The sequence below is a fragment of the Rhinoraja longicauda genome, chromosome 32 (assembly GCF_053455715.1).
Source record: "Rhinoraja longicauda isolate Sanriku21f chromosome 32, sRhiLon1.1, whole genome shotgun sequence".
Taxonomy (NCBI): Eukaryota; Metazoa; Chordata; class Chondrichthyes; order Rajiformes; family Arhynchobatidae; genus Rhinoraja; species Rhinoraja longicauda.
In genome coordinates, this window is record NC_135984.1 from 28,915,448 (window position 1) to 29,036,875 (window position 121,428).

The 121,428-nt window shown below is 46.9% G+C and overlaps 1 protein-coding gene across 5 annotated transcripts; it reads left to right on the forward strand.

The window, feature by feature from the left end:
- Positions 1-523: 523 nt before the first annotated feature.
- nfrkb (nuclear factor related to kappaB binding protein) lies at positions 524-112,802 on the forward strand. 5 transcript variants are annotated; one of them, XM_078426997.1, is made up of 26 exons: positions 524-737; positions 1,345-1,496; positions 4,092-4,293; positions 5,044-5,171; positions 5,905-6,082; positions 7,852-7,953; positions 8,952-9,025; positions 10,787-10,871; positions 14,802-14,982; positions 21,148-21,253; positions 29,103-29,229; positions 34,422-34,499; positions 39,834-39,913; positions 42,472-42,515; positions 49,945-50,005; positions 53,726-53,900; positions 56,246-56,352; positions 64,488-64,611; positions 68,363-68,442; positions 71,996-72,204; positions 77,635-77,899; positions 84,029-84,226; positions 87,134-87,862; positions 92,778-92,884; positions 103,421-103,556; positions 104,958-112,802. In XM_078426997.1, the coding sequence occupies exons 2-26, from the start codon at positions 1,362-1,364 to the stop codon at positions 105,075-105,077; spliced, it is 3,831 nt and encodes a 1,276-aa protein (XP_078283123.1). In that variant the 5' UTR covers positions 524-737; positions 1,345-1,361; the 3' UTR covers positions 105,078-112,802. The 5 variants fall into 5 exon arrangements, with proteins under 5 accessions (XP_078283123.1, XP_078283120.1, XP_078283121.1 ...); XM_078426994.1 differs by having other exon boundaries at positions 524-733; XM_078426995.1 differs by having other exon boundaries at positions 692-791.
- The last annotated feature ends 8,626 nt before the right edge of the window (positions 112,803-121,428 follow it).

Consider the following 121,428-nt stretch of genomic DNA (forward strand, 5'->3'; position numbering starts at 1 on the left):
AACTTTGGAGTTTGAGGGGAGACCTGATAGAAGTATATAAAATTATGAGAGGCACAGATAGGGAGGGCAGTCAGAACTTTTATCGCAAAGTGGAAATGTCAAAGACTAGGAGACATTTACAATAATGTTAGAGGGGCAACGTTTAAAGTTGTGCAGGACATTGTTTTTACACAGAGGGGTCTGGCATGTACGGCAAGGAGGAGGAGGAGGAGGAGGGGGAGGAGGGGGAGGGGGAGGAGGAGGAGGGGGAGGAGGAGGAGGGGGAGGAGGAGGAGGGGGAGGAGGAGGAGGAGGGGGAGATGGGGGGGAGGGGAGGGGGAGATGGGGGGGGAGGGGAGGGGGGGGGAGGGGGGAGGCAGATACCATAGTGACGTATGATGCTTTTGGAGTAACGCTAGACCAAGTGGACCCGTTGTGCCCAAACCTCTCCCCTCCCCCTCTCCCTCCCCCTCCCCCTCTCCCTCCCCCTCCCCCTCCCCCTCCCCCTCTCCCTCCCCCTCTCCCTCTCCCTTCCCTCCCTCACCCTCCATCCTCCTCGATCCCCTCCCTAAGAGATAGATTTAAACTTGAAAATGTGGAGGGAAGGGAGGAGGGAGAGGACGGAGGGGGGGCGGAACCTGCCGCCGGGGACAGCGGATGTGTGGACACCGGGGCCCCGCAGGAGCCGCACTTCCGGTCGGTCCGTCTGTTGCCTCGTTCCCCGCGCCGAGGAGCAAGTGTCGCGGAGGCCGGGGTAGGTGAGGGAGCCGGAGCCGGACTGGGCGCCGTGAGGAGGGATCGGAAGGCGGAAGGTGGAGGGTGAGGGAGCTGTGGGAGGGGAGTGGGGAACGGCAGCGAGGAGAGAGGGGACGGGGGAGCAGTGACGGAGAGACATCGAGGGGGTTGGGGGAGAGGGGACAGGACAGAGTTGGGGCAGGAATGATGCGAGAGGGAGGGAGGAGGGTGGAGGGAGGAGGGAGGGAGGGTGTTGATCAGGAGGAGGTTGTGCGGCAGGATATGAGTGAGGGAGATGAGAACATTGGGGGGCATGGGATGAGGTGGGGGTAAGAGGAATGTATAAAGGGAGGGCAAATGAGAGAGAATGAATGAGTGAAGGGGGAGAAAGTGCTTGAATGGGGATGTTGTGAGGGAGTAAAGGAGGGGAGTCAGAAAGAACAGAATGTGTGTTGATCGGTGAAGCTAACACTGAAGGAACAAGTGTGGGAACTGTACATGCCTTGTGTTACAGAACGGGGTAAGGCTCCTTTGCCTTTGCCATGTTTCAATGAAAACACAGGTGATCCTTTTAGTAGCAGCTCCGTTTGATGATATGCTACTTTTGCTTTCTTGTTTATTTTTTCTCAGGATATATATAATTAAAGATGGATTGCCTGGATAATATGCTAACGGAACCCTTGGATTTGGGCCCTGCCAGGGAGGTGAATGGTGCTGGTATCATGGAGGAGTGTTTACTTGGAGGAATCAGGGTCAGCCTCCCAGAGGATCTGTTGGAGGATGTGAGTATTTTACAACCTGTGACTTCTCGGAACACAAAGTGCGGGAGAAACTCAGGGGGTCACGCAGCATCTCTGGAAGACATGGATCTGGTGATGGGAGGTCCTTTTTTTTTGTAAACCAGCAAATGCAATTCCTTGTTCATCTAAGAATTGAAGCACTGAAAGAGATTCTGCATTTTTACTAACGTTCTCCAGTTTTCCAGTTGCTTTTCTAAGGATCCCTGTGGTATTATGATGGACTCAAAAAAGTAAAATGTAGAAGAGCAGGTCCAAGATGCAAAATAAATATGCAGGGAAAAGCAAACAATCAGGTTCGGCAGTTAGCATTCAAGAGGATTGGGTCCAACCCCATAGCCTAGGGTAGGATTTCCATGCAGTACTGAGGGAAATCTGAACAACTGGGCTGGATGAAGGCAAGCCTGGGAACTCTCAGTCACAAAGGACCATTTGTTCTCGGGTGGAAATATGATGTTTTCAGGAGGAATGTGCTCTGCTCCAGAGCAGTGTCTGGTCATTATAATGCTGATGTGTGGCCTTGCTGCATCTACGTTTGCTGATACATTTTCTGCTCTGTTATAGTCACTACACATCTAGGTTGGGTCGCTTTGTGATTCTAAAAGGTGCTCGATCACGTATGGTGTCATTTAATTTTTTTTGCCCAAATCCACATTTCACGGCTCAAAAACTGGCCAGAGCCAATGATTTGAATTGAAGAAAATGTCGCCCATTAAATCGTGATCTCATTCCTGTTTACTGGATATCCTTTTCCTGACTCTCTGCAGTTCATGCTTGCACAACTTTCAGTCATAACTCAGCTGTGTAGTTATAATTCACTGCACCATTTGCTTTCCTCACATCACGGCTCAAGCGTGTTGCTGACTAGACCTTGAACTTCTGCAAAATCCAGAATATGATATGTCATCTTGATGCTTTTGATTTAATTTAGATTCCGCGCGCAAACAGGCCTTTCGCCACACGGAGTCCGCACCGACCAGCGATCCCCTCACATTAACATTATCCAACACACACTAGAGACAATTTACATTTATACCAAGCCAATTAATCTGCAAACCTGTATGTTTTTGGAGTGTGGGAGGAAACTGGAGCACCCGGGGAAAACCCATGCAGGTAATGGGGATAACATGCAAACTCCTTACAGACAGCACCTTTAGTTAGGATAGAACCCGCTATTCCACTGCTGCGCCACTGTGCCACCCAATTAGTGTGATGGTTCAGCAAGAGGGAGTGAGCATAGCACCAGTGCAGTGACCTGTAGACATGTCACTGTACCAGCTGCCTGTGGTTGATCCTGACCCTGTGCTTGGAGTTTGCTGGCTCTCCACATGACCAGATGGTATTCCCCAGGTGTGTAGGAAGGAATTGTAGATGCTGATTTAAACCGAAGATAGACACCAAAGGCGAGATGTAACAGCGGGACAGGCAGCATTTCTGGAGAGAACGAATGGGTAACTCTTCGGGTCGAGACCCTTCTTCAGACTTAAATTCAAGGGAAAGGGAAACAAGAAATATAGATGATGATGTGGAGAGATATACAACAATGAATGAAAGATATGCAAAAAAGTAATGATGACCAAGGAAACAGGTCATTGTTAGCTGTTTGTTATGTGAAATAGAGAAGCTGGTGTGATGTGGGTGGGGGAGGGAGAGTGAGAGAGAGAGAGGGAATGCCAGGGTTACTTGAAGTTAGAGAAATCAATATTGTAAAGTGCCCAAGTTTGGGTTTCCTCCCACATGCCAAGGATACCTGGGTTCAGTCACGACACAAGTTTGCTTGGGGTAGGGTAGCAGAGAAATTGTGTGGTTTGTGGGCATGTGAGAGAAGAGTTGTAGTGAGAATAACAGTGGACTGGGATTAATAGGACTGTGCTGAGGACTGGCATAGACTTAATGTGCTGATGTCTGTCTCATTTCCTGTGTCATAATGAAAAATCTAATTCCATCTAAAACTCCCCTGTCTCTGGGAAAATAGTTACATTCTCCCATCTGCACAATTATTTTTAGCAGTGTTTCAGTGTTCTGATTTTCCTGTATCCAGGTCAAAATTAACTTGCAGATTGTGCCAAATGGCTGGTTTACAAAACAGAATTTAGTAACTTCACTGCTGGTGTGTAACTGGGAGGTTTAATAATCCAACAATCTGTGTTAGACACAAAATGCTGGAGTAACTCAGTGGGACAGGCAGCATCTCTGGAGCGAAGGAATGGGTGACGTTTCTGGTCGAGACCCTTCTTCAGACTAGTCAGGGGAGAGGGAAACAAGAGATATAGACAGTGATTATAGGCACCCATTCCTTCTCTCCAGAGATGCTGCCTGTCCCACTGAGTTACTCCAGCATTTTGTGTCTCTATCTTTGGTTTAAACCAGCATCTGCAGTTCCATCCTACACAACAGTCTGCTGTATCTCCTCAAACCATTCTTGGGATTGACACTTTATCTGGAATTCAAATTGATTTTTATTGTACAGAAATTCACCAATGATATTTTTAGTTATGATGCTGAGGTGGCATTATTTTTTGCTGCCATTTTGACTGTGGGACAAGCTGCAACATTGAGCGTTAACTCCTGTGTCCATAGCCTGACATCTTCTTTGACGTGGTAAGCCGCAGGACGTGGGAGGGGGTGCTGTCTCCGGCCCAGCGTGATCACCTGAGGAAGTTTCTCCCGCAGTTCCCTGAGAATAACCGGGAGCAGCAGGACAGCATCGTCATGGGGCTCTTCAGTGGAGATGACTTCCGGTTTGGAAACCCTCTGCACATTGCTCAGAAACTGTTCCGAGGTGAGGCATCTAATGAACGCACGGTTGGGTTCAGCTGAAAGCTGCTTTAGCAAATAACACGAATGAAAAGCAAGGTGTTGGGAATATTAGAAATCTCTAGTTGGTGCAGTTATCCAACAAGTTTATTCTTTTTACGTTCAATAATGTCTTAGCGATTTTGGAAATTTAGTTTAGAGATACATCACAGAAATAGGCCCTTCAGCCCACCAAGTCCACTCCGACCATCGATCAGCCATTCACTCTAGTTCTATGTTGTCCAATGTTTGCATTCACTCCCAACACACGAGAGGCAACTTACAGAGGCCAATTAACCTACAAACCCACACATCTTTGGGACGTGGGAGCAAACCGGAGGAAACCCATGTGGTCACAGGGAAATGTGTGAACTCCACACAGAGAGATCAGGAGATCAGGATCAAACCTGAGTCTCTAGCGCTGTGAGGCACCAGCTTTACCAGCTGCCCACTGTGCCGCCCTGTACTGAAATGCACTTCCTACATTGTTAATACATAGTGACCACTCAGAAGCTGCTTCCATTGGAGCTTTAGACATATAATGCTGGAGTGACTCAGCAGGTCAGGCAGCATCTCTGGAGAGAAGGAATGGGTGACGTTTTGGGTCGAGACCCTTGTTCCTTGGAGCTGTGTCGGGTGAGACTGATCTGAATTCAGTGATGGGAGAACTGTTCAGGCAGGGACAAACGTTTTGTGGTCAGAGTATCTGTCACCGATGCTTCCCTTTCATTCACAGATGGTTACTTTAACCCGGAGGTGGTGAAGTACAGACAGCTCTGCACTAAATCCCAGTATAAACGTTATCTCTACTCCCAGCAGCAATACTTTCACAACCTGCTCAAGCAGATCCTCGTCTCCAGAAAGGTAGGAATCACCTGGGGGTTTGTGTGGCAAGGTGCAGTTGTTCACGCAGGCTCCTGACGTTGGAGGCTGTGGTGTCGTACTTGGCACAGGATGGACTGTGATTCATGTCAAATGTTTAGAAGACCTGTCCATCATCTGCTTTGTACTAAAATGGGGTTTTAGGAACTCCAGAGCAGTGGTAAATTATGAAAATGCCATGATATTTGAAGGATGTAAGTAAAGAGCAGGGAGTGAGGAAGGGTCATGATGCTTGGATTCCTTGTGTTGTACTTGTACATGGTTTGTCAGGCCCAGCAAATGTTAGTGAGTGTGCCAAGGCCACGTGTGCAGTGGATACAAAATGTTTACACTACCTGTTGAGAATTTGGCTCCGAAACCAGTTAGATCAACCACTAACCACTGTGTGTATAATTTATTGCCCAACTTCTTAAACTTTAGTAATAAGTAACGTGCTTACATTTACGTTTGCATATTCGACTGGTTTAACCATGAGAGGTACACCTGCGTAGGGAAGATGGGAGAGGCGTGGCCTTTGTGAGGTGGGAGACAGGCATATTGCTGGATAGCAAGACACAGGAGACACTGCGTGAAGCTGTGTGCAGGAGTTGGTAAACGGTTACATCACATGCTGGCCTTGAGGCAATGCTGAGAACTGGGAGGATGATGTGTCTGGGGGGGGGGGGGGGGGGGTGCTGAGATCTGCTTCTCAGCTGTCTGCTCACTGATGTTGCAGGAGTTGCTTGAAATGGCGAGAAAGAGTGGCCCTCAGTTGGCCCTGAAGAGGAAGTACCTTGCGCCCTCCAGCCAGGGAGATAGAGAGGAGGAGAGGCGAGCACAGAGCCGCTATCAGAAGATCCTGCGGGAGGTGAAGGAGGAGTGTGAAGATAACACCGTCTCATCTGATGAGGAAGGTCAGCATTTCTGTGGCTGATCCAGTGAAATATTATTCCCTTGTTATCCCTTATCATGTAAATTGATCGATTGTAATCATTTATTGTCCTTCTGCGACTGGTTACCACGCAAAAAATAAGCTTTTCACTGTACCTCAGTGCACATGACAATAAACGAAACTGAACTGAGGACATCAGGCAAAGCACGGGATCAAGGACGTCTGAGTCTTTTAGTTCAGTTTAGTTTAGGGATGCAGCGCGGAAACTGGTCCTTCGGCCCATGCCGACCTGCGAACCCTATACACACACTCGGGACAATTTACAAATTTACCACGCCAAAGGGGCGGTGCAGTGGTAGAGTTGCTGCCTTACAGCACTATGGGTACTGTCTGTACGGAGTTTGTACGTTTCTAAACAATTAACCTACATATCTGTATGCCTTTGGAATGTGGGTTTTCTCCGGGATCTGCAGTTTTTCTCCCACGCTCCAAAGATGTACAGTTTTGCAGGTTATTTGGCTTGGGATAATTGTAAATTGTCCCTAGTGTGTGTAGGATAGCATTAGTGTGTGACGATCGCTGGTCAGCACGGATTCGATTGGCAGAAGGGCCTGTTTCCGCGCTGTATCTCTAAACTAAACAATTAACCTACATAATCTGTATGCCTTTGGAATGTGGGAGGAAACCGGAGAAAACCCACGCAGGTCACAGGGACACCAACAAACTCCGTACAGACAGCAACCGGAATCAGGATCAAACCTGGGTCTCTGGCGCTGTAAGGCAGCAACTCTACCGCTGCACCACTGTGCTGCCCACCGTCAGCTAAACTATCCACCCCTTTGTTCAATGGCATCTGTATCCATAGTGATTTAGTATCCACAACTTCAGGCGGGGCCAGGCAACGTCTAACATAGTACAGAAACATGCTCCTTGGCCCACTCTGTCCATGCCAACGTACACCAATTCCATTTGCCCGCCCCGGGTGTGTATCCTGTTCCTTGGCTAATTAGGTGCCTGTGCAAACACCTCCCCATGTAGTGATTGTATGTGATTCCACCTCCACCCTTGGCAGCACGTTCCACACATCCACCATGTATGGGCAACGCCATGGCCCGCAAATCCCACAATGTCCAGAAGCCAATGAACCTACAACCCTGCACGTCTTTGGTGTGTGGGAGGCAACCGGAGCACATGGAGGAAACCCATGCGGTCGGTCACAGGGAGAACGTAGAAACTCTGTATAGACAGCATCCGTAGTCAGGATCGATGTCGGGTGTCTGGCGTGTAAGGCAGCAACACTACCATGCTGCCTGACCCGCTGAGTTACTCCTGCACTTTGTGTCTCGTTTTGTCCCATTAGTTGTTTTTAGAACAAAAGCTGTGCATTTGTAGAAACAAATAGGGAGGTTATGGGAAAAGCACAGTGAGATAGATCAACAGGGTCTCTCTCTCTCTCTCTCTCTCCTCGACTGAATCAGAGCATGCCCAGTGCACTCAGTCCCTTCACCTGTGCTGCCTTGTGTTATGCTCTGAATCAGAGCATGCCCAGTGCACTCAGTCCCTTCACCTGTGCTGCTGCCTTGTGTTATGCTCTGAATCAGAGCATGCCCAGTGCACTCAGTCCCTTCACCTGTGCTGCCTTGTGTTATGATTCCATGCATTTCTCGAGGGAACATTTATAATCGCAGTTCTGAATCATTCATTCATCTATTTATATCAAAGTAGGTTTATAATCTAACAATGTTCTCTGGTCCTTCATGTTTTAACCTGTCACCTTCCTTTACATTGCAGAGATGTGCTCCTGGTTCCCGCATTCTCCTCTACATCCCCCGAGTCCCAGTGTAGCTCTGAGAGTGGTGCCCACTCTGTCCACACAGGATATGAAGACAGTCGGTAAGTGCTGCATGGCCACCCCTTCTCTCCATGAACCTGCCTGCCAGCCAGTCACCAGCACCTGCTTCAGGCAACTCCTGTTAACGTCCAGTGAATATGTTGCTCTCTTTAAGTGAGGGTGAGCCAGGTCACACTTTATGGTGAAAGTCAGTGCGAGCGAGGTGTCTGGCGTTGCCTGAGTTTCATTTTCAGGTGTTTGCATATTTTAAAGGTACTCCTTGGGCACTTTCAGTGATTCAGTAACTTCACACAGAGAGTAGCCGGATGCTTCCGCAGCCCTTGCAGATCTGGTGCAGTGCTCCTGACCCTGTTCACAGCAGCCCAGAGGTACCAGCACAGCAGGTGGTACGGGGAGATCTGTACCATCCTGCCCAAGACCAGCCATCGCCTGTGCGCACCCAGAGCCTTGGAACCCTGAATATCCCAGTCATACCCAACTATTGATCTGGACAAGCCCAGGCCACCTGCAGCCTTGTCTGACGGGGGCCCCCCTCCTTTCATGGCCAGGATGGGCCAATGTACCTGTGAGAGGCGGTGTCAATATGGTGGCATCAGTGTGTGGAGGTTATAGAGGTATTCTCTAATTATTGGGTGTGAATGAGATGGAATTGGTTTGCGTGTGCTCATAGAACTGTACAGCACAAGAACAGAGTCTTCGGCGTATAATGCCAAGATCATCTCTTATCTACCTGTACATAATCCGTACTCTTTCATTCCCTGCCTATTCATGTGCCAATTCAAAAGTCTCTTAAATATCTACCATATCTACCCACCAGCCATTGTACTTCCTGCCACTCGTACTAATCCAATTTGTCTGTAGCCTTCTATGCTTTGGCAGTTCAGTTGTTTGTTCAGATGCTGCTGTATGACTGATGGGTACCTGCCTCCACCACCCTCTCCACCCATGCCTTGCACAAACTGCTCTCGGCAGTGCTGGTGCTATAATTGATTGTGCAAGGCCAGGTATCATTAAACACCATTAATGTCTTATGTTCCAGGTAAGCTTGAATTGGGTGATGAAGATTTGAAACTGATGTTGCGGAAACATGTGGAAAAGCGAAGGCACCAGCCGGTAAGCTTAGTTGCTGTGCTGTGCCCAGCAAGGTGGGCCATTGCCTGCATCAATGGCACTCTATGCTTCAGCACAGACGTGTTGCCCTTCTTGAAAATGATTATCAATGCTCTCATCCACCCTTCCAGATAGCAATAACATGCAAAATATTTCCATATTGCATTTGCTTCTTTGACAGCTGACTGACCTTCCTGTCATCAGAGATACTTTTGTTATTTGCTCCAGCAAAAGCATTTGTAAATGTGATCATCTCCAAAACATTTCCTCTATATCTGCATCAAGAAGAACAACTGGATAGAAACATAGACGATGGGTGCAGGAGGAGGCCATTTGGCCCTTCGAGCCAGCACCGCCATTCATTGTGATCATGGATGATCATCCACAATCAGTAACCTGTGCCTGCCTTCTCCCCATATTCCCTGATTCCACTGGCCCCTAGAGCTCTAGCGATGTTGGTGAAATGCCTGAATTCTAATTTCTAGACCTCATTCCAAGGTGTGATGCCCAGCACTGAACCCCAACCCAGCTGAACGTGACTGGCTTTTTTGTTTTAGTTTGTAATATGAATAAAGGCAAAATTTAATTTACATTCTCAACCTTTCATCTTTAAAGATTTGTCAAAACACCTCTGGGCCTCTGTACTCTCCTCAAAACTATTCCATTTCATTTGCATTGTCCCCTCTTCAATCTTATCACCTGTGTGATCTCGTAGTTAGCTCATATTTCAACATTTTACTCGTTTTATTTCTGCTCACATTTATTTTAACAACGTATTAATGCCTTACTAAAGTTCTAGTACATTTCTGAAATACCAAACATTCAAAGTTTGGTGTTTTTCTTGTACAAAAACCCATGCTATTAATGATTAGTATCTAAATACCAATGCAAAATAAATAGTCCAATTCCAAACTCTGGAGAATTCCTTTGGTCTGAAAGCAGCCATTTGCCATTGTTCTGTTTTCTACCAGCCAACTGCCCCTTTATCCCATGTATTGGCGTTGATTCATTATTTCAAGTTTGCCAGCATGCAGATACTTTCTTTTGTGTGTTGTCCAGGCAACATATCATACTTGAGTGCAAAGGATAAAATAAATAGTGCAGAATAGTGTTACAGCTGCAAAGATAATGCAATAAAAACAATATTTCAAGGGTTGCAATGAGGTAGATTGGAAGATTGTGAAATTTATACTGAATAAATGAGGTTCATTCAAAAGTAAGATAACAGTGGTGAAAAAGTTGTTCTTGAATATGGTGCCTTGTACCTTCTGCCCGAGAGAAAGAATGACTGGGGTGTGAGTGGTCCTTGATTATATTAGCCAGAGACAGCGTGGAGTCTAGATGGAGTCAATGGAGGGGTAGGCGGGTTGTATCTACAACTCTATACTCAATACCCCGAGCAATGAAAGCGAGCATATTGTAAGCCTTCTTTACCGCTTTATCTACGCAAGTCACCGCTTTCAGGCAGCAATGGGCCTAATGTAATTAAACATCTCAGGCAGGAAAATGAGCTCCAGGCATCTGCTTTTATAGATCCGGATACATCTTTTTAAACTTCCATGTGCCTCATTCATGCTGTTGCTGAAGTTCAAACCCAGCAACTGATGTTTCAATATAGTTTGTAATCTTAATCCATTAGTTTAACTAGCAGAGCTACAAGAGTTGATTGAAAATTGGTGGAATTTATTTGAATGGGTTTTAAAACAGTTACTGAGCCGTGCAATCACACACTCCTTGTTTTTCCTCCCATTCTGATATCCTCAGGACCATCCAGACTTGGCTACTGGTGACCTGACTCTCAACGACATCATCAGCCGCATGAATGCTGGTCGGAGAGGCTCGCTGGCAGGTGGGTGCAAATGGCTATCTGTCTTGTTCTTGGCACTTTGGCATTGTTGTCAAACGCCCTGGCAGTGTGTTACAGTGGGTTGCACAGCAGTAGAGTTGTGGTAGAGTTGCTGCCTTACAGCGCCAGAGACCCAGGTTTGATCCTGACTGCAGGTGCTGTCTGCACAGAATTTGTACGTTCTCCCTGTGACTGCGTAGATTTCTCCGGTTTCCTCCCACACTCCATAGACATGCCAGTTTGTAGGTTAATTGGCTTCTATCAATTGTCCCTAGTGTGTGGGATAGTGCTAGTGTATGAGGTCGGCCCAGACTCAGTGGGCCGAAGGGCCTGTTTCCACGCTGTTTCTCTTACATCTAAAGTAAAGTCTAAAGACTTTAGTGCTAGTTAATGTTGGACATCTATAACCTCATCGATCATGGTGGGACCTTTGTGACGACGGATCAGAATGTAGGTGGGCTAATTAGTGAGCCTGCAAATGAGGCAAACATTGGCGTGGTTGTAGTTAATGGAAAAGTTGTCGAAGTGTATAGTGAGATATAGATCAACTGGGGAAATTGGGCAGTGTCGTGGCAGATGGATTTAAATCCAGCCAAGTGTGATGTACTATGGGAGATCAAATTCTGTAAGGACGTATGGTAAATTATAGGGACTTTAAGAGCATTTATGTACAGTGGAATGTTGGGGTGCAAGTCTATAGCTTGTTGAAAGAGACAACGCAGCTGGATAGAGAAATGAAGAAGGGGTTGGTTGCTTGCTTCCAAGGTCGATGCATTGGGACATCATGTTACAGCTATGCAAAACATTGGTTAGACTGCACTTGGAGTATTGAGTACAGGTGATATCACAGATGGCGAAGGCAGCAAGGGTGTGGTAGTAATAGAGAGAGTGCAGAAGAGATTCACCAGGATGTTGCCCAGCGTAGGGGGCTGCAGTTATATAGAGAGATTGGATAGACTGGGTTTATACCCACTGGAATGTTGGAGGCTGAGGGGTGTCTTTAAAGAGGTTGATAAAATTGTAGGCATAGATAGGATAGATGGTAGATGTCTTTCGCAGGACAGGGGAGTTTAGAGCCAGGGAGCACAGACTTAAGGTGAGCAAAAGAAATTAAAGAAAATCTGAGGAGTACGTTTTTCATACAGAGGATGGTAGTTGTGTGGAACAAGCTGCTACAATGTTTAAAAGGCATTTGGACAGATAGTTAGGTAGTAAAGGTTTAAAGGGGCACAGACCTAAGGCAGGCAAATAAGATTAGTGACCTCCTGACTACCTGACTGACCTCCTCCACAGGCACACTCCCACCTGCACCCTCCGCTCTGCTGCTGCCAATCTCCTGTCCCCCCCCCATCCGGACCAAACTCAGATCCTGGGGGGACAGGGCTTTCTCCATCGCTGCTCCCACCCTATGGAACTCACTACCCCAAACCGTCAGAGACTCCTCCTCACTCACCACATTCAAAACATCACTGAAGTCTCACCTCTTCAGCACTGCCTTCAACCACTGAAGATCACCTCACCTTCTGTCTCCTTTCTCTGTTCGTTTACTTATTTATCTATTTATTCACTTCTCTATGTTCTAGAAATCCCTGTAAAGCGTCTTTGAGTGTTTGAAAAGCGCTATATAAATGTAATGCATTATTATTATTATTAGTGTAGAAAGGCATCCTGGTCGGCACAGCTGACGTGGGCCAAGAGAGCGCACGTCTGTACTCTGAGTTCCTCCACCACACCTTTTCGCATACATTTAAAGTTGTGGACAAAACGTTACAGCCAATGTTTAGTGAAGGATCTGGGCTTCAAAGTGAACAATAAAGGATGTAGCAAGCCACAGATTTTTGGGAGGCAACTCTAGAGTTTGGGGTTGAGGTGCCTGAGACAATTCTGAAAATGAAGATGGGGAGGAGCAACAAGACAATGTTGAGTGGGGCAGCCTTGTCAGGCAACATTTGTGCAAAGACTGACAATGTAACACCGTGGAAGTGGTGCTTCTGTTGTGGAATGGATCATGGGTTCAGAGCTCTGCTTGAGAATAAATACTGGGATTCATCTGATCTGGATGTTGGATGTACTCTGAGAGCATGGGAAAGTCATGGAAATAAAGGATAAAGTTTAAATAAGAAAGAGCAGGGTCCAATTATTTTGAGATGCAGCGAGGAAACAGGCCTTTCAGCCCACTGAGTCCGCACCGACGAGCAATGTCCCTGGTGTCGGGTTATCGGGAGAAGGCAGGAGAATGAGGGAAAGATAGATCAACCATCATTTAATGGTGGAGGAGACTTGATGGGCTGAATGGCCTAATTCTGAACTTAGCACATGAACCCTGTACACTAGCACTATCCTACACACTGGGAACAATTTACAATTCTACCGACCCAATTAACTTACAGACCATGCTCAGTATCACTGCGTCTTTGGAGTGTGGGAGGAAACCAGAGCACTTGGAGAAAACTCGTGCGGTCACAGGGAGAACATACAACAGACAGCACCCGTACTCAGGATCGAACATGTGGCTCTGGGGCTGTAAGGCAGCAGTTCTACCGCTGCGCCACTGTGTCGATATTGAAGGGAATGGTGTAGGAGAGGTGGGATTATCTACATTTATCCCATTTCAGGTCAACTGCGTAATGCGATGTGCAGTACAGTTTAATTTATTGTCACATGTACCGAGGTACAATTAAAAGCTTTTGTTGTGTGCAATCCAGTCAGCGGAAAGACAATACATGATTACAGTCGAGCCATTTACAGTGTAAGCGAAAAATGTTTAGTGCAAGGTAAAGCCAGAAAAAGCTGATCAAGGATAGTCTGAGGATCACCAATGAGGTAGACCAGGAATGCTCTCTGGTTGTGGGAGGATGATTCAGTTGCCTGATAATAGTTGGGGAAAAAACTGTCCCTGAATCTGGAGGTGTGCGTTTTCACACTTCTATACATTTTGCCTGATGGGAGAGGGGAGAAGAGGGAGTGGCCAGAGTGCGACTCATTCTTGATTATGCTGTTAGCCTTGCAGAGGCTGCATGAGGTGTAGATGGAGTCAATGGAAGGGAGGTTGGTTTGTGTGATGGTCTGGGCTGTGTCCACAATTCACTGTAATTTCTTGCAGTCTTGGATGGAGCTGTTCCCAAACCAAGTGGTGATGCATCCTGATAAAATGCTTTCTATGGTGCACCTGGAGATGTTGGTGAGGGTTGTAGGGGACATGTTGAACTTCCTAAGCCTTCTAAGGAAGTAGAGGCATTGCTGTGCTTTCTTGGTCGTTGCTTCAATATGGGTGGTCCAGGAGAAGTTGTTGGTGATATTTACTCCGTGGAATTTGAAGTTTTCAACCATCTCTACTTTGGGGCAGTCAATGCTAACTGGGGTACGTGTACCGTTTTGCTTCCTGAAGTCAATCACTATCTCTGAAGAAGGGTCTCGACCCGAAATGTCACCCATTCCTTCTCTCCAGAGATGCTGCCTGTCTCGCTGAGTGACTCCATCTTCGGTTTAAACCAGCATCTGCAGTTCCTTCATATACACCATCTCCTTTGTCTTGCTGACATTGAGAGAAAGGTCGAGAACCAGGACACAAGGTCTCATCATTATTTGATATCCGGCCCACAATGGTGGTATCATCTGCGAATTTGAAAATTGAATTAGATTTGTACATGACTGCAGTGTCGTGGGTGTACAAAGAGTAAATAACTTTTTGAATGCAGCCTTGTGGAGCACCAGTGTTGAGGATTATCGTAGAGGATAATTTGTCCCCTATTCTCACTGATTGGGGTCTGTTGGTTAGGAAGTCGAGTATCTAGTTGCAGTGAAGAGTGCTGACACCAAGTCCCGTGAGTTAAGTGATACGTTTAGATGGTCTGATGGTGTCAAAGGCAGAGAGTAATGATCTCACACAGCAGGAGTTCCCACAATCTGATGCTTTGTTCTTCACCCACATAGCTTTATTAGATCTTACATTCCCAAAGAAAAGGACGAAAGATAAAGAAGAGAGGAAGAAAAAGAAAATGAAAGTGATAAAACTGGAGCCCGACGATTTGGCGGAGTCACCGGGAGCAGAGGGGCCGATGGCAGCACCTCCAGAGCAGCAGGTGACACCCAAGTCGGTCACTACTCCTGAACTGTAAGTGGCCCTTCACTTGTTGACTCATGAACCTCGCTCGGCTGGTGTAGCTCAAAGTACAGTCGATATTAATGGATATTTGATACAACTGACTGCATGTAATGTGATTGACATTGAGATTATTCACGTTCCTCTCTCTTTGAGTTGTAGTATGTTGGATCCGCTGGTGACGGAATATGTTGGCGGATCCAACATATCATATAACATATAACATATAACAACTACAGCATGGAAACAGGCCTGTCCGGCCCTACCAGTCCACGCCGACCATTCTCCCTGACCTAGTCTCATCTACCTGCACTCAGACCATAACCCTCCAATCCCCTCCTATCCATATACCTATCCAATTTACTCTTAAATAATAAAATCGAGCCAGCCTCCACCACTTCCACCGGAAGCCCATTCCATACAGCCACAACCCTCTGAGTAAAGAAGTTCCCGCTCATGTTACCCCTAAACCTTTGTCCCTCAATTCTGAAGCTATGTCCCCTTGTTGGAATCTTCCCCACTCTCAAAGGGAAAAGCCTACCCACGTCAACTCTGTCCGTCCCTCTCAAAATTTTAAAAACCTCTATCAAGTCCCCCCTCAACCTTCTACGCTCCAAAGAATAAAGACCCAACCTGTTCAACCTCTCTCTGTAGCCTAAGTGCTGAAACCCAGGCAACATTCTAGTAAATCTCCTCTGTACCCTCTCCATTTTGTCAACATCCTTCCTATAATTTGGCGACCAGAACTGCACACCATACTCCAGATTCGGCCTCACCAATGCCCTGTACAATTTCAACATTACATCCCAACTTCTATACTCGATGCTCTGATTTATAAAGGCAAGCATACCAAACGCCTTCTTCACCACCCTATCCACATGAGATTCCACCTTCAGGGAACAATGCACAGTTATTCCCAGATCCCTCTGTTCCACTGCATTCCTCAATTCCCTACCATTTACCCTGTACGTCCTATTTTGATTTGTCCTACCAAAATGCAGCACCTCACACTTATCAGCATTAAACTCCATCTGCCATCTTTCAGCCCACCCTTCCAAAAGGCCCAAGTCTCTCTGTAGACTTTGAAAATCTACCTCACTATCAACTACTCCACCTATCTTAGTATCATCTGCATATTTACTAATCCAATTTGCCACACCATCATCCAGATCATTAATGTAAATGACAAACAACAGTGGACCCAACACAGATCCTTGGGGCACTCCACTAGACACTGGCCTCCAACCTGACATACAATTGTCAACCGTTACCCTCTGGTATCTCCCATTCAGCCATTGTTGAATCCATCTTGCAACCTCACTATTAATACCCAACGATTTAACCTTCTTAATCAACCTTCCATGTGGAACCTTGTCAAATGCCTTACTGAAGTCCATATAGACAACATCCACAGCCTTGCCCTTATCAATTTCCCTGGTAACCTCTTCAAAAAATTCAAGAAGATTAGTCAAACATGACCTTCCAGGCACAAATCCATGTTGACTGTTTCTAATCAGGCCTTGATTATCCAAATAATTATATATATTGTCCCTAAGTATCTTTTCCATTAATTTTCCCACCACAGACGTCAAACTAATAGGTCTATAATTGCTAGGTTTACTTTTAGAACCTTTTTTAAACAAAGGCACAACATGCGCAATGCGCCAATCTTCCGGCACCATCCCTGTTTCTAATGACGTTTGAAATATTTCCGTCATAGCCCCTGCTATTTCTGCACTAACTTCCCTCAATGTCCTAGGGAATATCCTATCAGGACCTGGAGACTTATCCACTTTTATATTCTTCAAAAGTGTCCGTACCTCCTCTTCTTTAATCCTCCTAATTTCCATCACTACTCTACTTGTTTCGCTTACCTCACATAATTCAATATCCTTCTCCTCGGTAAATACCGAAGAAAAGAAATTGTTTAATATCTCCCCCATTTCTTCCGGCTCAGCACATAGCTGTCCACTCTGACTCTCTAATGGACCAATTTTATCCCTCACTATCCTTTTGCTATTGACATATCTGTAGAACCCCTTGGGGTTTACTTTTACATTACTTGCCAAAGCAGCCTCATATCTTTTTTTCGCTTTTCTAATTTCCTTTTTAAGATTCCTTTTACATTCTTTATATTCCTCAAGAACCTCATTTACTCCCTGCCGCTTATATTTATTGTATATCTCCCTCTTTTTCCGAACCAAGTGTCCAATTTCCCTGGAAAACCATGGCTCTTTCAAATTATTATTCTTTCCTTTCCACTGAACAGGGACATAAAGACTCTGTACTCTCAAAATTTCACCTTTAAATATCCTCCATTTCTCTATTATATCCTTTTCATAAAACAACAATTTCCATTTCACTCCTTTTAAATCCTTTCTCATCTCCTCAAAATTAGCCTTTCTCCAATCCAAAATCTCAACCCTTGGTCCAGATTTGACCTTCTCCATAATGATATTGAAACTAATGGCATTATGATCACTAGACCCAAAGTGCTCCTCAACACATACCTCCGTCACCTGACCCATCTCATTTCCTAACAGGAGGTCCAACACTGCCCCTTCTCTGGTAGGCACCTCTACGTATTGCTGCAAAAAACTATCCTGCACACATTTTACAAACTCCAAACCATCCAGCCCTTTAACAGAATGTGATTCCCAGTCTATATACGGAAAATTGAAATCACCCACAATCACCACTCTGTGCTTACTACTAATATCTGCTATCTCCTTACATATTTGCTCTTCCAATTCTCGTTCCCTATTTGGCGGTCTATAATACACCCCTATAAGTGTTGCTAAACCTTTCTCATTTCTGAGTTCCACCCAAACAGCCTCCTTAATCGAGCCTTCTAGTCATCCACCAACATTTCCGTCACCTACAACGGGACCCCACCACTGGCCATATCTTCCCATCCCCTCCCCTCTCTGCGTTCCGCAGAGACCATTCCCTCCGTAACTCCCTGGTCCACTCGTCCCTTCCTACCCAAACCACCCCAACCCCGGGCACTTTCCCCTGCAACCGCACGAGATGCAACACCTGTCCCTTTACCTTCCCCCTCAATTCCATCCAAGGACCCAAACAGTCTTTCCAGGTGAGACAAAGGTTCACCTGCACCTCCTCCAACCTCATCTATTGCATCCGCTGCTCTAGATGTCAACTTATTTACATCGGCGAAACCAAGCGCAGGCTCGGCGATCGCTTCGCTGAACACCTGCGCTCGGTCCGCATTAACCAAACTGATCTCCCGGTAGCCGAGCACTTCAACTCCCCCTCCCATTCCCAGTCTGACCTTTCTGTCATGGGCCTCCTCCAGTGCCATAGTGAGGCCCACCGGAAATTGGAGGAACAGCACCTAATATTTCGCCTGGGCAGTTTGCAGCCCAGTGGTATGAACATCGACTTCTCCAACTTTAGATAGTTCCTCTGTCCCTCCCTTCCCCTCCTCCTTCCCAGATCTCCCTCTATCTTCCTGTCTCCACCTATATCCTTCCTTTGTCCCGCCCCCCTGACATCAGTCTGAAGAAAGGTCTCGACCCGAAACGTCACCCATTCCTTCTCTCCTGAGATGCTGCCTGACCTGCTGAGTTACTCCAGCATTTTGTGAATAAATCCCTTCAGCGTAACATGTCCATGCCAACCACGTTGCCTCCTAAACTGGTCCCAGCCACTTGCATTTGGCCCATATCCCTCTGAACATTTTCTATGCATGTACTATCCAATTGTCTTTTACACATTATAATTGTACCTGCCTCCACCACTTCCTCAGGCAGCTCATTCCCCATACCCACCATTATCTTCGTTTAAAAAAAAGTTGCCCCTCAGGTTCCCTTTATATCTTTACCCTCGTGGGGAAAAATAAGTGTTTTTGTTCACCTTACGGCTCTCATGATTTTATATACCTACATGGCACCCCTCAGTCTCCAAAACCCCAAGCAAAAGTTACCGCCTATCCAATCTTTCCTTGTAACTCAAGTCTTCCAGACCCGGAAACATTCTAGTGACTTATTTCTGCATTCCTTCCAGCTACGCACAATATTCCAAGTCCACTCACTATTCCCACTCTGGTGCTCAATGTCTTGACAGATAGACAAACATGTCAACCTGAATCAGCACTTTCAGGGAACTATACACATGTTCCACTAGGTATTGTGTAGGAAGGAACTGCAGATGCTGGTTTAAACCAAAGATAGAAGAAAAAAGCTCCCAAAACAACCTTCCGTTCCAACACCAGACTCCGATGACTAAACCAGTTTTGTATCTACTGGCTAACTCACCTGGGATCCCATGTGATCTAACCTTCCAGACCAGTCTACCATGCAGAGCAATGTTATAGGCCTTGCTAGAGTACATCTATTGTCTTGCCCTCTTCAATCATCTTGGTCACTCTTCCAAAACCTCAATCAAATTGACAAGATGCTGTTTTCACGCGGAAAGCCGTGCTGCATATCTTTATTCAGTCCTTACCTTTGCAAATACTGGTAGATCTTTTCTAGAATCCTCTCCACTAACATTCCCACCACTGATATTAGGCTCACCAGCCTGCAGTTCACTGGCTTGCCCTTGCAACATTAGCCACCCTCCAGTCTTCCAGCACTATACCATGACTAACCATGAAACAATTATCTCTGCCAGGGGCCCAGCAACTCCTTCCCTTGTTTCCCAAAATTCCCGAGGATAAACCTGACCATTCCTGGGGAATTTATCTAGGTTCTGTGCTTTAAGCACGCTAGCACCTCTTTTGTAACGTGTATATGTCCCCAGCTTCCATGACTTTCTCCAGAGGTAAAAACGTAATGTAAGATCACGTCCATCTCCTGCATCTTCACACAGACAACCATTTTGATCCTTAAGAGGACCCGTTTTCTTCCTAGTTACTCTTGCTCTTCATATACATAGAATCTCTTGGATTCTCATTGACTTGATCTGGCAAACCTGTCTCATGTCCTCTTTGTGGACCCCCTGATTTCCCTCAAGGATATTCCTGCACCACCAAGGGATTTGCTTGCTGCAATTTTCCTTTCCTTGACCAGAACCTCAGTAGCCCCCATCATCCAGGTTTGCCTCATCATGCCAGCCCTTCTCTTTACACTAACAGGAACATGCTGATTCTGAACTCTTCCCATCTCACTTTTGGAGCAGAGAAGAGTACAGCACAGAAACAGGCTCTTTGGCAAACAATGTCTGTGCTGAACATGTTGCTAAGTTAAACTAATCTCCTGCACCTGCATGTGATCCAAATCCCTACATTCTCTGCATTTCCAAAAGCCTCCTAAACACCACTATGTATCTGCCTTCACCACCAACCTGGCAGCACATTCCAGGCACCCACCACTCTCCGCACAAAAAAACTGGCCCTGAACATCTCCTTTAAACTTTGCCCCTCTCACCTTAAACCTATGCCCTCAAGTGTTTGACATTTCCACCCTGGGATGAAGGTACTGTCTGCCTACCTATGAAAAGCCTCTCACTTCCCACTTACCTGCAAACATCTTCTCTCATTCAACCTTTGTGACTTCTTGTCTAACACCATCAAAATGAGCTCTGTCCCACTTTAGCTCTTTACTTGCAGACCAGTTTAATATTTTTCCATAACTATTTTAAAACTAGTGCAATTACAGTCACTGGTCCCAAAGTGCTCCCCCACTAACACTTCAGTTATAATCATACAGCAGAGGAGGTATGGGAGGAATCTGATACAGGGATACAAAATATGAGTGGCACAGATGTAATAGATAGTATTAAAGGTTTAGGTTTCTAAACCTAGAGGGAATCGGTTTAAGGAAAGGGGAAAGAAGTTTAGAAGGGATCTGAAGAATAATGTTTTCACCCAAGGGGTTGTTGGAATCTGGAACACATTGCCTGATGAAGTGTTGGGGCCGGTACTCTGACAACAGAGGTGTCTGGGTGGATATAGTAGGCCAAGGACTAAGTGCTGGGATTAATGTTGATGGTTAACATGGACAAGGTGCCCAAAAGACCGTTTCCCTACTGTGTGACTAAGTCTCACTGCTGGAAGAGACGTTGCTAATGTTTTAATGACAATTCATTATCTCACCAACAGTTGTCTGAGACTAACTGTTTAACACTTATGCAGCAATTTGAAATTCCAATGTTGTAAGACTCATTGGTGCAATTTTCACTATTGTGTTCGAACGATTACTGTGCATTTTGCAGGACCCTTGACACAGCAAAGCTGACAACAGTTCCGGGAATCACAGCTTGTTTCTTCAGTCTGCTGCAGGAGATCTTACTGGCCGAGGGAGAGGCGAGTGTAGCCTGGGTAAGTGGCACAACATTAATCTTGGTGTGACTCCAAGACTGCTGCTGAGATGATGCTGCTTATGATCTGTTGGCCTTTGTAGGCTACTTGTTGAAACCCTGGTAATTTCACCAACAGGCTGGTAGTAATTGGTCTATTTTCGGTTTGTTCCATGCGAGTGAAATATAATATAGATAACAAAGGAAATTAGACATGGTAAGGAATCAACAGTCAAGAGTGTTTAATTGTCCAGCTATGGGGCAATAAAGGGCTGAACAGTGGTGCAGTGATAGAGTTGCTGCCTCACAATGCCAGAGACCTAGGTTCGATCCTGACTACGGGTGCTGTCTGTATGGAGTTTGCATGACCACATGGGTTTTCTCCGGGTGCTCTGGTTTCTACCCATACTCCAAAGACATACAAGTTTGTAGGTTAATTGGCTTGGTAAGAATTGTAAATTGCCCCTAGTGTGTAGGATAGTGTTAGTGTATAGGGATTGCTGGTTGACACTGACCCAGTGGGCCAAAGGGACTGTTTTTGTGCTGTATCTTTAAACTAAACAAAAATACTTATTTGCTGCAGCTTTACATGCCCATCAACACAAAACACATAGAAATATACTATAATCAATAATACAATGAATTAATGTTATACAAGGTAATAAAATCATAAGTGATAAGAGCACATTAGGCCATTCGGCCTAACAAGTCTACTCCGCCATTCAATCATGGGTGATCTATCTCTCCATCCTAACGCCATTCTCCTGCCTTCTCCCTATAACCTCTGACACCCTCAAGAAGCTACCACTAACTTGGCCTCCACAGCCATCCGTGGCAAAGAATTCCACAGATTCACCACCCACTGACTAAAGAAATTCCTCCTCATGTCCTTCCTAAAAGAACGCCCTTTAATTCTGAGGCTATGACCTCGAGTCCAAGACTCCCATTAGCGAAAACATCTTCTCCACATCCACTCTATCCAAGCCTGTACAATTCAATGAGGCCCCCCCCGTCAATCTTCTAAACTCCAGCGAGTACAGGCCCAGTGCCGTCAAATGCTCATCATATGTTAACCCATTCATTCCTGGGATCATTCTTGTAAACCTCTTCTGTACCCTCTCCAGAGCCAGCACATCCTCTGTACCCTCTCCAGAGCCAGCACATCCTCTGTACCCTCTCCAGAGCCAGCACATCCTCTGTACCCTCTCCAGAGCCAGCACATCCTCTGTACCCTCTCCAGAGCCAGCACATCCTCTGTACCCTCTCCAGAGCCAGCACATCCTCTGTACCCTCTCCAGAGCCAGCACATCCTCTGTACCCTCTCCAGAGCCAGCACATCCTCTGTACCCTCTCCAGAGCCAGCACATCCTCTGTACCCTCTCCAGAGCCAGCACATCCTCTGTACCCTCTCCAGAGCCAGCACATCCTCTGTACCCTCTCCAGAGCCAGCACATCCTCTGTACCCTCTCCAGAGCCAGCACATCCTCTGTACCCTCTCCAGAGCCAGCACATCCTCTGTACCCTCTCCAGAGCCAGCACATCCTTCCTCAGATATGGTGCCCAAAATTGCTCACAATATTCCAAATGCGGCCTGACCAACGCCTTGTAGAGCCTCAGCATTACATCTCTGTTTTTATATACAAGCCCTCTCGAAATAAATGCTAGCATTGCATTAGCTTTCTTTACTCCGATTCGACTTGCAGATGAACTTTTTGGAAATCCTGCACCAGCACTCCCAAGTCCCTTTGCACTTCCGATTTCTGGATTCTCTCCCCATTTAGAAAATAATCTATGCCTTTATTCCTACTATCAAAATGCATGACTCCACACTTTGCTCCACTATATTCTCTCTGCCCACTCTCCCAACCTATCCCTCTGCAGAGTCCCTTCTTTTTCCACATTAGCAGCCCCTCCAGCTATTTTCGTATCAACTGCAAACTTTGCCACAAAGCATTCAATCCCCTCGTCCAAATCATCAATATACAAGGTGAAGAGCAGCTGGCAGCCAACCAGAAAAAAAAAAACCTTTATGGCCACTCTTTGCCTGCTGCCATCCAGCCAACCTGCTTTTCATGCTAGTATCTGCCCTTTGATACCATGGGCTTGCATCTTCCCTAACAGTCTCACGTGTGGCACCTTATCAAAGATTTTCTAACAATCTAGATAAACAACATCTACTGACTCTCCTTTATCTGTCTTGTTGTTTACTTCTTCAAATAATTCTAGTAAATTTATCAGTAAAGACCTTTCTTTCACAAAGCCTTCCTGACTTCGGCCTATTTTATCGTGAACGTAACTTCTTCCTATATAATGGACTCTAAAATCTTACCAACCACTGAAGTCTGACCTATAGTTTCCACTCTTCTGCTTTGCTCCCCTCTTGTACTGTGGGGTAACATTGGCAATTTTCCAGTCATCTGGAACCATTCCTGACTAGTGATTCTTGAAATATCACAATCGATGCCTCCACAATCTCCAAAGCCACCTCTTTCAGAACCCTAGGGTGCAGTCCATCTGGCCCAGGTGACTTCAGCCCTTTCAGCTTCCCAAGCACCTTCTCCCTAGTAATAGTCACTCCACTATCTTCCACCCCCTAACTCTTGAATTTCAGGCACGTTGCTGGTGTCTTCCACTGTGAAGACTGATGCAAAAAAGTCTTGCCATTTCTCTGCCATTTCTTTATACCCCATTATCACTTCCCCTGCATCATTCTCCAGCGGCCGTGCCTCTTTCTTACACTTTATACAACTGAAGAAGCTCTTGCTATCCTCTTTTATATTATTTGCTAGCTTACCTTCGTATTTCATCTTTTCTCCCCGTGTGGCTTTTTTAGTTACTTTCTGATGTTCTTTAAAAGCGTCCCAATCCTCTGTCTTCCCATTAATCTTTGCTATGTTATATGCCTTCTCTTAGTTTTGTACTGTCCTTGACTTTTCTTGTCAGCCACGCCTCCTTCTCCCCCTAGAATCTTTCTTCCTCTTTGGAATGAAAAGGTCCTGCATCTTCCGAATCGTTCCAGAAATTCCTCCCGTTGCTGTTCCATCGTCATCCCTGCTATGGTCCCTTTCCAGTCAACTCTGGCCAGCTCCTCCCTCATGCTCGGCTGCAATACTGACACATCCGATTTCACCTTCTCCCTCTCAAATTACAGATTAAAACTTATCATATGTGGTCGCTATCACCTTGTGGTTCTTTTACTTTGAGTTCCCTTAACAAATCCGGTTCATTACACAGATCTTAATCGTGCAAAAGTCTATCTGTAGTTCAACCAAAACTAAGTCCATAGTTGATCATAGTTGCTGAGGTTAATGATGTGCAGTGTTCAAAAACCTGACAGTTGCTGGGAAGTAGCTGCTCAAGCCTAGTGGTCGTGGTTTTCAGGCTCCTGCTCCACCTTCCCAATGGTAGCAGCAATATGAGACCATGGCCAAGGTGGGGGCCTTTGATATTAACTGTCTTTTGAGGCAGTGCTTCCTATAGTTTTCTTCAATTCTAAGGAGGTCAGTGCCCACGGTAGACCAGCCATTGTCCACCACTCCTTTAGCATCCTTCATTCCTGGGCATTTGTTACCGAATGTGATGCAGCCAGTCAATATTATCTGTTGTCTCCATCGTGTTGGGTTTTGCTGTGGTTCACCAGTCCACACTTACATCTGTCCTTAGCTCCCATGTCCTTTCACCCTGCCCTCACTCATTTGACTTGTTGTACCCCTTCTAACCTTTCTCTCTTTTCCAGTTATCCTCCCCTCAACACCATCCTGACAATTTCATAAGATCACAAGTGATAGGAGTAGAATTTGGCCATTCGGCCCATCAAGTCTACTCTGCCATTCAATCATAGCTGATCTATCTCTCCCTCCTAACCCCATTCTCCTATCCCATTTGCCTATCCTGTTACTAATATTTTATTTATTTCTCAAAATCTCCCTTCAGGATTCCTGCAGAATTCATTTTTCACCATGGTTTCCACATTTCCTTCATTCTTCCTTGGTCTTTACATTTCCAACTCCCCCCTCCCCACCTCTTTGTCCCTTGCTGCCTTGCTTTGCTCTCTGTCGTACTCCTCATCTCTTCCAACATGGAAACTGGCCATTCGGTCCATCATCTCCACACTAACTTGTTAGTACTTATTACTAATGATCTTTCAGTGCTTGATCAACAGCCCTCCATAACTAGATGATTCAAGTGCTCATGCAGACACATCTTAATGCCACCTCCAACTCTGCTTCCACCATTTCCTCCGGCAGTGTATTCCAGGGTATCCAATACTCTCTGGATGAATGGTTCTCTTCAGATCCCTTCTAAATATCTTGCTCCTTATCCTAAATATACGCCTTCTGGTGAAGAGCCACATTTTTTCCTTTCTTTATCTCCTCTCCTTTCCTTGCAGGATTTTTTTTTTGTTTCTGTCAAACCAATCCCCTCTGCTCATCTTTCCTCTTGCATTACAACATAAGAACCAAGAGCAATTGCATACCATTAGGCTCCTCAGTCCAATGGTAACTTTCAACAACTTCATGGCTGCTAGTCGACCTCAACGTCACTTTCTGACCCTATTTCCTTGATTCCTATAATATTTGGAAACTTGATGACTATTTTGAATGTAGTTAATAACCTGAGCCTCTGATCTCTAGGGTAGCGCATTCCAAAGATTCATTACCATTTTGAGTCAAGAATTTCATTCCCAAATGGCTTACCATTTCTTTGAGACTGAGACCCAAGTTCAGTACTCCTCAGGCAGGAGTTCCTCTCCACTCTCACCCTGTGGCCTCTGCAACTTTTGTATTTTTCAATCAAATCACCTCTCATTCTTCGGAACTATAATGAGTTGAGGTCTACCCTACTCATTATACACAAGGGACTGCAGATGCTAATTTACAAAAAAAGACACACAGTGCTGGAGTAACTCAGCAGGTCAGGAAGCATCTTTGGGGGACATGGATTGGTGACTTTTTGCGTCAGGACCCTTCTTCGATAACTTTAGTCTGGGGATCGCTGGGGGAAGTGGGACAAAATCTGGCAAGTGATACTGATATAGGTAAGAGGAGATTTGATTGGCAAATGGTTGGATAAAGGGCAGAGATGAAAAAACAAATGGCTGTATGATAAGGAGAGAAGGATCATGACATGTGAAGCCAGAGGAAGGCATTTAGGTGGAAGAGACGGGTAGTGAGGGGGAGTGAGGGAAAATGGATGCGCACAGATATATAACTGGGAAGAGGGGGAAGAAAAAGGGAGGGGGGTTAGGAGAATTCAAAGCTCATACTGTTAGGTTCTGCTTGGGTTGCAAACAACCCAAAAGTGAACATTGAATTCTCATTTTTGGTAACTAACACCTTTTACATCGCCGTCTTCCCTAGATCATCTCTCCTACTATCTCTCTTCCGCCTATACACCTTCCTCAGACTTCATATTTCTTGTATCATCTCTCCTTATCTAACAACCTTTTGTCGTTTCAACAACTTTGTTCAAAGCTCCCCTTGCCTGTATCCACCTATTACTTGCCAGACCTTGTCCTGCCCCGCCGCCGCCACCTCTCTTCCAGCTTTCTCCCCTATTGTACAGTCTGAAGAGGGGTCCCGACATGACTATCCATTCCCTCTGCTGATGCTGCCTAACCCACTATGAGTTCCTGCAGCACTTTGTGTCCGTGTTTCCAATCTCTTCTCATACGACAGACCAGTCACCCCAGGGATCAGCCAGTCACCCCAGGGATCAGCCAGGCGACCTCAATGCACTTCCTCGCGTGCAAATTTCTCTCTTTTTTTAATGTAAGAAGACCAGGTGTAATCTTGCCATTACCCAATTTAATCTATAACGCATCTTTAATCCTGTACTCAAAATGTTTTTACAATAATGCCCATTATGCCATTTACTTCTCTAGTTGCTGCTGCAGTTATAGGTGGTGAGAAATGTTCATGTTCAGTGGGAATGGGGTGTCCTTGTATACGTCACATGCAGGTTTAGGTGTCCTTGTATATATCACATGCAGGTTTAGGTGGCAGTAGCAAACCTAAACCCACAAGTGATGTGAATAAGGACACCGTGGTCCCATTGTATTTAAGCATTTTTCGCCACCTATTAGAAGCAACTACGGTGGCGCAGCGGTAGAGTTGCTGCCTCACAGCGAGTGCAGCGCAGGAAACCCGGGTTCCATCCCGACTACAGGTGCTGTCTGTACGGAGTTTGTACGTTCTCTCCGTGACCTGTGTGGGTTTTCTCCGAGAGCTTCAGTTTCCTCCCACACTCCAAAGACGTATGAGTATGTATGTTAATTGGCTTGGTAAATGTAAAAATTGTCCCTAGTGGGTGTAGGATAGTGTTGATCCTCGATAGCGGGGATCGCTGGTCGGCATGGACCCGGTGGGCTGAAGGGCCTGTTTCCGTGCTGTATCTCTAAACTAAACTACTGTTTCTTCAGTGGGAATGAATAACCTCACTTTTGTCTCCTCTTTGGCTGTGCACTCATTGACTTTACCTCTATCCTCTGCAACCTCCTCAGCAGTCACTTCCCCTTCAGTTTTATCGTACACAGAGACACAGTATGCAAAGACCATTAAACATTCATTTATACTAATCCTGCATCACGTTGGACATATAATCCCTACAGCTATATTATTGATATAGATTGTGAATAGCTGGAGCCCAAGAACAGATTTTAGTTTAAGTTTATTATTGTTAGGTGTACCGAGGTACAGTGAAAAGCTTTGTTTTGCATGCTGTCCAATCAGATCAGGTAATGCTATACATAAATACAATGAATCCAAACTCAAGTGCAATATGTAGAGCAAAGTGAAAGGTGCAGAATATAGTTCTCAGCTAGATTTATGGGTAGAAAAGAGATTTAGTTAAGTAGAACAATTGAACTGAATGACAGCAGATCCTCTGGGGCTTCTGAATATTAAAATGTGCCACTTCCACTCCACATAAGAATATGAAATGCAGGCGCAGAAGCAGCAGTCGGCTATTTGACCCTCCGAGCCTTATGCCTTCAGTAGGATCATGGTTGTGGAAATCTTGGCCTCAATACCATTTCCCCAGAAATCTTTAATTCTTGTAATTCGTATAGTTGTCAATCTCTGTCTCAAATATATTAAATGGCAATCTCCTTTACCTGAGAAAACAAATTCCTCTTCATCTCCATCTGAAATGGCAAATCCATTTTGTAAACTCTGCCCCCTATTCTCGATACCGCACTCAGACAAACATTCTCTCAGGACCCACCCAGTCAATCCCTCTGTTTCAAAAAGATCACCTCATTCTTCTGAACTCAAGTCAATAAAGGCCTGATGGGCTCAACTTTTCTTCACATGTCACCTTCGTCCCAAGAATCAAACTAAAGAACCTTCATAGCGTTGTTTCCAAAGCAAGCATATCCTTTAAAACTGAAATCAATACTCCAGACACAGCAGCGCCCAGTAAAGTTACATTATACAGTCTCTCCTGTTATGCTACTTCCCATTGCAGTTAGGGCCAGCATTCCATTGCCTTCCCAGTTACTTGCTGTATCTCCATGCAAATTGAGTTTCATCATAGATTCCTTTGCAGTGAAATATTTTTGCAGCCTAACTTAATTTAAGTAATAATTTGCTTTTGCAGTCCATCTTCCAAAACAAATATTCTCACATTTTTCCCACATTATACTCCCATCTGCCAACTTCTTGCCCATCAATTAACATGGACATGTCAAAGTGCAGCCACTTTGTGACCTCCCTATTTGCTATCTGTGCTGGTACTGTGCCACTGAGCTCTGCTGGGGCAGCTGCAGTACGTCAGGTGCTGGGATGAGATGTTTATTTCATTGTAGGTAGCAGGTAGAGTGATCAGGAGTTGGCACAAAATTCTGATGTTGTTGTCTGCTCTTTTTTTAGATTGAGGAGAAAGTGCTTGACTGGCAGATCTCTGCCCATAGTGCTTTAAACTGTTGGTTCCCAGATGCCACAAACTGGTCAGAACTTGTTCAGTCCGCTCTGCGCTTCCTTTCAGGAGAAGGTTCACGTAAGTCTGATTTCTCTGTGAGGGCATCATTGCCTCAGTATTTATGTGTCTGGATCAGTTGAATTCAGATAATGAAGATGGTTGTGAAAAATTGCAGCAGGATCTTGATCGATTGGCCAGGTGGGCTAAGGAATGGTTGATGGAATTTAATACAGAGAAATGTGAAGTGTTGAATTTTGGGAAGTCTAACATGGGCAAGACCTACACGGTGAATGGTAGGGCTCTGGGGAGTGTTGTAGAGCAGAATCTAGGAGTGCAGGTGTATGGTTCCTTGAAGGTGGAGTCGCAGGTAGATCGGGTGGTCAAAAAGGCTTTTAGTACATTAGCCTTCATTGGTCATTGGTCATATTGCAGTTGTATAAGACGTTGGGGAGGCCGCATTTAAAGTATTGTGTTCAGTTCTGGGCACCATGCTCTCAGAAATATGAGGAAGAAGATTGGACTTTATTGAGGAATGTGGGAAATCTGCTGTGGTGGATGTTTATGTTAACTTTTATGTAGTGTGTCTTGTTGCTTTTTATTTGTATGGCTGTATGGTAATTTGCATATCACTGTACCTTAATTGATACATGTGACAATAAAAGACCTTTGAAACCTTTGAATCTGGAAAGGGTACCTTTGAATCAGAGAGGATTTACAAGGATGTTGCCAGGACTAGAGGGTCTGAGCTACAGGGAGAGGTTGAGCAGGCTGGGACTCTATTCCTTAGAGTGCAGGAGGATGAGGGGTGATCTTATTGAGGTGTATAAAATCATGAGAGGAATAGATCGGGTAGCTGCACAGAGTCTCTTGCCCAGAGTAGGCGAATTGGCGACCAGAGGACATAGGTTTAAGGTGAAGGGGAAAAGATTTGAAAGGAATTTGAGGGGTAACTTTTTTACACAATGGGTGGTAGGTGTATGGAACAAGCTGCCAGAGGAGGTAGTTGAGGCTGGGACTATCCCAACATGTAAGAAACAGTTAGACAGGTACATGGATAGGACAGGTTTGGAGGGATATAAGCCAAACACAGACTGGTGGGACTGGTGTAGATGGGACATGTTGGCCGGTGTGGGTAAGTTGGGCCGGAGGGCCTGTTTCCACGCTGTATCACTATGACTATGACTATGACTACCTCATTTACAGATGGAATACAACACTTTTCAACAATCAGTACACATCCACATTTCCATATTAATGCTGGAAGAAAAGTCATTTAGTGGATGAAGGAAATGAAGATATTTGTGCCAAACTTATTGCACAGAGCAGATGTTGCCAGGGCTGTAGCGCCTGAGGTTCAATAAGAGATTGGACAGGCTAGGACTTTATTCCTTAGAGCGTTGGATGCTAATGAGGGATCTTATAGAGGTGTATAAAATCTTGAGGGGAGTAGATAGGGTGAATGCACAATCTCACTCAAGGTCGGTGAATTAAAAACCAGAGGATACAGGTTTAGGGTAAGGTGGGGGGGAGATTTAATAGGAACCTAAGGGGCAACTTTTCACACAGAAGGGTGGTGGGTATATGGAAGGTTGCCAGAGGAAGTAGTTGAGGCAAGTAGGATCACAGTGTTTAAAGGACACTTGGACAGGTACATGGATAGGATAGATTTAAAGGGATAGGAGGGACCAAGCTCAGGGAAATGGGACTAGTTTAGATGGGGCATCTTGGCCAGCTGGACAAGTTGGGCTGAAGGACCTGTTTCCGTGCTGTATATCTCTAGAGTTCTGTGTATTGACTGGAGATGTTTGATTTTCATCAACCAACCTTGATGCTCTTTGACCTCAGTTCTTCCCGGGCTCTTGAACTGACACTGCTGAGGCACAGCTGATTAGTGTGTCCAGTATTTTTATCCTTGTTCTGCTTTAACAAAGCAGTTATGGACAGTCTATAGGACAGGTTATTAAGGTCTACAAAGCATGTGGGCCTTGGAGCTTAAAAAACTGCAGGTACTGAAAAAGGCCCCTTGTTGCCAAAGCAAAAGACAGACAGCAGGTTAGTTTTCAGTAGCAGTTTGCATGGAATTGGGATGGATGGGTCAAAGGGAATGTTTCTGATCAGGTGCGGCACTTTGATGTTGTGGTGTAGAACATAGAACAGTTCAGCACAAGACCAGGCTCTTCGGCCCACATCTGTGTCGACCATGACCAAGTTAATCTCCTCTTATCTTCACATGATCCATATTCCTCTATTCTCTGCCAATGCATGTGCCTATCTGAAAGCTTGTTAACTGCCATTGCTATATGCTTCTACCATCGATTTATTCACAAAATGCTGGAGTAACTCAGCAGGTCAGGCAGCATCTCGAGAGAGAGAAGGAATGGGTGACGTTTCGGGTCGAGACCCTTCTTCAGACTGATGTTAGGGGAGGGGGTGGGTCCTTCCTTCTCTCCAGAGAAGCTGCCTGACCTGCTGAGTTACCAGCTTTTTGTGGCTACTACCTATCTACAATGTAATTCCCTCTCTGAACCTTGTCATTGTCATTTATATCCTCTCTCATTCTTCAGGGGGGCGGGACAAAGGAAGGATATAGGTGGAGACAGGAAGATAGAGGGAGATCTGGGAAGGAGGAGGGGAAGGGAGGGACAGAGGAACTATCTAAAGTTGGAGAAGTCGATGTTCTTACCACTGGGCTGCAAACAGCCCAGTCGAAATATGAGGTGCTGTTCCTCCAATTTCCGGTGGGCCTCACTATGGCACTGGAGGAGGCCCATGACAGAAAGGTCAGACTGGGAATGGGAGGGGGAGTTGAAGTGCTCGGCCACCGGGAGATCAGTTTGGTTAATGCGGACCGAGCGCAGGTGTTCAGCGAAGCGATCGCCGAGCCTGTGCTTGGTTTCGCCGATGTAAATAAGTTGACATCTAGAGCAGCGGATGCAATAGATGAGGTTGGAGGAGGTGCAGGTGAACCTTTGTCTCACCTGGAAAGACTGTTTGGGTCCTTGGATGGAGTTGAGGGGGGAGGTAAAGGGACAGGTGTTGCATCTCGTGCGGTTGCAGGGGAAAGTGCCTGGGGTTGGGGTGGTTTGGGTAGGAAGGGACGAGTGGACCAGGGAGTTACGGAGTGAACGGTCTCTGCGGAACGCAGAGAGGGGAGGGGATGGGAAGATATGGCCAGTGGTGGGCGTTGTAGGAGACGGAAATGTTGGTGGATGATATGTTGGATCCGCTGGCTGGTGGGGTGGAAGGTGAGAACGAGGGGGATTCTGTCCTTGTTGCGAGTGGGGGGAGGGGGAGCAAGAGCGGAGCTGCGGGATGTAGAAGAGACCCTAGTGAGAGCTTCATCTATAATGGAGGAGGGGAAGCCCCGTTTCCTGAAGAACGAGGACATCTCGGAAGCCCTAGTGTGAAACACCTCATCCCGGGCGCAGATGCGGCATAGACGGAGGAATTGGGAGTAGGGGATAGATGCAGGGGACCGGGTGGGAAGAAGTGTAGTCCAGATAGCTGTGCGAGTCAGTGGGTTTGTAGTAAATGTCCGTCACTAGTCTGTCTCCTGTGATGGAGATGGTGAGGTCCAGAAACGGGAGGGAGATGTCGGAGATAGTCCAGGTAACTAGCAACATGCTTAGCAACATGCTTCTACCATCACTGTGTTCGGTACCCACCACTCTCTAGGTGAAAATAACTTGCCCTCGTTTATACTTCTCCCTCTGACTTTAAAGCTATGCCCTCGAGCCTCTGACATTTCTACCCTGGGATAAAGGTTTTGACTGTCTACCCTATCTATGCCTCTCATAATTTTTTATATTTCTATCAGGTCTCCCCTCAACCTCCGATACTCCAGAGAAAACAATCCACGTTTATCCAACCTCTCCTTATAGCTAATATGCTCTAATCCAGGCATCCTTCTAGTAAACTTCTTCCTTCTAGTAATCCTCTTCTAGGCCTGCACATCCTTACTGAATTGGGGTGTCCAGAACTGCGCACAATACTCTAAATGTTGCCTAACCAATGTTTTAGTTGCAACATAGCTTCCTGATTCTTACACTAGTGCGCTGACCCAACAAAGACAAACATACCACTCTATTTACATGTGTGCTGCTTTCCAGTAGCATTGGACTTAGACTTCAAGAGCACTCTGTACATCAATGCTGTGAAGGATCATGTGTACATGTGTGCTGCTTTCCAGTAGCATTGGACTTAGACCAAGAGCACTCTGTACATCAATGCTGTGAAGGATCATGTTTACATGTGTGCTGCTTTCCAGTAGCATTGGACTTAGACTTCAAGAGCACTCTGTACATCAATGCTGTGAAGGATCATGTTTACATGTGTGCTGCTTTCCAGTAGCATTGGACAGACTTCAAGAGCACTCTGTACATCAATGCTGTGAAGGATCTTTCCATTAACTGTACCCTTTCCCCTCACATTCGACCGTTGAACTTTAGAGATACAGTGTGGAAACAGACCCTTTGTCCCATGAGTCCGTCCCCATCAGCGATCACCCTTTACACCAGCACTCCTTCACACTAGGGACAATTAACAATTTACAGGAACCAATTAACCTACAAACATGTACATTTTTGGATACCGTTTATCACCACAGCAAAGGTTTATCACCACAGTAAACTTAACCTTACCCATCCGACCTACCTGATCTGATGAGTGTTTTCAGCATTTTGCATCTTTATTTGAGGTGTCTGTAGCTTTGTGGTGATTATAACTTAGGCCAGTTGTTCTTCCATTTCCTTGTCTCTCATCCATTGACCTCTTTCCACCAAAATCTCCTCATCATGACTTCCTAATCCCCCTTTTTATCAACCCTAATCCTCCCCCTCCCACATTACTAACAGGGCGTGATTCTGAACTCCACGCTGCTCCTCATCCTCATCTCTCTCGTGTGTGGCCTTTTGCTGTCCTGTGCAATTGGAGCTGTTGCCTGGTACGGGGTGGAGGGGGAGTAGTAGTTGAGCAATGCTTGACTCAGTATGTGGTTGGGAGCTGGTGGTGAACTGTACCTGTAAGGGATGCGTCTAGTGGCAGTGCTGTGATGGATGCTGGTTGTGTGCAAATGTAAAAGGTACAGAGAAAATAGGTGCAGGAGGAGGCCATTTGGCACTTCGAGCCAGCAGCATGTTATGGTGGTGGAGAACACTGTCTCAATGGATATTTTCCTACCATGGACATTAGCTTGGTACTTTGAGTGCCAGGACACGTTTAGAGAGAGAACACTGCGGACGATGCCTGACCTGTCTCTTTGTTTCACACAGTTGGGGTCACAGCTCTTCCGTCCAACTTCACTCCATACGTGAACTGCAGAGAGCGGAGCCAGCACTGGAAGTGGATCGGTGAGTCCGGCGTGTGCTATTGCTCAACGTGCCATCTAGGAAAGGTTTTGTGAATGAGAAGTTGCTTGGCCTCCTGTGTCACTGCTCCATTATCAAAATCTGTCCCAGTCTGATTGCCCAGACAGCAGAGTCGTGTGAGGTGATAGAATATATGTTAGAGGCACAGACAGGGGTGTTCACAGAAATGATACCAGGAAAGTGTCGAGTTATACAGTGTGGAAACAGGCCCTTTGGCTCAATTCATCCACACTGACCAAGTTGCTCATCTAGTCCCATTTATAACATATAACATATAACAACTATAGCATGGAAACAGGCCTGTCCGGCCCTACCAGTCCACGCCGACCATTCTCCCATACCTAGTCTCACCTACCTGCACTCAGACCATAACCCTCTAATCCCCTCTTATCCATATACCTATCCAATTTACTCTTAAATAATAAAATCGAGCCAGCCTCCACCACTTCCACCGGAAGCCCATTCCATACAGCCACCACCCTCTGAGTAAAGAAGTTCCCCCTCATGTTACCCCTAAACCTTTGTCCCTCAATTCTGAAGCTATGTCCCCTTGTTGGAATCTTCCCCATTCTCAAAGGGAAAAGCCTACCCACGTCAACTCTGTCCGTCCCTCTCAAAATTTAAAAAACCTCTATCAAGTCCCCCCTCAACCTTCTACGCTCCAAAGAATAAAGACCCAACCTGTTCAACCTCTCTCTGTAGCCTAAGTGCTGAAACCCAGGCAACATTCTAGTAAATCTCCTCTGTACCCTCTCCATTTTGTCAACATCCTTCCTATAATTTGGCGACCAGAACTGCACACCATACTCCAGATTCGGCCTCACCAATGCCCTGTACAATTTCAACATTACATCCCAACTTCTATACTCGATGCTCTGATTTATAAAGGCAAGCATACCAAACGCCTTCTTCACCACCCTATCCACATGAGATTCCACCTTCAGGGAACAATGCACAGTTATTCCCAGATCCCTCTGTTCCACTGCATTCCTCAATTCCCTACCATTTACCCTGTACGTCCTATTTTGATTTGTCCTACCAAAATGCAGCACCTCACACTTATCAGCATTAAACTCCATCTGCCATCTTTCAGCCCACCCTTCCAAAAGGCCCAAGTCTCTCTGTAGACTTTGAAAATCTACCTCACTATCAACTACTCCACCTATCTTAGTATCATCTGCATATTTACTAATCCAATTTGCCACACCATCATCCAGATCATTAATGTAAATGACAAACAACAGTGGACCCAACACAGATCCTTGGGGCACTCCACTAGACACTGGCCTCCAACCTGACATACAATTGTCAACCGTTACCCTCTGGTATCTCCCATTCAGCCATTGTTGAATCCATCTTGCAACCTCACTATTAATACCCAACGATTTAACCTTCTTAATCAACCTTCCATGTGGAACCTTGTCAAATGCCTTACTGAAGTCCATATAGACAACATCCACAGCCTTGCCCTTATCAATTTCCCTGGTAACCTCTTCAAAAAATTCAAGAAGATTAGTCAAACATGACCTTCCAGGCACAAATCCATGTTGACTGTTTCTAATCAGGCCTTGATTATCCAAATAATTATATATATTGTCCCTAAGTATCTTTTCCATTAATTTTCCCACCACAGACGTCAAACTAATAGGTCTATAATTGCTAGGTTTACTTTTAGAACCTTTTTTAAACAAAGGCACAACATGCGCAATGCGCCAATCTTCCGGCACCATCCCTGTTTCTAATGACGTTTGAAATATTTCCGTCATAGCCCCTGCTATTTCTGCACTAACTTCCCTCAATGTCCTAGGGAATATCCTATCAGGACCTGGAGACTTATCCACTTTTATATTCTTCAAAAGTGTCCGTACCTCCTCTTCTTTAATCCTCCTAATTTCCATCACTACTCTACTTGTTTCGCTTACCTCACATAATTCAATATCCTTCTCCTCGGTAAATACCGAAGAAAAGAAATTGTTTAATATCTCCCCCATTTCTTCCGGCTCAGCACATAGCTGTCCACTCTGACTCTCTTTACCTGCATTTGATCCATATCCCTCCAAACCTTTCCTATCCATGTACCTGGATGTACCTAATATCATTTAAACATTATTATTGCATCCACATCTACAACTTTCTCTGGAAACCTGCTCCGTGTACCCAACACTCTGTGTAAAAAAAACATTGACTCCAAGGGTCTTTTTAAATATTTCTCCTCTCACCTTATAATCTAAGCCCCTCGTAATTTTATAAACCTCTATAAGGTGACACACAGCCTCCTCCCCCCCCCCCCCCCCAGCCAACCCAGTCTCTTATAACACAAACCCTTCACTCCCAGTGACATCTTTGTGAACCTTTTCCACTGACAAGAATTTCTGCCTCTTGACATTCAGACAGTGTATTCCAGACGCCCACCCACTGGGTGAGAGTTATTTTCTCATCTCTTCAGTTACTTTAAATCCATAGCCTCTGATTTTTGACCCTTTTGCTTGCCTGTAAGGTTCTCAGGGGCCTCAGAAGGGTGGCAATGGAGAGGAGGGCTGTATGTTGGTGTCAGAGTGAAGAGTAAGTCAAGTAAGACTTAAGGAACCCTGGATGACTAGAGAAATTGAGGCTCGGGTCAGGAAAAGGAGGGAGGCATTGGTTAAACAGAGGCAGCTGGAATGTAGCAAGAGTATCCATGGGGGGGGGGGGGGTATAAGGGATTGAAGAACATTAGTAGGAAATCAGAAGGACAAATAGGAGGCATGAGATAGCTTTGGCAGATAATATTAGAATCTAAAGAAATTAAGTGAAAAAAAGGTAACGAGAGAGAGTAGGCTCCCTCAGAAACCAAAGCTGTTATCTAGTATGGAGTCGCAGAAGATGTGCATCGTCCTCATTGAATATTTCTTCTCTGTTTTTACCACTGAGAAAGACATGAAGTTGGGAGGTCATATTGCAGTTGTATAAGACGTTGGTGAGACTGGATTTAGAATATTGTGTTCAGTTTTGGGCACCATGTTATAGAAAAGGTATTGTCAGGCTTGAAAGGATTCAGAATAAATTTACAAGGCTGTTGCCAGGAGCTATTGGGAGGGGTTGAGTAGGCTGGGTCTCTATTCCATGGAGCGCAGGAGGATGTGGGTTTAGGGATGTTCAGCGTGGTTTTGTCCATGGGAGATCGTGTCTCATGAATTTGAGTTTTTTTTTGTAAAAGTGACCAAGAAGGTTGATGAGGCCAGGCTATAGACATAGTCTGTATAGACTTCAGCAGGGCCGACATGAGACACTGCATGGTAGGCTGTTTTCGGTTAGATCGTCTGGGATCCAGGAAGAGAAAGGAATTGGATGGAGAATTTGGGATGTGGGAGGAAAACGGAGCACCCGGAGGAAACCCACGCGGTCACAGGGAGAACGTGCAAACTCCACACAGGCAGTCCCCAAGGTCAGGATCTATGGCACTCTGAGGTAGCAGCTCTGCCACTGGTACCACCGTGCGAGGTTATTCAATACACTTGCTATATTGCTGAATTACTTGACCTTGCTGTAATTTAGAACATCGAGTCCCATTTTATCTTTGTCCTTTTCCCCAACTGTAAATCTGTAAATCTTTCTGACTTATAATCACAAAAATCACCCCCCCCCGCTCCTGTTGACCCCCCCGCTCCTATTGACCCACACCCCCCGCTCCTGTTGACCCCCCCGCTCCTGTTGACCCCCCCGCTCCTATTGACCCACACCCCCCGCAATTCTGTCCTCGGTACCTTTTACACTGACTGCCTCATTTAATATTAGTGTAATTCCCAGGTTAGGGGAATCAAAAACCAGAGGGCATATGTTTAAGATGAGAGGGGAAAGATTTAATAAGAAGCTGAGGGGCAGCATTTTCCACACAGATTGTGGGTGAATGGAACGAGCTGCCAGAGGAGCTGGTTGAGGCAGGTAGTATAACAACATTTGAAAGATGCTGGGACACTTACATGGATAGAATAGAGAGACATGGGCAAATGGGACTAGCTTAGACGGGGCAACTTGGTCAGCATGAATGAATTAGGCCGAAGGGCATGTTTCTGTGTTGGTTGCTTCTGTAAAACAAATACGGATTTGAAATCAAATCATTTTTGTTATTGTTTTGGAATATTGCCTACAAATTTGCTCTTTCATGGTTCCCCAACTCTGTGTCGAGTCCAGTTACAGAAGGTCCTGAAGACCAGAGACTGTGGCTTGGATCGGGGACAGGCTTGGTTTAGGGGCAGAGCTCAACCAGAGAGTAGTGCAGAGAACAGGGGAGGGGGGCTTGGACCAGGGGAGAGGGGAGGGGCTCAGACCAGGAGAGAGGAGATGGGCTCGGACCAGGGGTGCGGGGGGCTCGGTCCAGGGGACGGGGGGGGGGGGGCTTGGACCAGGGGTGCGGGGGCTCGGACCAGGGGTGCGGGGGCTCGGTCCAGGGGTGCGGGGGCTCGGTCCAGGGGTGCGGGGGCTCGGACCAGGGGTGCGGGGGCTCGGACCAGGGGTGCGGGGGCTCGGTCCAGGGGTGCGGGGGCTCGGACCAGGGGTGCGGGGGGGGGAGCTTGGACCAGAGGTGCGGGGGCTCGGTCCAGGGGACGGGGGGGGGGGAGCTTGGACCAGGGGTGCGGGGGCTCGGACCAGGGGACGGGGGGGGGGAGCTTGGACCAGGGGTGCGGGGACACGGACCAGGGGTGCGGGGGCTTGGTCCAGGGGACGGGGGGGGGGAGCTTGGACCAGGGGTGCGGGGGCTCGGTCCAGGGGTGCGGGGGCTCGGTCCAGGGGACGGGGGGGGGAGCTTGGACCCGGGGACGGGGGCTCGGACCAGGGGTGCGGGGGCACGGACCAGGGGACGGGGGGGGGGGCTCGGACCAGGGGTGCGGGGGCTCGGTCCAGGGGTGCGGGGGGCTCGGTCCAGGGGGAGAGGGGGTCTCTGACCAGGGGAGGGGGGTGGGTTCGGACCAGGGGAGAAGGGCTTTGACCAGAGAAAGAGGCTGGGATGGGAGAGGGGATGTTGGGACCAGGTAGAAGCTCAGCTCTGTAGCCTGAATACTAGAGGATATTGGTGAGTAATTAAGGTCTATGTAGGAAGGAACTTCAGATGCTGGTTTACATCAAAGATACACATAAAATGTTGGAGTAACTCAGCGGAACAGACAGCATCTCTGGATAGAAGGAATGGGTGCCGTTTCGAGACTGAGTCTGAAGAAGGGTCTCGACCCGAAAAGTCAGTTCCAGAGATGCCTCCTGTCCCACCGAGTAATTTAGGTCAATTATTGTGATTGATGACAGTTCAATTATTTCATTAGCTTCCTCTTTTCGATTGTGCAGGTTCTGGACGTGACTCAGAGAAGGAAATTGCGTTGTTGTGTCAGCTGTGGTTCGAAGTCAAGGATCAGACATTGCCAAAGGTACAGTAGTGACATCCCTTTTTATAATAAAAACAGGTAGAATCCAAGTGTGAGGTTTATCCCTACCTGTGTGGCTAATGTGCACTGTGACATTCTGCTGTGCACCTCAACCTTTGTTAATCTGATTCATTCGTTGCAGTGCATTTAGATAGGTTTCTTCGAGGGGGCAATCATTATCCTGTTCTCTGCTGACCGGAATGGAAGCTGATGCTGGGAGAGCTGCTGCCTCTCAGCATCAGACTCCCGGGTCCAGTCCTGACCTCCAGTGCTGTCTGTGTGGAGCTTGCACTTTCTCCCTGTGACTGGGTGTGCTTCCTTCTGCTATTCTTCTCGTCCCAAAGACGTGTGGGTTTGTGGGTTAATTGGCCTCTGTAAATTGCTGGTGGTGTGTCAGGAGTGGATGAGAAAGTGGGATAACATAGAACCGACGTAAGCGGGTGATCGATGTGGGCCAAAGGGCCTGTTTCCATGCTGGTTCTCTAAATTAAATGCTTTGAAATAGATTTTACTAAAAATGAATGCTTCATCATGGGGAATAGCTCGCAGCCATGAATATAGATTATCAATAAGAATTCCATTCAGGAATTCGGAGGGAAGATGGTGTGGAACTCACTGATACAGGGAATGATTAAAGTGAATAGTACAGACCCATTGAAGGCAAGGCTGAACACCTTCAAGGGTGGAGAAAATAATAGTTAGGCTGATAGATAAGGAAAGACTAGAGAGTCTTCAAGTGGAACAAAAATATCACTGGACTGGTTGTGATGATTGGTTTGATTCTGTGCTGTTTATCCTATGGATTGAAAAAAAAGGCTGGGTACTTAATATCCCCAGCTGCAGGGATTCTGGAAGGTTGACACAAAATGCTGGAGTAGTTCAGCGGGACAGGCAGCATCTCCAGAGAGAAGGAATGGGTCGAGACCCTTCTTCAGACTGATGTCAGGAGACAGAGATAGAATGATCTTCTGGGTTGCTCAGCACTTTAACTGCCCTTCCCATTCCCAATCTGACCTTCCTGTCCTGGGACTCCTGCATTGTCAGAGTGAGGCCCAGTGCAAATTGGAGGAACAGCACCTCATATTTCACTTGAGCAGCTTACACTCCAGCAGTATGAATATTGACTTCTCTAACTTCAAATAGCCCTTGCTTTCCCTCTCTCTCCATCTCTCCCCTTCCCAGTTCTCAGACCAGTCTTACTGTCTCCGACTACATTTTATCTCCGTCCCGTCACCTCCACTGACATCAGTCTGAAGATGGGTCTCGACCCGAAACATTACCCGTTCCTTCTCTCCAGAGATTCTGCCTGTCCTGCTCAGTTACTCCAGCATTTTGTGTCTACCTTCGATTTAAACCAGCATCTGCAGTTCTTTCCTACACACTAGGTACTCTGGAAGGAATGATTATGAGAAAGAGGGGTGTGGCAGCAATATTAGCCAAAGAAACTATTAAGGTACTGCACCAGATGGTGTATTAGAGTTGCCAAAGCCAGGACAATTTGATTAAAATTAATAAATAACAGAGTGTAATTTAGTGAGAACGGACCGGAGGAACAATGTTGCAGACAAGTTACAGATGCAACTGGTGCACAGAGATGATCATTGAAAATTTCAATTATGGAGACATGGGCTGGGTTACATAGAACAATACAGCACAGGAATGTCATTCACCCCCTGACTCAATCAATCTGAAGCACTACCAACCCGAAGCATTGTGACCATTCCCTCCAGAGATGCTGCCTGACCTGCTGACCTTTTGCCCAAATACCATGTGCTTTATTAACTACTCCTCTGAAATGCTCTCAATCTATTCCAGGAGTTTATACAATATAAACCCTATCCCTCTGTTGCCAGGTTCCCTTTGAAGCTGCTCCATTTAATCTTTATTGTCAACCCATATTCTTCCACCCAAGATATCTCACTGCACACAGCTTGGTTTTAAATTTCATCTTCCACTGAACTTACATTCTGCCAACTTATCAGTTTGTCACCATTATCCTTGCTGTTTACCAGACTCACAAACTTTGCACAATCTGTAGATTTGGAAATTTTATCCTGGGCACCGTGTCTAAATCATGGACATCTTCAAACGACTCAAAGTGCTGGAGTAACTCAGCGGGTCAGGTAGCATGGACAGGTGACGTTTCGGGTCAGGACCCTTCCCCAGACTGTTTCAACCTTTTCAAAGAGCTGTGTTGATCCCAGCATTGCTTCCTGTGGAATGGCTTATCTATCACAGCTCCAGATACTACCCTCTGCCATCTGTTTGGCCTGCTTATCAAATTCAACCTGGATTTCTGATCAAAATAAAATGCAGACCCTTATTCAATTAAAACCTTAGCATTGTTTTTGCTGTTTCGAACCTTAACCATATTACTCCCCATCTGTGTCAGTTTGTTTTTCTCTTGATTAAATATCTAGTTTTGTCTTCAGTTTTATTTGTTATCTTGAGGTTCATGTAGTCCTCATTGCACACAAACCACTGCTTCGATTGCCATCAAATGGGCTTTGTAAAGCAACATTGACTGATTCATTGCTTTTCTCTCTCACATGCGTACGCAGGAATCTGATGAGCTTCAAGACATCACACCTCCAACGCCAAGGGTGTAAGTATTTGTCTATCGATCATGGGTTGAGGGGCTGAAGGGATTCTGCAATGGGCCGACATCCACGCCTTCATCACCTCCCGTCTGGACTACTGCAACAGCCTCTATGGCGCACCCTCAAAAATCATCAGTAAACTTCAATACATTCAAAACTCCGCTGCCTGTCTACTCACCCACACCCCGATCCGTGACCATATCACCCCCGTCCTTTACAAACTCCACTGGCTCCCCATCCCCCAGAGAATCCAGTACAAAATCCTCCTCATGACCTACAAAGCCCTCCACAACCTGGCCCCATCCTACCTGACCGACCTCCTCCACAGGCACACTCCCACCTGCACCCTCCGCTCTGCTGCTGCCAATCTCCTATCCCCCCACATCCGGACCAAACTCAGATCCTGGGGGGACAGGGCTTTCTCCATCGCTGCTCCCACCCTATGGAACTCACTACCCCAAACCGTCAGAGACTCGTCCACACTCACCACATTCAAAACATCACTGAAGTCTCACCTGTTCAGTACTGCCTTCAACCACTGAAGGTCACCTCACCTTCTGCCTCCTTTCTCTGTTCGTTTACTTATTTATCTATTTATTCACTTCCCTATGTTCATATCATATATATACAGCCGGAAACAGGCCTTTTCGGCCCTCCAAGTCCGTGCCGCCCAGCGATCCCCGTACATTAACACTATCCTACACCCACTAGGGACAATTTTTACATTTACCCAGCCAATTAACCTACATACCTGTACGTCTTTGGAGTGTGGGAGGAAACCGAAGATCTCGGAGAAAACCCACGCAGGTCACGGGGAGAACGTACAAAGTTCTCTAAATCCCTGTAAAGCGTCTTTGAGTATATGAAAAGCGCTATATAAATGTAATGCATTATTATTATTATTATTATTTGCAATCTTCTCGCTGTTGTGGAAACAGAGGAATGTGCTGTCACATCAATCCAATATCTGCCCTTTGTTTATCCTCGTGTGATTTACAGTTTGAATTGCTGAGATACAGGACATGAGTTTAATAATCTTACTGATCTCTTGCATCGAAACCAGTTGGGCAAGGTGATTCGATGTTATGACTGCAATATTGATGATCCTCCGGGTGTCCCGGTTTCCCAAAGATGTGCCAGTTTGTAGGTTAATGGGCCTCTAAATTGCTCCTAGTGTGTAGGGAGTGGATGAGAATGTGGGATACCGTAGAACTAGTGAGAATGGGTGATCGATAGCCGGTGTGAGCTGAGTGGGCCGAAGGGCCATGCTATAAATTACACTCGATTGTGCAAAAGGGAACAAGGTGGTTTTCATGGGAACTTGGGAAACAGCACATGGTGAACCAGTGGCCATGATTGGTATTTTCCAGCAATTGCACAGTGGATTACTGCATTTTTACTGCAGTAGTGCCACCTTTCCTTCCTCACACCCGTTAATTGGATGAATACAGGGCAGATTGTATTACTTGCATAATTGTTCAAACCAGCAGGCCAGGCCTTCCTTCAGCTGGATTGCCATTCATTAGAGGTGGATTTGAGCACCAGTGAGTCAAAAGTCGAATATTTTATTGTCCAATGTCCCAAACGGAACAATGAAATTCTTACTTGCAGCAGCACAACAGATATGTAAACATAGTACACTGTAAACAATATAATAAACAAAAAGTTCAATATACATACATACACATAAAACAAGCAAACAATAATAGTGCAAAAAGACAAAACCATTGCTCCCAAGTCTATGTAGTTCAGAGCTCATTTGGAGGTTGTAGTGTTTAATAACCTGGTGGCTGTAGGGAAGAAACTGCTCCTCAACTTGGATGTTACAGTTTTCAGACTCCTGCATCTTTTACCCAATGAGTGTGTGGCCAGGGTGGTGTGGGTCAGTGAGTGTGTGGGTCAGTGAGTGTGTGGGTCAGTGAGTGTGTGGGTCAGTAAGTGTGGGTCAGTAAGTGTGGGTCAGTGAGTGTGTGGGTCAGTGAGTGTGGCCAGGGTGGTGTGGGTCAGTGAGAGTGTGGGTCAGTGAGTGTGTGGGTCAGTGAGTGTGTGGGTCAGTGAGTGTGTGGGTCAGTGAGTGTGTGGGTCAGTGAGAGTGTGGGTCAGTGAGTGTGGCCAGGGTGGTGTGGGTCAGTGAGTGTGGCCAGGGTGGTGTGGCCAGGGTGGTGTGGGTCAGTGAGTGTGGCCAGGGTGGTGTGGGTCAGTGAGAGTGTGGCTAGGGTGGTGTGTGGCAGGGTGGTGTGGGTCACTGAGTGTGGTGGGTCAGTGAGTGTGTGGCCAGGGTGGTGTGGGTCAGTGAGTGTGGCCAGGGTGGTGTGGGTCAGTGAGTGTGGCCAGGGTGGTGTGGGTCAGTGAGAGTGTGGTTAGGGTGGTGTGTGGCAGGGTGGTGTGGGTCACTGAGTGTGGCCAGGGTGGTGTGGGTCAGTGAGTGTGTGGCCAGGGTGGTGTGGGTCAGTGAGTGTGGCAGGGTGGTGTGGGTCACTGAGTGTGGCAGGGTGGTGTGGGTCACTGAGTGTGTGGGTCACTGAGTGTGGCAGGGTGGTGTGGGTCAGTGAGTGTGGCCAGGGTGGTGTGGGTCAGTGAGTGTGTGGGTCAGTGAGTGTGGCTAGGTTGGTGTGGGTCAGTGAGTGTGTGGGTCAGTGAGTGTGGCAGGGTGGTGTGGGTCAGTGAGTGTGGCCAGGGTGGTGTGGGTCAGTGAGAGTGCGGCCAGGGTGGTGGGTCAGTGAGAGTGTGGCCAGGGTGGTGTGGGTCAGTGAGAGTGTGGGTCAGTGAGTGTGGCCTGGGTGGTGTGGGTCAGTGAATGTGTGGCCAGGGTGGTGTGGGTCAGTGAGTGTGGCCAGGGTGGTGTGGGTCAGTGTGTGTGGGTCAGTGAGTGTGGCCAGGGTGGTGTGGGTCAGTGAGTGTGTGGCCAGGGTGGTGTGGGTCAGTGAGTGTGGCTAGGTTGGTGTGGGTCAGTGAGTGTGTGGGTCAGTGAGTGTGGCCAGGGTGGTGTGGGTCAGTGAGTGTGTGGCCAGGGTGGTGTGGGTCAGTGAGAGTGTGGCTAGGGTGGTGTGGATCAGTGAGTGTGGCTAGGGTGGTGTGGGTCAGTGATTGTGTGGGTCAGTGAGTGTGGCAGGGTGGTGTGTGTCAGTGAGTGTGGCCAGGGTGGTGTGGGTCAGTGAGTGTGTGGCCAGGGTGGTGTGGGTCAGTGAGTGTGGCTAGGTTGGTGTGGGTCAGTGAGTGTGTGGGTCAGTGAGTGTGGCAGGGTGGTGTGGGTCAGTGAGTGTGTGGCCAGGGTGGTGTGGGTCAGTGAGAGTGTGGCTAGGGTGGTGTGGGTCAGTGAGTGTGGCTAGGGTGGTGTGGGTCAGTGAGTGTGTGGGTCAGTGAGTGTGGCAGGGTGGTGTGGGTCAGTGAGTGTGGCTAGGGTGGTGTGGGTCATTGAGTGTGTGGGTCACTGAGTGTGGGAGGGTGGTGTGGGTCAGTGAGTGTGGCAGGGTGGTGTGGGTCAGTGAGTGTGGCAGGGTGGTGTGGGTCAGTGAGTGTGGCAGGGTGGTGTGGGTCAGTGAGTGTGGCAGGGTGGTGTGGGTCATTGAGTGTGGGAGGGTGGTGTGGGTCAGTGAGTGTGGCATGGTGGTGTGGGTCAGTGAGTGTGGCCGGGTGGTGTGGGTCAGTGAGTGTGTGGGTCAGTGAGTGTGGCAGGGTGGTGTGGGTCAGTGAGTGTGGCAGGGTGGTGTGGGTCATTGAGTGTGTGGGTCACTGAGTGTGGCAAGGTGGTGTGGGTCTCCGATGATGCTGGCTGCATTTCTGAGGCAGCTGTGATATCTTGAGCTCATGAGCTTAATTGGCGACGAGAGTGGGATCGTTGATTCCCCAGCTTTACTTGTCTGTAGATAAGGAATTCTCTGCCTTGAAGGTTCAACAACAAGTAAGCTGCATTCTGTGGATCAACTGCAGGCAGAGGAAGAACTTCTCGAAATATACACCATCTGCAGCAATGAGCTAGTAAACCGGAAGACAAAGAATGTGTCCGTGCCAGTCCAGTTGAATGGAGCTCATATCAGCATGGAAGTCGACACAGGAGCATCTGTGAACGTGATTCCAGAATTGGTGTATGGGGAGAGGCTTTCAAGTCATGTAAAGCTCAGTTGGCAGAGAGTTCAATGCTTGTTCATTATGATGTCAATAAGCCGATGAAGTTAGCATGTGATGCTTCACCATACGGTGTTGGTGCTGTGATCTCTCATGTGTTAGAAAATGGAGAGTAAAGGCCAATAGCATTTGCGTCTAGAACACTCAATGCAAGTGAGAGAAATTATGCACAAATAGAGCGAGAGGCTCTTGCATTGATTTATGGCGTTAGGTTGTTTCACAAATACTTGTATGGTAGAAGGTTTGTAATCGAGACAGATCACCAGCCATTGACAGTGATCCTAAATCCAAAAGCACACATACCAACTCTGGCAGCAGCCAGAATGCAAAGATGGGCATTGATATTGTCTGCATACCAGTATGATATTCAGAAAATGCTGGAGTAACTCAGCAGGTCATGCAGCATCTCAGGAGAGAAGGAATAGGTGACGTTTCGGGTTGAGACCCTCCTTCAGTCTGAAGAAGGGTCTCGACCCGAAACGTCACCCATTCCTTCTCTCCTGAGATGCTGCCTGACCTGCTGAGTTACTCCAGCATTTTCTGAATAAATACCTTCGATTTGTACCAGCATCTGCAGTTATTTTCTTACAGTATGATATTCAGTATCGTATGGCAGCCGAGCACAGCAATGCTGATGCCATGTCTTGTGTTCTTGTGTCCAGATTACCTTTGGAATCGGAGGTTACCCCAAACAGAGAGGACTTGTTTTACTTCTCTCATGTAGATATCATATCATATCATATCATATATCTACAGCCGGAAACAGGCCTTTTCGGCCCTCCAAGTCCGTGCCGCCCAGTGATCCCCGTACATTAACACTATCCTACACCCACTAGGGACAATTTTTACATTTACCCAGCCAATTAACCTACATACCTGTACGTCTTTGGAGTGTGGGAGGAAACCGAAGATCTCGGAGAAAACCCACGCAGGTCACGGGGAGAACGTACAAACTCCTTACAGTGCAGCACCCGTAGTCAGGATCGAACCTGTGTCTCCGGCGCTGCATTCGCTGTAAAGCAGCAACTCTACCGCTGCGCTACCGTGCCGCCCGGTACCTATCACATCAGGGGACATTAGGAAGGCCACTTGCACTGACAGATTTTTATCAAGAGTGCAGGAATATATTACTAATGGATGGCCAAACAAATTGCCAAATTCAGAGGCAGAACTGAAACCATTCTTTGTACGTAGGAAAGAACTCTCAGTAGACCAAGGTTGTGTCATGTGGGGAGCGAGAGTTGTAATACCTGAAAAATATGGAGTAAAATTGCTCGAAGATCTTCATGATCAGCATTTGGGAATGTGTCTAACAAAGAGTCTAGCTAGAAACTATCTATGGTGGCCGGGTCTAGATAAGGACATAGAACAAACGGTGAAAGAGTGTAGCACATGTCAAGCAGTTGGAAATAATCCACCCACAGTACCGCTACAGCCATGGAAATGGCCGGTTAGAGTGTGGCAAAGATTACACATTGACTTTGTAGAGTTGGATGGGCAACAATTGTTCATTGTGATTGATAGTCACTCCAAGTGGGTTGAGGTGATTTCGATGAACAAAACGACATCCAGCAATACGATAGACATTTTGCGAGGGTTGTTTGTGTTCTATGGATTTCCAGAGGAAATTGTGTCTGATAACAGACCACAATTCTGTTCACAAGAGTTTGCATAATTCATGAAAGGGAGTGCTGTAAAACACACTAGAGTAGCTCCATACCATCCCGTGTCCAATGGAGCAGCAGAATGCACAGTGCAAATTGTGAAGCGAACATTAGTCAAACAACTGCTGGATCCAAATCCAAAGAAAAGACAGTTGTCGTTGTTTCACAAACTGGCTAACTTTCTGATTACATTCCGAAACACACCTCACACCACTACTGGTCAAATACCAGATGAACTGTTCTTGAAAAGGAGTGTTGAGTTGAATCAGAAGGTAAAGGTGAAAAACCATCATCACAAGTAGGTGAAGTGGTTACCTGGAAGAGTAGTGAGAAAGTACGGACCATGGACATACTTAGTCAAGATGTTTGGAAGTGGAAGGTGAGAAAAGTACACATTGACCATGTCATGCCTATGCAAGCACAGACGGGGTTGAAATCAGACCAATTAGACGAGTCCGATAATTGGGTTACCCCTCAAGTACCCAACCTCAAGTCATCAAGTACCAGATGAACCAGAAATGGTACAAGAAGGTACACAAGTTAGTGAGAGTTTGAATCAGCCTGAAAATGGAGGTTCAAGTGGGGTTGACAGTCAAAAATTGAGTGATGGACTGGAATCTATGAATGTAAGTCAAAAGGAAGGCTTGACTGGATTAACAATGAGTCCAAGTGGTTGTAAACAGTCAGAAACTTTTGGTCAGGGAAGATATCCAGAAAGAAGGAGAAACCCAGTGGTTAGGTTAAATTTGTGAAGTTATTTCCTGAAATGCACATATCATTGTATATGCAACATATATGCAGGATGCCCTCATTTTATTCAGGTTATATAAAAGTAAACTATCAGACAAGATTGTAATAATTTCATACTGTTGGTTATATTCAAACAAAATGTCCACAAGAGAATTTTTTTTATTAGGGTGGAAGGAGTTGGTCAGAGAAGATATCCAGAAAGAAGGAGAAACCCAGTGGTTAGGTTAAATTTGTGAAGTTATGTGAAGGGCGGCACGGTAGCGCAGCGGTAGAGTTGCTGCTTTACAGCGAATGCAGCGCCGGAGACTCAGGTTCGATCCTGACTACGGGTGCTGTACTGTAAGGAGTTTGTACGTTCTCCCCGTGACCTGCGTGGGTTTTCTCCGAGATTTTCTTCGGTTTCCTCCCACCCTCCAAAGACGTACAGGTATGTAGGTTAATTGGCTGGGTAAATGTGAAAATTGTCCCTAGTGGGTGTAGGATAGTGTTAATGTACGGGGATCGCTGGGCGGCACGGACTTGGTGGGCCGGAAAGGCCTGTTTCCGGCTGTATATATATGATATGAGTTGTAATGCCACCACCTTTGGTTGGAGGTTTGTAAATGATTGAATAAACCACAGTACAGCTGGGCAGTCATGTTCCGGTCAGCAGTGAGTTAACTTGTTATTCTGTATCTGAGCTCAAGATATTACAGCAGCGACTCCTGTAAATCCCTTCGATGGTGGGGTGGTCAGTACCTGTGACGGACCGGGCAGTGTTCACAACTTTTACCTGGGTATTGCTGTAATTCAGGGGGCAGAGGAGGGATGGTGCAGAGACTCGTTATGTCTTGGGCTCTGATCTGGTGAGCAGGGCAGTTTGGGTTAGTGACTGGTGATGTTTGTTTAACCACAGGCGGACAGACTACGTTGTGAGACCCAGTACTGGAGATGAAAAGCGGGTATTTCAGGAACAGGTGAGGAAACCTCTGTGCCCTGAGTGATAGAAACATAGAAAACATAGAAAATAGGTGCAGGAGTATGCCATTCGGCCCTTCGAGCCTGCACCGCCGTTCAATATGATCATGGCTGATCATCCAGCTCAGTAACCTGTACCTGCCTTCTCTCCATACCCCCTGATCCCTTTAGCCACAAGGGCCACATCTAACTCCCTTTTAAATATAGCCAATGAACTGGCCTCAACTACCTTCTGTGGCAGAGAATTCCACAGACTCACCACTCTCTGTGTGAAGAAATGTTTTCTCATCTCGGTCCTAAAAGACTTCCCCCTTATCCTTAAGCTGTGACCCCTGGTTCTGGACTTCCCCAACATCGGGAACAATCTTCCCGCATCTAGCCTCTCCAACCCCTTAAGAATTTTATATGTTTCAATAAGATCCCCCCTCAGTCTTCTAAATTCCAGCGAGTATAAGCCTAGTCTATCCAGTCTTTCTTCATATGAAAGTCCTGCCATCCCAGGGATCAATCTGGTGAACCTTCTCTGTACTCCCTCTAAGGCTAGAATGTCTTTCCTCAGATTAGGACACCAAAACTGTACACAATACTCCATGTGCGGTCTCACCAAGGCCCTGTACAACTGTTGCAGAACCTCCCTGCTCCTATACTCAAATCCTCTTGCTATGAATGCTAACATACCATTCGCTTTCTTCACTGCCTGCTGCACCTGCACGCTTGCTTTCAATGACTGGTGCACCATGACACCCAGGTCACGTTGCATTTCCCCTTTTCCTAATTGGCCACCATTCAGGTAATACTCTGCTTTCCTGTTCTTGCCGCCAAAGTGGGTAACCTCACATTTATCCACATTATATTGCATCTGCCATGCATTTGCCCACTCCTAATCTATCCAAGTCACTCTGCAGCCTCCTAGCATCCTCCTCGCAGCTAACACTGCCACCCAGCTTTGTGTCATCCGCAAACTTAGAGATGTTGCATTCAATTCCCTCGTCCAAATCATTAATATATATTGTAAATAACTGGGGTCCCAGCACTGAGCCCACTCGTCACTGCCTGCCATTCCGAAAAGGACCCGTTTATTCCTACTCTTTGATTCCTGTCCGCCAACCAATTCTCTATCCACCTCAACACTGAACCCCCAATACCGTGTGCTTTAAGTTTGTACCCCAATCTCCTATGTGGAACCTTGTCGAAGGCCTTCTGAAATTCCAGATATAACACATCGACTGGTTCTCCCTTATCCACTCTACTAGTTACATCCTCGAAAAATTCTATAAGATTCGTCAGGCATGATTTGCCTTTCATAAATCCATGCTGACTTTGTCCGATGATTTCACCACTTTCCAAATGTGATGCTATCACATCTTTAATAACTGACTCTAGCATTTTCCCCACTACCGATGTTAGGCTAACTGGTCTATAATTCCCCGTTTTCTCTCTCCCTCCCTTTTTAAAAAGTGGGGTTATATTAGCTACCCTCCAATCCTCAGGAACTACTCCAGAATCTAAAGAGTTTTGAAAAATTATCACTAATGCATCCACTATTTCTGAGGCTACCTCCTTAAGTACTCTGGGATGCAGCCTATTTGGCCCTGGGGATTTATCGGCCTTTAATCCATTTAATTTACCTAACACCACTTCCCGACTAACCTGGATTACCCTCAATTCCTCCATCTCGTTAGACCCCCGGTCCCCTGCTATTTCCGGCAGATTGTTTATGTCTTCCCTCGTGAAGACAGAACCAAAGTAGTTGTTCAATTGGTCTGCCATCTCCTTGTTCCCTATGATCAATTCACCTGTTTCCGACTGCAAGGGACCTCCACTTGTCTTAACTAGTCTTTTTCTCTTCACATATCTATAAAAGCTTTTGCAGTCAGTTTTTATGTTCCCTGCCAGTTTCCTCTCATAATCTATTTTCCCTTTCCTAATTAAGCCCTTTGTCCTCCTCTGCTGGACTCTGAATTAATCCCAACAATATCATAATCATTAATAACTATCTCCACATTTAATTCATCCAACTTATTACGTATACTCCTTGCATTGAGACACACAGCCTTCAGGCTTGTTTTTACAACTCTTACCCCTTATACAATTATGTTGAAAAGTGGCCCTTTTTGATTTTTGCCCTGGATTTGTCTGCCTGCCACTTTTACTTTTCACCTTGCTACCTATTGCTTCTACCCTCATTTTACACCCCTCTGTCTCTCTGCTCATGCTCCCATCCCCCTGTCACATTAGTTTAAATCCTTCCCGACAGCACTAGCAAACACTCCCCCAAGGACATTGGTTCCATTCCAGCTCAGGTGCCTTTCCGTCCTGTTTGTACCTCTCCCAGAACTGGTTCCAATGTCCTACAAATTTGAATCCCTCCCCCTTGCACCATTTTTCAAGCCACGTATTCATCTGAAATATCCTCCTATTTCTACTCTGACTAGCACGTGGCACTGGTAGTAATCCAGAGATTATTACCTTTGAGGTCCTAGTTTTAAGTTTATCTCCTAGCTCCCTAAATTCACCTTGTAGGACCTCATCCCGTTTTTTACCTATATCGTTGGTGCCAATGTGCACCACGACAACTGGCTGTTCACCCTCCCCCTCCAGAATGTCTCATTATTCCACAATCTCACCTTTCCTTAGTCTCAGAAACGAGACCGACAAAATGGATGTTTATGTCCAGGCTCAGGAATCCTGCATGCTTTGTATCCTCTCTATTTGTGAATCCCTGGATCCCATATGCTGTACTACCTGCTCTAGTAACGTGCTAGTTTCAATCATTTCTGTGCATGTACACTGGCCTGGATACAAACCCTTCAGCACTGCCATTTTACTGACATTGTCACTCGTTTAAGCTAATGTATCATCCATGCTGCCATTGCCCTTTTAATTCCAATGACCTCCATGTAGCTTCAACCCATTTTAAAAAAGGGTGTATGTAATATTTGCCATATTTCCGTTCTCTAGTGTCCACTGCATCGTAACAATATTCTAAGCATGACATCCTATTGTCACCTCCCTCAGCTGGCTTGAAATATCCCACCAGGATCAACCTTTCTGCCATTTCCTCCCTCCAGTGTGAGCTATAGCTCCACTGAGATTAACATAGAACAGTACAGCACAGGAACAGGCCCTTCAGCCCACAATGTCCATGCCGAACTGGATGCCGTGAAACTAATCTCTACTGTCTACACATGATCCATATCCCTCTATTCTCTGCATATCCATGTGCTTTTCTAAAATCCTCTTAATTGTTTCTGCCTCAACCACCACCCCAGGCAGTACGTTCCAGGCACCCACCAAACTCCCTTGCATCTACTTTAAACTGCCCCTTTTACCTTAAAGATATACCAAGCTCTGATTTAATTCTATTTGCTCATTTAGGAGTGATGTGAATTGTCTGCCTTGTCAATAACGTCTGCACCCATAAACAAATGAAAAGAAAACGTGTCCTTTCAAAAGAAATGTGGACAGATATATGGATAGGATGGGTTGAGAGGGACATGGGCCAATGTGACCCACCCAGAATGCCAACTTGCCCAGCATGGATGAGTTGGACCGGAGAGCCTGTTTCAATACTGTACAGCTCCATGACTCTGGTCATTGCAGCAGCGTTGGTCAGCCCTCAGAGAACCAATACCCCTTTATTTCCTCTGTTTTGTGAATCGTGGGGATCTTGAACTTCATTCAGTCTGTGTCATTGACACCCTGTCTTTTCTCCACAGGAGCGCCAGCGATACAGCCAGCCCCACAAGGCCTTCACCTTCCGCATGCACGGTTTTGACTCTGTTGTAGGCCCGGTGAAAGGAGTGTTTGACAAGGATCCCTCGCTCAACAAGGCACGGGAACACTCTCTGCTGCGGTCTGACCGGCCAGCCTACGTCACCATTCTGTCCTTGGGTGAGACTCTGACACTAGATTTCAAAACTGGAGACTCGGGAGGTCAGTTAGATTTACGAAGAATTGTGTGAAAAATCATCTTGCTAAAGCTACTCAAAATGAATTTTAGCCAAGTAGAAATAAAATTGAATGGTGGGGAACTTTAAAACAGTTGATAGGGTGAAAGGTCTAAGCTGAGGATAGTTAGTGTGGGAATAAGCCATTTTGACCATAGTCTGACTTGGCTTGCATTTGATTCAGATGTGGCAGTAGGATGTGCCAGGGAGTGGGTGAAGGCAGGAGAATGTCCTCGGAGGAAGCTGTATCTTGGGGCTATGGGTCACTGTTTGTGACAAAGCTGATAATGTTTGGAGATGAGGGGATTTCAGCACAAGTCTGAACGAAAACTGACTGCTGCATGGTGGCCTTGATCACGTTATAGGAGTAGAATTAGGCCATTCGGCTCATCGAATCTACTCTGCCATTCAACCATGACTGATCTCTGCCTCCTAGTCCCATTTTCCTGCCTTCTCCCCATAACACTCGACACCATGTTCTAATCAAGAAAATATCAACTGACTTGGCCTCCACAGCCCTCTGTGGCAATAAGTTCCACAGATTAACTACCCTCTGACTAAAGAAGTTCCTCCTCACCTCCTTTCTAAAAGAGCGCCCTTTAATTCTGAGGCTATGACCTGTGGTTCACCGGTGGAAACATCCTTTCCACATCCACCCTATGCCTTTCATTATTCTGTAAATTTCAATGAGGTCCCCACTCAACCTTCTAAACTCCAGTGAGTCGAGGTCCAGTGCTGTCAAGTGCTCATCATATGCTAACTTACTCATTCCTGGAAGCAATCTTGTAAACCTCCTCTGGACCCTCTCCAGAGCCAGCACATCCTTCCTCAGATATGGCACCCAAATTTGCTCACAGTACTCTAAATGTGGCCTGACCAGCACCATAGGGAGCCTCAGCATTACATCTCTGTTTTTGTATTCCAGTCTTGATATAAATGCTAGCATTGAATTTGCCTTCCTTACTACCGATTCAACTTGCAAATTAACTTTTGGGGAGTCCTGCACCAGAACTCCCAAGTCCCTTTGCACCTTCGATTTCTGGATTCCCTCTCCATTTAGAAAATAATCTATGCCTTTATTCATTAACAAAATGCATGACTGTGCACTGCTACACTGAATTCCATCTGCCACTTCTCTGCCCACTCTCCTAACCTGTCCAAGTCCTTCTGCAGAGTCCTTGCTTCCTCTACACTGCCTGTCCCTCCACCTATCTTACAATCATCTGCAAACTTGGCCACAAAGCCTTCAATCCCCTTAACAAATCATTAATATACAACGTGAAGAGAAGCAACCTCAGCACAGACCCTTGTGGAACTCCACTAGTCACTGGCAGCCAACCTGAAAAAGCCCCTTTTATTGCAAATCTTTGCCTTCTGCCATCCAGCCAACCCGCTATCCATGCTAGTATCTTCCCTTTAATGCAATGGACTCTCATCTCCCCTTTGACGTGTGGTACCTTATCGAATACCTTCTGAAAATCTAGGTAAACAACATCTACAGCCTCCCCTGTGTCTGTCCTGCTATTAATTTCCTCAAAGAACTCCATCAGAAAGTTAAAATTACACACCATCCAGGATGGGATAGCAAATTAGGTACAAAATTGGCTTGGAGGTTGGAGGCAAACGAAGTCTTTGATAGACGGTGTGCTGCAGGAATCTCTGCAGGGTTCCCCGCTGTCTCACATTAATGACTGGGATGAGAATGTAATGGGGATGCATTTTAGCTAGGGATGGTGTAGATGGAAGAAGTTACAAAGAAATGTCGCTTGGACTGGAGAGTTTGACGGGGTGAGCTGGGACTGAGTAAAGGGAGTTGAGTGGTGACTTTTGGAGAGGCTCAGAATTATGAGGAGCTTGGATAAAATAGATGGTACAACTTCTTTCCTGGGGTAGGGAAGTCAAAAACAAGAGAGCACAGGCTTAAGGTAAAAGGGGATCTGATGGGCAAGCTTGTCACACAGCTTGGGTACATGGAAGTGGTGACATTGGATACATATATAACATTTTAAAAACATTTTGGACAGGTAGATGGATAGGAAAGGTTTAGAACGTAGACCAAATGCAGGTACATTGGATTAGTGTAGATGGACTTCTTGGTCGGCTTCGATGCAAAGGCCATTTCTCTGTGCTGTGACACTCTGATTCTATGAACCTACACAGATCTTGTCAGCCAAGACAAGATGTGTTTAACCTACACACTGCAGCACATCTGTGTGCTTCTGAGATGTCCTTCTTTAGATTTGGCTAATGTTTACTGTTGTGAGAGACGTGTACATTGCTGTCCCACAGTGCGAGATGCAGCTGCCCGTCTGCCAAACGGGGAAGGGACTCGCGCAGAGATCTGTGAGCTGCTGAAGGATTCCCAGTTTCTGGCTCCTGAGGTCACCAATGCTCAGGTAAGGAGAAGACAGCCTGAGAACCTGAAAGGCAGACTGTGCATGTTTGAGTTCAGAATTGAGAGTATCACAGAGGCCAGGAGGAGACGTGTGATGAGGTGGTTAAACACAGTGACGGAGGAGCTGTGAATCCGAGGGGGAGCAGGGAGGATGTACTTCCACAAACCTTATTGGAAATAACACTGAGGTTGAAGATGACTCACGATCTTGATGAATGCTCTGACAGGTTCAGGGGGCCTGATGACTTACTCTTGCTTCCATTTCCTATGTAAGGTCCTCCGAGTTTTATAAGCATTCAGATGTTTGCAATAAAAGCAGAAGGAAAGCTAAAGGTGATTTTAAGGCAACTGCCGGACTAGGCTGTCGCCGGCATGATCGTGAGGAGTCTTCCAAAGATCGTAGTGGATCTCGGCGCATCGCCGAGAAATCAAACGGTTTGAAATCTCTCGATGACAGCTGGCTTGTCGCCAGGTATCGTTGCTTATTGCGGGCGCTGTCGCATGCTGTCCCCAGGTTTGATAGGTTCTCTTAGATACATTTGGAAGCACATAATATTAAAATAAGTAAAGTCATTTCAAAATACCATCAAATGCTTGTGTTTAACCAATTTATTTACCGTCAGGACATTTGACAGATAGATTGGAGGTGACAGTTTGATCGTCAGGTCAGCGTGGGAATTTTCACGATGTTTTTGGCCTCAGCCATTACATTTAAAGTGGGCTCCAAACCCAGATATTCAACCCAGAAACCAGATATACATCTCCCTTACATTTTCAAAGAATGCCCACACACTTTTTACAAAAATCCACTGAACCAATTTTTAAATTATTTTTTTAAATATAGCTATTAGTAAACTGGAAGTAAATCCGGTTTATTCCTTGTTACAGTGAAGCTTGGTTTTTAAGAGTTATATTTCAAAACTCTCAAGTACTTACCAACTTGTCAGTGATTTCAGTGAAAACCAGGACGCCGGAGAAGCGATGTTTCAGAAGACGCTGTAATCTCGACCTGACTCGGTATTGTCGTGGTAATTGTCGGGTAAAAGAAAAGTTCCGCGATCTGCTACGACTTTGACAGTCGCCAAAAAGATCGCCTAAGTGGGACAGGCCCTTAATGGAGAGGATTCTCCGGATAGGATTTACTCCCATTTAGTAGAGAATGGGTTAATCAGGGACAGTCAGCAGGGCTTTGTACGTGGCAGGTCGTGTCTTACTAATTTGATCAAGTTTTTGGAGGAGTTGGCGAAGGTGATCAATGAGGGTAGGGCTGTGGATGTTGTTTACATGGATTTTAGTGAGGCATTTGATAGTCCCTCATGGTAAACTGATCCAGAAGATTAAGATACATGGAATTCTGTATGGATTCAGATCTGGCTTACTGATAGAAGACAAGGGGTTGTGGTGGAAGGACAATCTCTCTGTCCTGTCTCTGTATTTGGGCTACATTTACTTCCTTCCAATCCATAGGAACAATTTCTGAATTTTCTTCATTAATCCACGAGCACATTTGTTTCCAAAGCACAGTTGCCCTTGAGGGTGGATGGTGGTGGTGAACTGCTACAGTACTCTGGTGAGGGTGCTGCCACAGTGCAGTTGTTGGGGATCTCCATCTCCATCCAATTCCTTCTTGATTATACATTTATTTGGACATCGGGAGGAAGAGGAAGGAGGTACTTCGTGAGTTTAGAGAGTTAGGAAGAAAACTGAGAAGTAGGACGTCAAGGGTGGTTATCTCTGGACTACTACCTGTACCTCGTGCTGGTGAGGGCAGGAACAGAGAGATCGAGGATATGAATGTACGGCTGAGGGGCTGGTGCAGGGAGCAGGGATTTAGATTTCTAGACCACTGGGATCTCTTCTGGGGTAGGGGTGACCCAAAAGGGACGGGTTACACCTTAACAGCAGGGGAACCAACATTCTGGCAGGCAGAACTGCTAGTGCTACACGTGTGGCTTTAAACTAAGTAGTGGGGGGGAGGGGTTGACAAATTGGGAATATGAAGATAGAGTTAAAGGGGAAGCAAATACAGGAGAAATTGCAAAGGACTCTCGAATAAATGGGAAGGGAAGTTCTAGATGGGATAAGAGAGTAAGGTCAGGCCCAATTGTGACCGGTGTGAGAGGGGAGGTGAATACTGAAGTTAAAGTGTTGTATTTAAATGTGCGAAGTATGAAAAATAAAGTGGATGAGCTTGAGGCTCAGTTAGACATTGGCAAGTATGATGTTGTGGGAATTACTGAGACATGGCTACAAGAGGACCAGGGCTGGGAACTGAATATTCAGGGGTACACAACGTATAGAAAAGACAGACAGCTGGGCAGAGGGGGTGGGGTCGCTCTGTTGGTAAGGAATGATATTCACTCCCTTGCAAGGGGTGACGTAGAATCAGGAGATGTAGAATCAGTATGGATAGAAATGAGAAATTGTAAGGGTTAAAAAGACCCTAATGGGAGTTATCTACAGGCCCCCAAACAGTAGCCTCGACATATGGTGCAAGTTGAATCAAGAGCTAAAATTGGCATGTCGCAAATGTAATGCTACGGTGGTCATGGGAGATTTCAACATGCAGGTAGACTGGGAAAAGCAGGTTGGTAATGGACCCCAGGAAAGAGAGTTTGTGGAGTGTCTCCGAGATGGATTCTTAGAACAGCTTGTACTGGAGCCTACTAGGGAGAAGGCAATTCTGGATTTAGTGTTGTGTAATGAACATGATTTGATAAGGGGACTCGAAGCAAAAGAGGCAGTGATCATAATACGATAGGTTTTAATCTACAAATTGAGAGGGAGAAGGGAAAATCGGAAGTGTCAATATTACAGTATAGCAAAGGGGATTACAGAGGCATGAGGCAGGAGCTGGCCAGATTTGACTGGAAGGAGGCCCTAGCAGGGAAGACGGTGGAACAGCAATGGGCAGACCTCCCAACCCATCCGAATTTGGCGGAAAGTTTGCGCTTTCTTATTTCATTTCCGCCATTCCGATTTCGCCTCATATTTTTCTGCAAAACACATGCCTCGCCGCTGGCCCAGCCTCGCCGTTAGCCACACCTCACCGCTAGCCTCCCCTCAGGGTGGGGGGAGGAGTAGGGGGGTGGGGGAGGGTTGGGGTGGAGTAGGGGGGTTGGGGGGTGGGGGAGGGTTGGGGTGGAGTAGGGGGGTTGGGGAGGAGTAGAGGGGTGGGGGAGGGTTGGGGTGGAGTAGGGGGGTGGGGGGGAGGAGTAGGGGGGTGGAGTAGGGGGGTTGGGGGAGGAGTAGGGGGGTGGGGGAGGGTTGGGGGTGGAGTAGGGGGGTGGGGGGAGGAGTAGGGGGTGGGGGAGGGTTGGGGAGGAGTAGGGGGTGGGGGAGGGTTGGGGGTGGGGGGAGGGTTGGGGGTGGGGGGAGGAGTAGGGGGGAGGGGGGTGGAGTAGAGCGTTGGGGGAGGAGTAGGGGGTTGGGGGGAGGTCTGGAGCAAGTATGTCTTCAGTTAAATTAGGTATGTGCAGTTTTTTTTAATGAAACTTTCTTCATAACTTAGTCATACATTTTATGACCATTGTTCTTTTATTCAATACCAAGAGAATTGGGATGTGTAAGGAAAAAACAAAATAGAAAAAACAAAACAAAACAGTTTTTTCTTTGTTGTGAAAAGTTCAATACCCTTTCTATAAATACTAGAATATCCCCATGATAGGCCTGACATTGTACATGTAGTCCAAGAACTACAGACTGTTGGAAATTATAGTCGTTTTTCACACATGAATGTAGTGCAATGCGTACGCGCATTTGGCGTGCATACCTATTATGAATTTTGATGTAAAATTCTGAATTTTGGACATCAAAATTCTGAATTTGTAAAATCAAATGTTGGGAGGTCTGTCTGGGAATAATGCAGAAGTTGAAGGATCAATTCATCTCAAAGAGGAGGAAAGATTCTAAGGGGAGTAAGAGGCACCCGTGGCTGACAAGGGAAGTCAAGGACAGCATAAAAATAAAAGAGAATAAGTATAACATAGCAAAGAAGAGTGGGAAGCTAGAGGATTGGGAATCTTTTAAAGAGCAACAGAAGATAACTAAAAAGGCAATACGGGGAGAAAGGATGAGGTACGAGGGTGAGCTAGCCAATAATATGAAAGAGGATAGTAAAAGCTTCTTTAGGTATGTGAAGAGGAAAAAAATAGTTAAGGCAAATGTGGGTCCCTTGAAGACAAGCCGGGGAATTTATTAATGCAAGGAAATGGCAGACAAGTTGAACCGGTACTTTGGATCTGTCTTCACTAAGGAAGATACAAACAATCTCCCAGATGTTCTAGTGGCCAGAGATCCTAGGGTGATGGAAGAACTGAAGGAAATTCACATTAGGCAGGAAATGGTGTTGGGTAGACTGATGGGACTGAAGGCTGATAAATCCCCAGGGCCTGATGGTCTGCATCCCAAGGTACTTAAGGAGGTGGCTCTGGAAATCGTGGATGCATTGGTGATCATTTTCCAATGTTCTATAGATTCAGGATCAGTTCCTGTGGATTGGAGGGTAGCTGATGCTATCCCACTTTTTAAGAAAGGAGGGAGAGAGAAGATGGGAAATTATAGACCAGTTAGCCTGACATCAGTGGTGGGAAAGATGCTGGAGTCAATTATAAAAGACAAAATTGCGGAGCTTTTGAATAGCAGTAACAGGATCGTTCCGAGTCAGCTTGGATTTACGAAGGGGAAATCATGCTTGACTAATCTTCTGGAATTTTTTGAGGATGTAACTAGGAAAATTGACAGGGAAAGCCGGTGGATGTAGTGCACCTTGACTTTCAGAAATCCTTCGACAAGGTCCCACATAGGAGATTAGTGGGCAAAATTAGAGCACATGGTATTGGGGGTAGGATACTGACATGGATAGAAAATTGGTTGGCAGACAGAAAGCAAAGAGTGGGGATAAACGGGTCCCTTTCAGAATGGCAGGCAGTAAGTAGTGGGGTTCCGCAAGGCTCGGTGCTGGGACCGCAGCTATTTACAATATACATTAATGACTTGGATGAAGGGATTAAAAATAACATTAGCAAATTTGCAGATTACACAAAGCTGTGTGGCAGTGTGAACTGTGAGGAAGATGCTATGAGGTTGCAGGGTGACTTGGACAGGTTGTGTGAGTGGGCGGATGCATGGCAGATGCAGTTTAATGTGGATAAGTGTGAGGTTATCCAATTTGGTGGTAAGAATAGGAAGGCAGATTATTATCTGAATGGTGTCAAGTTAGGAAAAGGGGACGTACAACGAGATCTGGGTGTCCTAGTGCATCAGTCACTGAAAGGAAGCATGCAGGTACAGCAGGCAGTGAAGAAAGCCAATGGAATGTTGGCCTTCATAACAAGAGGAGTTGAGTATAGGAGCAAAGAGGTACTTCTGCAGTTGTACAGGGTCCTAGTGAAACCGCACCTGGAGTACTGTGTGCAGTTTTCGTCTCCAAATTTGAGGAAGGATATTCTTGCTATTGAGGGCGTGCAGCGTAGGTTCACTAGGTTAATTCCCGGAATGGCGGGACTGTCGTATGCTGAAAGACTGGAGCGACTAGGCTTATATACACTGGAATTTAGAAGGATGAGAGGGGATCTTACTGAAACATATAAGATTATTAAGGGGTTGGCCACGTTGGAGTCAGGAAACATATTCCCAATGTTGGGGGAGTCCAGAACCAGGGGCCACAGTTTAAGAATAAGTGGCAGGCCATTTAGAACGGAGATGAGGAAAAACTTTTTCAGTCAGAGAGTTGTAAATCTGTGGAATTCTCTGCCTCAGAAGACAGTGGAGGCCAATTCTCTGAATGCTTTCAAGAGAGAGCTAGATAGAGCTCTTAAGGATAGGGGAGTCAGGTGGTATGGGGAGAAGGCAGGAATAGGGTACTGATTGAGAATGATCAGCCATGATCACATTGAATGGTGGTGCTGGCTCGAAGGCCCGAATGGCCTACTCCTGCACCTATTGTCTATTATCTAAGAACAGGCCCTTCGGCTACAATGTCTGTGCCAAATATGATGCCAAGATAAATTACCTGCCTGCACAGAATCCATTCCCTGCATATCCATGTATCTTTCCTAAAGCCTCTTAAAAATCTCTATCATATCTACCTCCACCTTCACCCCTGGCAGTGCTTTCTAGGACCTACCAAACTCTGTTAAAAAAAACGTGTTGCACATTCTATATACTAAAACTCTTGTTTGTTTGTTTGTTCCTGAACTATAGCGCAACAATTTTAGGCCCACCTTATTCACTGTCGTCTCTGTGGTGCTAATGGAAGAAGTTTCATTGAAATCTATTCACATTTTAAAGATTAAATCTATCTCCAAGGAAGGGAAGGAGGGAGGATAAGGGGGGTTGAGGGGAATGGAGTGGGGGGAGGGGAGGGGGAAGGGGGAAGAGATGGGAGGGGGAGGGAGAGGGTGCTGCACCAATGCAGGAGAGGTTTGGGCCCAACGGGTCCACTTGGTCTAGTCTCCTTTAAATGTTGCGCCCCTCCCCTTAAAGCTCTGCGGTCTAGTATTTGATATTACTATTCTGGAAGAAAGGTTCTGATTGTCTACCTTATCTATGCCTCCCAAAATTTAATATACTTCTATCAGGTCTCTCCTCAACCTCCAGTGTTCCAGAAAAAACAATCCAAGTCTGTCAAAACTCGCCTTGTAGTTAACAACCTCTAGTCCAGGCATCATTCTGGTTACACTTCCCAGCGTCCTTTCGAAAGTCTTCACATCCTTCCTGTTTTGGGGCAACAGGAAATGCGTGCAATACTCCAAATGCAGCCTAACTAAAGCCCTATAAAGCTGCACTAAAACTCTTATAGTCAATGTCCTGCCCAATGAAGGCAAGCATTCCACAGTCTTCTTTACCACTCCATCTACTGTTATTGCCATTCACACAAAGTTATTAACTTGGATCCCAAGATACATCAGTACTCGTCAGGGTCATCCCATTAATTGTATATTTTCCCCTTACATTCAACTTTGCACAGTGCAATGCCTTGTACTTCCTCGGATAAAACTCCATCTGCCATTTCTCCACCCATTGAGCACCAAGGCACATTCCTTGTATGTGTACATACTTGGCCAATAAACGTATTCATTCATTCATTACTGGAACTGATCTATTCCCTACTGTATACCTTGACAGCCTTCCTCGCAGTCTATGACCCAGCCATCTTGTTGTCATCTGCAAACATACCAACCAACCCATCTCCCTTTATGTCCAAGTCATGTATAATCCCGGGTTGTGCCTTACACGTGGTGGGAGTTCTGATTCACGGGAGATCTAGCCTCTTACATGCTACAAGTATTTGTGCGTTGGTCCATTTGAGTTTTTGGCCAAGACCTTCCCGGATGTTCATAGTGAGGGGGTCACAAACCAGATTTGTTCCAGGAAAAGCACAAATGAATCAGGAATTTGGACAATCTTTACTGAGAATAGTTTTGATTAACTGAAACTAAGTTCCACATCTGCCATTGAACGTGGGTCTGTAGGTTGTAAATCCATTCCTCTAGATCACTGCCACCCAAAAATGGGGGAACCATTGCAGTGAGGAAGTCACGGAGTTTGTGCCTCTGCAGATGAGGGTAGTGTGGAATGAAACAACCTACAGCTGGCTTTCAAATGCTAGGATCCTTAGGCAGGTAGTGTTTGACCCACGTGCCTTTTGACGGATCATACATAGTTGCCACAGTTGGTAACTCATCCTTTAAACTCTAACTCCCTCCACCTGACAGATGGTGAGCGTTTGACGGCACTGCCACTGGAGTTTAGAAGGATGAAGGGGAACTTCATTCGAACCGAATAGTGGATGTGGAGAGGATGTTTCCACTTGTGGGAGGTCATAGCCTCAGAATAAAAGGACATACCTTTAGAAAGAAGATGACGGGGAATTTCCTTAGTCAGAGCGTGGTGAATCTACAGTGAATTCATTGCCACAGAAGGCTGTGGAGGCCGTCAGTGAACATTTTTAAGGTGGAGATTGATAGATTCTTGATTAGCGCAGGTGTCGGAGATTATGGAGAGAAGGCAGGAGAATGGAGTTGAGAGGAAAAGATAGATCAGCCATGATTGAATGGCGGAGTAGACTTGATGGGCCGAATGGCCTAATTCTGCTCCTATCACTTATGAACGTAACCGGCATGTGCCTTGCAGATTAACACCGTTGTGAGTGGAGCTCTGGACAGACTGCATTATGAGAAAGACCCATGTGTGAAGTACGACATTGGGCGCAAGTTGTGGATCTATCTGCACCGGAACCGGAGTGAGGAGGAGTTTGGTGAGTCTACTGTGACGATACTGATGATGATGGCTGTTCCTCTGATGAACAGATTTCACTTTGCCATGTTCAAACCTCGGAAACCCATCAGTGTGCTTCACCTTCTGGAGAGGGAGGTTTATACCTGGCACAGCACAGGTGAACCTGTAGTCAAATACTGAATCATGAGCAAACATGTCTTCTGGCCTCTGGTAAAAGGTGTGTTCCATGGATGAGTGCCTCTGGAGAAAACTGAAAGGGAAGATGAGGCAACAACAAAGGTAGAAATGGCCCATGTCCCTTTTCAAAATAAGCTTTCAAGTTGTTAGCCTCAAGTTGTTAGCTCTGTGGTTATTGTGGACTTGAGCATCAGCAGCAGGAGCTTTGGGCTCTGGAGCCTGTTCTATCATTCAGTTTCAGGCTGACCATCTCAATCGCTGTCCTGTCCACTTGCCTTGGGGTCTAAACATTTGTCAACCTATGCTTTGAATATATACAAAGTATTTGTTCCCCATAGCTAGTGAAATACAAAGATCCAATAACCTGTTTGAAGAAATTTCTTCTCATCTCAGTCCTAAACAACTGACCCCTCACCCAGGAACTATCTTTCATTTTAAGACTGTACAATTGAAATAAGGTCTATCTACAATATATAGGAAAAAATATATATGCAGATGCTGGTTAAAATCAAAGGTAGACACAAAAAGCTGGAGTAACTCAGCGGGTCAGGTAGCATCTCTGGAGAGAAGGAATGGGTGACGTTTCGGGTCGAGACCCTTCTTCAGACTGATGTTAGGGGAGGGGGTGGGTCCTTCCTTCTCTCCAGAGAAGCTGCCTGACCTGCTGAGTTACCAGCTTTTTGTGGCTACTGCCTATCTACAATGTAATTCCCTCTCTGAACCTTGTCATTTATATCCTCTCTCATTCTTCAAAACTCCAGAGTAAAAAGGTCTTCATTCTTCCTTCTTGGACAAACTCCTCAATCCACCATCAATCTATTTAACCTGCCTTGCACTCCTTCAAGTGTATCCAGACACAGATAAAGAGATTAAACCCGGAGAGGTGCTACAGGTGCAGACTCACCGAACCTTCTACAAGATATTAGCAAGACTTTGTCATTCTTCTCTTAAATCCCTTTGTAATAAAGACCTTTGCACCAGTTGCTATTCTAAATATTTCTTATCTCTGCAAATATATTTCCCACACCCTCTGAGCTCTGTCCGCCAGTGTTTACATATCTCACTGTTGTTTTCCATTCATGCCAAACCTAGTAACGTTACATTTCCCAACACTGCTCCACCTGCTGCTGCAATGTATTTCCCAGCAACGTCCCGAGAGCTGCCTTCAGGCTGACTGCCAGCAACTTGGACAGATACATGGTTTAGAAGGATAGAGGCCAAACATGGGCAAATGGGACTATCTTAGATGGGGCATCTTGGTCGGTGGGGGGAATTAGACCACAGGGCCTGTTTCCATACTGTATGACTCGATGACTAACTTCCCGAGAGCTGCCATTGGGATGTCTAGTCTGCAAGTCCCATTTTCTTTTCCTTTCTCACTTGAATAGTGGTGCTGCATTTTCCATGCTCAATCCACTGGGTCATTTCCAGTAGATTGAACGTTCTTACAATCAAGAAATGTTGTAAGATTGTTCATGAACGTATTCATTGGATTTTCAGCCACCTCTTCCAGGTCAAATGAAAAAAAATATCAGGTCCAGGAAATTTTAGGTCCCATTAATTTCCTGGGTACTTTCTCTTGACTAGTACTAATCACTTCACGTTTTTAACTCTGACCCCTACTTTCCCAGTATTTTAAATTTTATTTATATTCACAGTAGAGGAGGTTAGGAGGAGCTCAGAGGGAGAGAGGTTGGGCAAGGGTAGGACTTCAATCCTTGGAGCACAGGAGGCTGAGTGGTGATCTTATGGAGGTGTATAAGATCATGATGGGGATAGATGGGGTGAATGCAGAGTCCTTTTCCCAAAGTCAGGGAATCAAGAACTAAAGGTCATAGGTTTAAGGTCAGAGGGGAAAGATTTACAAAGAACATGAGGGACAACCTTTTCACACAGAGGGGATGGGTATATGGAATGAGATGCCAGAGATGGTAGTGGAGGCAGGTACAATAACAACATTTGGACAGATACATGGATGGGAATATTTAGAGGCCTGTCATGCAAATGGGACGAACTTAGATGGGGCATCGTGGTCAGCTTGGGCTGTAGGGCCTGTTTCTGTGCCATGTGGCTCTATGACTCAAGAAGATATGAAAGCACTGGTGGATGCTGTGGCTGTAAATGGTGGTATATATATATTTTTCTTTTAGGTCACCGCCCAGTGTGTTCTCCAAACACTCATTGAGGTGACTATGTTTACACTGTGCACACTGTGAGTTCTGTCTCATTGTGTTTCCTCTCCTCTTCCTGTGCTCACTCACTGGCACTGGTTCTGGGCTGGGAGATTTAAAACTTCCCTGCCCGCCCCAGCCTATCTCTGTCAAGTTCTCCAATCCCACCACTCTTGGATATCTCACAACTCCAGTAGGAAAAACAACTGCAGCTGCTGGTTTAAATTGAAGGTAGACACAAAATGCTGGAGTCACTCAGTGGGTCAGGCAGCATCTCTGGAGAGAAGGAATGGGTGACGTTTCGGGTCGAGACCCTTCCTCAGACAGATGTCAGGGGAGGGGGCGGGTCCCACAACTTCGGCCTGTGTTTTAATCTTTTTATTCTTCTATTTTTTTCTTTAATTGGGTGGTTCAGGTGGGAAAAAAAATTCAAAAAGGAAAATTGTAGCAAAGAGCCCAGTGGTGATTGGAGCACTGCGAGGCCAGATATGGGAGTGCTGCCAGAGGAGAGGAGTATGGAGCACCTGAGACAGGGCCACACAGGAATTACCTTCCAGTGCCCAGGGTTGTATTCAATGTAGTCGGGACCAGAGAGATGAACTGCTTCCCCCTAGCTGCAACAAAAAAATCACTGCTACAAGACCAGGTTGCCTAATAGAACACCGTCTAATTGTCAAACAGATGTGACCAGTGCAAATGCAAGGCATTTTCAAAAACAGGCTGAATAAGCCTTTACCTAAAAATATTGCAATAAATAATAGTTTGAGAGAGCCTGGCTTCAGTGATTGTTGATGTGCTATTTGCTACACTTTGAACTGCCTTCGTTAACCAACAAATACTATATCATGTTGAACTTGTGGCGGCACCCGGGGGCTAGGCCACTCCCTTGGTCATTCCACTCGGCACTCAGTGGACGGGAGGGATTAGGTCACTTCCTGGGTCAGTCCCCTTGGGTCAGGTGGTCTGGGACTATAAAGGGTTTGGGTGTGTCGACTCACGTTCTTCTTGAGTGCGATGTTTGATACCACAGGTAATAAAGTTATTAATTACTCACCTGGCGTCTGGCCTGATTACTGCGGTGACCGCACCCACTACAAACTGATTTTTCCATGTATAATCTGTATAGTTCCTCACTGTGAAAATAAATGATGTGGTTATGCCCTGACTTCCCCATCCCCGACTCCCCAGACCAATAGGACTCGGGGCCAGGGGTGGAGTGGTGGGGGGGTCGGAGCCAGGATTGGGGCTGGGAGAGTAGGGCAGAGATAGGAGGGGCCAGGGCTGGGGGGGGCAGGCTGTACTGGGGGGGGGTGCGGCCTGTACTGGGGGGGCAGCCTGTACTGGATGGGGGGAGGCTGTACTGGGGGGGCAAGCTGCTGATTTGTCCTGAGCTATAACCCACACTTGGTTTGGATATTTCAGAGCGCATCCACCAGGCCCAGGCTGCAGCGGCGAAAGCCAAGAAGGCCTTGCAACAGAAACCCAAGCTGACCACCAAGATCGTGAGTATTATAAGCTGTTTCAGGCCGGGAGCATATTGTTGGGAGCATATTGTTTGGAGCATAGGGGGCTGAGGGATGACATTATTAAAGTTTACAGGATCATGAGGGGGTGTAGATAAAGTGACGATGGTCCGCTTCCGGTCACGCGACCGCTGCTTGCTTCCGGTCACGTGATCGACGCCTGCTTCCGGTCACGTGATCACTGCTCGCTTCCGGTCACGTGATCGCGGGTTTTCAACGCTTTTCGATTTACGATACTTTTGGTTTCTCGGAATGGAACCCCATCGTAAGCTGAGGAGCACCTATAATGTCACCCCTCAGCTTCGTATCCCTTGGCAGAGCATTCTAAAACCAGAGGACACAGGCTGAAAGTGAGAGATCTATGAGGAACCTCAGGGGCAACATTTTCACTCAAGAGGGTGGTTCGTATCTAAAATGAGCTGCCTGGGGAAGCTATAGAAGTGGATTCAATTTACAATTGTTAACAGATATTTGGATAGGTATATGGATAGCATGGGTTTAGAGGCCTTTGGGCCAAATGCAGGCCCAACTTGCAATTGCCCAGATCCCAGCAATGTCAGCATGGATGTGTGGCCAAAGAGTCTGCTTTAATGCTGTACAGCTGTATAACTGCAGCGGCGGATCAGGAGACCTGAACCATTTGTTCCATCGGGGCGATCTTGGACCCCGCAGCTGGCGGTGGAGCCCTCCGTGTCGGGGCGATGAAGCTCCCGCATTGGGGGGACTCAGCTCCCCCGCGCCAGGCGATCGGACCCTGGGTCGGGGCTGGTTGAACCGTGTGCGGCTTGGAGCTTCCTGACATCAGTCTCTACACGTGACTGCGAGCTCCTCGATGTTGAAATTCGCAGGCCGTGGTTGGAGCATCAATCCCAGGCATGGGATCACAAGCTCCGATGTTAAGTCCATGGCCCCACGGTGGGGCTCAAAGTCGGTCTCGAGCAAGGCCGCCAGCTCCATAATGTTAGGCCACAGAGCGACCGGAGATACGATCCAGAAAACAGTCGCATCTCCGGCAAGGTAAGAGATTGAAAAAAGTTTCCCCCGACCCCCTCCCCCACCCCCCACCCCCCACATAAAACAAACCAGAGAACATTAACACTTACCTACAAATTAACACTATCCTACCCACACTTGGGACAATTTACAATTTTACCAAGCCAATTAACCTACAAATCTGTACGTCTTTGGTGTGTGTGAGGAAACCGAAGCTCCCGGGGAAAACCCAGGCAGGTCATGGGGGGAACAATATAATACAATACAATATATCTTTATTGTCATTGTACAGGGGTACTACGAGATTGGGAATGTGCCTCCCATACGATGCAATAATTTAATTAGCTAGTCAGTATTAATTTAAACAACCCAATGAAACAAATTAGAACAGTTTTAAAACAGAATAAAGTGCAAGTAGATCTGTGCCGGTTCACTGTGCGATGTGACCATCCGGCTCAGCAGGACCGGTTCATAGCAGCTATGGCCCTGGGGATGAAGCTGTTCTGGAGGTGCGGGAGTAGAAGGCCTTGTATCGTCTGCCCGATGGTAGAAGTTCGAACAGACTGTTGCAGGGGTGTGAAGAGTCTTTGTGGATGCTGGTGGTTTTTCTGAGGCATCGTGTGTTGTAAATGCCCTCCAAGGCTGGTAGCTGTGTTCCGATGGTCCTCTGAACTCTATGGACTACCCGCTGAAGAGCTTTCCTCTCTGCCTCCGTGCAGCTGAGGTACCACACAGGGATGCCATGTGTTAGGATGCTCTCTATAGTGCAGCGGTAGAAGGTCGTCAGCAGCTGTTGGGGTAGACCAGACTTCTTCAGTGTTCTTTGGTAGAACAGTCGTTGCTGTGCCTTCTTGACCAGCGCAGCAGTGTTATTGGACCATGTTAGGTCCTCCGAAATGTGAGTGCCCAGAAACTTGAAGCTGGACACTCACCGTACAAACTCCGTACAGACAGCACCCGTAGTCAGGATCGAACCCGGGTCTCTGGCGCTGTAAGGCAGCAACTCTACTGCTGTACCACCTAGTGCCTAGCCCCTAGTGCCCAAGTTTTATAGGTCTTGGCTAAATCCCTTTCAGAGAACTGCGTTTAGGTTCAGGCACTACAATTCAGGATTAATTAATAGTCGCCAGAGTGGTATCAGGGACCGAGAGGATTAAGTTATGAAGACAGGCTAGCTTTTATTTCCTTCAATATACAAACAAAACATGATCTAATTGAGATATTCATAATCTTGACTGAAACATTTCAACAGTAGAAACTCCTCAGATGAGAAATCAAGTGTAAAGGGGTAATTAGAGTAGATTAAGAGCAACAATTAGAGTAGATTGTTGAGGAGTTAAAACAGGAAACTGCTTTACAGAAATCTGGAGCTCACCACAAAGTGAGCTGGAGAGGGGTGGACGTTTCAAGGCTGAAATCTCCACATTTTTTGTCAGAGGAAGTTAATCTCATGACAGACCCATCTGGAAATCATAGCATTCACAAAACTGACTACATCCTGAATTCAATTGTTTCCAGCAGAGTTTCAACCTGTGGTGATATGGATAAGTACTTCGTGAGTGAACAATTATTTGTCCATTTTTGATGTTAGCAAAATATTTGGGAATAATGACTCAGATTTTCATTGATCATAAAACCTGACCTGTGACGTGCCCTGGCTCCACCTGGATCTTTCACTGTTCTTGCCTTTGCATGTTGCAATGATAATGGTTAATAAATGATCACAGCAATCAATCACTGTTAGTTGGATTTGGACCAACCAAGACATTGAACAATTTGGCAACTGTGGGTTCAAAGTCATTTGTTTCTCTCTATTATGTTAATTTGCCTCATCTTATTTCAAATTACTCACATACTTTATCCCATTATATTATTGCCTACAAGAATTTGAAGGAATTATATGTTGTTCTCTCATCAGAACCAATGGAACTTGTCAATTAAGCTTATGATTCTGTTAAGCATTTTCCCTCGATTATCCATGAAGTCCATAAATATCTCTGTTGGCTTGTTTTATTTACTGGCATTTTCCACCATTTCTTCCTCATTAGCTTTGAATTTCTTTCCCACTTTGCACAAGCCAGTTCTGAAGGTTATGAACAATATTTTTCTGCACAGCAGAGCATAATTTAGGAGTGAGTTTTGAAGCCTCAAACAGAATTAGTTTCAAGACACAGCGCAGAAACAGGCCCTTCGGTCCACTGAGTCGTCGCCGACCAGCGAGCAACGCACACTTACACTATCCTGCACACACTAGGGACAATTTATAATTTTACCAAGCCAATTAACGTACAAACCTGCATGTCTTTTGACTAAGGTAGGAAACTGGTGCTCCCGTAGAAAACCCACGCAGGTCATGGGCAAAATGTACAAACTCCTTACAGACAGCACCCTGAGAACCTTGCCTGTCAACGGGTAAATAACTCAGTGAAGATCAGTAGACTGAGTGAGGAACACCACATGTGAGCAGACAGCAGCACTACATGCTTTCTACATCCCCATAGGGTTGAATGGATTTTAACGTTGTGTTTGGTTTTTCTAGAAGTCCTTGTGTAAGGAGAGTACATCGAAGCTTCCTCTGTGTGAGCAGTCTCTGGGGCCCCAGGTATTGGCAGACTCCAGCTTGCCCCACACACCTGTGACTCCAGTCACCCCGACATTGCCGGCTACACCCACCTCACCGCTGGCAGCCGTAGATGGCAGCAAAATCACCACCACCAGTGCACCAGAGCTGGCCAAACCTGCTCAAAGGTCAGTTACTCAAAACCACTAGTTTCACAAAACAATCAAATCCTGTTGCTGAATACTTGCAGAAAACATTGACTGTACGATGGGGTGGGTGGACAAGTATTACATGATAACGTAGGTCTTCACATTACAGTGACTATCCAACACTGTTGTATCTCATGAAGATAGCCAAGGAAGGACATTTCATACTGTTAATGTCTCATATTCCCTCTAACCTGCAATCTGTACAAAATTCTTCTCTCCCTGTCCTTGGTTTTCTGCTCTCCCCTGAAGCTGAAGTCTCAAACTGGCCTGAAGATGCATTTTCTGCCTTTAAGTTAAGGCAGAATCAATAATTAGTATTAGAAATAATGTGAATACTCACAGAAGACAGAGGGTTGTGGTGAAAGGGGGTTATTCTGGCTGTAGGTGACTAATGGAGGGATCTGTGCTTGGATTTTTGTTTGTGAGATATATAAATGACTTAGGCATAAATCTAGATGGGGCAGTTAGTAAGTTTGCAGATAACACCACAATTGCTGGAGTTGCGGACAGAGCTGAAGGCTGTCAAAGTATATAATGGGATATAGATCGGCTACAGAAAAATGGCAAATGGCATTGAATGTCTAGACCATTTGACCCATTAAGTCTACTCCGCCATTCAATCATGGCTGATCTAACTCTCCCTTCTAACCCCATTCTCCTGCCATCTCCCCATAACCTCTAACACCCTGACTACCTGACACGTGAGCAAGTGTGAGATATTGCTCTTTGGGACATCAAATGTAAGGGGAACGTATACAGTTAATAACATTGATGTGCAGAGGGATAGGGGTCCAGGCCAATAGCTTCCCGCTATGGGCAACACAAAGAGAGAGAGTGGTAAAGAAGGCGGGTGGTATACCTGCTTTCATTGATTAGAGCATTAAGTATAAGAGTCAAGAAGTCATGTTGCAGCTTTTTCGGACTTTGGTTGGGCTGCATTTGGAGTATTGTGTGCAGTTCTGGTTGCCCCTACAGTAAGAATGTGGAGAGTGCAGAAGAGATTTACCAGAATGCAGAATTAAAGGGTGTTAACTGCAGGCTGCCACCCTCTGGGTACAAAAAACCATCACGTCCCCTTAAAACTTTGCCCCTTCGAGCTTAAAGCTATGCCCTCTAGTATTTGATATTTGAACCCTGGGGAAAAAGGTTCTGATTATCTACCCTTTCTATACCTCACATAATTTAATATACTTCTGTCAGGCCTCCCCTCAACCTCCAGTATTTAGAGAAAAAAATCCAAGTTTGTCCAACCTCTCCCTGTGGATAATACCACCTAATCCAGACCTCATTCTGGTAAACTGGATAGCTCTTAAGGATAACGGAGTCAGGGGGTATGGGGAGAAGGCAGGAACGGGGTACTGATTGAGAATGATCAGCCATGATCACATTGAATGGCGGTGCTGGCTCGAAGGGCCGAATGGCCTCCTCCTGCACCTATTGTCTATTGTCTATAAACCACCTCTGCATCCTTTCTAAAGCATCCACATCTTTCCTGTAATTGGGTGACCGCATAAATACTCCAAATGCAGCCTAAACAAAGTCCCATAAAGCTGCCTCATGACTTCCGAACTCTCATACTCAGTGCCCTGACCAATGAAGTCAAGCATACCATAAGCCTTCGTCATCGCTCTATCTATGTGTTGTCACTTTCAGGGAGATATGGTTTTGTACCCCAAGATCCTCTGTACATCAATGCTGTTAAGGATCTCTGTCACTAATTGTATCCTTTTCACTTACATCCGACCTCCCACAGTGCAACACCTCACACTTGCTTGGATTAAACTCCAGTCCCTGTAAAATAAAGTGTTTTCTGAGACCAAAGCCCTGAAATAGTATAAAATGTGCAAATAGCAAGATAATCCCTTTCCTAGAAGCAACATGCATGCAGGTGTGTACCCACTTGTGAATTTTGTTTGTATATGGTAGATTATCTGATTTCTTGTAAGAAAAACTGAGCCAATGTTGCAGATAGATGATCTAACTCAGCGAAAGCCCTGTTCTGATACAGTTGGAGAAAGCTAGTTAGCTTTGCTATTGTCTGGAAGGCTTCACCATGCCCATATGGAAGGTGTTTCTCAAGCTTCAGCTGGTCCTCATACTGACAGTGCAGGCCACAGGTTGTCAGTTCAAGTTTGTTGTTGCACACAGACATTTGGTGAAGGTACAGGTACATGAAACTCTTGGCTGCAACATCAAGTATATAGACTCAGACAACACACAAACAAATTATACATAAATAATGCATGCAATCCTAAAGGAAAAAAGACATTTGCACACAAAACATAACTGACGAAAAATAGCAAATACAAAGTAGTGCAAGAGGTGGTCTATTCTAAGAGGTAGATAGTGTTCCATTGTCAAGGGTTCCATGGGTTTATGGTTATAGGAGAGTCGCTGTTCTTGAAACTGGTGGAGTGGAACTGCAGGCTTCTGTACCTCTTGTCCAATGGTAGCAGGGAGAAGAGGGCATGAGACGAGGGGATGATGGGGATCATTGTTAGGTGCTGCCTTCTTGAGGCATTGCCTCACGTAGGTGCTTCTGATAGTGGGGAGGGCTGTGCATGTGATGGGCCGGGCTGGGCCCACCACTATACCATCTCTTGTGTTCCTGTGCGTTGGAATTGCTGTACCAGCCCCGTGATGCAACCAGTCAGATACTTTCCACAGTATGTGTGCAAAGGTTTATTGGAGTATTCGGAGACATGCAATGATGCAACTTCTTTGTGATTAATCTCTGTGCTGGGCCCAGGACAGGTCAATAAGATGTTAACACCCAGGAATATGAAACTGCCAAGCTTCTCCACTGCTGACCCACCAATGAAAACTGCAATCAGCTCTCCCGACTCCCCCTTTTCGAAAGTCAACGATCAGTTCCTAGTCTTGTTGATGTTGAGCGAGAGGTTGTTGTTGTGGTGCCACTCAACCTGGAGTTCTATCTCTCTTCTAACTCATCACCATTGGTGATTTGGTGAACCACAGTGGAGCAGTCAGCAAATTTCTAGGTAGCATTGGAGGTGTGGTTAGCCACACTGTAAGGACAGAAGAGTAGGGGACTAAGCACGCAGCCCTGCGGTGCACCTGTGTTGATGGTCAGTGAGGAGGAGATGTTGTTACCAATCCGCACGGATTGAGGTCTGCCGATGAGGAAGTCAAGGATCCAAAGAGAGATACTGAGAAAGGTCAAAGCAAGAGTAAAATGGGGAACGAAAGTGGCAGACAACAGGAAGTTCCGGATCACTCCTGTCGGCTGAAAGCAGGTGCTCTGCAAAGTGGTCACCCAGTCTGAGTTGGGTTTCTCCAATGAGAAGACTGCATTGTCAACACTGAATACAGAACAGTAGACGGGAAGAATTGAACAGGAACAGGAGTTGCACCTTGTAGATGACGTGCAACACCTGTCCTTTCATCTCTTCCCTTCCAATAAACTCAAGATGTATAGAAAGAGTAATTATCGATGTGTCCTTGTTATAGTACCTGACTTCCTCCAGCAGATTTCTCCAGCAGGAGGGAAGCTCTGGCATTGGGTATAAGGCTTCCCACTACCTTCATAAAGTCTGGTGGTATTTTGTCATTTCTGGTGCACACTTCCTTTGGACGTTGTTTCTCAACAGTTAGTGTGAAACCAACCCATGTTCTGTTCAGCGCTGGGGAATGGCTGATGAAGTATTATCTCCAACAGGGCCCGCCATCATTATAGATGCCTCTGCTCCCCATTTGTCAATCTGGTATTGTTAATCCATTGCTTTATGGTTTGTTGTCGTGGTGAAGTTGGTCCAGGTGCCTTGCCACGAACTTCAAAGATCCATTTAAAATAATATTGGTATTGTCCTGATGAGGTTTGTGACCCATTATCTAATTACCTTCTGTACTGCAGTCTTAACTTTAGTCTTTAAGTGTGGTGGTTGATGTAAGGCTGAAGAATCTCTCCCATTATACTTCTCCTGAAAATATTGTATACAGAGTAGAACGTTATATACCTCAGTTTGTCTCCTCTGAAATAATGTATTTACAGCTTAATGTCATGTTCGTAAGAGATAGGAGCAGAATTAGGCCATTCGGTCCATCAAGTCTACTCCACCATTCAATCATGGTTGATCTATCTTTTTCTCTCAACCCTGTTCTCTTGCCTTCTCCCCATAACCTCTGACACCCGTACCACAATGTAATAATCAAAGATACTAGAGGAACAAGATAGACCACTCAACCCTAAAAACCGTAGTACACCATGGCGCCATTTTAGTAGACAGAAACTTGCAGAAACATTTAAATAGAAAAATAACAAAAATCTGTGAATTAATAGATGAGATATATTGTGCATTTTAATGGTATCATCACACATACTGTTCCCCAAAACACTGATTACACTGCGAGAGGCAGAGCGAACGGCGGGTTTTGCCTACTAAAATGGCTCCTTTGTGTACTACACTTTAGTATAGGCGATTTTAACGGAGTGGTCTATTTTGTTCCTCTAGTATCTTTGGTAATAATGTAATCAAGAATGTAAGAATTGTAATGTGTAAACCAGCATGAAAGCTTGCACTGATATAGTGGATTTAAAGCAGCGTATAGCCATTGCCAAATTAATTTTGTACAGTCGGAAATAGTCCTCAGAAATTCTGTGAAATAGGATATTTCCTCCTATTAGAATAAATAAACAGTACACCATGGAACCTGAAATTGAAAAATCTGAAGGTGGAAATGCAGGTAATGCTCAACTGGTCAGGCAGCATCTGTGGAGAAAAACAATGTTAACCTTTCAGGTCAATGACCTGATGTGAGATCCGACTTATGTACACAATATTTACTACAAAGTATTCCATTCTGCAATAATGTCGTGAAAGAAGATTATATCTGCAGAAATAGTTTGAAGACAGCAGGATATCGCATTCTGGAATGGCAGCATTCAGAAGTCTTTGCATCAAAAATAAAATGTGGTCAGCAGGATATTCTAATCTTCACATACTTTGCTGCAGACTTTTTCCATCAATAAATATGTATATTCCAAGTTTTATGTCTGTTAACATTCTGTAAACAGCAAGATAATCTCCCAGCTGAAGCCTGGTGAAATGTAGGAGGCACTCTCCCTAACATTCCTGGAGTTTGAAGGGGTGATGAGCTGGTCTGCTTTCCCCAAAGGGAACAAGATTCCCCTTGACCTGTTAGGATCGAGTTAAGGGAGTTCTCTTTGGTTGTTAGATCTTCAACCTGAATCACTAACACGGATGTACATGGTGCTATTTGTGGCATCTTGTTAAGTGTTGATGGGTGCTCTCATTGAAGGTGTTACATAAAGGCAAGGATCAATATTGGAAGAGAGGATGAATGGTGCTGGTGTAAATATTGAATGAGTTGGTGATTGAGCTGCTGATGTTTACAGATGTTGTAAGAAGGGTTTGATTTTGTTTGCAGTGTTTTGCTGATGTCCTCGCCCTCAATGCCACAGCTTGGGAACCTTCTATCTGGATCACAGCCAGGACTTCACACTGGGCCCCAGGCTCAGGTGCTGTCTCACTCAGTGACTGCAACCGTTCCCCAGGTGCGGGTAGTCACCGCCCAGCATGGCCTGGCCTCGGCCGCACACCCACCCTCTGTGGTACAGCAAGTGCAGCAACACCAGCACCAGATCCGGCTGCCCACCGTCACCGCCTCTGCTCACACTAAAGTGCTACCTCAGGTAAGAAGCAGCAAGACCAGGAGCCCCAGCACACTCATAGCACGGAAACAGGCCCTTCACTCCAACCAAGATGCCCCATCTAAGCTGATCCCATTTGCCCCCGGTTGTCCCTCTAAACCTTTCCTTTACGTACATGTCCCAAGTGTCATGTCAACATTGTTACAGTACCTGCCTCAACAAACTCCTCTGGCGGTTCGTTACATATACCCACCACCCTTTGTGTGAAAAAATTGCCCCTCAGGTTCCTGTTAAATTTCTCACCTTTAACCTTTGTCCTCTAGTTCTTCATTTCCCCTACCCTGGGGAAAAAACATGTACATTCACACTATCTATTTCCCTCGTGGTTTTATACAGCTTTTCAGACAACCACTCTGCTTCCTGTCTCCAAGGAATAAAGTTTGTGTCCGATCCCTGCAGCTTAGTCTCTCGAGTCTTGGCAACATTCTCGTTAATCTCTGCAGCTTAATGGCAGCTTTTCTGTGGCAGGGTGAACAGAACCGAACACAATACTCCAGGTGCGATCTCACCAATGTCCAGAACCGAACACAATACTCCAGGTGCGGTCTCACCAATGTCTTGAACAACTGTAACCAAACGTCTATACCCGGAACACCTGACTAATGAAGGCCAGTGTGCCAGACACCCCCGTCACCACCCTGCTGTACACGTGTGATGTCACTTTCAGGGACCATGTATTATACTCTCAGATCCCTCTGCACCACAGCACTCCCCAGGGCCCTGCCATTCACTGTGAAGGTCCTGTTTTGGTTTAACTGAGTTGTAAATCTGTGGAATTCTCTGAGGCAGTGGAGGCCAATTCTCTGAATGCATTCAAGAGAGAGCTAGATAGAGCTCTTAAGGATAGTGGAGTCAGGGGGTATGGGGAGAAGGCAGGAACGGCTCGAAGGGCCGAATGGCCTACTCCTGCACCTGTTGTCTATTGTCTATAACTTCCAGAAATGCCACAACTCACCCTTATCTGAATTGCACTCCATTTGCCATTCCTCGGCCCACTTACCCAGCTGATTAAGATCCACTAATTCTTGATAACAATCTTCATTGTCTATGGTACCACCTACATGAGTGTTATCTGCAAAACTAGTGATTTTCCCTTGTACATTCTCATCCAAATCGTTGATCTAAACCACAAATAAAATGGACCCAGCACCGATCCCTGAGGCACACCCCAAGACACAGGCCTCTGGTGGGAAAAAAACAGCCTTCCTCTGCTTCGATAAGCCAGTTCAGTCTGAAGAAGGGTCTTGACCCAAAACGTCAGCCATTCCTGCTCTCCAGAGGTGCTGCCTGTTACTGCTGAGTTACTCCAGCATTTTGTGTCTATCTTGGATTTAAACCAGCACCTGCAGTTCTTTCCTACACACTCGGTATCCAGTTTGCTCCCTGGATCCCATGAGTCACGGTTCACAGTTCCAACCTTCAGGCATCGTGGTCCACAGATCCCACCTGCCTGCGCTTCCCTTGTCCAGACGAAGAATGGTCCTCACTGTCTCTGTATCCAGCATCAGCCAGTAAGGTGTAGCCAAGCTTCAGGCAGGGAGACCTGCCTCACAACGCCGGGCAGTTCACACAGGTGGCAAAGACAAGGGTGGAACCTCGCTCGCCTCCTGGCATAACACGAAACAAGCAGAAACTGGCCATTCAGCCCTTCACTGCTGTAAGATTACAACGATGCAGCAGAAGAGTTGCTGCCATACAGTGCCAGAGACCTGGGTTTGACCCTGACCAAAGGTGCTGTCTATACAGTTTATATGTTCTTCCTGTGACCGTGCGGGTTTTCAAGGGTATAGGTCCTGCCCTTTTCCACTCAGGAATTACCCATTATGTGTGTCGAGAAATGTAGCAAAGTACTCAGAGAACGAAACCCTGTGTGACTAGATTGGTCAATCAGACAATAAGCATAAAATTGTCTTGTCCATGCTGACCGTGATGCCTAGCTGCACATCACACATTAGGCCTGTAACCTTCTACACATTTCCTATCCAAGTACCTGTGCAACAACCTTTTAAATATTGTACCTGCCTCCATCACCTCCACTCTGTTCATTCCAGGTAATCAGCAATCTCTGATCCCCTTTAAACTTCTCACTTCACACCTTAAACCCATAGTTCTAGACTCCCCAGCCTTGGAAAAAGACCAACTACCTTTCTGATCGGTTCTCATAATTTTATACATCTGTTCAAAGCCTTACCTCGGCCTACTATGTTCTGGGGGGAATAAACCCAGCCTGTCCAGTCTCCTTATAACAACAACCCTCCAATCCAGGTAACACCCTTTGCTGCCTTGTCTGTTGTTACCACATTCTCCTGTAATGTGGCAACCAGAACAGTAAACAATATTCCCAATGTGGTCAATGATTGGTACGGTGCAACATCATGTCCCAACTCATACTCAATGCCTTGGCTTTGAAGGTGAGCATACCAAATGCCTAGAAAGGAACTGCAGATGCTGGTTTAAATCGAAGATAGACACAAAATGCTGGAGTAACTCAACGGGTCAGACAGCATAGAAACATAGAAAATAGGTGCAGGAGGAGGCCATTTGGCCCTTCGAGACAGCACCGCCATTCATTGTGATCATGGCTGATCGTCCCCAATCAATAATCCGTGCCTACCTTCTCCCCATATCCCTCGATTCCACTAGCCCCTAGAGCTCTATCTAACTCTCTCTTAAAGCAATCCAGTGATTTGGCTTCCACTGCCCTCTGTGGCAGAGAATTCTACAAATCCACAACTCTTTGGGTGGAAAGGTTTTTTCTCACCTCAGTTTTAAATGGCCTCCCCTTTATTCTAAGACAGTGTCCCCTGGTTATGAACTTGCCCAACATTGGGAACATTTTTCCTGCATCGAGCTTGTCCAGTCCTTTTATAATTTTATATGTTTCTATAAGATCCCCTCTCATCCTTCTAAACTCCAGTGAATACAAGCCTAGTCTTTTCAATCTTTCCTCATATGACAGTCCCGCCATCCCAGGGATCAATCTCGTGAACCTACGCTGCACTGCCCCAATTACAAGGATGTCCTTCCTCAAATTAGGAGACCAAAACTGTATACAATACTCCAGATGTGGTCTTACCAGGGCCCTATACAACTGCAGAAGAACCTCTTTACTCCTGTTTGACCCAAACAGTCTTTCTAGGTGAGACGACCCAAACAGTCTTTCCAGGTGAGACGACCCAAACAGTCTTTCCAGGTGAGACAGAGATTCACCTGCACCTCCTCCAACCTCATCTATTGCATCCGCTGCTCTAGATGTCAACTTATTTACATCGGCGAAACCAAGTGCAGGCTCGGCGATCGCTTCGCTCAACAGTTGCGCTCGGTCCGCGTTGGCCAAACTGATCTCCCGGTGGCCGAGCACTTCAACTCCCCCTCCCATTCCCAGTCTGACCTTTCTGTCATGGACCTCCTCCAGTGCCATAGTGAGGCCCACCGGAAATTGGAGGAACAGCACCTCATATTTCGCCTGGGCAGCTTGCAGCCCAGTGGTATGAACATCGACTTCTCCAACTTTAGATAGTTCCTCTGTCCCTCTCTTCCCCTCCTCCTTCCCAGATCTCCCTCTATCTTCCTGTCTCCACCTATATCCTTCCTTTGTCCCGCCCCCCTGACATCAGTCAGAAGAAGGGTCTCGACCCGAAACGGCACCCATTCCTTCTCTCCCGAGATGCTGCCTGACCTGCTGAGTTACTCCAGCATTTTGTGAATAAATACCTTCGATTTGTACCAGCATCTGCAGTTATTTTCTTATACTTCTTATACTCCTGTACTGAAATCCTCTTGTTATGAAGGCCAACATTCCATTAGCTTTCTTCACTGCCTGCTGTACCTGCACACCAACTTTCAGTGACTGGTGTACAAGGACACCCAGGTCTCGCTGCACCTCCACCTTACCTAACCTAACTCCATTGAGAAAATAATCTGCCTCTTTGTTTTTGCGGCCAAAGTGGATAGCCTTACATTTATCTATATTATGCTGCATCTGCCCATTCACTCAACCTGTCCAGGTCACCCTGCAACCTCCTAACATCCTCTTCACAGTTTACACTGCCACCCTGCTTTGTGTCATCCGCAAACTTGCTAGTGTTGCTTCTAATTCCCTCTTCCAAATCATTAAAATATATATTAAACAGTTGCGGTCCCAACACTGAGCCTTGCGGCACTCCACTCGCCACTGCCTGCCATTCTGAAAAGGACCCGTTTACTCCTACTCTTTGCTTCCTGTCTGCCAACCAATTTTAGACAATAGACAATAGGTGCAGGAGTAGGCCATTCGGCCCTTCGAGCCAGCACCGCCATTCAATGTGACCATTCAATCATTCTCAATCAGTACCCCATTTTTCTATCCATGTCAACACCCTACCCCCAATACCATGTGTTCTAATTTTAGTCACCAATCTCCCGTGCGGGACCTTATCAACGGCTTTCTGAAAGTCTAGATACACTACATCCACTGGCTCCCCTTCATCCATTTTACTTGTCACATCCTCAAAAAATTCCAGAAGATTAGTCAAGCATGATTTCCCTTTCATAAATCCATGCTGACTTGGATTTACCCTTTTATTGCTATCCAAATGCACCGTTATTACCTCTTTAATAATTGACTCCAGCATCTTTCCCACCACCAAAGTCAGGCTAACTGGTCTGTAATTCCCTGTTTTCTCTCTCGCTCCTTTCTTGAAAAGTGGGATAACATTACCTATCCTCCAATCCACAGGAACTGATTCTGAATCTATTGAACATTGGAAAATGATCACCAATGCGTCCACTATTTCTAGAGCCACCTCCCTGAGAACCCTGGGATGCAGACCATCAGGCCCAGGGGATTTATCATCCTTCAGTCCCATTAGTCTACCCAATACTATTTCTCGCCTAACGAAAATTTATTTCTGTTCCTCTACCCCCCTAGATCCTCTGTCCTCCAATACATCTGGGAGATTTTTAGTGTCTTTCTTAGTGAAGACAGATCCGAAGTACCTGTTCAACTCTTCTGCCATTTCCTTGTTATCCATAATAATTTCACCCGTGTCTGCCTTCAAGGGACCCACATTTGACTTTGCTACTCTTTTTTCCTTAACATATCTAAAGAAGCTTTTACTGTCTTCTTTATATTCTTGGTCAGCTTCCCCTTGTACTTCATCTTTTCAGCCCGTATTACCTGTTTTGTTACCTTCTGTTGTTCTATGAAAGTTTCCCAATCCTCTGGCTTCCGGCTACGCTTTGCTTTGTTATACATCTTTACTTTTAGTTTTATTCCATCCCTAATGTCCCTTGTCAGCCACGGTTGCCTCTTACTCCCCTGAGGAGAGAAGGAATGGATGACGTTTCGGGTCGAGACCCTTCTTCAGACCAGTCAGGGGAAAGGGAAATGAGAGATTCGACAGTGATGTAGAGAGATTAAGAACAAATGAATGAAAGATATGTAAAAAAGTAACGATGATAAAGGAAACAGGCCATTGTTAGCTGTTGCTAGGTGAGAACAGGAGCCTGGTCTGACTTGGGTGGGGTAGGGATGGAGAGAGAGGGAGTGCAGGAGTTACTTGAAGTTAGAGAAATCAATATTCAGACCACTGGGGCTGTAAGCTGTCCAAGCGAAATATGCTGTTCCTCCAATTTGCGTTTAGCCTCATTCTGACAATGGAGGAGGCCAAGGACAGAAAGGTCAGAGGGAATGGGAAGGAGAATTAAAGTGTCTGGTAACCGGGAGATCAGGTAAGTCTAGGCGAATGCCTTCTTTACTATTCAATCTACCTGTGTTGCCATATTCTGTGAGCTATGGACTTGCAACCTGCACATTTAATGGAGCCTCTAAGTAAACAGGTTGATTCTGGTCACAAGGAATCCAGTATTTTGTGTTTTGTTTAGTAAACTAACTTTGCGTTTTTTTGTGTCTCCAGATTGATTCTGGCGTTCCATGAGTGAATTTAAAATGTAATATCATCCGTTAGGGGAATATACAGGTGGAATCTGTGTTTAATGTTGCTTGTTGACCTGGAGTGAGATTGGATTCCCTGTTGATGGTCTGGAGGTGGATTTAATTAATGTTCCTGTTTTGGCTGAGTTTCTCGATGGAGATGAGTTGACTGACTCCTCACTCATTTCTTCTTGCAGTCTATTCTGAGCGTGCCAGTGAAGGCACAGTCGGGGATCAGCACTGTTCACATCCAGCAAAGTTCCACAAAAGCAAACCTAACAATGGCTGGAATCAGCACGGCTTCCAAGACGGTGTCCAGCACACTCAACAGTGCTGCGTCGAGCTCCGCCACCACCATCCTCCAGAACGTGGCTGGTCAGAGCATCATGAGGCAGGTGAGCATGGACTGAACATGCCCTGGCCTGGCTGCTTTGTTTGACATTGTTGGCCAATGGAACCTGAGAATCAGGGGTGTTTCTGACACGAGGAATCCCATTGCGTCTGTGCCAACCGAGAAAGAGATGGCCAGTTCATCCCACTGAGCACCTCAAGGTCGTCAGCTTGTAGAATGCAGTGCTCTCTCATGTATGCTTAAATGTGATGAAGGTTCCTGTCTCCACACCTTTCAAGCAAGTGTTTCACACCCCACCATCATCTAAGTAAAAATACTTCCATTGTGTTGGTGACACCTCCGCACACAGATTACCATTTAGTTTCTATTCTGTCTTACTTTTTTCTTAACTATCTCTTTTTCATATGATATACTCCTTCAAATTTATTTTCCTTTCGCCTCGTCACCATTTTCCCTCAAGACTTTATGAAGGTTGTGCTCTTGAAATTTAACCTTCTCCAACCCTGCACGTTCTGACGTTAACTAGTTCATTAGATTCTCACTAAGGGAGAATCTCCCTTTTTGTTTGTGGCAACCTATTTTATGTGATCCTTTACTTTTTGTTTATTCAATTAACTTATCATACAGGATCTCCAAAGTTGTAATCTCTAAATGACTTCTGTTGCCATGTCGTAGCATGGAATAGAGTAATGGGAGGATAGGTCAGACAAATATATGGTTGGAGAGATGGTGCTGAAAGGAGGGCATTAAATTCCTGGATTGTGGAATGCTACGTCCCCTCTTCACTACCCCTCGTGCCTGTGCTGCCCCTCTTCACTACCTGTGCTGCCCCTCTTCACTACCCCTCGTGCCTGTGCTGCCCCTCTTCACTACCTGTGCTGCCCCTCTTCACTACCCCTCGTGCCTGTGCTGCCCCTCTTCACTACCTGTGCTGCTACGTCCCCTCTTCACTACCTGTGCTGCCCCTCTTCACTACCCCTCGTGCCTGTGCTGCCACATTCAGGGAACTGTGGATGAACCCCAAGATCCCTCTGTTCATCAATATTTCTTACTGTCTTACCGTTCACTATATGAGCCCTCCCCCTATTTGACTTCCCAAAATGCCTCTCCCCACATTTGTCCGGATTAAATTCCATCTGCCGACGCTCCACCCAACTTTCCATTTGATCTTGATTTTGCTGTAACCTTTGACAGCCTTTCTCGCCATCCACAACGCCAACCTTTCACCTCGTCAGCAAACTTACAAATCCTGCGTCCTACGTTTACATCCAAGTTGCTAATGTATGTCATAGCACTGATCCCTGCGATAAACCAAGCCTCAGCAGAAAAACATCCTTCCAATATCACCTCTGCCTCCTATACCATGTGGGACCTTATCAAATACCATACTGATGTCAGTGTGGCCGACTTGCTCCCCTCTGCCTTCATCAATCTCCTCAGTATCTCCCTAGGCAACTCAGTCAAATTACAAGTGACAAGATTTCCCCCACACAAAGCCACACTGTCCTTTGTCCTGTTCCTGTCTTTCCAAATGTATGTAAAGTATTTTCTCCAATAATTTCCCTGCCAATGGCGTAAGATGCCACATCCAACACCACCTCCATACTGACCTGCTCCAGATTATCCACATACGTGAGACGTTTTAATTTAGGACCTCGCCCACATCTCCTGGCTCCATGCATAGAATACGACCCACCGTTTCCTTGGCCTCCATCTTGCTCCTGATACACGTATAGAATATCTTGGGAAATGTAGTCAATTCATAGGGAGGTGTAAGATTAATAGTTGTAGTACTAGAGGGGTTTTAACTTCCCCAATACTAACAAGAGTTGCTTAGTGTAAGGAAGGGTGGAGATAGTTGGGGCCTGACAGGAAGTTTTCCATCGTTGCTGGTGACTGTGGCGCCAGATGACTGAAGGGCAGCAATGTGGTATCTTTATTCAAGGAGGGCACTCGAGATAAGCCATGTTATTATAGGCTTGCGAATCCAACATTGGTGTAAGAGAGGTTATTGAAATATATTCTGAAGGACAGGATTAATAGTCAGCGTGGCTTTGTTGAGGGGAGGTCCTGTTTGATCAGTTTAATTGCATTTTTTAAAGAGGTAAAAGTGCAGTGAGGGCCGTTATTCAGTGGGCCTTAGACACAGTCGACTGGAATGTAATGAGACCCAACTCTCTTACACTGAATTGTACATAAACAACTCCATAGAAATGGATGAGCATTGAGCATTCTATTACTCAGATGATTATTGGTGTTGTCCTTTCCTTGAGAGGTCATAGAGTTTAGTGCTCCACATTGCTCCTGGTGATACCTCCCCCCCCCCTCCCCCCCCCCTCCCCCCCCCCCCCCGAGACCTAACATGTCTTTGTCCCAAAGACGATATGAATGCTGAGATCCATTGAGCATCTAATTTAATCGACACTCACAGAATGCATTTTTTTTATTGGTGAGGGTGGCAGGGGTTATGGGGAGAAGGCAGGAGAATGGGGTTGAGAGGGAAACATAGATCAGCCATGATTGAATGGTGGAGTAGAATTGATGGGCCGAATGGCCTAATTCTGCTCCTAGAACATATGAACTAACCGCAGGGAAATTAACTACTCTGAGGCTTATCCAATTGTCTCATTTCCAGTACCCATTCGGGATTGGATACACTTGATTGCAGTTTTTGTTTCTGGTCTTGGCCCCTGAATTTCCAGATCACTCAGTAAATTACTGCTACTGGGGTGTGAGCGGTTGTTTTATAAACTACCTGAGCCATTAGCTGTGGCAGAAGTTAATTGATCAACAGATTCTTATGCTGTGTACTGCTGTGGTTTCAGATTTTGACGGGTGCGTGCACAGAAACAAGACCCCTGTTTGCGGTTCTGAGGTTGGGCTTGTAGTGTGAAAACTGAAGTTTGTTTTGTGAATGTTAACAGTAATTGATTAGCTGCTTCTTGTCTAGGTTGCCATTGCAGGCCAGCTTGGCATGAAGACCCAGTCTGGCGCAGGGATCCCATTAACGGCGACCAACATCCGCATCCAGGGGAAGGACGTGCTCCGCCTGGCACCGTCCTCCATCACCACCGACTCCAAGGGCCAGACAGTGCTGCGCATCACACAGGACATGATGGCCACGCTAACCAAAGCCCCAGTCACCACCGTCAAACTCACCCCCGACATGCTCGGGACCAAGGGCATTTCAGCCACTCTGCGCGTCACCCCAGCCGTGCAGCCCACGGACTCCCTGGTGAAGACCTCCAGCTGCACGAGTGCCTCGGCCACCTCCACCGTGGTCAAGGTTACGCCAGACTTGAAGGTGACGGACGCTACCAGCGCCGCCATCCGCCTAATGCCTGCCCTGGCTGTAACCGTCGCTGACCAGATGAGCAAAGTTTGTGCTCCCCTCTCCTCGACGGACACCAAGCCGACAGCCACCATCCGCATCATGCCCGGACTCGGCGTCATTCCCAAACACGGACAGGCCATTGCCGTGGCAACTTCCAGCAAGCCCTTCACAGCTGCCGGCACAATATCCTCAGCTGCAGTAACACTGACAACAGTCAGCACTGCTGCATCAAAGGCCGTCACCAAGATGACACCAACAGCTGCACTGCCAATCTCTATAGGAACGGGTACAGCCACAGTCAGGCAGGTTCCTGTCAGTGCAACCATGGTGACCACAACACAGGCGGTAAGTTGAAGTGCTGCCCATCTCTGGTGGTGTCTAGAGGCACTGCCTCACCCAGTGTTAGGGTGGTCGCAGTGGTAGCCTTGGCCAAAGTGGCTGATCCCATTCATCCACCGTGTGCCATCGTGATGATTGTACCTCCAATAACACTGCGTTCACTTTTTAATCAGCTTGTTTCGGTGCCAAATTGAGTATTGCAAGGAGCAGAGATGGTTGGAGCATGGTTGGAGATGATGTAATATTTCACATCAAATAACTTTTGAAGGAACTTGGACTTGAAGCATGAACTCTTGTTTCCCTTTTTACAGATGCACCTGATCTACTGAGTGTTGCCAGCATTTTCTATTTTTATTTCAGATTTCCAGCAGCTGCAGTTTTGATTTTCCTTGAAATTCCTGGTATCACAAAATGCTGGAGTAACTCAGCAGGTCAGGCAGCATCTTGGAGAGAAGGAATGGGTGACATTTCGGGTCAAGACCCATCTTCAGACTGATGTCAGGGGGGGCGGGACAAAAAAAGGATATAGGTGGAGACAGGAAGATAGAGAGAGAACTGGGAAGGGGATGGGGATGGGGATGGGGAAGAGAGGGACAGAGGAACTATCTAAAGTTAGAGAAGTCAATGTTCATACCGCTGGGCTGTAAGCTGCCCAAGCGAACTATGAGGTGCTGTTCCTCTAATTTGCGGTGGGCCTCACTATGGTACTGGAGGAGGCCCATGACTGAAAGGTCAGAATGGGAGGAGGAGTTGAAGTGCTCAGCCACCGGGAGATCAGGTTGGTTAAGGCGGACTGAGCGAAGGTGTTGAGCGAAATGATCGCCGAGCCTGCGTTTGGTCTCGGCGATGTAAAGAAGTTGACATCTGGAACAGCGAATCCTATAGATAAGGTTGGAGAAGGTGCAGGTGAACCTCTATCTCACCTGGAAAGACTGTTTGGGTCCTTGAATGGAATCGAGGGGGGAGGTAAAGGGACAGGTGTTGCATCTCCTACGGTTGCAGGGGAAAGTGCCCGGGGAGAGGGTGGTTTGGGTAGGAAGGGACGAGTGGACCAGGGAGTTACGGAGGGAACGGTCTCTGCGGAACGCAGAAAGGGGAGGGGATGGGAAGATGTGGCCAGTAGTGGGGTCCCGTTGGAGGTGACGGAAATGTTGGAGGATGGTTTGTTGGATACGCTGGCTGATGGGGTGGAAGGTGAGAACAAGGGGGATTCTGTCCTTGTTACGAATGGAGGGAGGGGGAGCAAGAGCGGAGCTGCGGGATATAGAGGAGGCCCTAGTGAGAGCCTCATCTATAATGGAAGAGGGGAAGCCCCATTTCCTGAAGAATGAGAACATCTCTGATGCCCCAGTGTGAAACACCTCATCCCGGGCGCAGATGCGGCGTAGACGGAGGAATTTTAAATTTAGAGATACAGCGCAGAAGCAGGCCCTTCGGCCCACCGGGTCCGCGCTGCCCAGCGATCCCTGCACATTAACACTATCCTACACCCACTAGGGACAATTTTTTTAAACATTTGCCCAGCCAATTAACCTACATACCTGTACGTCTTTGGAGTGTGGGAGGAAACCGAAGATCTCGGAGAAAACCCACGTAGGTCACGGGGAGAACGTACAAACTCCGTGCAGACGGCGCCCGTAGTCAGGATCGAACCTGAGTCTCCGGCGCTGCATTCGCTGTAAGGCAGCAACTCTACCGCTGTGCCGCCCTTAGGGGAGTAGGGGATAGACTTTTTGCAGGTGACAGGGTGGGAAGAAGTGTAGTACAGATAGCTGTGGGAGTCAGTGGGTTTGTAGTAGATGTCAGTCACTAGTCTGTCTCCTGTGATGGAGATGGTGAGATCCAGAAACGGTAGGGAGATGTCAGAGATGGTTCAAGTATATTTAAGAGCAGGATGGAAATTGGTGGTGAAATGTATGAAGTCAGTCCATGAAATCCCTGATAATTGATAAATGAGTACTTTAAGTATTCGGAATGATTCGGGGTAGTCAGCATGGAATAAGAAACCGCGTCCCTCAAATCTGATTAGGAATCTAAGTTTACAACAGATTCTAGATCAGTTGGGTATTTGGGCTAGGGAATTGCCAATGGAATTTACCTCTAGCAAGTGAGATATATTGTACTTTGGATGTCAAACCAGCGCAGGACTTACACAGTAAATGTTAGAGCCCTGAAGAGTGTTACAGAGATGATGGCGAACAGTGCACAGTGGTGAAGAAGGTGTTTGGAATGTTTGCCTTCATTGGGAAGGGTACTGAGTACAACAGCTGGCACATCATGATGCAACTGTACAAGTCGTTGGTGAGAACACACTTGGAGTACTGTACACAGTTCTGGTGTCATCACGGTGGAAAGAGTACAGAATAGATTCACTAAGATGTTATCTGAGCCTTCATGCTTGAGTTATGGGGAGATATTGGATAGGTTGGAACTATTTATATTTGGAGTGTAGGAGGCTGAGGTTACAGGTGTTAGTTTCGTTTATTGTCGTGTGTACAGAGGTACAGTGAAAAGTGTTTTTGTTGTGTGTTATCCAGTTAGTAGAAAGACTATACATGATTACAATCGAGCTGTCCAGGAGATAGGGAATAACGTTAGGTGCAAGATAAAGTCCAGTCAAGTCTGAGCATTTCCAATGAGCTAGATGGTAGGTCAGGACCACCACCAATTGGTGTCACCACCAATGAGCTAGATGGTAGGTCAGGACCACCACCAATTGGTGTCACCACCAATGAGCTAGATGGTAGGTCAGGACCACTCCAGTTGCTGATAGGACGATTCCGTTGCCTGATAACAGCTGGGAAGAAACTGTCCCTGAATCTGGAGGTGTGCGTTTTTACACTGCGGTACCTTTTCCCCAGGGAGTGACCAGGTACAAGATGTGTCCATGATCATGAAGAACGTGAATGCTCATAATATTTTTCCCATGGTAGAGGATTCTAAAACTAGAGGGCATTGGCTTATGGTGAGAGGGGAGAGATTTAAGAGGGACCTTGGACTACTCCGAGAGTAGTCCATATCTGGAACAAACTGGTGGTTATAAATGAAACAAGTATTAAATTGCAGAGAAGTTAGGAGGAAGTTAGGAGGAATGGAGAAAGAAGAGAGAGGCTCTTGCTAAGTTAGAGATCGGGAGCAATTGAATATGGCAAGTTGTGGTAAAGGTACTATGAAGGAGATATGAAAGCGTGGGGACAAACAACCCACCAGCTGACAGTGTGAGATACAACAATGGCGGTGAAGTTGTTGAGACTTGACTGCTAATTTCTGAGATGGAGGGTGGCACTCAGGCTTGCATTGACCATCACTGGAGCAGTGTGGAAGGCCAAGGACAGGGGGGTCAGCGTGAGAGTGTGAGGGAATTAAAGTGTAAGGATGAGTAAGTGGAGGATAATCTGCACACTTATGTAAGTGCGCAGCCCGTCTGCATTTGGCTGATCCAACATGAGCTCCAAACACAATCCTCCCTGCAGAACAACAATAAATCACCACATATATATTCAAGCTAATTAAAAGGGTTTAGTGAAGGAGATCCATGAGTAACTAGATGAGTCATTGAGGTGTAGAACGCAAATGTTCTGCAGAACCTGTAAATAAAAGTTCAGTTTATCTCTCACTGGAATAACTTTATATTGCATTGTAGCAAGAATCTGACCATTGGAGAAGTTCAAGGAAAGATTAATGAGAATGGTGCTAACAGTTAAATGGATAGTGTGGAGAACTGAGATTGTTCTTCCTAGATTTTCTTGGAGGTATTTAAATTCACAAAGATTTAGAAAGATAAAGAGCATCTTCAGTGACGGTGAGTGTTTTGGCCCACAAAGGGAACTGGATAATAGTCTTCAGCCACCATCGGTACAATCAGCCCAATATGTGTGTGAACTCCTCTGCTCTTATAATTGCCAGCGGCACTGGTCTGCAACGTTGTGGTGTGTGACTATCGGGGGTGAATCTGACCGTCTTGGATAGTCCAGAATCTGGTGAGATTCTGGGAATGACTGTACCAGGGGAACAAGATCAATGGGGAAGCCAGACAGACGTGGTTGTGCACACTACTGCCCATCAATGTAAGAGCAAGGTGGAAGTGGTTGTGCACACTACTGCCCATCAATGTGGAAGCCAGGCGAATGTGCTTGTGCACACTACTGCCCATCAATGTAAGAGCAAGGTGGACGTGGTTGTGCACACTACTGCCCATCAATGTGGAAGCCAGGCGAATGTGCTTGTGCACACTACTGCCCATCAATGTGGAAGCAAGACAGACGTGGTTGTGCACACTACTGCCCATCAATGTGGAAGCCAGGCGAATGTGCTTGTGCACACTACTGCCCATCAATGTAAGAGCAAGGTAGACGTGGTTGTGCACACTACTGCCCATCAATGTAAGAGCAAGGTGGACGTGGTTGTGCACACTACTGCCCATCAATGTGGAAGCCAGGCGAATGTGCTTGTGCACACTACTGCCCATCAATGTAAGAGCAAGGTGGACGTGGTTGTGCACACTACTGCCCATCAATGTGGAAGCCAGGCGAATGTGCTTGTGCACACTACTGCCCATCAATGTAAGAGCAAGGTGGACGTGGTTGTGCACACTACTGCCCATCAATGTGGAAGCCAGGCGAATGTGCTTGTGCACACTACTGCCCTGCATATTGCCATTTGGAAGATGCCTTACTCGTTATTAAAATGGAGCTGCATCCAATGGGAAGTAAAGGAGAAGGCATTACAGCAGTTGGTCGCACAATGACATTTAACAAGTATGTGGATCAGCACCTGAGGGCATGGAAGGCTGACCAGTGCGCTTGCAAATAGGGTTAGTGTCGATGGATACTTGGTTGTATAGACATGGTGGGCCGAAGGTCGTGTTTCTGCACTGTATGACTCCATGATCTACTAACTTGTGTCTGTTTCCCTTGTACAGACTAAGCTGCCTGCTACCATCACCGTGCCATTGTCGGTACTGAACCAACCTCTCAAAGGAAAGGGCGTGATGGCAGGACCAATAATCAAGGGCAACCTCGGGGCAAAGTAAGTGATGCGGAGAGTGGATTGGGCAGAGTGAGGCAGACTGCAGCTGAGTGGCCCAGGGTTAGAAGCTGATAAACGTACCCTGGCCATTCGACCAGGAACCCAGGGATAGCAGAGGTGGGAGAGTAAGGTGCTCGGGCTGCACTGCACTCTCACTGCAGTGAAATGTCAGCAGAGACTGTTAATGGATGAGATGAACTGTGGCAGTAACCTCAGACGGGACTGATCGGTGCCATTACAGCTTGCAGAACTGGGTGAACCTGAGCAAGCGGGTTCATGCAGAGGCCAGGCTTATGTTTCCTTCAATGCGAGGTTCTGCAAGGAGTTGATGGGGTAGTTGGAGCCGCCGTAGACTGCTGTCTGAAACATTGTGCTGGGAGCTGATGTGTGCCATTGGGTTGCTCTCTCATGTAGACATGTAGCACAGAAACAGGCCCTTCGGCCCAACTCGTCCATGCCAACCACACTGCCTTTCTAACCTCATCTCATCTGCCTGGTTTTGGCCCATATCATTCTAAACCTTTCCATCCATGTACCTGTGTCTACTACCTCCTCTGGCACCTTGTTACATATACTCACCACCTGTGTGTAAAACCCACCCTCCAGCTCCTCACTATAAACCTATACCCTCAGGTTTTAGACTCCCTTACCCTGGGAGAAAGAGAAATACAAATGATCATCATTTATAAACTGTTTTATAGTCTGTTTGCAGGTGAGGGGAGAGCTGGCCAGAGGGAGGCTTTCTAAAGTGAGATAGCAGAGTAGAGGGGCAGCATGTCCTGTAAGGGTGAAGGGTGAGGCTGGCAAGTGTGGGGGGCCCTGGTTGATGATAGATGTGATTCTGGTCAGAAGAAAGGAGGCAAATGTCAGACTAAGGCAGTTGTGATCAGGCAAGTCTCTCTGCAAGTACACTTGCCCTGAAAGATCAGTGTGGCCATCTCTGTGTGGAACCACAAGATGGGGGGAGATAGCAAATATCTATCAGGGTCGCTAAGGAATTGAGGCCTCAGAGTTGTGTTGTCTCTGACCATATACAAAGTGCCAAAGATTATGGCTTTAAAACACATTAAGGCAGACAAATCCCAGAGCCTGGCCAAGTGCATTCTCAGCTCTTATGGGAGGTCTGGAGATGACAATCTGCGTCTGTTCAAACTCTCCCTGCAGCTCAGACACAACACTCTGGTAAACCCTTCCCAAAGCTTCATGTCCTCACTGTAATGGGGCAACCAGAGCCACCAGACGATACAATACCATACCACTTTATTTATCCCAGGGGGAAATTGGTCTGCCACCAGTCAAAAGATACAGTTACAAGGTATTGAAAATGTCATGTGCATTATGATAATTATAATAATAATGAAGTTTAAGTGACCAGTTATTGCACAACACATACGTAATATTGCACAAACATGAAATTAAATTATTGAGTCGAAAAGTCCAGGCTGAGGGATGTGCATAGATGGGAGGGGGGGGGTCAGTCTACCCCACGACACAAGGGGGAGGAGTTGTACAGTTTGATAGCCACAGGGAAAAAGGCTCTCCTATGGCATTCTGTGCTGCATCTTGGTGGAACCAGTCTGTTGCTGAAGGTACTCCTCAGGTTGACCAGTGTGTCATGGAGAGGGTGAGCTGTATTGTCCAAGGTGCTCTGCAGTTTGAGGAGCATCCTCCCATGAATCCAATTCCACCCCCAGACGACGCCAGCCTTCCTGATGAGCTTGTTGATTCTATTGGCGTCCGCAGTCTTCGCCCTGCTGCCCCAGCGCACGACAGCGTAGAAGATGGCACTGGCCAATTGACAAAACATCTGCAGCATCTTACTGCAGACGTTGAAAGAGCCGAGCCTCCTCAGAAAGTACAGACAGCTCTGGTCCTTCTTGTACAGTGCCTGGCATTCCTGGACCTGTCCAGGTAAATTCGAAATAACTTGCACTCCTGGATAAACTGCCCATCCACACCCTTGATGGAGATAGGGGACATGGATGGGCCTCTCCTCCTAAAGTCCACCACTAACTCCTTAGTCTTGTTGGTGTTGAGCTGCAAGCGATTCAGCCCACACCACTGTATACACTGCTCCAAATGCCGCCTAACCCAAGTCCTATAAAGCTGCATCGTGACTTTCTGACTCTTGGTTCTGTTGTACTCAATGGAGGCAAGCATACCATAGAACTTCTTTATCACTCTCAACTTGTGTTTCACTTTCAGGGAGTTGTCGACTTGGATCCCAAGATCCCTCTGTGAATCAGTACTGTTTAGGGTCTTGCCATTAATTGTATATTTTCCCCTTGCATTCGACCTCACAAAGTGCAACACCTCACACTTGCTCAGATTAAACCATCTGCCATTTCTCTTCCCACTTCTGTAGCTGATCTATATTCCACTATATACTTTGTCAGCCTTTCTCACAGTCTCCTACACCAGCAATCCTGGTACAATCTGCAAACTGACTAACCAACTCATCTGCGTTTGCATCCAAGTCAGTTATACATATGGCAAACAGCAGAGGTCCCAGCACAGGGGTCCACTGGTCATAAATGTCTAACTTGAATATTGTCTTTCTACCACAACCCTCGGTCTTCTATCAGTAAACCAGTTCTGAATCCATATGACCAAGTCATTGTTAATCCTGTGTCTTAGGGTCCCATCACAGATCCCTGCGGAACTCCACTGGTCACAGACCTCCAGCCAGAATATTGTCCTTCCACCACAACCCCTTGTCTTCTATCAGTAAGCCAGTGCTGAATCCATACAGAATTCCATGCATCTTAACCTTCAGGATCAGCCTGCCACGAGGGACTTTATCAAAAGCCTTACTAAAATCCACATGGACAACATGCACCACCCTACCCTCATTGATCACTTTCATCACATCCTGAAAAACCTTGATCAGGTTAGTAAGACATGATCCGCCATGAACAAAGCCATTAGCCCATTCTCTTCCAAATGGGAGTAAATCCCATCCCGATGAAGGTGACATGAGGCTCAGCAGTCCATCATTCCCTGGACTCTCACTACTTCCCTTGTGAAACAAAAGAACAACATTAGCTCCTCTCCAGTCCTCTGGGATCTTGTCTGTGACCTGAGAAGAGACAAAGTTATTTATTAAGGTTCTTACAATCTCCTATAGACAATAGGTGCAGGAGTAGGCCATTCAGCCCTTTGAGCCAGCACCGCCATTCACCGTGATCATGGCACAATCAGTATCCCAGTCCTGCCTTCTCCCCATATCCTTTGATTCCGCTATCATTAAGAGCTCTATCTAACTCTCTCTTGAAAACATCCAGGGAATTGGCCTCCACTGCCTTCTGAGGCAGAGAATTCCACAGCTTCACAACTCTCTGAGTGAAAACGTTTTTTCTCATCATATATCATCATATCATATATATACAGCCGGAAACAGGCCTTTTCGGCCCACCAAGTCCGTGCCGCCCAGCGATCCCCGTACATTAACACTATCCTACACCCACTAGGGACAATTTAAAAAAAAAAAACATTTTTACCCAGCCAATTAACCTACATACCTGTACGTCTTTGGAGTGTGGGAGGAAACCGAAGATCTCGGAGAAAACCCACGCAGGTCATGGGGAGAACGTACAAACTCCTTACAGTACAGCACCCGTAGTCAGGATCGAACCTGAGTCTCCGGCGCTGCATTCGCTGTAAAGCAGCAACTCTACCGCTGCGCTACCGTGCCGCCTGCGTTCTAAATGGCCTACCCCTTATTCTTAAACTGCGGCCCCTGGTTCGGGACTCCCTCAACATCGGGAACATGTTTCCTGCCTCTAGCGTGTCCAATCCCTTAATAATCTTATGTTTCAATAAAATCCCCTCTCCTTTTTTTTAAAATGTTTATTTTTTTAATTTTTAGTTACAGTGTATATAACAACAACAGTAAACCCCAACCCTCCCCTTCCCTACATAATCATGAAAACAAACAAACAAAAACAAACAAATAAACAAATAAATAAATAAACATGACCACAATGTGACAAAAAAGACTAAAGCACAAAAACATGAGGCAAGGTAATTTTCACAAGTCAGTATTTTCAGTATTTTCACTGCTGGATTCAAATAAGGTACAAAAGCCTGTGGCATTGAGGGGATAGTTTTACTTGTCCTTAATATGCTGCACCACTGGGTTCCATATGTTGAAGAACTTCTGAGGGTGGCTAGACAATTCATATCTCAGCCTCTCTACGTGTAAGATGCCCATTAATTCTCTTAATCAAGTCTCAAACTGAGGAGCAGAGTCTGATTTCCATAGTTTCAAAATACATCTGTTGGCAATTACCATACCATAAACCAAGATTGTGCGAGCATTATGGTCTAGCTTCTCAAGAGTTGTGGAATTTCCGAATAGAGCAGTTTCAGGGTCTGGAGTTAAAGTGACGTTTAAAACAGTAGAGTACCATTGAAATAAAAGACACCAAACGTGAAGTTTTGGACAAGTCCAAAAGTGGTGAGCGAGTGTACCCTCAGCGGTCTTGCATCTATTACACAAAGGTGAGAGGGCAGGAAAGATTTTATGCAGCGAGAGAACAGGCCATTCTAGACTGGGTATTGAGTAATGAGGAAGGGTTAGTTAGCAGTCTTGTGCGAGGCCCCTTGGGCAAGAGTGATCATAATATGGTAGAGTTCTTCATTAGGATGGAGAGTGACAAAGTCGATTCAGAAACAAGTGTTCTGAACTTAAAAAAAGGTAACTTTGAGGGTATGAGGCGTGAATTGTCCAAGATAGACTGGCGATTGATGCTGAAAGGGTTGACGGTGGACATGCAATGGAAGGCATTTAAAGGTCGCATGGATGAACTACAACAAGTGTTCATCCCAGTTTGGTAAAAGAACAAACCAGGAAAGGTAGTGCATCCGTGGCTAACAAGGGAAATCAAGGATAGTATTAAAACAAAAGATGAAGCATACAGATTAGCCAGAAAAAGTAGCATACCAGAGGACTGGGAGAAATTCAGAGTCCAGCAGAGGAGGACAAAGGGCTTAGTTAGGAAAGGGAAAATAGACTATGAGGGAAAACTGGCAAGGAACATAAAAACAGACTGCAAAAGCTTTTATAGATATGTCAAGAGAAAAAGATTAGTTAAGGCAAATGTAGGTCCCTTGCAGTCGGAAACAGGTGAATTGATCATAGGGAACAAGGAGATGGCAGACCAATTGAACAAATACTTTGGTTCTGTCTTCACTAAGGAGGACATAAACCGTCTGCCGGAAATAGCGGGGGACCGGTGGTCTAATGAGATGGAGGAACTGAGGGAAATCCAGGTTAGTCGGGAAGTGGTGTTAGGTAAATTAAATGGATTAAAGGCAGATAAATCCCCAGGGCCAGATAGGCTGCATCCCAGAGTGCTTAAGGAAGTAGCCTCAGAAATAGTGGATGCATTAGTGATAATTTTTCAAAACTCTTTAGATTCTGGAGTAGTTCCTGAGGACTGGAGGGTAGCTAATGTAACCCCACTTTTTAAAAAGGGAGGGAGAGAGAAAACGGGGAATTATAGACCAGTTAGCCTAACATCGGTAGTGGGGAAAATGCTAGAGTCAGTTATTAAAGATGTGATAGCATCACATTTGGAAAGTGGTGAAATCATCGGACAAAGTCAGCATGGATTTACCAAAGGCAAATCATGTCTGACGAATCTTATAGAATTTTTCGAGGATGTAACTAGTAGAGTGGATAAGGGAGAACCAGTCGATGTGTTATATCTGGACTTTCAGAAGGCCTTCGACAAGGTCCCACATAGGAGATTGGTGTACAAACTTAAAGCACACGGTATTGAGGGTTCAGTTTTGAGGTGGATAGAAAATTGGTTGGCGGACAGGAAGCAAAGAGTAGGAATAAACGGGTCCTTTTCGGAATGGCAGGCAGTGACTAGTGGGGTACCGCAAGGCTCAGTGCTGGGACCCCAGTTATTTACAGTGTATATTAATGATTTGGACGAGGGAATTGAATGCAACATCTCTAAGTTTGCGGATGACACGAAGCTGGGTCAAGTCAAGTCAAGTCAATTTTATTTGTATAGCACATTTAAAAACAACCCACGTTGACCAAAGTGCTGTACATTTGATTAGGTTCCAATAGAAGAAAAAAAATGAAAACATACAGTAGCACGCAAACAGTTCACAGCGCCTCCTCAATGAGCCTCAAACGCTAGGGAGTAGAAATATGTTTTGAGCCTGGACTTAAAGGAGTCGATGGAGGGGGCAGTTCTGATCGGGAGAGGGATGCTGGGTGGCAGTGTTAGCTGCGAGGAGGATGCTAGGAGGCTGCAGAGTGACTTGGATAGATTAGGCGAGTGGGCAAATGCATGGCAGATGCAATATAATGTGGATAAATGTGAGGTTATCCACTTTGGCAGCAAGAACAGGAAAGCAGAGTATTACCTGAATGGTGACCGATTGGGAGAAGGGGAGATGCAACGTGACCTGGGTGTCATGGTGCACCAGTCATTGAAAGCAAGCATGCAGGTGCAGCAGGCAGTGAAGAAAGCGAGTGGTATGTTGGCATTCATAGCAAGAGGATTTGAGTTTAGGAGCAGGAAGGTTCTGCTGCAGTTGTACAGGGCCTTGGTGAGACCGCACCTGGAGTATTGTGTGCAGTTTTGGTCTCCTAACCTGAGGAAAGACGTTCTTGCCTTAGAGGGAGTACAGAGAAGGTTCACCAGATTAATCCCTGGGATGGCGGGACTTGCATATGAGGAAAGACTGGATAGACTGGGCTTGTACTCGCTGGAATTTAGAAGACTGAGGGGGGATCTTATAGAAACATATAAAATTCTTAAGGGGTTGGAGAGGCTAGATGCGGGAAGATTGTTCCCGATGTTGGGGGAGTCCTGAACCAGGGGTCACAGCTTAAGGATAAGGGGGAAGTCTTTTAGGACTGAGATGAGAAAACATTTCTTCACACAGAGAGTGGTGAGTCTGTGGAATTCTCTGCCACAGAAGGTAGTTGAGGCCAGTTCATTGGCTATATTTAAGAGGGAGTTAGATGTGGCCCTTTTTGCGAAAGGGACCAGGGGGTATGGAGAGAAGGCAGGTACAGGTTACTGAGCTGGATGATCAGCCATGATCATATTGAATGGCGGTGCAGGCTCGAAGGGCCGAATGGCCTACTCCTGCACCTATTTTCTATGTTTCTATGTTAACCTTAGAGTAGTGTAATCTGTGTATAACCTTGAATTGAATCAGTTGTAGCCTAGAATGAATAGAGCAGGATTTTATACTTTTCAGTACTACCTTCCAGACATCATTATCAATTTCAATGTTAAGGTCTTCTTCCCAGGTTTGTTTTATTTTTAAAGTAGATTTATCTAGTTTGTTTGAAAAGATACCTACAAAAGATGAGATTAGGTTCTTTGCTTCCGGGGGACCCAGCAAAAGTTTGGACAATGAGTCGTCTTCGGGCAGGGACTCAAAAAGCGAATTGTTTTGTCGAACATAATTTCCCAGCTGTAAGTACCTGAAGAATTGAGTTTTGGGCAATGAGAACTTGGATTGTAGCTGATCAAATGATGCAAAGTGTCTATTTATGTAAAGATCTTTTATTGTAACTATCCCTTTACAGCTCCACTCTCTGAACGCTGTGTCTGTAAATGATGGGGGGAAAGCGTGGTTATGCCAGATTGGGGCGTGCATTGACGTATTCGGAAGCTCACAAGCTTTCCTAATTTGGTGCCATATTCTCTGAGCATTGGACAGAGTGAAGTGATCCTCTCTAAGAGAGGTGAGAGATCTGGGTAATGAAAAAAGGAGAGCAAGGAGAGGTTTTTGGGGTTAAGCTTTTTTCAATCGCCAGCCAAGGGGGCAGGTCATATCCAAGTTCATATGCATACTGCCAGTATACCATGACTCTAACATTGGCCGCCCAATAGTAATATCTTATGTTCCACCCCACCCAGTATTATCGGTTTTATGCCGATTGCCAGTGGCTCAATGGCTAACGCAAAGAGGAGCGGCGAGAGGGGGCAGCCCTGTCGCGTACCCCTCTGAAGGGCAAAGGGGGGTGACCTATCCTGGCTTGTGAGTATGGAAGCGGTGGGATGAGCATATATTAGACGTACCCAGGAAATAAAAGAGGCACCAAGACCAAACACTTCCAGCACTCTGACTAAATATCCCCACTCAACCTGATCGAAAGCTTTTTCTGCGTCTAAGCACAGAATGGCATGTTTGGAAGAACTGTCAAATTTGTGATACATAATATTCATTACTCTTCTAACATTAAAGAAAGAGAACCTATTGGGGATGAACCCGGTCTGATCCGTATGGATAATGGATTCTATACACTTATTTAGTCTGGTCGCCATTATTTTAGTAAAAATTTTGAAATCCAAATTAAGCATAGAAATTGGTCGGTATGAGGAGGGATTGGTTTCTTCCCTGTCTTGTTTCAATAAGAGAGAAATATTAGCATTGTACAATGACGGTGGGAGCTTTTTCAACTTGATTGAGTGGGAGAGCATCCTGTGCAGGATCGGAGTTACCTGGTCAGCAAACGTCTTATAAAATTCGATTCCAAAACCGTCTGGCCCAGGGCTCTTGCCGTTTTGCAACGACCTAAGTGCGTCCATGATTTCTACAGAGGAGGGTTCTGAGTTTAAGGCCTCACAAGAGGTACTATCTAAGTTTGGTATGTCCAACTTTATTAACCATGCATTGATATCACCGTTAGCTTTGGATTTATACAGCTCTTGATAATACTCCTTAAAGCGTTCATTTATTAACTTTGGATCGGTTAAAGCAACACCCTTGCCTGATTTTATTATATGTATGGCCCTACTTGCTTGTTGCCCTCTAAGCTGACGGGCTAACAATGTATGCAGTTTGTCCCCTAATTCAAAATATCGCTGTTTCAGTCGCAGTAGCTGGTCACTGACTTGATTTGTTAGAATCGTGTTATACTCATATTTTAGACTGAGGATATTTTGCAGCGGTTGGGGGTTGTTTGTGCTCCTATACAACGTCTCCATTGGAGAAAGCTCCAAATCAATTTCTTGTAAACGTCTCTCTCTGGATTTCTTAAAAGACGCTTCATACAAAATAATATGACCCCTCATAACTGCCTTGAAAGCTTCTTCCCACAAGGTGGAGTCCGAGACATCAGAAGTGTCATTGGTCTCCAAATATTCTGTAATTTTTCCAGACATGTATTTACAGAAAGTTCCATCATTAAGCAAGGTGTAATCGCCATTTAGCACATCGTTTTCAACTCGATTGAGTGGGAGATTGATTGAGAGATGCTGCCACCTGTCTGGCAGCATCTCTGGAGAGAAGGAATGGGTGACATTTCAGGTAGAGACCCTTCTTCAGACTTGTACTTTGTTAGATCAGGCTTATGTCAGTGAGACAGATGCATGATAAAATACAAGCCGGCTGCAGAACACTCTGAGTGTGAGGACAGGTTCGTTGGGCTGAATGGAATACATTTCGGGGAATGGCGATAGATGTTTGCTTTGTTCTCCTAACTCCTGGGTGAAGGGCTTGTGGATATTTTCTATCCTAGTTACAGTTGAGTCGTTGCAGATGCTGGAAAACTGAAACAAGATAGTGGAAGTGGTGAGCACGTCAGAGAGCCAGACCTCGCCAACACGTGGAGCAATGAGGCGATGAGCAGGTAGAGACAGGGAGGAGCGAGAAGTCAGTATTAACCAGCGTTCTCACAGTAACCATTGCTTTAAAAACTAGAAGAGATCAAACTGTTGGGACCGTGAGTCCAGCCACAGCAGCAAAGGGAGAGGTTTAGTTTATTGTCACAGTGAAAAGCTTTTGTTGCGTGTTGTCAGCAGAAAGTCAATACGTGATTGCAATCGAGCATTTACAGTGTATACATGATAAAGGGAATAATGTGAATAACGTTTAGTGCAAGTCCAGTAGAGTCTGATCAAAGATAGTCTGAGGGTCTTTAATGGGGTAGCACTGCTATCTGGTTATGGTAGGATGGTTCAGTTGCCTGATAACAGCTGGGAAGATAGACACAAAAAGCTGGATTAACTCAGCGGGACAGGCAGCATCTCTGGAGAGAAGGAAAGGGTGACGTTTCGGGTCGAGACCCTTCTTTTTGACCCGAAACGTCACCCTTTCCTTCTCTCCAGAGATGCTGCCTGTCCCGCTGAGTTACTCCAGCTTTTTGTGTCTATCTTCGGTTTAAACCGGCATCTGCAGTTCCATCTTACACAACAGCTGGGAAGCAACTGTCCCGGGGAGGGGGGGGTTGGCTGATTCAGCAGCCTGGAGCTGCCAGTGTTGTCCATTGCTCGGGGTGAGGTGTGTGGACAGGCAGGTAGAGTGGGGCCAGGCTGCACAGCTCCTGATCAGCCTGGGGAGAGAGCACAGTACTGTACGTGCTCAATGGCTGCAGACCCTTGGGGGGGGGGGGGGGGTGGACAGAGGTGAGCACTGCACTGTATGTGGTCAGTGGTCCAGCTGGACAGGGCATTAAGAAGGAAGAGAGAGAGAGAGAGAGTAAGGATGATGGTTTTACAATCCATGTTGTGGCCACGGTTGGTTTACGGATGTGTTGTTTCCCTGCAGCATCAGTGGGCTGGGGAGGAACATCATTCTCACCACCATGCCTGCGGGAACCAAGCTGATCGCCGGCAGCAAACCCGTCAGCTTCGTCACCGCACAGCAGCTGCAGCAACTCCAGCACCAGGGGCAGGCCACTCAGGTACGGGGAGGGGTGGGTGGGGGGGGAGAGGGGGGGGGCCCGGGGAGGGGGGGGGGGAGGGTGAGAGGTGAGGGGGTGGAGGGAGAGGGGGGCCCGGTGAGAGGGTGGGGGGGGGGGTGGATCCTGCTGCACTGTCAACGCCTGCCTCCTCACCCACTCATTCCCAGCGTATTAACACGTCACCGTTGGGACTCCTCTCCCTCTCTCCCCCTCCCTCTCTCCCCCCTCCCTCTCTCTCTCTCCCCCCCCCCCCTCTCTTCCCCCCCTCACTTCCTTCCCCCCCTCCCTCTCTCCCCTCCACTCCCCCCTCCCTCTCTCCCCCTCCCTCTCTCCCCCTCCCTCTCTCTCCCCCTCCCTCTCTCTCCCCCTCCCTCTCTCTCCCCCTCCCTCTCTCTCCCCCTCCCTCTCTCTCCCCCTCCCTCTCTCTCCCCCTCCCTCTCTCTCCCCCTCCCTCTCTCTCCCCCTCCCTCTCTCTCCCCCTCCCTCTCTCTCCCCCTCCCTCTCTCTCCCCCTCCCTCTCTCCCCCTCCCTCTCTCCCCCTCCCTCTCTCCCCCTCCCTCTCTCTCCCCTCCCTCTCTCTCCCCCTCCCTCTCTCTCCCCCTCCCTCTCTCTCCCCCTCCCTCTCTCTCCCCCTCCCTCTCTCTCCCCCTCCCTCTCTCTCCCCCTCCCTCTCTCTCCCCCTCCCTCTCTCTCCCCCTCCCTCTCTCTCCCCCTCCCTCTCTCTCCCCCTCCCTCTCTCTCCCCCTCCCTCTCTCTCCCCCTCCCTCTCTCTCCCCCTCCCTTTCTCTCCCCCTCCCTCTCTCTCCCCCTCCCTCCCTCCCCCTCTCTCTCCTCTCCCTCTCTCCCTCCTCCTCCCTCTCTCTCCCCCTTGTCACTCTCTCCCCCCTCCTCTCTCTCCCCCCTCGTCCCTCTCTCTCCCCCCTCCTCCCTCTCCCCCCTCCTCCCTCTCTCTCCCCTCTCCTCCCTCTCTCTCCCCCCTCCTCCCTCTCTCTCCCCCCTCCTCCCTCTCTCTCCCCCTCCCTCTCTCCCCCTCCCTCTCTCCCCCTCCTACCTCTCTCCCCCTCCTACCTCTCTCCCTCTCTCTCCCCCCTCCTCCCTCTCTCTCCCCCCTCCTCCCTCTCTCTCCCCCCTCCTCCCTCTCTCTCCCCCCTCCCTCTCTCCCCTCCTACCTCTCTCCCCCCTCCTCCCTCTCCACTCTCCTCTCTTGCCTCTCCCCTACTTCTCCACTCTCCCCTCCTCCCTCCCTCTCTCTCCCCTCCTCCTTCACTCCCTCTCCCCACCCTCTCCCCTCCTGCCTCTACCCTCTCTCCCTCCCTCTCCCCTCCTGACTGTCTCTTCCCTCTCCCCGCCCCTCTCTCCTCCCTCCCGCCCACCTCTGATGCTCCCTCTGCCACTCCACAGGTGAGGATCCAGCACCTTCCGTCTCAGCTTCACCAGGGAACTTCCATCAACTCCACCAAGCCCATCTCCACTGTTGTTGTGACCACAGCTTCCTCAGTGAAACAGCCGCCAGACTCGTGAACACTGTCTCTCACACAGACTCCATTTTATTTATTCTCCACCGCCTGCTCCTGGTTCACAGCTCGTGCTCTGTGCCTAGTGCCCGGAGCCTCCTGTACACACACAGACTTGGATTGTAATCTGCCTCCTCTGAAAATATATTGTGAGAACCTGTACATAAATCCAGTAGAACAGCTGAGTGATGAATGTGTAGTAGCAGGAATCCTGTCTGGGTGGTGGGCCACAGACTGGCGGCTTGTTCCACCAGCCCGTGCCGGTCCGGTCTGGCTGATCTTTGGTGCACCCGGGATACATCTTGCTCCCGGCCAGGGGCCCAGCCGGCCTCGTGGAGAATCCTATGAGGAGGGGAACGGCACTGAACGATCTTCAGGCAGCTGGGTCCATGTGAGGTGTGTCAGGTAGAAGCTGCCACCAGCTGAAGAATGCTCGAGGTCCTCTGCCCACCGTGCTGTGTACATAGTCGTGTGCGTGTGTAATGACTAGTCATGTTAGGTAATCACAAAATGCTGGAGTAACTCAGCGGGTCAGGCAGCATCTCTGGAGAAAAGGAATTTTGATCAAGACCCTTCTTCAGACTGATGTCAGGGTAGGGGGTGAGACAAAGTCCCGCCCCCTCCCCTGACATCTGTCTGAAGAAGGGTCTCGACACGAAACGTCACCCATTCCTGCTCTCCAGAGATGCTGCCTGTCCTGCTGAGTTACTCCAACATTTTGTGTCTACCTTCGATTTAAACCAGCATCTGCAGTTTTTTTTTCCTTTCGTCATGTTTGCATTGCTTCGACTGAATGCATGGGTGCTGTGTCTCAGACCCATTTCATACAATGCTCTAACCAGTTTCTGGTGTTCTCTATTATACTGCAGTACGTTTGCAGTTATTTCACATGTAAGGTACTGCACAATCAAAACTGGCATCAATGCTGTTGACCTTTTGTGAAACCGTGCTGTGTGCTAGAAACACATTGGTGCCAACTACACAACAATCAGCATGCTCAGCTTGCTACCAGTGAGTAATAAGCAGCAGCAGAGAAGAGGGCCTTTGCCTCTGAGCATGCCCTGACATTCACAACCAATATGGCTGATCTAAACCGTCCCTTTATAAAATATCTCCATGTCTAAGATGCATTGTCCCCCTGCACATTCTCACTGACTGAGCTAGACAGTGTGTGACAGGCAATTCCTATGTACCGCTGCAGGCCATATCCAATCCACGCGCTGGGCCTCCTGATCTAATCAAGCCCCAGGCTGCTGCAGGGCCTCCAGCGGACCATTCAACCCACACCTCCATCCCGGCACATTGACCCATCATCTCCCCCTCCATGCCCCGGGCACGTCCCACAGCCGACCTTGAGACCCAGACCACCGAGATCCAGAGCCCCACCGAGATCCAGAGCACAGATCCAGACCACCAAGATTCAGACCACCGAGATCCAGACCACCGAGATTCAGACCACCAAGATCCAGAGCACAGATCCAGACCACCGAGATCCAGAGCACAGATCCAGACCACCGAGATCCAGAGCACACATCCAGACCACCGAGATTCAGAGCACACATCCAGACCACCGAGATCCAGAGCCCCACCGAGATCCAGACCACCGAGATCCAGAGCACATCCAGACCACCGAGATCCAGAGCACAGATCCAGACCACCGAGATCCAGAGCACCACCGAGGGCCCAGAGCACCACTGGGGGACCAGCAGGTGGGACCCCTGCCCGCTCAAGGGGATAGCTGTGTTCATGTGCCCACCAGTGCTATCTGGAATGATGGGAACTTCCTTCCCAGACCATTCTCCAATCATGCTTGCACAAACCAAGTAAAGTGAGCAGACACTTATTTAGTTTGCCAGAACACAGTATTAGAAGAGTTTCAGTCTGCACTTCAATAGTCAAATACCAAGACAGCCCGGCACTAGTTTGTAATGGTGGTGTTACACAGTACACGTACACGGATGGACAAGAATATGTCCAATGTATGTCTGGAGCAATGAAATATGGCACTTTGTCAATACCTTCATGTGTTCAGGTTGTTAAGATTTTTAAAATCAAAAACATTGTTGATGTGAGATTCTAGAAACTGATTATTAAATATCCACAGCTTCTTTACTAAAACGTATGAGAGCATTCCCTGAATCAGTGGTTCACAGTGTTTTACATGATGTGTAGGAAGGAACTGCAGATACTGGTTTAAACCGCAGACAGACACAAAATACTGGAGTAACTCAGCGGGACAGGCAGCATCTCTGTGGAGAAGAATGCCGCCTGTCCCGCTGAGTAGCTTTTTGCGTTTCACATGATGACAGCTGGATCTACAACTCAACCATTTGAAAAGACCACTCATGAGAAGCTGTTTTAGTGCAGCCAGGTCGGCTGCTGAGGATTTGTCATGTTTAAGAACACACGCCGTTCCCTCTTCCACCCATCACCGTCCCTTCTTCCACCCATCACCGTCCCTTCTCCCACCCTGCCTCCTCACCGTCCCCACTCTGCCCTCCCATCCCCTCCCTCTCCCTCTGCCACCCCTCTCTGCCCCCTCCCTCTCCCACCCTGCCTCCTCACCATCCCCTCTCTGCCCTCCCACCCTCTGCCACCCCTCTCTGCCCCCTCCCTCTCCCACCCAGCCTCCTCACCGTCCCCTCTCTGCCCTCCCACTCCCCTCTCCCTCTGCCACCCCTCAATGTCCCCACCAACCCTCACCATCCCCTTTCCTACCCATCGTTCCCTCTCCCCCCTCTTTCTCCCCCTCTCTCTCTCTCCGCCCCCCTTCTCTCCCACCCCCATCTCTCTCTCTCCCCCTCTCTCTCTCCCACCCCTCACTGTCACCATCACCCCTCCATTGTTCCACCCACCCACTGCTCATTGAGTTTAAATATTCAGCACAGTGGCACAGCAGCAGAGTTGTTGCCATACAGCGTGAGAGACTGTACAGACACCACCCATTTTCAGGATGGAACTAGAGTTTACATTCTCGAGACTGCATGGGTTTTCCCCAGGTGATCCACTTTCCTTCCACACTCCAAAGACACACAGATTTGTAGGTTAAATGGCTTCTGTAAAAATTGTAAATTGTCCGTAGTGTGTGGTAGTGTATGGGGATTGTTGGTCGCGCTGTATCTCTTAACTAAACTAAACTACAGGTGGGTTCTTAGTTACTGGAATAAGAGTGATGGGCAGAAATGCCTGTGTCTGTGTTGTATGACTCTACCACTGATAAGAAAAGGGTCTATCATATCCTCAGCCCTTCTACCCAGAGCTCGGTTGTAGTTAGGGTTGCCAACTGTTCCGTATTAGCCGGGACATCGCGTATTTTGGGCTAAATTGGTTTGTCCCATATGGGACCGCCCTTATCCCGTATTAGGCCCGGACGCTGTAGGTTTGGACAATGTAGGTCTGGAGCCCCGGGCGCCGCCTAACGGAGATTACGTAGCAACCTACCTCCTGTCCCTGGGGGCCGCCATTGGTGGAGCGGGAACACGTGGCCGCTGACTGGGTGAGGTCACGTGGGGTGCAGGGCGGTGATGTCACCCTGTCCTTTATTTGGGGGTGAGATAGTTGGCACCCCTAGTTGTAGTTTCCTTCTCAGCCCTTATCCCACAAGTGGTCATAGCCTCAGAATTAAAGGACATTCCTTTAGGAGGAAGATTAGCAAGAGTTTCTTTAGTCAGAGGGTGATGAATCTCTGAAATTAATTGCTACAGTATGCATTGGAGGCCAAGTCAATGGATATTTTTATGGCAGAGATAAATTCTTGATCAGTACGGGTGTCGGGGGTTATGGGGAGAAAGCAGGAGAATGGGGTTAGGAGGGAAAGATCAATCAACCATGATTGAATGGCTTAGATCTGATGGGCTGAATGGCCTAATTCTGCTCCTATCACTTATGAACCACAACTGTTTCCGATTCTCTGTCACTTTAATTCCCCACACCCCCATAATTCCATTATGACCGACCCTAATGTTGCAGTACTGCCCAACATCAGCTGAAGCAGCAGCTCCTCGTTTTCAATCTGGACACGTTGCATCTCTAGCAGTTGAATGTTGAGGTGCAGGACCTGCCCAGTTATAGCCCGGCTCTGCCACCTGCTGGTCAAATCTGTAATGCAGTCGGCTGGAGGTCGAGGAGCATTGACGCTCCAGGAAGGGGATTGCTGAGTGCAGAGAAAGTTTTTAAAACAAGTGAGATTTTTACACCTGAAGCATTATTTAAAGGGAAATCAACGCGACTCCACAAGTACAAGTGTCAACAACTCACCTGTTGTCCTTCCCTCAGGGCCTGTTCTTTACTCGCTCGCCTCTACTCATTTCTGTATTTATAAAACAAGTTCCTTGATTTTACCTGCTAATAATTCAACCTTCTGAATTCTATTTTGTTCTTGATATAACCTGGGTACTTTCTCCATCTTGCTGAGCTCGGTAAGCTTGAGATTTTACTATTTATTATAAATGTTGGGAATGTTCAGCAGGTCGAACAGCCTCTGCAGAGACAGACATTACAGGTGGGAACATTTAGTTTAGAGATTAGAGATACCGCGCAGAAACAGGTCCTTCGGCCCACCGAGTCCATGCCGACCGGTGAAACCCGTACATTAACACTATCCTACACACGAGGGACAATTTACATTTGTACCAACCTAATTAACCTGCAAACCTGAATGTCTTTGGAGTGTGGGAGGAAACACACACAGGTCACGGGGCAAACATAAACTTCGTCTGCCGACGCTACCGTGCCCAGAAAACTGAAAGCCCAAAGACGGAGCTGTTGTGTTGGTATCTCAGATTTGCAGAGAAAGAGGAAGGTCTGAGACCAGACGATAACTGTGCTGCTGATGTCGGCCGGAAAGTGAGCTCAGTCAGTCCTCACCAGGTGGTCTCTACATGAGGGAACCGAAACACAACTGGGTCACCACTTGCAGAACATTTCCCTTCAGTCTCAGGACAATCCTGAGATTCAGGCCTTCGATTACCTTAATGCCCGATTATCAGTCTGGGTGGATTCCTGCACTGGATCCCAGGGAAAATCAATGTAATCTTGAGGAACAGAACCCTATTGTGTTAGTTTGAGATATGAATGGAAACAGGGCCTTCGGCCCACCGAGTCCACACTGACTGGTCTTGTTCGCACAAGTTCCATGTTATCCCATCCATTCCCTGCACACTAGGGGCAATTTCTAGATGTACTCTAACTCAGTTCTACAATAAAAGATAGACACAAAAAGCTGGAGTAACTCAGCGGGACAGGCAGCATCTCTGGAGAGAAGGAATGTGTGACGGTTTGGGTCATGTTGCTGCTCCCTTGAGATGGAGACATAGAGTTACAGAAGGGTAAGGTGTGAAAGCCGATCAAAGCCGACGATGGTAAGGAAATGCAGAAGGTGTAGGAAAATAACTGCAGATGCTGGTTCAAATTGAAGGTAGACAAAATGCTGGAGTAACTCAGCAGGTCAGGCAGCATCTCAGGAGAGAAGGAATGGGTGACGTTTCGTGTCGAGACCCTTCAGACTAATTGCCTAATGGTTCATTGTTAGTTGAGGGGAAGGTGACAACAAGGCACACAAACAGTCACATTTAATCAGGAAGGCAGTGAAAATAGTCGAACCAGGGGATGGATGGAGAGAGGGAAAGCAAGAGTTACGTCCAAGTTAGAGAAATCAATATCAGGGGTCTACGCTGCCCAATTGAAATATGAGGTGTTGTTCCTCCAATTTACATTGCCCTCACTCTGACAATGGGCAGCACAGGACAGAAAGGTCAGTGTGGGAATGGGAGAGGGAGTTAAAGTGTTCAGCAACTGGGAGATAGACAATAGGTGCAGGAGGAGGCCATTCGGCCCTTTGAGCCAGCACCGCCATTCAATGTGATCATGGCTGATCATTCACAATCAGTACCCCGTTCCTGCCTTCTCCCCATACCCCCTGACTCCGCAATCTTTAAGAGCTCTATCTAGCTCTCTCTTGAAAGCATCCAGAGAATTGGCTTCCACTGCCTTCTGAGGCAGAGAACTTCACAGATTTACAACTCTCTGAATGAAAAAGTTTTTCTTCATCTCTGGTCTAAATGGCCTACCCCTTATTCTTAAACTGTGGTTTTGGTTCTGGACTCCCCCAACATTGGGAACATGTTTCTGCCTCTAATGTGTCCAATCCCTTAATAATCATATGTTTCAATAAGATCCCCTCTCATCCTTCTAAATTCAAGGGTATACAAGCCTAGTCGCTCCAGTCTTTCAACATTCCGGGAATTAACCTAGTGAACCTACGCTGCACGCCCTCAATAGCAAGAATATCCTTCCTCAAATTTGGAGACCAAAACTGCACACAGTACTCCAGGTGCGGTCTCACTAGGGCCCGGTACAACTGCAGAAGGACCTCTTTGCTCCTATACTCAACTCCTCTTGTCATAAAGGCCAACATTCCATTGGCTTTCTTCACTGCCTGCTGTACCTGCATGCTTCCTTTCAGTGACTGATGAACAAGGACGCTCAGATCTCTTTGTTCTTCCCCATTTCCTAACTTGACACCATTCAGATAATAATCTGCCTTCCTGTTCTTACCACCAAAGTGGATAACCTCACATTTATCCACATTAAACTGCATCTGCCATGCATCCGCCCACTCACACAACCTGTCCAAGTCACCCTGCATCCTCGTAGCATCCTCCTCACAGTTCACACTACCACCCAGCTTTGTGTCATCCGCAAATTTGCTAATGTTACTTTTAATAGACAATAGGTGCAGGAGTAGGGCATTCGGCCCTTCGAGCCAGCACCACCATTCAATGTGATCATGGCTGATCATTCTCAATCAGTACCCCGTTCCTGCATTCTCCCCATACCCCCTGACTCCGCTATCCTTAAGAGCTCTATCTAGCTCTCTCTTCAATGCATTTCAGAGAATTGGCCTCCACTGCCTTCTGAGGCAGTGAATTCCACAGATTTACAACTCTCTGACTGAAAAAGTTTTTCCTCATCTCCGTTCTAATGGCCTACCCCTTATTCTTAAACTGTAGCCCCTGGTTCTGGACTCATCCCAACATTGGGAACATGTTTCCTGCCTCTAACATGTCCAATCCCTTCATCTAAGTCATTAATGTATATTGTAAATAGCTGCGGTCCCAGCACTGAGCCTTGCGGTACCCCACTAGTCACTGCCTGCCATTCTGAAAGGGACCCGTTAATCCCTACTCTTTGTTTCCTGTCTGCCAAACATCTATCCATGTCAGCACCCTACCCCCAATACCATGTGCTCTAATCTTGCCCACTAATCTCCTATGTGGGACCTTTTCAAAGGCTTTCTGAAAGTCCAGGTACACTACATCCACTGGCTCTCCCTTGTCCATTTTCCTAGTTACATCTTCAAAAAATTCCAGAAGATTAGTGATTTCCCCTTCGTAAATCCATGCCGACTCGGAACGATCCTGTTACCGCTATCCAAATGTTCCGCAATTTCTTCTTTTATAATTGACCTAGGCAAACTGAGCAGAGGTGTTATGTGAAACGATCGCTGAGCCTGTGCTTGGTCTCGCCCATATATATAATCCTACAATAAGAGAGGCAGGCAGCATTTGTGAAGATAGTAGATTGTACATTTCAGACTGAGGTGCTTTTATCATGGACCAAAACATTAACTTCATTTCTCTCTCCACAGATGCTGGTATTGTCTTAATCATGTATTGTCTTTCTGCTGACTGGTTAGCACTCAACAAATGCTTTTCACTGTATCTCAGTACACGTAACAATAAACTGAACTGCTGATACTTCCAGCAAATGTAGTTTAGTTCAGATAATTGCCAGTGCCACGTCTATGCTCACATTTCCAGCATGAGTTTTGCTTCCTCTGGTGTTTCGGACTTTGATTCCTCCCCAGGCATCCCTACCCCACCCTCACAGCCGGCACCAACACCAATGGCTGCTGCGATCCCTACCCCACCCTCACAGCCGGCACCAACACCAATGGCTGCTGCGATCCCTACCCCACCCTCACAGCCGGCACCAACACCAATGGCTGCTGCGATCCCTACCCCACCCTCACAGCCGGCACCAACACCAATGGCTGCTGCGATCCCTACCCCACCCTCACAGCCGGCACCAACACCAATGGCTGCTGCGATCCCTACCCCACCCTCACAGCCGGCACCAACACCAATGGCTGCTGCGATCCACCCCTTCTTCAATCTCTCAGCTTCCTCCTTTACATTATTTCTCACATTTCCTAGTACAAATGGAACGTCATTGATGTGAAACTTTATTAAACATATTAACATGAAGAGATATCCTCTGTGTCCATCCGGACTGGCAGTCTGATCTCGAGAAGTTGCCATACTTCCCCCACACTCACCACCTTGATGGTCTCTCTGCTCTCCGCCCTGTCATGTGAAGGGAGGTCACAGACATGGAAGGTAGAACTGCTGCCTTGGATTGTTGTTGAGTAAACCTGGGAATCATTCACTGTGTAATCAGCATGGACAAACCTGAACCGGTTCTACTGGTCCAACCAGTCAACAATCACCTCAGGCTCGCATTGTTCCACAGCGAAGGAATGCCAGTCTAAAGTCGGTCCTTTCCCTCCCATACAGAGCACTCACAATGGCCAGGCAAGTGCTCTTGAGTCATGGTAACACAAGGCGCTGTGTACAAGCCTCCACCTCCAACTGAGCAGCATAACACTCCTCCCTCATAACTGATCTCTCCTACTCTACCCCACCCCAGAAGGAACATGGGTGGGGTACAGTAGAGCAGCTCACAGTTGCTGCCTCGCAGCTCAAAGGACCCAGGTTCAATCCTGACCCCAGGCGCTGTCTGTGTGGAGTTTGCCGTCCTCCCTGTGACTGCAGGTTTCCCTGACAACCCATTGGCGTGCGGGTCGGCAGGTTTTTATTCACAAAATGCTGGAGTAACTCAGCAGGTCAGGCAGCATCTCAGGAGAGAAGGAATGGGTGACGTTTCGGGTCGAGACCCTTCTTCAGACTGATGTCAGGGGGGCGGGACAAAGGAAGGATATAGGTGGATTTATTCACAAAATGCTGGAGTAACTCAGCAGGTCAGGCAGCATCTCGGGAGAGAAGGAATGGGTGACGTTTCGGGTCGAGACCCTTCTTCAGACTGATGTCGGGGGTGGGACAAAGGAAGGATATAGGTGGAGACAGGAAGATAGAGGGAGATCTGGGAAGGGGGAGGGGAAGGGAGGGACAGAGGAGCTATCTGAAGTTGGAGAAGTCGATGTTCATACCACCGGGCCGCAAACTGCCCAGGCGAAATATGAGGTGCTGCTCCTCCAATTTCCGGCGGGCCTCACTATGGCACTGGAGGAGGCCCATGACAGAGAGGTCAGACTGGGAATGGGAGGGGGAGTTGAAGTGCTGGGCCACCGGGAGATCAGTGGCGTTAATGCGGACCGAGCGCAGGTGTTCAGCGAAGCGATCGCCGAGCCTGCGCTTGGTTTCGCCGATATAGATGAGTTGACATCTAGAGCAGCGGATGCAATAGATGAGGTTGGAGGAGGTGCAGGTGAACCTCTGTCTCACCTGGAAAGAATGTTTGGGTCCTTTGATGGAGTTGAGGGGGGAGGTAAAGGGACAGGTGTTGCATCTCGTGCGGTTGCAAGGGAAAGTGCCCGGGGTTAGGGTGGTTTGGGTAGGAAGGGACGAGTGGACCAGGGAGTTGCGGAGGGAACGGTCTCTGCGGAATGCAGAGAGGGGAGGGGATGGGAAGATATGGCCAGTGGTGGGGTCCTGTTGTAGGTGACGGAAATGTTGGTGGATGATATGTTGGATCCGCTGGCTGGTGGGGTGGAAGGTGAGAACGAGGGGGATCCTGTCCTTGTTGCGAGTGGGGGGATGGGGAGCAAGAGCGGAGCTGCGGGATGTAGAAGAGACCCTAGTGAGAGCCTCATCTATAATGGAGGAGGGGAAGCCCCGTTTTCTGAAAAACGAGGACATCTCGGAAGCCCTAGTCTGAAACACCTCATCCCGGGCACAGATGCGGCGTAGACGGAGGAATTGGGAGTAGGGGATAGACTTTTTGCAGGGGACCGGGTGGAGACAGGAAGATAGAGGGAGATCTGGGAAGGGGGAGGGGAAGAGAGGAACAGAGGAACTATCTAAAGTTGGAGAAGTCAATGTTCATACCACTGGGCTGATCGGCAAGTTAATCACCCTGTCTATGTTGTCACCTTCAGGGAACAATGCACATGTAACCCTAGTTCTTTGAGTTAAATAACCATCCTCAGAGCCATTCACAGTGTATGTCCTGCCCACTATATTAATCCCACATGCCTGCATTAATTCCATATCGTATCGTAGAGACATACAGGCCATTGCCTACCTGAGCTGGTACCATCAACCTGTATTTGGCCCATATCACTTTAAACCTTGTTTAAAGAACTGCAGATGCTGGTTTAAATCGAAGGTCAAGTCAAGTCAAGTCAATTTTATTTGTATAACACATTTAAAAACAACCCACGTTGACCAAAGTGCTGTACATCTGATTAGGTACTAAGGAAAAAAATGAAACATACAGTAGCACGCAAACAGTTCACAGCACCTCCTCAATGAGCCTCAAACGCTAGGGAGTAGAAATAGGTTTTGAGCCTGGACTTAAAGGAGTCGATGGAGGGAGCAGTTCTGATGGGGAGAGGGATGCTGTTCCACAGTCTAGGAGCTGCAACCGCAAAAGCGCGGTCACCCCTGAGCTTAAGCCTAGACCGCGGGATAGTGAGTAGCCCCAAGTCGGCCGACCTGAGGGACCTGGAGTTAGAGAGGGGGGTTAGAAGATTTTTGATGTAGGGGGGGAATGTCCATTTAGGGCTTTATACGTGAATAGGAGGAGGTTGAAGTTGATTCTGTACCGTACAGGGAGCCAGTGGAGAGAGACCAGAATCGGGGTGATGTGGTCCCTTTTACGGGTACCCGTCAGGAGTCTCGCTGCGGCGTTTTGGACCAGTTGCAGGCGGGACAGGGAAGATTGGCTGATCCCAGTGTATAGGGAGTTGCAGTAGTCTAGGCGGGAGGAAATGAAAGCGTGAATGATTTTTTCTGTGTCGTCGAATTGGAGGAAAGGTTTGATTTTAGCTATGGTTCGAAGTTGGAAGAAGCTGGCTTTTACCACAGCGTTGACTTGCTTATCAAATTTTAATGCAGAGTCAAATATCATGCCGAGGTTTTTGACATGCGGTTTGACTAGGCAGGATAGACTTCCAAGACTGCCTGTTATCGATTTGATGGAGTCGGGGGGGCCGAATAGGATGACCTCAGACTTGCTCTCATTTAATTGGAGGAAGTTCTGTGCCATCCAACATTTTATGTCCTCAAGGCAGTGTAGAACTTTTTATGTCCTCAAGACATTTTATGTCCTCAAGAAGGTAGACACAAAATGCTGGAGTAACTCAGGCAGCATCTCTGGAGAGAAGGAATGGGTGACGTTTCAGTAGGATTGCCAACTTACTCCCAAATAAGGGACAAAAGGCGCCCCACGTGACCTCACCCAGCCAGCGGCCACACGCTCCCGCTCCACCAATGCCGGCCACCCAGGCTGGAAGGTGGGTTGCTATGCAACCTCCGTTAGGCGGCGCCTGGGCCTCAGGGCCCACACTGTCCATGCCTACAGCGGCCCCTGGGCCAACTGTGTCCAGGCCTACAGCGCCCCCGGGCCTAAAATGGGACAAGGGCGGTCCCGTAAGGGACAAACCAATTTAACCCAATATACGGGATGTCCCGGCTAATACAGCAACCCTACGTTTCAGGTCGAGACCCTTCTTCAGACTGATGTCAGGGAAGTGCACGGTACAGAGATAAAATGTAGTCGGAGAACTGGGAAGGGGAGGGGAAGGTGAGAGAGGGAAAGCAAGGGCTACTTGAAGTGAGAGAAGTCAATGTTCATACTCCTGGGGTGTAAGGTACTCAAGCGAAATATGAGGTGCTGTTCCTCCAATTTGCGCTGGGCCTCACCCTGACAATGGAGGAGGCCCAGGATAGAAAGGTCAGTGTGGGAATGGGAGGGGGTGTTAAAGTGCTGAGCCACCGGGAGATCAGGTAGGTTTAGACAGACCGAGCAGAGGATTTCAGCAAAACGATCCTGCGCTTGGTCTTGCCAATACACAGAAGTTGACACCTGGAACAGCGGATACAGTAGATGAGGTTGGAGGAGGTGCAAGTGAACCTGTGCCTCACCCAAAAAGACTGTCGGGGTCCTTGGACGGAGTCGAGGGGGGAGGTATAGGGACAGGTGTTGCATCTCCTGTGGTTGTAGGGGAAAGTACCTGGGGAGGGGGTGGTTTGGGTGGGAAGAGACGAGTTGACCAGGGAGTTGCGGAGGGAGTGGTCTCTGCGGAAAGTAGAAAGGGGTGGGGATGGGAAGATGTGGCCAGTAGTGGGATCCGTTGGAGGTGGCGAAAGTGTTGGAGGATTATATGCTGTATGCGACGGCTGATGGGGTGGAAAGTGAGAACGAGGGGGATTCTGTCCTTGTTACGAATGGGGGGAGGGAGAGCAAGAACGGAGCTGCGGGATATGGAGGAGACCCCAGTGAGAGCCTCATCTATAATGGAAGAGTGGAAGCCCTGTTTCCTAAAGAATGAGGACATCTCCGATGCCCTGGTATGGAACACCTCATCCTGGGTGCAGATGCGGCGTAGACGGAGGAATTGGGAATAGGGGATAAAGTCTTTGCAGGAAGCAGGGTGGGAAGAAGTGTAGTCCAGATAGCTGTGGGAGTCAGTAGGTTTGTAATAGATGTCAGTCACTAGTCTGTCTCCTGTGATGGAGACGGTGACATCCAGAAACGATAGGGAGATGTTGGAGATGGTCCAAGTGAATTTGAGTGCAGGATGGAAATTAGTGGTTAAGTTGAAGTCAGTGAGTTCTGCATGGGTACAAGAGGTAGCACCAATGCAGTCGTCGATGTAGCGGAGGTAGAGTTCGGGGATAGGGCCAGTGTACACCTGGAACAGGGATTGTTCTACGTACCCTACAAAGAGGGAGGCATAGCTAGGGCCCATGCGAGTGCCCATAGCTACGCCTTGGATTTGGAGGAAGTGGGAGGAGTCGAAGGACTCCTTAACAACTTTTCCTTCTCCTCCCCCTTCCCAGTTCTCCCACCAGTCTTACTGTCTCTGACTACATTCTATGTCTGCCCCGCCTACTCCCCTAACATTAGTCTGAAGAAGTTAGTCTCGACACAATATGTCACCCATTCCTTCTCATAGAAAGTTAGAAAATATGTCAGAAGGCAGGAGGAGGCCATTTGGCCCCTCGAGCCAGCACCGCCATTCATTGTGATCATGGCTGATCATCCACAATCAGTAACCTCTGCCTGCCTTCTCCCCATATCCCTTGATTCGACTCGCCCCTAGAGCTCTATCTAACTCTCTTTTAAATTCATCCAGTGAATTGGCCTCCACTGCCTTTTGTGGCAGAGAATTCCACAAATTCACAAGTTCAAAATGCAGGAGTAGGCCATTCGGCCATTCGAGCCAGCACCGCCATTCAATGTGATCATGGCTGATCATCCACAATCAGTACCCCGTTCCTGCCCTCTCCTCATACCCCCTTACTCCACTATCATTAAGAGCTCTATCTAACTCTCTCTTGAAAGCATCCAGAGAATTGGCCTCCACTGCCTTCTGGGGCAGAGAATTCCACAGATTTACAACTCTGAGTGAAAAAGTTTTTCCTCATCTCCGTTCTAAATGGCCTACCCCGTATTCTAAAACTGTGTCTCTATAAGATCCCCTCTCATCCTTCTAAACTCCAGTAAATACAAGCTCAGTCTTTCCAATCATTCCTCATATGACAGTCCCGACATCCCGGGGATTAACCTCGTGAACCTACGCTGCCCTGCCTCAATAGCAAGGACGTCCTTCCTCAAATTAGGAGACGAAAACTGCACACAATACTCCAGCATCTCCAGAGATGCTGCCTGTCCCGTTGAGTTACTCCAGCATTTTGCGTCTACCTTCACTTTAAACCTTGTAGATTAGTTTTAGTTTAGAGATACAGCATGGAGTCCACGCCCACTATTGATCACCCATACACTAGTTCTATGTTATCCCACTTTCACATCCACTCCCTACACTCCAGGGGCCAATTAACCTGCAACGATCCATGTCTTGGGGATTATGGGAGGAAATTGTAGCATCCAAAGTAAACCCACGCAAATACAGAGAGAACGTGCAAACTCCACATAGACAGCACCTGGGTTGCTACACACAGCATCGCTACATGCTGTTATATTGTGCCGCCTTTTCTATCCATGTGCCCGTCTGAATGCCTTTTATATGTTATAATTGTACCTGCCTCTCCAGTTTCCTCTGGCATTCCATATACCAACCATGTCCCTTTTAAATCTTTCTCTTCTTGCCTTAAATCAATGCTCTCTAGTTTTAGTCTCCCCTGCACTGGGGAAGAGACTGTGAACATCCACCTTATCCAAGTCCCTCTGTAAGGTCATACCTCAACCTCTTACGCTCCAGGTAAATCCATCACACTTTACCCACTCTCTATTTTACACCCTCATGAACCTTCTCTGCACCTTTTTCACCTTAATGGTATCCCATGACTGGGTGATCAGAATACTGTGTGGTCTCACCAATGACTTATAGAGTTGTAACATGACACATTGTACACATTGTACACATGCCCAGGAATGAAGGAGATTGCAAAAGGTGGTGAACACTGCCCAGTCCATCACGAGTTCCGACCTCCCCACCATCGCAAGGATTTACAGGAGTCGCTCCCTCTAAAAGGCAGCCAGCATCATCAGTGACCCACAACACCTTGCGGGCAGCAGTTTTGCACTCCTCCTTGGATTTTCGTGACCCACATGAAATTATTCTCACACCACCTTTTTCCTGAGCAGAGTTGTGGGCTCAGGGATTCACTGAATGAAAGAAAGAGCACGGTTGAGTCTTCTTTGTTTTTAAAACCTTTTAAACTAGGTTTAAATGTCTGTAGACCAATAGTACTATGCGTGACTAGAAGACTATAGACAATAGGTGCAGGAGGAGGCCATTCGGCCCTTCGAGCCAGCACTGCCATTCAATGTGATCATGGCTGATCATCCTCAATCAGTACCCCGTTCCTGCCTTCTCCCCATACCCCCTGACTCCGCTGTCCTTAAGAGCTATATCTAGCTCTCTCTTGAATGTATTCAGAGAATTGGCTTCCACTGCCTTCTGAGGCAGAGAATTCCACAGATTTACAACTCTAACTGAAAAGGTTTTTCCTCATCTCTGTTCTAAATGGCCTACCCCTTATCCTTAAACTGTGGCCCCTGGTTCTGGACTTCCCCAACATTGGGAACATGTTTCTTGCCTCTAACTTGTCCAACGCCTTAATAATCTTGTACATTTCGATAAGATCCCCTCTAATCCTTCTAAATTCCAGTGTATACAAGCCTAGTCGCTCCAGTCTTTCAACATATGACAGTCCCGCCATTCGGGAATTAACCTAGTAAACCTACGCTGCACGCCCTCAATAGCAAGAATATCTTTCCTCAAATTTGGAGACCAAAACTGCACACAGTACTCTAGGTGCGGTCTCACTAGGGCCCTTTACAACTGCAGAAGGACCTCTTTGCTCCTATACTCAACTTCTCTTGTTATGAAGGCCAACATTCCATTGGCTTTCTTCACTGCCTGCTGTACTTGCATGCTTACTTTCAGTGACTGATGCACTGGGACACCCAGATCTCGTTGTACGTCCCCTTTTCCTAACTTGTAGCACTAAATGATGCTGTACATCTAATTACGTACGTTAAACCTCGTGCTCTGCACACCTGGAACTGGGAGAGATCAGAGTATGCCGAGGACATCAATTACAATTGACAAATCTGCAAAAGTATTTTTCACATTTCCATCTTGCTTCACCAGGGAAGATAGTTTGAGGGAAAAATCTGGAGTAACTCAGCAGGTCAGATAGCAGCTCTGGAGAAAAGGAATAGGTGACGTTTTGGATTGAGACTGTGGAGGAGGCCCAGGACAGAAAGGTGAGAATGGGGAAGGGAGTTAAAGTGTTTAGCAACCGAGACTTCACATAGGCCCAAGAGACATCACCATAGGCGATGGTGCTCAGCGAAACGATCGCCCACTTACGCATGGTCTCCTGAGAAAAGCCCATTTGAAAGTGAATAGTAATCAATAAACACTCTGCATCTGATTCAGGCTCTTACCAGAAACAGAGCACACAGGGTGGGGAAAGCAGAGATCATTGACATGTCATGGGCCAGTTGTATGTGGGTGTGTGTGAGGCGTCAGTGAGTGAGAGACCTCTCGTGACACAAGTCAAAGGGCAGGAGTTGACACCCCACTCCTCATCAACACAACTAGCACAATCCGTGGGGCATGCTGCCGTGAGAGACATTCA

What these genes read in the sequence shown, in the direction of transcription:
- nfrkb (XM_078426997.1), top strand. Translation starts at nt 1,362, where the DNA reads ATGGATTGCCTGGATAATATGCTAACGGAACCCTTGGATTTGGGCCCT. An exon ending in GAGAGGCGAGTGTAGCCTGG is followed by an intron (nt 21,254 to 29,102) that starts GTAAGTGGCACA and finishes CTCTTTTTTTAG; the next exon opens with ATTGAGGAGAAAGTGCTTGA. An exon ending in ACCAGGGGCAGGCCACTCAG is followed by an intron (nt 103,557 to 104,957) that starts GTACGGGGAGGG and finishes GCCACTCCACAG; the next exon opens with GTGAGGATCCAGCACCTTCC.